This window comes from Dipteris shenzhenensis, chromosome 28 (assembly GCF_047967505.1).
Source record: "Dipteris shenzhenensis isolate YYH24624 ecotype China chromosome 28, Dip_SZ_1.0, whole genome shotgun sequence".
NCBI lineage: Eukaryota > Viridiplantae > Streptophyta > Polypodiopsida > Gleicheniales > Dipteridaceae > Dipteris > Dipteris shenzhenensis.
Genome location: NC_141623.1, coordinates 5,886,409 through 6,030,587, shown reverse-complemented (window position 1 = coordinate 6,030,587; position 144,179 = coordinate 5,886,409). Strand labels below are relative to the sequence as shown.

At 42.1% G+C, this 144,179-nt stretch overlaps 3 protein-coding genes across 5 annotated transcripts in view; 2 read left to right on the top strand and 1 right to left on the bottom strand.

The window, feature by feature from the left end:
* The first annotated feature begins 15,954 nt into the window (after positions 1-15,954).
* Positions 15,955-18,929, top strand: LOC147883094 (peroxiredoxin-2B-like). Of its 2 annotated transcripts, none has more exons than XM_087399642.1 (4): positions 15,955-16,107; positions 16,406-16,588; positions 18,293-18,372; positions 18,484-18,929. In XM_087399642.1, the coding sequence occupies exons 2-4, from the start codon at positions 16,434-16,436 to the stop codon at positions 18,741-18,743; spliced, it is 495 nt and encodes a 164-aa protein (XP_087255768.1). In that variant the 5' UTR covers positions 15,955-16,107; positions 16,406-16,433; the 3' UTR covers positions 18,744-18,929. The 2 variants fall into 2 exon arrangements, with proteins under 2 accessions (XP_087255768.1, XP_087255770.1); XM_087399644.1 differs by having other exon boundaries at positions 16,106-16,213.
* Positions 18,930-43,655: 24,726 nt separating this feature from the next.
* On the bottom strand, positions 43,656-112,828 carry LOC147883093 (K+-H+ exchange-like protein). Of its 2 annotated transcripts, XM_087399657.1 has the most exons (10): positions 112,306-112,828; positions 112,150-112,214; positions 111,972-112,070; positions 111,751-111,798; positions 110,826-110,882; positions 109,261-109,330; positions 98,108-98,179; positions 53,395-53,460; positions 44,414-44,566; positions 43,656-44,284 (listed from the first exon to the last, which is right to left on the bottom strand). In XM_087399657.1, the coding sequence occupies exons 1-10, from the start codon at positions 112,492-112,494 to the stop codon at positions 44,246-44,248; spliced, it is 858 nt and encodes a 285-aa protein (XP_087255783.1). In that variant the 5' UTR covers positions 112,495-112,828; the 3' UTR covers positions 43,656-44,245. The 2 variants fall into 2 exon arrangements, with proteins under 2 accessions (XP_087255783.1, XP_087255784.1); XM_087399658.1 differs by lacking the exon at positions 110,826-110,882 and having other exon boundaries at positions 44,397-44,566.
* Positions 112,829-143,269: 30,441 nt separating this feature from the next.
* The window catches only part of LOC147883092 (uncharacterized), a 6,287-nt gene continuing 5,377 nt past the window's right edge, over positions 143,270-144,179 (top strand). Inside the window, exons 1-2 of the mRNA XM_087399245.1 lie at positions 143,270-143,641; positions 143,722-143,765. Coding sequence (XP_087255371.1) covers positions 143,354-143,641; positions 143,722-143,765 — 332 coding nt within the window. The 5' untranslated portion in view covers positions 143,270-143,353. The remainder of the gene's footprint in view (positions 143,642-143,721; positions 143,766-144,179) is intronic.

Genomic DNA, 144,179 nt, shown 5'->3' with positions numbered 1-144,179 from the left:
ATCACGAAGATAAAGACATAGATGAATGATGCAACTTTGATGCTTAACATTATTTTAGTGTATTTAACTAAATTGGAAATTGCAAAGAAAAAGATAGAGATTGCAAATGATGCCAAAAAAGTAACAATATTATATTCATAGGAATGATATACAAGATTGAGAACCCTTGCATCTCTAGATTAACCAGGGCATATTACACACATCAAGACTATGTATCATCCATGGTGTAGTAAAAAAACCATGACCCTTCCTTAGATTGCCTAAGGCATATAATAAACTACATATCTTTTGTGGTCACGGCGGCGGTGACCTTGATCCCATAGATGGCAGCGAGTTGGAAATTATCCACCATGAAGTCTATTGTCGAGGGGCCTCCATGATCCCTCCCCTAAACCACCTATACATTGCACCATTGTTGGGTCTTACATGACCTCACATACTACCTTTGCAAAGCTAGCTTTAGGATAAGGAGATTGATGTATTCCTGATACTTGAAAGTCTTCCAAAGTGCCACCATTTTTGTCTTGAACTATACTTCTTCACTGGGGGAGGTCTTTGGATTGGATGTGGTACTAGTTGTCATGCTCCCCCTAAGGTTGCCATGGACGAGGTGGACCCTGATGATGTCCCCCCTAGCATTGAGGTGGGGGTCGTCGATCTTCTCTCCCCTTTATCACTATTTTCCATTTATGGAGTTTCTCATTTAGATGATGCTTCTCCATCCTCTACTCTACTCGCCGTGTAGTGCTTTCTCTTCATCTTCTTCATCTTCATCATAATCTTCTTGTTGTTGCCTCTCTAGTCTTTGAACGGGCATCTTTTTTCCATCCTACCTCCTTCTAGCTAGCGCCTCTTTCTTGGTGGGTCTTTGGGAGGGGGATCACTCTTGATCTCCTTATCAGATTCTACTTGGGTCCCTAGCTATTTGGCCTTTTGAGTGGTCCTAGCCATGGGGTATAGAACAAGAAGAGGAAGAGGTTGCAAAAGCAAGGGTAGATTGGGGACTAGGGATAGGTGGGAGGGGGTCTAGGAGTGTGGAAGTGGAGAGAGCTTAAAACAATGAAATGAAAATGAGACCCACTTCCTTTATATAAACCCCAATTTTCAAAATACATGTTTTCAAACCTAAACCCTAAAAGCATAAAATTGACTCAACCTTCAACTAAAAACTTGTAATCAACATGCATGAGCTACATGAACTCAAGTTTTCCCTTTCATATTAAGATTCATAGCCTTTATACACTCACTTTACTGTAGCTCACATAGCTAAAAAATTAATTACAAATAAATGCTGAAACATATGCATGGGCATACACATTGGGAAGGGTCCACACCATTGATTTCATCTGACTCCACCCATATGTACTCTTCTTTGTGATAGTTTGCATGTCACCTTACATAATTGTCTTTTTTTATGCTTTTTATATTCATCTTCTATGTTCATCATTGACCTCTTGCATTGCATGGGACATAATCACTCTTTGAATGTTAGTTGTAGCTGCTCTTACTTTGATATGCATGCACCACCATTCAACCAATCGAACCATCGAGATTGACCTAGTTATAGCACCCCCATGTTATGTCACTTTGCTATACACACAATGTGCTTGCCAATGAGATATGTTCATGTTGTAAGTAGACCACACTCCAGTGCTTCTATAATGCCATGTCATATATGGTGGATGAGCATACAAAATGTGCTTCCAAGTAGAAAAACAAATTAGTAAGGATGTAACCATTCAATATGTACATCTCAATATTCAAATTAGAGATTACCATGTATTGTGTGAAATGATTCTTTTCACAAGAAATCTCCATATTCTGGCTAAAGTCATTCATAGCATTGATGAAATACTCCTCATCATCTACTTCAAACCTTTCCTTTTATAGTAGAGGTACCAAGGTATCAAGAGCTAACTACACTCAAGTCTTTTTCAATATTTCTTTCTTGCCTCCCCCCCGTTCATAGTAGTAGGCATTGTGTAACTCTTGGCATACATCAAACTCATGAACGTGTTTGAGCCTATCATCCTTTTTCTTTGAAAAAAATTTTTTTAGAGCCTTGGCACCACCAAAGCTTGGATTACACAAAACACTGCCTATTTTTCCATATCTTTTTTCATATTTCGTAATCTTATACTTTCCTAGAGTGTAGTCCCATATTTGAAAAAACCTTTTCAATTCTTGCTATCATCCTCTTGTTCCCTTATTAGGGCTTCAAGTGATCTGCATCAATGATTTACAGATTCACAAGCTTTTCAATTATTCTAACAATATCATGAAGTGTACTCTCTCAAGAGAAATTTCAGGGATAGGCTCCAAGATGGACCTTTCCCTAGAATATCGCAATTGAATGCCTTATTTTGATCGATCTTTGCTTTGAAAGGTGGTGTACATGTATTGGCCTTTATTCAAAAACTTTTCAATGTTTACATTGAGCTACTATTTCCTAAGAACATCAATACATCATCAATTCTCTTTGAAAGGTGGCAAACATATTGAGGTACGTTTACGTACTAAGAACATCAATGCATAATTAAATCTTTTACAAAGATAGTCTACATAAACATCTTCATAACTTCTCATATGAATTAAGTTACTATCACCTAAGAACATCAATAGATGACCAATTCTCTTAGAAAGGTGGTGTAAATAAACAACTTTATGTATAAGTGGTGTGCACACACACCTTTTGACCATTTCTTTTAGAAAGGTGGTGTACATATACCCCTTAGAAAGGTAGTGTACATTAATCCTTTTATGTGTAAGTGGTGTACACATACACCTCACTTGGTATTAAAAAACACCCTTAACTATAAAAATACATTGACATACAATGCACAGGTGCATATCACCCACCATAGTTGATTATAGACCACCATGCTGGTAGGAATGTGTGTGTGTGTGTACGCGCACGTGCACTCATGCGCACGTGTGTCTATTAGAACAATGACTGGTTTCCAAACCATCAAGTTTGTAGGCTTATATTTTCAAGATCCACATTGTAGACTAGGACTGTCTAATTCAAAGGCTCGAATTTGCAAGTTCCACACTATAGTATAGGAAAAATGGGGAGATGTCCTTCAAATGGATTGCACCGCATGGGTTCTAGGCCGGGACTGTTCCTCTCTGGCTTTTACTAGTTCCTCTTTGGCCTTTACTAGTTTCTCTTTGGCCTTAATCGGTTTCTCTTTGACCTTGAATGGTTCCTCTTTAGCCTTCATCAGTTCCTCCTTGGGCTACAATCATTCATCTTTGGCCTTTGGCATAGGTGAGCAACAAAAGGTTAACACAAGCGCTATTTAGGGCATTGGAAGGAATACCTCCTTATACTATGATTATCCCAAGCACTAGTATATGGTTTACACAAGTGTTATTTAACCCATGGAGATGCAATAACAAAGCTGCAAGTAGAAAGAGGGAAAGAGAGGATATGAGAATCATGCCTTGGTGTCAAATGGGCCTAAGAGCCTTGTAAAATGAGAGTGAGAGAGAGGTTCATGGAATAGGGATGGTCCTCCCTTGAAAACATGATTTGTGTAAAAGGACAAAGTTTTGACTTTGGTCTTCATTGTTGGATGCAAGCTTTTGGAATATAAGCTCTCTCATTTCATCTCTATTGAGTTGTCGAGCCTTCTTGCTTTCCTTTTGCATTGCCCTTGTGATTGCACTCCATTCCCCTTAACTCTCCCCTTCTCTTGCACTCTCCTTTCCTACCTTCCCCTTCTCTTCTTCTCCCCCCTTCCTCTTCCAACAACAAGTCATGAGTTGTCGTACACATTATCTAGATCTTTTGCTGCTCCTTAATCAATTTTACAATCTTTTGCTGACATTAAAGAGGGAGAATTTCATAACTTTTCAAAACTAAGTATACTTTTGAACTTTTTTTAAAAATGTACATATTCATAGGTTAAAGGTGGGATTTATTTTGCTTTTCATGTCCAAAAAAAAAACTAGGTCAATGACAAGATCCGATATTTTACTATAAAATGTATAATACATCCTTTACTTAGAATTACCAAAATATGCTTTATTCTCTACAATAAATTAAGGAATTTCATCTCAATCATTGTAGTTCATTCCAATATTTGAAAAACCAATCGGCGACACTCCACACAAAGATGGAGCTATCACGATGCCATCACTTACCCAATGATGTTGGGTTAGCCCTATCACAATGCCCTCGGTCACCAATCCCCACCTAACAGCAGTCAGGTTCCATTTATTTTGGTTGGTGAGTTATCACGACACCACTGGCTTAGTGGCATCACAACACCATCGAGTTAGAGCCAACCCGAACCTATGGCCACACCCGGGAATTCAGAAGACATATGTACTTCTGAAAAGACAATTCTTTTGCCTGGAATAGGTGAGGACATCCAAGATTATGTATTAAAGTGCCAAAAATGCCAGGTCAATAAGGCTGAACGCCTTAAGGTAGGAGGTCTCCTACACCCATTGGAGATTCCATTTGGCAAATGGGAAAGCATCTCCATGGATTTCATTGTGGGGGAGGAGAAGAGGAGAATGAATGGAGATGGAGTGGCAAACACAAAGGCACTACAAGGGAAACAAGAGAACACCCAAAAACACACTTTGAAGAGAAGAGGGAGCTTGTATTCCAAACTTGTGCATCCAACACCGAAGGCCAAATTCAACCAATTGGCCTTTCATATATGTCACCTTTTGAAGGGAGGGCCAACCCTATTCCCTTTATACCACTCTATTTCCTCATTCTTTACTATCAACTTGGGCCTATTTGGCTCCAAGGCACAATCCTAGCTCTATGGACTTGCCATAGGACAGCATGGACACTTTCATGGTTATGATATTTTCTATGCTAGACAACATTCTTTTTCAGGAGTTGTCTTTCTGGTGAGACATGAATTGCAACCTACAGTGGCTTTCAATGATATCTATGGAAGATGTTGTGCAATGCTTAATTCAAGGAGAGATTTTTGAGTTTGCTTCAGTTTATGCTCCACAATCATCTCATGCTAGAGGAAAAATTTGGGAGGACATGTAGAGCTATCCCTGGCGTTATCATGCATTCATATGTGGAGATTTTAATAATGCTCCTCAACCTGGAGATAATACAACTCGATGCACTCATATGTTGGCATTTGAAAAAGATAATTTGTCTCAACTCTTGCTTCAGGTTTGTTTGACTGACTTATGGAAATAATCTCTACCTTTTATGCCAGGTTTCAATTTTTAACACAATGCAGTCTCCTCTTATCAGCAGGCGCGCCTGGATCGTTGGTATAGTGTTAATCCACATCATTATGACAATCTTACTTTAAAAATGTGGGTGGATTATACCTTTGTGCATTCGGATCATGCTCTTGTCTAGCAAAGAATATCTTTGCATGATGTACCATATGATTGATTATCTCATAGAAGGCTACTCATTGTAAACAATAGTTACTTGCAACATAATGTCTACAAAGACATGGTTTATGATGCATGTCAGCCTCTTTCCTCTCAAAGTCTTATTGATATAGATTATGCTTGGGATGCTTTTGTTGCTCTCATGCAAACTATTATCAAGGCTTATGGTAAGAACTACATGAAGACTCCATGGGAAAATGTAGCCCAAGCAAAACAGACTTGCCAATCCTTAATTGAGCTCGGCCATTTTCGGCCTCTCTCCATGGATGAAAGCACTTCTTTATGTCAAGATCAACATTGTCGCCAAAGTAATGATCACAGGAAAATATCTAAGTGGGAGACAAGATTAAGACAAAAGGCCTTCCTTTGAATGGTCCTATATTTACTAAATTGTTTTTCTATTTGGCAGCACATTTTATATGCTCATGCACCATACATGGCATGGAATTATGGAAGCATCGGAGTGTGGTCCACTCAGGGCATGGAAAGATCACATTGGCAAGCACATTGTGTATATAAAAGAGCGAGCCAACACAGGGGTGGTAGAACTAAGAGCAGTTGCAACAATAGCATTTAAAGAGTCCTTAGTGTCCCATGTAGTGCAAGATGTTAACGCAAAACGTCGAAGAAAAATATACAACTCATCAAATGCAAGAAAGAATCATGCAAGGTGGCATGCAACCCATCATAGACAAGGGCACATATGGGTGGAGGCAGATGAAAATGATGGTGTAGACTCTTCCAATGTGGATGCCCATGCATAAGTTTCAGAATTTCTTTGTAATGTTAGTTATGTGATTTGTAGTAAAGCCAATGTATAATGGCCATGAGTTGCTGTATAAATGAGAAATTTTGAGTTATTGGATGTCAAAAGTCTAAACTCAAAGATAACATCTGAGTCAATGAACAAAGTTGTGGAGCATTTCAATGCGGGGCAGTTTGCTATACACCACTTCAGATAGAGGCCATCTTTCAATCGGTGACATATTTGCATTGGGTATGGGACATGCCTAGCCCAGTCTGGCTTTAAAGTCATCAATGAGACCAGAGGACGAGAAGTTAGTATAGCTTGGTATGCTTATTAGAGAGAGATCAAGTAGATATAGAGGGAGTGAGGGGGGGGGAGACAGAGAGAGAGAGAGAGAGAGAGAGAGAGAGAGAGAGAGATCAAGTACAGGGAGAGGGAGAGAAGGGGGGGAGACATAGAGAGAGGGGAGGTATTTGGTCAACGAAAACCTTCAATAGCAAAGGAAGCAATGAATGCAATAGTGGATACCATGCAAAGGAAACTAGTCCAAATATAGATCCATTCTTTGGCCCTTAAGGTTAAGGAGTACTTAGCATTTGAGCAAAGATTTTTCATACATAGTAGTTTGATTGATTATTTTTAGTTGCAAAGTCATGGGTGAGTTATGTTGCATGTTGTAGTGTCGATTTTGTTGTGCGAGTGCAATAGATAGATTCTATTTCATTTCAAGCCACAATTGGTTTAGGTGGCCTTAAAAGTAATATGGACAAGCATTTTCTATAATAACAATACTACTATCATAATATATATATCCTTAATAGAGATGTCCACTTCACACAATGAGTGAAGGTATTGAAGTATTTGAGGCGATTGTGGGGAGGCTAGTCCAAGAGCATGGATGTGATTAAGCATTCAATGTAAGCTAGTCACTTTCCAAAGTACATTAAGGGAGATTTTTGGGAGGATCAATCCACGAAAATTTTTGAGATTGTATATTAGTCTCATAGGAGTGTGATACTAAGGAACCTATCATAATAGGGAGTGAACAGAATGCTTTTTAAATATGTTATTGAACATTTATGAGATAAGGAAAATAATTCTAGTTACAAATGTGTTATCAAACATTTACTAGTGAAGGAAAATAACTCCACTAATATGTGAGCTATACAAGGATATAAAATAGATGGGACTTAAAAAAATACCAAGGAGACTTTGAGAAGGTACCATGCAAAGAAAGTAAAATACCTCAATAGAACAATTGTCAAATAGTAGAGGCACAATATATTAAAGTAACAAATGTTATAATAGTAGTGAATGTCCAATCTTTCTTCCTCCTAGATAGACATTGGTTTTGCTACACATTGGACTTGTGAGCTCCCATTTTGAAGTTTGAAGTGGAGGAAGAGACTACCCAAAACAAATTGTTGATTTTACACACTATTCTAGAAATCCACCTCAAGTAAATGCCTAGTTTTCTCTTCTACCATGTCTTTAGATTGTGCTACCTATTGGTGCTTGCTATTGTGGCCTCTCTCTCTCTCTCTCTCTCTCTCTCTCTCTCTCTCTCTCTCTCTCTCTCTCTATGTGTGTGTGTGTGTGTGTGTGCACGTGCACGCACACGCACACATGCACACATATACATGTACATATACATATACATACATATATGTATGTATGTATGTATGTATGTATATAATGGTGTTTATCAGTTCTAAGATAGCACACGAGAGTTGCTAGTTGTATACTACTTTTAGATTGGATAATATTGGACTTTTCTACATGGTTGTGGACAAGGATTGTTTTGATTTGATTCTTGACCTAGCTTTGTAAGACATGTAATTGACATAGAAATCAAAAGTGAGATGATTTTTGTATACATGGTGCAATTCACATACTTTATTAGTCCAAATCTAATTGCATTGGATAAGTAAAATTTACATAACAGATGTTTTACATGGTGTAAGATATGGTGAAATTCACATGCTTTAAAAGTCCAAATCTTGTTGCATTGGATAAGCAAAGGATGCTTTACATGGTAGTAATAAGACATGTAGTTCACATGGACATTGGATACATGGTGTAAGACATGATGCAATTGACGTGTTTAATAATCTAAATCTAATTGCATTGGATAAGCAAAGTATGCTTTACAAAACTTTTAGATATTTGTGAGATGAAAACTTGAGTATCATAGCAGTGTAGCCTAAGCACCATGACTATGTAGTGTAATAGCATGATGTACGTTCTCTTTTGTTTGATATATGCAAAGTAATACTATTATTATTAAGGGGAACTAGTTAAACACATTTGCAACTTCCTTGTTTATCAAAACATATACAATCTCATGCTTGATGGTATTTTCTCTAATGTGCCTCAATAAAATGACAATAGCATTTTCTCTAATAAAATAACAATGCAACTCAGTGTCCTTTGTTTTGGAATTGAGAATTAGGGTCTCTCCTAGTTGTATGCTAATCCATTATCTAAAGAGGGTGTTGTTGGATGTTTTGAAAGAAAAATCATTATTGAAAAAATCTTTTAAATCATATGGATTTCACGTGCAATGTTTGTTGATCCTTTGTATTTTGGATGATAATAGTTGACTAAACTAGAAATGAACTAATATTTTCCTTACATCTTTTTTGGTATGCCCTACAAACCCAATTGGCACCAATGTATCCATGAAAATTGAGATTAAACAATCTATCATATTCTATGCCATAAAATCTCATGCACCTTTGAGAATTTGCATACTGTTCTAGTTGCATGAAGATGATTCTTTGTAAGGTTTGCATAAATTATCTGAGAACAACAATTGAATAAAAAATATCTGGCTTAGTAACTATGAAGTAAATCAAGCTACCAATGAGCTATTTGCAAAAAAATAAATTTATATTAATGAGATTTTTCATAAGTTAATGCCATAAGCGTTGGAAAAGGTTTACAGTCATGCAAACAAAACTATTTCATAGCTTGTATGGTATTTTACCTATGTTAGTATGATGTCATATTATTTATCCATATTTCTATACTAAAATATTAGTCGAGATCTCCTATTCATTTCATGTCAAACTTAAAGGTGAGATTCTTGACTGTAAAAATGAGTCTAGCATTTAAAATTATGATGATCAAGTCACCAACATAGAGCACAATAAGGACTATATCCTATGTTGTCTTTTTTATATAAATGGATGGGTTATAATTTAATGGTTGTTAAAAATCCCTTTTAAGAAAGTGATTATGAATGTATACATTCCACATACATGCAAGGATTTTGAAATATGCAAAATCTATTTTTCTTGGCCTTTGACAAAACGTGATTTTGGCCATGTAATGTATATTTCTTAATGCAAATAACGATTCAAGAATGAAAATTTCGCATCCATCTAGTGGATATGATAATCAAAACCCAAAATTAAGGGTGATGATGGTTTTAGTGCAAAGGTCTCTCCATAATTTATTCCTTATTCTTGGGAACAACCAAAACAACCCTTAGCAACTAGCCTTTCTTTATATTTTTCAACCATGCAATCTTGAAGAACTTTTGCAACTAACAAGCTTCATTTCTTTGGGAATATCTATTAGCAATCAAGTTTGATTTTCCATAGAGCATTATACTCTCCATCCATGGCATGTGGATATTCTGAAAGCTTTGACTACTTCTTTAAAGGATATTGGTTCTTTGATTTTCATGACTTTTGGCCTTAAATCCAAAATTGATCTTGTATGTCCATATTTTTTGTTGTTTTCTATGGGATAATTTTAGAACCTGTGTAGTGGAACTATTTAGAAGCTCTTCAATCACTGTCATTATTGTACCACAATTTCTTCCCTTTGCTTTATGTAGTCACAATAGATTTTTGGCAATTGAAATTCTCTGAATAACTAAGATTAGAGGATGGTGTTAACACCCAAATCATTGTTTCTTTTAAGACTATAGCCAATTATTGGTCTAAGGACTTTCTTAGAGATTTTAGAATTGATATGAAGTTATTTGAATTCTAGTAGAATGTTTCTTTTAACCCTATGGTTGTTCATGGGTGTAGTTTCCCTGACTATTTATGAATTCTAGCAGAATGTTTTTTTTAACACTATGGTTGATCATGGGTGTAGTTTCCATGAACTACTTATGACTGTCATATGCCTATTATCTTTGATGCCAATAGCAATTGTACTAGCTTTGCATGTTGGAAGTTGTCTTTATGTTGTTTGCAGCATAGCTAGTATCATTTGAAAAATGCTTATTTGTAAGATGCTCCATGCAATCTTTAATGCTCATAAAAGACCTTACACATTTTTTCATGTCAACCTCATGAGAGATAATAATGCCATAAGTTGTCAAAAACTCCTTTGATCTAATTTTTTTGGCATTGCTACAAAGTTGTCTTTATTGACATCATACTACATTTCTATGTTGCAACATGGATTTTCATAGATTGAATTACCTATTTGATGGCATCATCATTATGTTATTTGTAGATCTCATGCAAGGCATCTCTACATTTGTTGGACCAAATCTTGTCTATTCTAGACACCTATGTTCTAGCATCTATTATGTTTTCTTGATTCAAATTCTTGTATCATGAGCTTGGCATGTTGCTAAATGTCATTAACACTTGATATTAGCTCTTTTAAGAGATCATATGAGTGCACTTTGGCACTGATTATTTGCTCTCAACTAAGAGTTGACTTATATGTTGTATGGTAGGATGGCTTTGCATGCTTGTCCTCTGCTTGTTGAGTTCTCAAGATGAATTTGTGCAGATATCATTTTGTTGGATAATTTTGCATATGCATTGAGATAAATGCTTAAGATTATTATGTATAGAAATAATTTTGGTGGATGATTCCACTAGAGTTTTTCATAGGCATATGCATGTGCAAGTGTTCATTGAGGTTTGGCATAATTTCTTCTTTAGGAGAAGATTGAATATACTCATTAAAGAGCAGAAGATCATTCTAGTCTTGTATTGGACCAAGTATTTGCATATCATCCTCATAACATATGGGCTCTACCCTTGTTTGCATTTACATTAGATTGAATTTTTTGTAAGCTTGACTATCTATGATAAGAATTTATATCTTCTTTGAGCATTCCCAAGCTCATCTAGAACATAGGATATTGCCATTGCACATGCATCACCCTTAGTAAAATCTTGGAATTTTCTTTTCATCCATCATGCATCTAGAAAATTCTATATTGCAATCATTTCATTTTGTTTAGGAGTATATCTACAAGTGAATCATTTGTTTTGTCCATGATGCCTAGAAAGCTCATTGATTTATTTATATTCTCGTCCATTGTGATAGTGGGATATGCCGATGTGCTTGCATATATCTATTTAGTTAGTGTTTGGAATTATTTGAAGGCACTCAATGCATCAAATTTCTTATAGAAATAAAACTAATTTATTTCTACAAAAATCATCAATGGAAGTAATGAATAATGAAATATAAGCCTCAAGGATAGAGTTTTGAGGTATAGCCCCAAAATTTTGAATACAATCAAGGATAGAGTTATAACATGACCCCAATAATTTTTATGTCTAATGACTTGGATAATGTTTATAGTCCTAGACCATGATGGAAAAGGTTGTTAGTGTTGCATATCCATAGTAGAATAATTTACAAAAGTCTTAATCAAAGTAGACATATGGAAGGCCTTAAACCCTGTTTGATATTTTCAATGAGATTAATCTTCTAAAATTGAAGTGTACAAACCTCTTATGACATAATCCCTAGTGACCATAGCTATTAAAAATCGATCTTGGTACTCTCCGATACCAGTAAGTACTCTTTGAATTAATCTTTCTATGTTGACTTCTTGACCAATATATATCAATTGATTTGCAATGTTCTTTAACATGAACAAGTAGTTTGGTCTTATCTATATTTGAAATTCCGTCGCACTATCTAATTGGCCCTAATGTATTATTTTGGACATATTTGTGGCATTAAATTTCTTTTCCAAAGCTTTTCATGTAGCCTTTATGCATCAATTTTGGATTTCATGTCAAGCATCATCACATCATTGACATTGAAATTGATGAAAATACATACTAAACCTGCCCTTTCATCCCAACCATCCTATTTTCTTTGAGTTTTATTTAATCCATTGTCAAAGTTTCTATTGACGTCTAATATAAAGATTTTGGTCTATTCACTTTTTTGTAGCAATGTGGTTTAATTCATTCATTTGAAACATGTTGATAAGCTTGAATTTCCAATTGAAAGAAGTAGCAAATTCATTTAGATTCTTCATTTGATAGACATTGAGAAGCTTGAATATCCAATGACGATAATTGTTGTCCAATTGTTTATTTTGCACCAAAAAGATTATGTGTCATGAGATTTTTATATATGAATTTGAAGCTTATAAAGATTGAAACTAGTATTGGCTTTTAGTGTATTATTATAAAGATAGAAATAAAGTAAGATCCAAAGCGATCAAGGTATAAAATAATTTTTTTTTAATAGTAGCCAAAATTGGTGCAATGACTAGACTATGTAATAATGTTCAAATGAAATTTAGAATAACAATGATAGCTTGTGTTTTTAGTAGGTGAAACCAAAATGGGTTCAAATTTGATGAGACTCTAAGGACTTAAATGTTGGGTGAGTGGACTTAAAAGTCATACTTGGATTCTCAAAACTTGACCAAATGTGGATATGGTAAGGTCAAGTTGACTAGACCTAGATTGAAAATATGAGACAATCAATTAAGTCCTAAAGTGGTCAATCAGCAAAACAAGAAGCTCAAATTATAGTGATAGCTTATAAGGCTTGAAAATGAAAAAAAAGGTTCAAATCTCATAAGTGCGGACTTTAATGAGAGTTAAGCTTGATTCAAGATAATCTAGCCCCACAAGTGACTCTCATAGGCACAACATGAGTTGCAATAATGGTTTAAGATTTTTGAATCCTTTCAACAAACTAGGGACTATTTTCGAAGTTTGTGACTCTCTACTAAGGCCCCAACTTAATAGGACAAAATATAAAAATGAGGCAATAAAACTCTTTCAAGAGATCAAATAACTCGCTAGAACCATAAGAAATCAAATAAGGTTATCTTAAAGTAGAGAGCTCCAAAAAATGAAACTCATGAGCCAAAACAATTGGATAAACTCAAGCTATCAGATGAGAAAGATACTAGGATGCATTGAAGAAGAGGCTCAAAAGAGGATTGAACTCATAGGTTGTTGTACCATGCCGAATGGGAGAGGGAGAGAAAGGTGAGTGATTAAGAGAGAGAGACTAGATATGAATCCACTAACTAGTCTTAGATAATATGAGCTTTGATTGATATACATGTTATGTATAAGAAAGGTTCCCTTTGATCCACTTGAGCTAGTCCATGTAGGACATATGCAACACTTAGAGTGCTAGCTCAGATAATGCAATTTACATGCTTTTAAATATTTTTGGTATTTTAAAAAAGGATGTGTTCTAAATACTCTCAATTGTTGTTTTGTGTTACGTATTGTAATAAAAAATTATGTATCCCATAATGGTTGCGGAGGATTCCCCTTTCTTTTTAGCATCTTGCAATAATCACTTGGTAATGTCTAGCACATTCATTTCTCAATGTTCAAGGGGACATAGGTAACACTTGCGGAGCATATATGTATCAAAAAGGGAGCATGGAAGTTTGTACCAAGGCTATGCCAATCAAGCATGCCATAGATGCATGCCACCTCTGAGGACTAAGGTAAAAACTCTAAGAATATTAAAGGGCACAGAGGACGAGGATCCCTCTTTAGCCACTTATTAAGGTTTTACCATCGTGTATATTGGGTGAATGGGTGCAATGCAAGGAGGATTATAAGAATTACTTCTTGTGTATCTTGCAAAAAGTAGCCCAACAATGGTTCAACCGATATATCTAGTGAGTTACTCCACCTAATACACCAATGAGCTACTTTAAAATTGGGGGAAAATGAGAGATGCCTTCCTCAACTTGAAACAATCCACCTATTCCTTAAACTAGCATGCTTTATTAAATAGAGCTTATTCATGATATGAAATCTTAACTTGTCACATTTCTTACAATGGTTGTGAAAAGGCATAATTTTATGAACTTTTCACTTTTGGCATTTCTTACAATGGCTTTGAAAAGGCACAATTATGCTTAAGGTCCAAACAGGTTTTGTTTCCCAAGGTTTGGTCTTGAGAAGGGCCAAACAGGTTTTGTTTCCTAAGGTTTGGTCAAGATATTCCTTACACCAATCCCGATTCCCTTATTGATGATATGAACTTTTAACGTTTGGCATTTCTTACAATGGGCTTTGAAAAGGCACAATTATTCTTAAGGTCCTTAGAAGGGCCGAAAAGGTTTTGCCCCCAAGACTTGATCAAGAATTCCCTTACACCAATCCCAAACGATTCCCATTTGGTACTTAATTTGTGCTCTTAAACATGATGTTTAGTTGAACGGAGCAAGTGATTACCCAACATTTGATCAAGACATTCCTTGACATCATTCCCAAATGATTCCCATTTGGTACTTCATTTGTGCTCTTAAACACGATGTTTAGTTGGACGGAGCTTTCCATCCAATGGCTTGTTCTTTGATCTAATGCATGTGTCCTTTGTTGCAATAGATACAAATTTCATGGAGACACTTCATAATCCATCTTTGCACCATTCCCATATTATGCTTCTTTTTATTGGGGCCATTGTCCTTATGCTTCTTTTTATGGGGGTAATATATGCTATTGTCTTCATGGGCCGCGGCTTGTATGCTCTTTAAAAAAAGGTTTAACTTCCAATCAATTCAACTATGTTCTTGACAATAAGATATATTTCCAATCAATTCAACTATGTTCTTGACAACAAGATATACTTTCATTTGTATTAATGTCCCATATGGTAATAGAATAAGTTCAATGGGTGGCTCTAATTAAAAATATATAAAATGTTGGAAATAAATATTATCATAATGGATTTCAATTTGACCTTGAAACATTTGAGGTGATTATAATGATTGTGATCATCTTTTTGGGCTACCTTATGGTGACATGGGGTATTAGAATGATGTAGCCATTTGGTATCTCGTAGCTGTATTTGACAAATGCAATTACTTTTTGGGGCAAGTGGACATAACACGAGGCATTGATTTCATCTTTAGAGGGGTATTTAAAACTACGATAATACCAAAGGGCTTCTCCCCTCCTCATTTACATGAATTGGCCCCTATTTTTTACCCTCTTTTCCTTCCCTTCAAGCAATCTCCTCTTTTCATTTTATCTTTGTTTGAGCTCCTTTATGTTGTTCTTTAAGTGGGTGAAATAGTTTTGCAACCTTGTTAGCACTACCATTATAGTTTTCCAACCTTGTTAGCACTACCATTAAGGTCTAATATACCTTCCTTTTTCTACTTGCTTTCCTTGTGCCCAACTTTCTAGCATATAGCCTCGGTCTCTCTTTGTACACTCCTTGATTGACGTCTCATGAGTTGTTTTGGCTCCTGGTTTGTACCTTGATGTAAAAACTCTCTCTCTCTCTCTCCAAATATAAGTTTGGTAACACGTGTGTGGTTGAGGCTTTGGTGTGTTGTTGTTGTGTGTGTTCAATCCTTGATTGACTTTTAATGAGTCATTTTGGCTCCTGGTTCATACTTTGACATGAAAACTCCTGGCACTGATAACGTTCGTGCATCTCAATTTCTCTTTGTAGAGGTGCAGAGTAGCTCAAGGGTAGGGTGTCTTCCTACTGGAGGGGCTACCCTTCTCTGTGCGTGTGTGATCCTTGATTGACGTCAATCTGATGAGTAGTTTTGGCTCCGGGTTACATGAAAACTCTCTATCACTCTATTTATCTATCCCGGCGTAGATAACCTTAGTGCATCTCAATTCTCTTACGGGACCGGGAAAAGAAAAGGATTAAAAAAGGGAAAAACAATTTCCCTTAGCTGCTTTTATAGCAATCACGGTTCGGTAGCATTTGCTTGCACTGCAGCAGCGGGTGCGGTGAGTATTCCTATCCTAGTCGTCTCTCAACGCCAAACTGCCTTGTTGACCAGCTCTTGCTAGGCACAGCTCAATCAAAAACAGAGCAAGGGCAACCCTTTATAGGGTAAAAGACCGCACAAGTTGTGGCAAAGATAATCGGGTGTTGCGAGGGAGGGGCGGGTGGGGGGCGGGGAAGATCTGTGGCACTCAGCTTGTTGAGTGTTGCAAAAGATCTATAGAACTTTGAGCTGGTATGAGTTATACTTAGTTGCAAGTTCTTCCAAGCTCTGAAAAGGTAGAGATTCTTTGCTTGCAGATCGAAGATATTTCCCATTTCCCTAGTAATGGCTCCCATCGCAGTGGGTGGCACTCTTCCCGATGGTACCCTCTCTTATTTCGACAAGGAGGACAAGCTCCAGCAGGTTTCCATTCACTCCCTTGCAGCTGGTAAGAAGATCGTGCTTTTTGGCGTACCTGGCGCTTTCACTCCAACCTGCAGGTATACTTCCTGTTAACCTTTCGTCATCCCATCGCCGGTCCTTTTGATTTTGTAACTTCTGTTTTCTTTCCTGATCGTAAACCGTTGGCAGACTACCCCTGGTACTGTGTGGCATTAGACAATGCGACAATGTCTTCCGCTCATTTTTGTTCGAATACCTAGGTCCTTAAGTCCGCTTCCAGATGATTGCTTTTACCTATTATAGAGCATTATAGGTTTCTCTGGTGGGAAGAAGCCGCCATAGGTCTGGAACTCCATGAATTGAAACTGGGGCTTTGAAAGAGAATGTCGGAGGTCATGTTTAAAAAGAGCCGGCATAAAGATGGTTATACAGTTGCCATCCCACTTCATTTCAATGGCCTCGTGCAAGTGTCGAGGCAATCCAGTGGGGTTTTCATCTATGGATTTATCGGGCGAAATTTGTGGCTGCATTTCCTTTGTTGGCAATAACTATATTGGTAGAGCACGTGCTGCTGGTCCTTTTGGTAGGGAAACTGATCTACCACTTGATTCCTCCAGTGCTCAGCGAGGTTTCCAAGGCCTTTGAATATTCGTCCTGTGGATTCTTGTATTGGGCTGACCTGAGTGTAAGATATTCTTCTAGAAACTAGTGTAAATTTCTGCACGAGTGTAAAACCCTGCTCATGATCCCGTTTTTGAAGATTACGACTTCGAAACCTACTTAACCAGATAAGAGGTTTTGAAGACAATTTCTGTAATAAATATATACCTTTATGTAGGGGGAGCAGATAGATTTTGTATGCTTGCTCATAGCATCTCATAGACTTAGATACAATGGTTGTGATTTTTAGAGTAATAACAATCATGTTACCATTCCCTAATTATTGGCATTAGTGAACCTTCCTTTTTTTTTTGGGGGGGGGGGGGGGGGGGCGCATTTCATGTTGGCCATTTGTCTATGTGGTCAATAGAATGATGAAAGGGATTTACCTTGACGTGGACTAACGAGAAACAGTTTATGATTTCTCATTTTTACATTTGCTTACATGGCTGGGGTGATCCAATATATTTCATCACAAAACAAGGCTCCAGAGTCCACTTTACTAGCGTAATGAAGAGTTATGTTAAGTCCTATTAGTCGGGGTACATCATGAATTGGTCTTCTTTTTTATATTTTTCAGTAATTCCCAATCTAAATGCCTCATAGTCTCAATGGTCCCATTTCCCCATGGGTATAATAGTTACCTTAGTACTATTTCTCAAGCATACTTTTGCCGTTTTAAATATGTGAAGCATTGTTTGTTAATATCCAGGAAATTTATCAGTTGCGCAGTTCCTTGCAAATGTTCATACGGCCAATTTAATATTTAAGGGTTTTATCACTTGTCCTGCAGCTTGTGTAGCTCTAACATTTAGAATCTTTCAAAACCCAGATGGCAGCTTATGCTTGGGTACTGATGAGAACATAAGCGTAGCTTTGCTCACTAATTATTATTATTATTTTCCCGTTTCCTCTTGGATTTGTTTCATGTCTCTTACAAACCCCCTTCTTCCCTTGTATGTTTTTCTCGCTCCTTTTACAAATTAGGTATTGTGCAAGATTGAATGTATTCTAGTCTTATGAAGGTGTATATGTAAAGCTGTGACATATGACTACCAGATTAAGGGGTTTAATCTTCCAGCGGAGGGTATTGGGTAATTTTTTTGTAATTTAACTATTCTCTAATTATGCCGGGTTTACAGCTTGAAGCATGTTCCTGGTTTCATTGAGAAGGCTGCAGAATTCAAAAGCAAAGGTGTGGATGAGCTGATCTGCATTACAGGTATGTCACAATTTTCTGACTATGCCCAAGAATACTAATGGTTCATATTTCTTTCATTGGATGTCTACCTTACAGATGTCTTAAAGTACTTATGGTCTTCTTGATCTGCAGTAAATGATCCCTTTGTGGTCAAGGAATGGGGAAAGACATACCCAAACAACGACTCTGTGAAGCTGTTGGCAGATGGCTCTGCAAAGTACACTTATGCCTTGGGCTTGGAATTGGATCTCTCAGAAAAAGGCTTGGGGATCAGATCAAGACGTTTTGCATTGCTAGTGGATGACCTTGTTGTTAAAGTTGCCAATCTTGAACAAGGTGGAGAATTCTCTGTTTCCAGTGCAGATGATATGCTCAAGGCTTTGGAATCTTAAGACCTCTTCAATGCAAGGTAGCTGTCTGGAAAGGCGAGAGAAAGTGGCCTTCTATGGCATGGAATCATGGATGATATATGACTAAACCTTAAAGCTATTTTTAAATTTTGACGTGTGAAAGAATCATGTTTGATCTGGACCATCCTTTATAGCGAAACACAAATATGCTTTGGTTCTATCTGATAATAGTCTTGCAGTCTACGGACGTCCATATTATACTCCGAAAATCCTGCTTAAATGAACATGCTTTGTCGTTCCTGTATCTGTGGCTATCAATACCTTGTCGTTCCAGTATCTACAGGTCGCCCTATCAGCTAGATTGTGTAAGCATTTTTTTGCTTAGATGCTCGTTTGGGAGAGACTAAACTGAAATCCTATAGTCTTCACAAGCTTGAATGAAGAGAATGTGGACTACTTTTTGATTAGCCTTCTCCTTCAATGCTAGCCTTTGTCATGGCTGAGTCTGCCGTCCACCTGAGGTGTGCCAACAGAAACTCAGTATGAAGACCTCATATAAGTGGGTGCTCAAGTATGTGTGGATGTGTGGAATTGTACGTATGAGAGCATATGTTTATACTATGCTACTATGTTCTACACCCACAGTCGGGTTCTGATGATGTTGGGGTGGGGATGTCATAGTAGCTAGTCTGAGTGACTATGATCAGATTGAAACGGCACTAAATGTTGTGTTTTTAGAGGATGAGTTTGGGCATGTTCCTGGATATATATATATATATATATATATATGTATATATGTATACATATAGATAGATAGATAGAAAATGTTCATTGATGGGAGGGAGCTTTGAAGGTTAATAACTACTACATTTTAAAGATAAAATTATATTATTTGACTATACATCACTTATGTAAGCAACTGTGCTTAGAGCTCTGTGTTTGGGGCAGCCTAAAGTGTAATAATCTTGCTGCATAAGCTTGGCGGAGTTCTATTAGCCCACGCCTTCTGCATGCTTCACCACTGCAACCCAAAATAAAGTTGCAGCAATTTAATGTTCTGGTTGAGTACGTGGTCGAGTATGCATGAGTGGGAGCATAAAATTCTACGATTTCTGGACTCACCAGGGTGTAACGGTAGCTGGTTGCTGTTACACATGATTGTATGTAAAGTTGTGGGTGTGTGTCATAAGGTTACAAACTCCTTTATTGATTTTGGGCATAGTCAACAAATCAGACCATGTGCTTGCATTGCTTTAGGAGGGCGGGCCCATGATAATGGATTGGGAGGTTTAAAGGGCTCTGCAGTTAAAATGACGTTTATTTTTCAACAGTTTACTGCAATTCTCATACCGAAAGGTGGGACTCATGTTGGATGGGTTCGCATTGGATCTTGTCAAGTGAGGTTGGTAGGAATGGATACCTGCTGGATAGGCAGAGCTTCCTTGCAGTGGGCAGGTTAGCAATTGACTACTGAACTGCTCTCCACCCATTGATGTCTATTGTATGGGTCAGTTTTGCACCTTGTTCTCTACTATGGCTAACTGGTTCTTTTGTGCATTTCTTGGGAAACTTTTTACGTGTAAATCATTAGTTTGTTAGTTTAGTTTATAGCTAAGGCTTGTTTAGCTCTTGTAGCTTTTACAAGCTAGATTTTTGTTACTGTTTCACATAAGTTGACTTCATTGGGTTTACGTAAAGTTATAAAAATATGATGATAATGAGTGTTCTCTTATATTTGCTGTGATAGTTTACTTCAGTATGTTTCATCTTAGCATGAAATGCTAGATTTTTTGCGAGGCAAATTTCAAATACAACATTTGTTATCACAAAACACAGATGTACTTCATGTTTGTGGCATCCCAATTTCCCTGAGCAGGAGCCTGAACCATATGGCTTTGTACCCCACCCCAATACGTCATAACACAACCTTTTGTTGATTTTTACTACTTAAAGTTACTACACTTGAATCCAATTAAAAAACTTCACCCATAGTATACCTTCAATCATCCATTGAATTGGCCCAATTAGCATTAGTAAATCTATGTAGCTCAAGCTCCTTAGATTTTGCACATACAATCCATGGATCAATTGTACCCTTGAGGTATCTCAATACTCTTTCTTGGGTCCTCTCCAATGTAATTCCCTTGGCTATTTCATGAACTAACTCACTTTTTCCATTGCATGTGTTATGTTAGGCCTCATTGTAAAGATATATAAGGCTGTCACAAGTTGCTTATACAATGTAGCATCAAGCAAATCATCATTCTCACTCAGCGTGTTTGTGCCATCAATGAGAGCCTTCTAAGGTTTACAATTCAGCATGTCAAATCTATCCAGAATATCCACTAGATATTTAGACTGAGCCAGAATAATCTCATCCTTAAGTTGCCATATTTCAATTCCAAGGCAATGATGCCTTTTACCAAGATCTTTCATATCATGACTTCGTCAAATTTTTTGTAGTTACAACGATTGCATCATTGGTACTAGTGATGTGTATACTATATGGGTATGAAGTACCATAAGAAGAAAAAAACTAATAGTTTTGGTTTGGAAAGCTCTTTCTCAAACCCTTTTAAAGGAAATCTTTATCATTCTTGGTATATCATGTCCACACTCCTTGCTTACAGCCATAAAGAACCTTTTTGAGCTTACACAGTAAATGTTCTTGGCCTTATCCCACAAAGTCCCTTTGTTGCTCTCCATAACCATTTAAAGATGTAGACTTTGCATCCATTTGAAAACTAGACCATCCATGTTACATTGCAATGGAATTAATAGTTCTAGTGTGCCTAGATTTGCCACAAGTGTAAAGGTTTCAAAATAATCAATCCCTTCAAAGGTTTCAACCTTCAACTTGGCTATAAACCTTGGCTACTAACCTTTCTTTTTTTTTCATTTTCACCTTCAAAATCCTTTTGATTTCTATATCCATGTAGTGCCAATAGCCATGGGAGGCTTCTAAGTGTTCTTTTTCATGATTGGAATGTATTCAAACTCCATGGCATGTCACCATTCATGGATTTTGATAGCTTCTCTAAAACACTAAGGCTCAAAGGTCTCATCTATTATGCCATATGTGAGAATCTTCAACATTTTTATGTTAGTTTCTTTACCCACTGTGATTGTGTTTAGGTCCCTCTAAAATAGACTCAGATCATTATTTTACCTCTTCGTCTTTCATTAAATCTAATTACCACTTTGCAAGCTTCTTTTCTATAGCACAAGGTGGTGCTTTTTCTTCAACTAAATGCTTTCCTTTGACATTATCCTCGAGCTATTCATGTTCTTTCCCGTGCTGTCTTGATTCATCCAACTTCATCCAAGTCATCTTGTAGTGTCATCCCATTTACAAGTCGAATGGGTGCTCTATTGAGTGAATATTTACATGGTTATATTTACAGCTTTAGCCCAAAACATTTAAGGGAAATTGTTCTATGTGAAGATGAGTAGCTTAATTTATATAAGAATCTTGATTCTCTTGCTAGTATAATTCTCCACCTGTGGTTTCAAATTTTAAAAATAAAATGATGAATTTGACTCTTATTCCACCGTGTACACCTCGTCTTTCTAGAGAGTTCATCTATGAAGGTGATACAGTCACCGTCACCTACAGATCCATCACCTAGAGATTGTGTCCATGAGTCCAACAATACATGTATGCACAAACTCTAAGCCATCTTTTGCTCTAGTTGATTGCCCGTTTGCAAATATATTTATGTGCTATTTCCCATAGTAATGTTCTTCATAAACATTCTTCTCAAACTTTGCTAGCTTTTTTTGGTATGTGCGACAATCTATAAACCATTGATACCTATGAAGCATAGCCAAATTATCAAAATTGATATGGCCAAAGTAGAATCATATAATTTTTTGTTGTATCTCTCGCATTTTCTAAATTGTTACTCCAGTTGCCTTTTGTTGATTTTGGCACAATTATAGCTCTTTCCTACTCACCTGTCCTCTAATGCCATGTTGAAGCTCAGAGAATGCAAGAAAGAGAGAGAAATACCTGACTTGTATTAATAAAGCTCTCACAACAGGAGAGGGACAATATGTACCAGAGTGTGTGAAAGATATGCACAAGACAAGTCAGTCGCTATGTACTTAATTTTTAAGGTTTCTAAGATGCTTAAGACATGGCAATGCCATGTGCTAAATTGGCCCATTGTATTTTTAAGCTACCCATAGTTTAATGGAAATTTCATTTAAAAATGACTATTGATTGTCCAAAAATGGTATCTCACGTATTAAAACTTAAGCATTAATTTCTAACAAAATAGTTTTGGTTGGGTGTGGATGATAAGTGCTTAGTGCACCTAATTATGGCAAGGTAAGAGACTAGAGGCTTATGAATTGCATTGCTTCAAAAGAATGGAGGGCTAATAAATGGTCTATTTGTCATGGCACAAATTTACATAAAGTTTCATCCATAGCTCTTTAGTTTGTTTCAAGGTACTTAAGTTGGTAAGCTCAATTCTTTCTTGTGGAAGTCGATACAGCACTGGGTGCTACTTAAAAAAGCCAATTGGGAAAATGATCAAAAAATAGATTTGAGATGTTTGTTGTGCAAGCAAGCCAAAGAGGATATAAGCATGTCTTTTGAAATTATTTTGTTGGGTCTTCTAGCAAGTACAACATTAATTGGAAAGGGGGGCATATGTTTAGGGCTAGTGCATGGATTCTATTTGAAGGAAAAATGGGATTGGGATCTTCTAAATGATATTGAAGGTTTGATATTGACAATGTATGTGGCCATTCAATAAGTGGGATGTTCATTTGCAATTTGGTTGATGTTAAAACTACGATATTGTTTAACAAATATATTATTTTTGGTAGTGATAGAAAACATCATTAGCATGATGAAAAGCATATTTATTGACCTAGTGACACAAGTGAGGGTCAAGTTCTCTAAGCTGATGAGAGGGAATATTAAGTGTTAGAAAGAAATTATGAATGTGTTAGTGTTTTATCACCCCCCATTGGCATTATGCCTAGGTTTGGTTCTCCTTTTTTCTAATTTTGGGTCATTTTTAGCATTGAGCTTTGACCCACCTAGCTGACAAAGGTTGAGAGCACCGCCTTAAGTTTCTTTCTTTATAAATAAATTTCATTGGAAGTATCAAGAGGGACCCTTGAAAAAAACACTTAATAATTACAAACAACTATCTTGCCATTTTTGGGGAAAAAAATGGAAGCAAAAAAAGTTTAGAGGACCTCTTCTCCATTTAATTTGCTTAGATTTAGCTTTATTTATTTAAAAAAAATTCCTTCCATGACTTTTTCACAATACTTTTTCCATCTCAATAAATTTCTCTCTTAATAGTTTAATAATATTATTGTTCCCTTTGGAAGATTTAGGGTGCTTGCCATTGTTTGTCTAGATAATATATTAAAGTATTTAGACAAATTAAAAATTTGAAATACTATCCAACTTTTGTGATCAAAAAAATTTAGAACAAAGGTTTCTTGTGTTTATAAAATCAAAAAAACATGCACACGGGTGGATGTGAAAAAATGCATGCAGGCACATGTGCATACGTGTGTGCATACATGCATGCACACGCATGCATACACATATAAATCATTCTTCATTTATTTATTTTTTGATTGGATATGAAGCAAGTAGTTCTATATTCAAGTACTCATATTCTCAAATGTTTGGCATTAGGTCGCACACCTAAAATGTTGGGGACATGTTGCCCTCCCTTTTAGGGTGGTGTGGACCAAGGATCAAGAGGACACACACACACATACACGCCACACAAATGCATGTGTCCGCATGCGCGTGCGCACACACGTACGCATGCACAAGATGACATGTGGCTCTTACCTCTTGGACATTAATTGGGAAAGTATACCAGATGCTCGCATCGCACTGGTTGGAGGTGAACGAGAACATTGATGCTCAAATCGCAGAGTTCAAAATAGAGGTGCAAAATATGCAGTTAGAGGCGCCTCCTATATGCCTCGATTTTGTGCACGTCTCCAAATCTTGGAGGAAACGTGAACTCGAGAACGTCCAAGCTGGACCTCAAGTGCCACGCCATAGAGGAGCCAAAGGACGCCTTGGATTTCCACATGGTTGGATAGAATGTTCTCTTTGAACCATTGTTATGTTGTCTTGTCAAGCACCTCCTCCTCATTTGTGGCTCATTTTCGATTCCATTCACTCCTCTTTCTCATTCATGCTTCGTTCGCGCGAGGAACCTTCAGTCCTCCCTCGCTTTTGTTTGCCCTCCGTTCGGCCCAGATGCCTTGGGAAACTAGTAGACGAGAACCTTCCTTTCTTTCTCACTGGTTTTTTGTGACTGAGGGAGTTCGTATACTCTACGTAGCACGGTGGAAGGGAGCGCAGACTAGTTTAAGTTCTCCCTTTACAAAGTATATAGCAAATTCCTTGCATTTTATTGTTTGGAATAAGTCGAGTTGAGGGCAAGACTCTTGCACAGCGATAGCTCGAGATACTCCTGTACTTACCCATTTGATAGTTTCTTTACAACTCCGAGATGTTTGGATGTGATAGTTGTCGAGAAACAGACGCTGCTTGTTGTAATGACATGGTTCATCCGCAAGAGTCGACATATTCTGCCGGCAACCAGCCCGTTGATCTTGTTTTTGGGCTAAGGCATGTCCCTAATCTTGTAATCTACTATTTGCCTGGCTTGTTGTAGACGCTATTGATGAGACTTGCAGTCAAGACAAGCTGGTGACTATGTACGTCGACGAACATATACTTTTCATCAGGATTGATTTTTTCGAGCTTTCTTCTGACTTGGCCTCAACAAAAGCTTAGATTAACGTAGGCTACAAAGAGCACATATCTTCTGCAATGATACGAGGTGAACATGTTGATCAAAAAATAAGCAACGCTGGTTGGTTGTAGTCATGTTTGGTCACGAACGAGATTGGAGTACAAAGGTTGATGATGAGAACACCTTGAGCCCATATGAGAGAAGGACGAGCCGTCTCGAACTTAAATTCGACTATGGGCCTTATGAAGGAAAATACGTGAGAAATAGTTATTTCTGTTATGCTGTGCAAATGGGGCGTGGGAAATAGAGGGAAAATAGGAGAGAAATAGGGTGGGACCATGGGAAATAAGGCGTAGGAAATAGAGGGAAAATAGGAGAGAAATAGGGTGGGACCATGGGAAATAAGAGCCTTTATGTCATGGAAGGGAAATAAGTAAGAAATAGCTATTTCTCTATGATGCTGTGCAAATGCACCATGGGAAATAGAAGGGAAATAGGTGGGAAATAGGGTGGGACCATGGGAAATAGCACTCCATGCTCTAAACCTCAAGGTGCTATTTCTCACACTCTTGAGAACCATTGATTTGACATGCATTGATTCCCCTCCATTTCCCTTGGATCATTATGTCATGCATCAAGGGAAAAATGTCCAAACTCCCTAGGGTCCTCCAAGGGAAAAACATCCAAAATAACTATCCTTATTTCCCTCTTCATGACATAAGTCCCTATGTTACCGTCCACCCTAGATGAGTTCACTACCTGAGTTTGCCTATGATCTTCGAACACGATCTACTGAAGTCGAGTCCATTAGCGAAGTTGGATTAATGGCAATATTATTGCGGAGGAAGTATTACATTCTTACTAAGTAGAAGTTGTATTTGTAATCTTCTTTTTTCCCAAAAAGAAGATATTTAATTAATCAAAAGTAAAAAAAACTTACAAGAGTGGCTAAGCACTGGATAAGGCCACGTAAGCGACAACAAACTCAATAGACTCCTTGCTAAGATACTTCAAAACTGCCAAAACCTCGATATGAAGGTCGCAAAGCAACGAGGATGGGAACCGAACATGATAAAAAACGATCCTGTTCCGAGTCTTCCATAGTTTACTCACTACCAAAGCATGGAGTAAATTCCAAAGGCGAAGTTGAGGCTCAGTCATTTGAGCACGAACCCCAAAAAGCGTTGTTTTTCAGCTCACTTGGCGGAAAAGGTATCCACGAGCAAGCCAGCTCCAGAAAACATGATAATGAGATTCAAAGGTAGGAGAAATGTCAGCGCACCAACGTGTGAGACGATCCCGGGTCGGGAATTTAGCCACAAGCAATCTGCAGAGAAAGAAATGAAAATGAAATGACAAGGTAGATCTCCAAACCCGCTTCAGACGCATATTCCAAACGGCTATGGAGTCTCATGGAGCATTAGCCTGCAAGGCCACCTTGACCTCCACAGCAAGGCCAGACGAGGATGTCGCAGAACAGAAATCTTTGAGTTGGAAACGAGGAACCGGAATACCATCTTGATTGACCCAGAAGGGCAAATCCAGAGCACCCAATCGAGTCGGACTGGATGGCCAATCATGTCGAAGCCTAGAAAACAAAAATCGCACAAAAGCTTGTTCACGTGCGGAGATATTAAAAAACTGAACCAGAACATCCACTGGAATCCAATTTGCAGTCCCAGGGTTCCAAACATCTCCCCACGTAGTCAGAGCACGCTGATAGAGTCGTTTGGAGATTCGAGGGCTTAGAGTAATCGGCGGAATGTTGTTGATGAAGGAGAAGCTGTGCTGTCACAGGCTCAAAGAGAGGGAGTCATCCCCACCCAATCGGTCACAACCCTGCCATGTGCAAGAACTAAGTCTGCCCTTCCAAACCGAGAGAAGAGTGTTAAGAAAACTAGACGCCTGGATCTTGACAGGGAAAGGACAGAGAAGCACTTCGTGCCACTGAGAGAGCTTCCTTTGAAGCCAGTGTCTAATGAGAACAGCCCATGGCTGAGACGAATGAAGATAGAGAATCCACTTACAGCAAAGGTGATGGTATTTGCCAGCAGCCGAAGGAAGGCCAAGACCTCTTTCATTCCGGGTTGCAGTGGCATATGACCATGGAAATGAGTGCCACTTGTCATACCAAAGAAAATCTCTTGACAACTTATCCAGCTTAGCTAATGAAGAAGCTGAGAAAGGCATAACTGAAAAAACAAACACCAAAGAGGGTAGCAAAATATGTTGACAGTGATCCGACTTGACAAGGAGAGCCTTACGCCACTTATGAAACTTCCCTGACACTTTATGAAAAAGCCATTGAAAACATTGGTGAAGTGTGATCCCAAAACCAAAGGACACCCAAGGTACCGCATGACGCAGCCTGAGGGTACAATAGAGAAACCAAAGGAAGAAACCCAATCGGGCAAGCGGTCCCAAGCCAGCCAAAGTAGAGTAGTTTTTGAAACATTGATTCCTGAATCCAAAAGGAAAGCAAACTCATTGTAGACCTCCATAAAACAATGAATATTATGAGGAGGACCAGCTTCCATGAAATTAGCGTTATCATCTGCAAACATCTCTGCGAAGAAAAGTAAGATTGATCGGGTAGCCGCAGACCCCGATGGCGCCACTTGCAAGGTGAAGATCAAGTTGGCGAAGTAGTGGTTCAGTAGCAATAACGAACAAGGGCGGTGCCAAAGGACAACCTTGTCGCACAGACTGCTGAAGAGGAAAGGACTCATAGTGATAGCCATTGATGGAGATCACTGTAGAGGCATTGGAAAAAAGCACCTGTGTCAACTTACAGAATCCGTCCCCGAAGTTGAGCTTCAACATAACCTTGAGCATGAAGTTCCAGCTAAGTCGATCATACGCCTTCTCAAGGTCCATGTTGAGTAAGATAAAATGCTTATTTTGAGTTGCTAAGTGATCGATAGCAACCAAGACATTAAGAATCGCTTCATGAATATTGCAACCATGGAGAAAACCGTACTGGAGTGCATGAAAAAACCTCGACAAAATAAACTTGATCCTCAACAAAAGAGCTTTCGCTAGAATCTTGTAAGCTCCATTGAGCGTCGTGAGAGGTTGCCAGTTTGAGGGCCACAAGCGATTAGCAGACTTAGGGATTAATTTTATCACACCGGCGTTCACCGAGCTAGGTAGAACCCCCATGACACGACAATAATTGAGCAAAGCTGTGAGATCATGCCTGCAGAGGTGCCAATACTACTGATAAAACTCAATTGGTATGCCATCAGGTCCCGGGGCCTTTTCCTTAGCCATAGACGCAACCACAAAATGCAACTCTGACTCAGAGAAAGGCCGATGAAGCAACATATGTTCGTGCTCCTGAATAATGGGCAGTGTGGTTCCAAGAAGGCTCTGAGGCGGTCATCAAAATCAAGCAGAACCAAAGGAGAAGAACCCACTATACTAGACAGATGATTCTTGAAAAGGCCAGCTATAGCCACATCGCTTGTAACTTCCCGTCCATCTAGATGACGTCCATCTAGATGAAGGAGAATAGAAATGGACTCACGAGCACGCTTGTCGCTCAAACGATCAAAGAAAAATTTAGTGGGACGGTCATCAAGCTCCATCCAGCTCAAACCTGCTTGAATGTGAGGCACTGCCATACAAGAGTGGTGAGCTTTCTGCAAATGAAGCTCCAAATATTGAAGCATACAGGGTAAATAGGGGTACTGTGCAGCGAGTTGCAAGGCAGCCATCAACGTAGCTCGAAAGGCAGAGAGACGAGCTTCCTGAAGCTATTGGGATCAGGCTCTATAGTGGCCATGAGATTTACACACGCTAGTGACTGCCTGTAGAGCACGTTCCCATTGCTCCAGAGGGTACAAGCAAGAAGCCTGAGCCGCTCTCCATGCATTGGTTATGCCAGCATCAAAACTGCTATCACCAAAGAAGGAAATATTCATCTTGAAAGGCACAGGACAGTTAACATGATTCATGTGTTGTGCCAACCGAAAGCGGAATAACAAAGGTAAATGATCAGAGGCCAAGACAGAGTTGAGCAGATCGCCCTCGACCCGAGGATCCAGCCACCAAGCTTGTTGAGCAACATAGATTCGGTCCAGTCGCGAAGCCCTCCAAGAAGAATCACTGTGACGATTAAGCCAAGTAAACACTGCTGCAGGTTAGCAAGATGAGAGGAAGAAGTCCAATCCAATAAATCACATGCAAATAGAAAGCCCTCCCAAGCCACATCCTCGTCATTCGACAAGTCAACAGAAGCATGAGAACGATCCGTAGTAAAGGAAAGGAAACGAAACGAAATTGAATTGAAAGGACTCTACCACCAAAGACACAGCCACGAAGGACCTGAGCAAGGAGCGAAGGCTGAAGATCAATTCGAAAAAGTAAAGTGACCGAGCAGGGCAATTAGCAAAGAGAGAGTAACCCGGTAAATCAAGATTCCAGAAGGACATAGCTTTTGGGTTATGTTTTCAAATCCATGCAAGAACTCTCTAGATACTGTTCCATCCGTATTTGGAACTACAGCTCATTTTCCACATTTTCTATGTTAATAATGTGTCCCTTGGAAAAGGAGAACTCTATTAGTCATCTATACGTACGTCTATATGTAATTCTTTAAGGAGAGGATCCACGTGGAGGATTTATGGAGGTTTGGGACTAGCGAAGGCAGCTTCGCGGGAGATTCGGGCATCCGCCGAGGAGTGCCACGTGTCCCCGTGACATCAAAACTGCATTCAGGTTCGGAAAAAAGAATGAGGAGGCACACTGCTGCGCCACTTGTCCCCGCAGCATAGGGCGTTCAGACTCTAGAGGGCGACAGACGGCACTGCAGCCATCCAACGTGACGCGTGCCACGCCTTCGGTGATGTGGCAGAGGATAGAGTGGACCAGATCCCAGACGAGAGCGCCCTCAGACTACGCGGACTAGGAGTAAATGCTCAGACCAAAGCATTAAATAACGCAGCAAAGACTGCGCCCTCAGACTACGCAGTAAATGCCACAAGCGTAGAACAGATAACCTCCTCGAACACGTGGCGTCCGGCGAGGATGACACTGCGTGATAGACTGACGGAGACTGTCATGTGGTGTGACGACAATGAGGCAGCCCGCAGTCTACTGACATGGCATCGCACAAATGTGACCATGTGGCGCAGCATGGAACAAAGTGCATGAGGATGATGTGGCGGGGTGGGATTCGATGATGTGGCGTGGCGCACCGTATAATAATATTGTAGAATATATTACACTATATAACATATTTTAATATATATAATATAATATATATTAGCTATATATATAATATAATATTATATTATATATAATCTTTATAAATAAATAATTTAATATATATTTTATATGATCTATTATATTATATTCTATATGATTTATATTATAAATATATAATTTATTATATATAACATATTATATAATGTATAATATAATTTATAATAAATATGCTATATATTATAGTATAAAATATAAAATGTATATTATAAATAATATTATAAAGAGATATTGCGCATGCATAAATGTGGAGATTATACATTATATAAAATCATATATATTAGATTATATATATATATATATATATATATATATATAAAGAGAGAGAGAAAGAGAGAGAGAGAGAGAGAGAGAGAGAGAGAGAGAGATTATGTACTATAATATAATATAATACAAGATATATAATATATTATATCATTCATAATTTATATTATACATAATTTATCATTTATAGTTTATATGTTATATAATGTATAATAAATATGTTATATATTATAATATAAAATATAGATTAGATATTATATATTATGTAATGTAAAATATAATTCATAATATACATCATATATCACATATCAATACGATAGAATATTATATATACATACATATACATATACATATGTATATATGTATATGTATGTATATACTATAACGTATATGTATATAAAATATAATATATATTACATATGTTATAGTATAATATATATAATAAAGAGAGTATAGAGAAGAGCGAGAGAGGGGAGAGGATAGAGAGAGAGGAGATGAGAGAGAGAGAGAGAGAGAGAGAGGAAATATATATATATATCATAATATTATATGAATTATACATTATATATTAATGTATATAAAATATAATATATGTTACATATGTTAGGGTATAATATATCTAATAAAGAGAGTATAGAGAAGAGCGAGAGAGAGGAGAGGAGAGAGAGAGAGAGAGAGAGAGAGAGAGAGAGAGGACATAATATATCTAGACTATATATATCATAATATTATATGAATTATACATTATATAATATATAATATATAATATATAATCTTACTATATATTAATGAGAGTGGGAGGCAAGAGTGTGCCGTGTGTCTCATGGAGAGAATGCTAAAGCTGCCATGTGTCGTGCAACAGAGGAAAGGCTCTAGAGGTTGCACCAGGAGAGCACCAATTGCATGCCTTGCAAGTTCCCGTCCCACGGTGCATTTTGAATTTTTAAGGCTACCAAGATCCTCCATCTTCTCTGCCACAAGCATGTAAGGCTCTTCATTGGGGCCCCCTCTTCTACTTTCAAGCTCCTCCTAGAATCACAACCTCTCTCACCATGCACAGTCATTTAGGCGAGCGCGAGACTATAGTTGGTAGCTAGTTCAAAATAAGGATTTGAGAGAATCGTCGGTATCTAAGAGGAGAAGTCTATACTAGCGAGAGCATATGTTTATGTCACAGGCGGTGGGAGTAGGTGTGTTTTCCTCAGCTCTTTACTTCGTAGTTGTCCATTTTTGCTCTTTGGGTAGCTCCTTTGTCGCTTTTCTTGGCTGCTACGTTCAAACGGTGCATATGGAGAGGTTGTGTGCATGCAGATTTCAAAGAAGGCCATGGATGCCTTCATTCCTTTTGCCGATTGGACCTCTCTCTCTCTCTCTCTCTCTCTCTTCGCACTACGTAAGTAATCTTGGTAGGGAATGAGTGTCTCTCATCTCTAGAGCTGATGACTCTACGTTCATTAAAAAACATAGAAGCTTCTATGTTTGAACAACGTCCATGCAAGAGGAGCAACAATGGCAATAGGAGGAGGGGAAGGCGGGATGTAGCAGGCGTAGTGGTAGATGGTGGTGGGGGGTGATGAGTATGTAGAGGCAGTGCAAGGGCATGGGGATGGTCTATGTGAGTACACTTGAGATTAGAATTTCAGTGCTTACCATCGCAAGGGAGGACCCGAGGTTGATGCCCCAACCAACCCAGTCAAAGGAGAAGAGGGCAATGTTAGAGAAGATGACGTCCAAGATGTTTTGGGATATGAGGCAAAGCGACAGAAGCTTGCTGGATAAAGAATGATATGCACTCAGATATGATTTTTTGGCTATTGAGAAAGGCAGGGGAGAGGAGATATTGTAAGCAGAGGAGGAGAACAAGAAAAGAGCCATGGCTTCTGGTTTATGTCTTCTTCTTCAGCCTCTCTTCACTCTTGCTCTCTCAAGGTCCGTCTCTACTCCCATTTGCATTTGTTTTACATCAGTAAATTTGCTTGGAGGCCATATGACAAATGTGGAAGGATGGTCAAGTCCTAGGTATGCTCTTCTGCTTGGCCGATAAGTTTGCTTCTTCCTTTCCACTTCTCCTATTGCCTACCACAATGATACATAGACTATGGATGCTGAGATGAGCATGAGCGTGGTGGCTACACTTCGCTTCTTCCTCTCCATGTCTCCTATTGCTTGCTAAAGTGATATAGAGATCATGGATGCTTAAATGAGCACGAGCGTGCCAACAGCATGAGTGACTGGAAGAACTGAAGTAGATATGCAAATTCAACACATAGTGAAGCTCCACAGACCTTCTCCCATGCAAAGTCTAACGTATGGAATGCCTACAATAGCATGCGAAAATTAAATACGCATTGAAGAGAAGGGAAAAAGCAAGGCATTCACCAATAAGGAGAAAGACTATCGGATAGCTAATGTTTGGGTAGGCTGTTGAGATAACGTTGTTACCTTTCGAGCCATGGCTTCCAGTCTATGTCTTCTTCTTCAGCCTCTCTTCACTCTTGCTCTCTCAAGGTCTGTCTCTACTACCTTTTGCGTTTGTTTTACATCAGTAAATTTACTTGGAGGTCATATGACAAATGCAAAAGGATGGTCAAGTCCTAGGTATGCTCTCCTGCTTGGCCGATAAGGGCTCACCAAGAGATTACTTCTTCCTTTCCACTTCTCCTATTGCGTACCACATCGATACATAGACTATGGATGCTGAGATGAGCATGAGCTTGGTGGCTACACTTCGCTTCTTCCTCTCCACTTCTCCTATTGCCTGCTAAAGCGATATAGAGACTATGGATGCTGAGATGAGCATGAGCATGCCAACAGCATGAGTGACTGGAAGAATCGAAGCATATATGAAAATTCAACACACAGTGAAGCTCCACAGACCTTCTCCCATGCAAACTCTAACGTATGGAATGCCTACAATAGCATGCAGAAATTAAATACACATTGAAGAGAAGGGAAAATGGAAGGCATTCACCAATAAGGAGAAAGACTATCGGATAGCTAATGTTTGGGTAAGTTGTTAAGATAACGTTGTTACCTTTAGAGTCATAGTTGTTGCACATAGATGGGAAAAGCATGTAGCAAGAGAGATGGAGAGCTAGAGTGTCCGACACAGGGAGAGTCATAGATGGGAAAAGTGTGTATCTGCTTTGTTGCTTTATGTTGGATTATGAACTTCGTTGAGAAAGATGGATTGATTCTTCTTAACTTTTTTCTACCACCCTTCTAACAACAAGTTTGTTAAGGCTCTCCCACTCACAATTTTTGAGATGGCTTAGTTCTTGAAACACTAGCTCTTATTCTAATGATGCATCTTACCAATGACCATGTTGCTATTTATTTTTCCAAAAAAGGAAAGAAAAGATGGAAACTTATCTTCTTCTAAAGGGATTTTGGGAGGGAAATATACCATTGGGGATCACACCAGGTAAAAAAAGCTTTATTGTATCTTTCCTCTTTTGTTTCTCAATTGGTTTTGGGAAGGACGTTATATTTAAACCAAGGAGTAAAACATACACACTCTCTCTATGTGTGTGTGTGTGTGTGTGTGTGTGTGTATCTCTCTCTCTCTCTCTCTCTCTCTCTCTCTCTCTCTCTCTCTCTCTCTATCTATCTATCTATCTATCTATCTATCTATCTATATATATATATATATATATATATATATATCCATCTATATACATATATATGTCATATGGCACCTCATCTTCTATCTTCTATTCTTCTATTTCTAAAGGAAGAGTTGCCATGTGGCATCCAATGGACATGCCATGTGGAGAGCTTCCTAGAGAGTAAGCTACATGGAGAGCCTCCCAGAGAGTGAGTTGAGCCGAGCCGAGCCGAGCCATGTGCTGGTGCGCTATTGGCTCCCAAAGAGTGAAAAGCACAGCAAAGTTGGAGCTAGAGCATGCAGTGGGAGAGCTATAGAGGTAGAGCAAGGAGTGGTTTTGAAAGTTTGTGTCTTTTGTGAGAGCTCCTCCTTGGCTATGCCACTCCTTGCTGCTTGCCTTGCCCAATAAGATTCCGCCCTACCCACTCACTCCATCCACATCCCCACACCCACCTCTCTCTCTCTCTCTCTCTCTCTCTCTCTCTCTCTCGGGTCTTGAAACTTGAAATTAAGGACATTTCAAGATCCCACTTTGAGACCCAGTAGAGCGGGTCTCTAACCCGTCATAGACGGGTCATGCTATATACTATGGAGGCTAATTAACTTATGTTTGTCCATGGATTCATTCATTTATTCGGGTTGATTAATTTATTTTAACCTATGTCTGAGAGGAGTGCACATGATTCTAGATGGTAGGATTCGAACCCAGAATGTTGTCTTTCCCACATGTGAGCCCTACCACTAAGCTATAGAGTGGAAGAGCATACCTAGTGCTAACTGAAATACTATAAATGGACCCTCTTCCCCCTCTGCCTTTAGTACGTGCCTTCGTCTTTAAAGCCCCCTCAAATGGTCCCTATTCCCCCTTCCTCTTTAGCATGTGCCTTCTTCTTTAATGCCCCCTTCTTAAGTGGTCCCTCTTAATTGAAACTTCTCCCTCTCCCCTTTATCACTTAGTTGAATCATGCCCTTTCCCTCTTCCTTTTCACCCCTCTTCTCTTCTCCATAACTAATTAATGGATTTCCAATTTTCAATGTATGGGGGGACATACTATGAAGAGAAAACTAGTTTCCAACAGCCTGCTTGGTAGTAGAATCATTGCCAAACACTAATGTTAATAGTCCCCTGATAGACTTTACTGCATTTACTGACCTTTTTTGACTTTTCATGAGTTGGACTGCTTCATTAAGTCCCTATACGAGAATAAGTATATAATGGTCATACAGGAACTACAAAATGAATGGAAAGGAACTTCAAATATGGTTAAACATTCATGGACATTATTTTGCTATAAAGAATAAAGATCTAGAAAGGATATACATTTTCAAATAAGGGGACAGGTACTGGGATTTAGACTTATAGTGTTATGAGAAATGCTTTTGAGATTTAACCATCTATTACAATTTGGACTATCTGCTTTGAAATAATAATTCTTAGGATATCTCGCTTAATTTCAAAAAGAAATGGGCTTATTTTCAACCATCTTTCAGAATATGATTTAAAGGCATTGCATTTTAGATATGTAGAAGAATATCGTAACTCATTCTAATTATTTTTATAGTAACACTTGGGATAACATTAATCTCAATTACTAATAACATCCGGTTTGTACTCTTATATAGAAATGTAAGAAATAAGAAAAGAGGCTTCTATTGTGAGGATTTAATCCTTTTAATGCGTTAATGTGCCCATATGTATATTTGGAAAACTAAATAATGACCTTGGACTTACTAGCATGTGGGAGATAGCAGACTTTAGCCTGATACTGCAATTTTTAAGTCCTTTTTGAATTTGTATGTGATAAGGCTTAAAGGTCCCTTTAGGACAAAATTATAAGCCTTTAGAAGATCCTTTCCTACTTGTACTTTCTTAAGCCTTATTCTATACTCGAAAATTTGATAATGCCAATTTGTGATTACTTTTAGCAAGCAAGAATGCCAAGGTTTAATTATTGTGGATCTAGATTGAGTGACAAAGGATAACAACTGTGTGCTAGCATTGAAGCCTAGATTCCAAAGCATAAATGATTTGTTCTAACTTGCATTTTGTTGTGATGGTGCCAAGTTAGTTGGTGCACTTTTCACCTAGATTTGTAGAGAAAAATCCTTGGTATAACTTTATGTGAGATGTGAAGCATGTTGGCAACTGGATACTCTATTTTTTGATGGATGGATCATACCAACTCTTTGTGATGGATGGATCATACCAACTCTTTATGATGACCTTGTTGAAACCAGCAAGACTTTTGTGCGACTAATCAAGCTGTTGGTGGTGTTATCTCTATAACTGGGATGTCAAATTATTCCAGCATAGCTATATGACATGATGGACACCTTTAGTAATCATTTTGTTTGGAACATGAAATATATGACTCATCCTGGTGTATGTAATTGCTACTAATGAGTATGCTAATAAAATATACCTTTTGGAGGGGATCTTATAAGGTTTAGTTTAGTATTTATGAAAAAACTGAATGGGCAATTGAAATAGTGAGTGATGTAGAATTGGACATGATGTACTATTCAGCAGCTATCTTTGCAGCATCATTGATAGGGAATTTTCATGGAAGATGGTAGAAGATAGTAACATTTGATAGAGTGTTCAGTAATGCAGAGGCTTTCATTGATACTTTGTAATCAAATTTGAGTATGTTTTATTTTGAAATTATTGACCTTGTATGGTAATGAAAAGATAAATGTAGGGATAAAGGAGAATGATATAGGAAGGACACACACTTGTATCGCCATTGTGAGATAAGAAAAATCTCATAACTAATGGTTATGCTTGAATTTATTTAGCAGGCCTCCGTATGGCACCAGGATTTGAAAGCACTTGGATATATTGATCCATTGCCAACACCTTCACTTGGTTGCCAGGCCATTATGAAAATATTGAATTAAAAAGTCCATGAGACAATTTTGGCCCTGGATATGAAGGAGATAAAGGATCACCCATATTCAAACAAACTATTGGTAATGCAGCTATCTATAAATGATTGGTGCATAATACTTGTGATTGGAAAGGAAAATGTAGACAAGATTTGGAAGTCATCAACTAGCTGTCTCTTTCTCTTGACCAGTTGATGGAAGAGGATAATGCTGCCCTTATGGTCTTTGCAGAGAAATCTCCTGATACAATGAGAAGTTTGTATGTGTATTCAAATCTCCCCCTCTAGCTAGACCTTTGTCCCTTGATAATTTGGGTTTAAAATGCTTTTCATTACCGGAAGGGTCTTCATCAAATGTGATGCAACATAGCTTTTGTGACCTTGAGGTGATGTCTAATGTTCAAGAGGCTAATTTTATGATTAGTAAATGACCACAACAGTAAACCAAAAAGAATTCTACACAAGCATATATTAATCCTTTTTTTCCACCGCATGTTTTGGAAGCTGAACTACTGGATTATGATAACAAAGTATGGGAGCTCCATGATATGAATCTGCTTGGCCCTTTTACTCTAGATATATGATTTTTCTTAGCAAATCTTGTGGAATCTTTGAAGCCAAGAAAAAAAAAAGGCATGGACCTTTAACATCAGCAATACCCACAACTATGAATTATCCAATTTCTTTCCAATGTCAGCCTTTGCCATCGGCAAATGCCCATCCTCAAGTCATATTTGAAATTTTTTGAAGGACATGTTTTATGTTGGCCATCCTTACATCAAATGCAGACGTCTAGAAGAAAAGTTGAATTGTAGGGCACAACCCCTATGGTATGACCATGTGATATGGTATATGATGAATAATCTGCCATCTTTGATCTTGAAAAATGTAAAATTTTGAAGGAAAATCTTAATTTTGGTGGATTAATACCACATAGTTCATGTTGTTACATGAAGATGTTCTAAAAATAGATGAAGGGAACCAATGTTTTGTGAGGGATTTAAATCAATGACTGAACTTGAATTAAACATTTTCCAATCTAAAGAATTACTTAAAGTTCAGTGTAGTTATTCTTTTTATTTGGGATCGGCTAAAGTTTGTTATTGCATGATAATTAATATTGCATAGCAATGCAAAAATACCACATGATATAGATACCATATATTATCCATTTTGGAAAATGCAAATTTAACCCCTTCCCAACTGTAGTGTAATATACCACATGATATAGATACCATATAGAAAATCTAAATTTAACCCCTTCCTAGTTGTAGTGTAATATAACATCATGGGTATTTGAAGTTGTTATGTGGTATATATACCGCATGATAATATGTCATGTCAAAGAAAATGTGGGGTTAAAGTACCACATGATAATAAATACTAAATATTGGTATTTTAAGTTGTCATGTGGTGACTATAATTACCACCTGGTAAGATGTAGGTATCACATGGTAAAGTTATAAGAACGCATGGTAAAGTTTGGTCTCTTTAAATATTATTTTGTAAGTCATTCTCTCCTATTACATGATAGTTTTTAATTTGTTTAAACAATTATCATGTGTAGGTTTTGTGGTGCACTGATGTTGATGTTAGTGAACCACACATAAAAAAAATAGTAATGTTTTGCTTTTTAAAAAGGTGGCAAGCTATGAATTTTGTCTTTGAATTTTTTAAGTTGATAGCTTTTGTTTTTTTATGTGATAGCCTTTGAATTTTTTCAAATGATAGTTTGACTATGTTTTTAGAAAAGTGATAGCACTATTTTTCAATTAGCCTTTAAATAAAAAAAGCTTCATGCATCAATTGTGTGGCATGCTTATGCCAACCTTTATTAACCCACACATGGAAGCATATTTACAAGACAAAGTATATATATAACTGACTTTTGTGCTAATTGTGTGGCCTGCACAAGCTAGTCTTGATCAACCCATTGTGTGACTTGCTTATGGTAGCATTAATCAACGTGCAAGGTACATGTGGTAGTGTATACCATGGGTGTGATTCACCACCTTGATTAAGACATAGTTGGCATTTTATGCATGAGCATTGATTATTATAGTATGCTATGCTAAAACTATACACATGCATGCCATTGGCAAACCATTAGTAGTTTGGATAATAGAAAGAAAGATGAGTCATGAACCTTCTTCATATAGTGATATAACGAAATATTAACTATGATGCTATAGCCTTTGTCATTTAGATGTGTCATCTTTTCTCCAAACATATACAAAACACCTCACATGCTTTCTCACATGTGAGTCTATTAAGAATATGTTGCCTGCTGACAGCACGCCGACGCTCACTGTTGCGTCTGCTTCCTTCCTGTTTCACAGCCTTGGCCTTCACAAGTTCTTCAGTAAAGCTACCATTGCTCGTCGTCCATTTCCCCCTAAAGTAGTTGTAGACGAGTCGGTTTGCCTATCCTGCATATTGTCATTTCAGCATCCTCTCTTTCGAGGCCTACCCCTCTTTCTCAGATTATCTCCTGGGCTTATTTCTTTGGCTTGCGGGGGAGCCGAAACAGACATCGTTTTTTTTTTGGGTCTTCCCATCTGTGAAAAATTTGCAGAATGCACAGGGAAGAGTGTTTAATAGATAAGTCTATAGACCAATGCCGGAGGGTGGATTCCTTACGATGAGAAAACTTGCACATGCGAGTTTCAAATGCCAGATTACATTTACAAGGCTAGCAAGAGCCCCGCAATTTTATAGACTAAGGAGGAAAGACAAGGATCTCGATTGGACACAAAAGGCACTTCAACAGATCAATAAGCCACAGAATATCTCTACAACAGCAAAGATAAAGGTCGGTGATAGAAGAATAAAAAACTAACCAGCTAATCCCAACTGAGCGAAGAAAGCAGTACCGAATCGCATGGAGGTGAGGCGTGGGAGAGGAACTAGGCAGTTGATGAGGAAGAGAGAGAGCTGGAATCTGATAAGCAACAACAGCTCGACATGAAGTCCACCTACACGATCTTGTCGACTATGATCTCGTAGGCAGGATCACGAGAATGCAACAGAGTCATGAATTTTTAAGAGCATCAAACCTCACGGAAGTAGAAAAGAAAATACAAATTGTTCACGAAAGCATAAAAGAAAGAGAGGACAGAAAGTGCATGGCTGCCATGCAACTTCCACAAGACTCTAGTTGCCACCATGGCTGTAGTCCGAATTCAAAGCGCCATCTAAATCGATGCTATAGCCTGCCTCTTTCAGGGGCAGTGCAATTCTCTCACATAAAACAATGCCTCAGAATATGAGGATGCACATATGTAAAACTCCTATTTTGATCTTTTGAAGTGAAGGCCCATCTTTATTTTCACGTGTCAACCCAACCCACGTGGAAGATAAGGACCGCTTGTAGCATTAACATGAAAGCAGCGAGCAGAATATAAAATTTTCAAAAAAAAGAGTAGAATATAATGTGAAATGAGCACTGGGCATTTTACGAAAGTCACAGAATACAAGACTAGTCTTAACGACGAGAAATATACGAGGATGTCAATCATGGTGGAAAATGGCAGCAGAGGAAGTTCAAGGGGGTCCCCTCACCGTTCGGTATATTGCAAGAAAGATACACCAGAGATTGTTCTCGAGTATTTTGAGGAAAGAAAGACCTTGGAGTTGGAACAAGCCGACCTTTCAAGCAGCGCCAACAACGAAATCCTGTTCTGAGACCATCTGTTTTTTTGCGCCAGGTATGGTTGGCACACTGGTATCACAGCTTCAGTCCGTTCCTGTCTGTGATTTGTATCATGTATCATGTATACCTACCTCTCGTTAATAATTGAAGGCCTCTAAGACGCATTGCTGAGAGGAAAAGAGAGAGAGAGTGCACAAGACCTTACACCAACTAACATGACTACTTTATTCATAAAAACAGGCTTCATATATAGCCTTTTATTACAATCACTCAATCACTCCTACGGCCTCATTCTCAATCACTTGCTAAACTACCCAAATCACACCCACTCACTCTCACACGTCACAGCTTGCATCACTCACGTACACTCACTCATAAGCACTGATAGGGATCTTAGCACTCACCCCTAATACATCGATTTGCCCAATACAAATTATCTACATCAAAGGCTGTGGAGTTCCTCAAGCCTAGTGAGATGCAAATTGGAACAAACTATGTCATGTTAGATGCTTGCAACAATCGCACCCAATCATCATTTAAATGTTTCACTCTCGTGTCTTTTGATACGAATTACAAAACATTACTTGAGCATTAATATCTTTCTCCTTGAACTCACCATTGCAGTGGTCACTGAGCATTAAAAATAACTTGCTTAGTGACCTTTACTTGCTCAAGGAATTGAAGATAAGCTCTTAAAAAAGATATTACGAGAATCAGCTATGACCTTTGCTCCTGCGATATGTGGCTGCAAATACATGCAGCCTCTCAACAGTAGCACGTGGGCCATGGTTGTTAAGACACTCGTGTCTTATGATCTTAAGACACGTGTCTTACCTTAAGACACCTTTAGGCACTCTTGTGTTTTTTTTTTTTTGGGTGGGTGGGGAGTAACAACACACATTGAGTTTGACTTAGCCATGCTATCATTGATGGTGACTTTGAATCTAGCAGTGGCAGTGACCTCATAGATTCAGATTAGGATGAATCTTCACAGATTTGAGTCTTGAGAGTCGAAAGCTTCCTTTCAATTATATGTATCGAGATGCAGTTTCATTCATGTCACATGTGACAAGATTCAATTGTCAGTTTAAACCTTTAAGTACTCAAAACTTGCGAGCTCTTGAGCCGTGAGTCTTAACTTTAACTTTTAAGACTGGAGTGACTAGTCTTGACTCTTAACTACATTGTACAAGTGCATTGTTTCTTCTTGCATTATTTAAGTGTAGCTTATTGTACTCCTAGAATCTAGCAGCTAGCTATGCTAGCAAGTTGTACATTTGTATACTTATACATATATTAATTAAATATTTATTATTATAACCACAATGGCGAGTCTTATCTTTAAGACACTTTAGACACTCGTGTCTGAAGCGTGTCTAACGTGTCGTGTCTTAACGTGTCTTACAACCATGCACGTGGCTCCCCAACATGGCTCAGCATAACTGGGTCATGTGTGCGCTCATTTTAGCATCCAAGACTGATTGCTTTCTGCCCGCATTGTGGCATCCAAGGCCATTGCTTTCGTCACGTATGAAAACCTGATCCATCAAACTTGGGAATAGAAGAGCCATTGGTCTCTGTCGATGCCGTCTGCTCGATTTAATGAAAAAGCACGATATCAGTCAGCTTGCAAGCCATCTGCTCAATGGTATGAAAAAGCATGATATCACTCAGCAAGCTGAAGACCTCATGGAATCTCCCTAGCTTGTTGCCACTCAGATACCGAGACACCCTGGGTAACTAGATCCACGTACACATAGAGAGCCACATATTAGAATAATGGTATGAGAAACAAAATGTACTGCCTAATTGCATGCAAATGACTGTGTAAATACAATCAGATATGTATCAGCACCATGCTCTCACGAAGCGGGTAATTCTTCAGCCAATCTTCACCTATGATCTTGCCTCCGATCACCCTTGCCACTACAGGCACTTCAGAACTCCTAAATCTCTGTAAGCCTCAGCCCCCCAACGCATGCAAGCTATCAAATAATAGCACATGACTGCCCAACATGGCTCAGCATGGAGCATTCCCCGCACAAGTTATTCTCCAATGTTTTCCTAGGTGTGGAATTTTGACATTTTTGTCCTGTTGGCAGAGTGCAGTATGAGGCACACCACACCTGCCTCATTGGTTTCTTCTTATTTAGCTTGAGATAGAACTTGCTTATTGCCTTTTTCAGATTTGGGACTTGGGCCGATGCTTCTTTTCCTTGTGAGGAGCTGAACTTGCCCAAGCTGGCTTCCCTGCATGATATAATGTACTTTTTGAAATGACAGGTTCGCTGGCTTTTAAACAACAGTGGTTAAAATAAAATAGATACCAATTTTGTGAAAAGAATGACTCTGGAAAGTCATTTTATACATCTTTCAAAGGCAAAGCATCTACAATTTTCGGTGATGGTGTGTACATGCCAAACACATATTGTACGCCTACCATACACTGTCTAAATGTTGAACGACATTCAATCAGAAAATGATAAAAGGTCTTGCTACTCTGAGAGTATGTTTCCAAAATACCAAAGACCTGCTTAATTGCATTTGCTGGCTCTGTAACATGAGAGCATCACTCACAAATCCTCCCCTCATAGAAAATAATAACAGAGATACTATCTAGTCAAAGTTTAATGTAAAGATTGATGTAGGTCACCTTAAAAAGTGATTCAGAATTGCTCTTAACACTATTTCTGAGCAAGTCGCAATTACAAGATGAGTCTCCTTGTTTCATTGGAGTATCAGACCTCCTCAAGTCTATGTAGCTAGCTCTAATTTGTTGTGCATACAGGGACCAACGAGAGGCAATAAAAAGCTTAATATTATGAAAATAGTGATTGATGACCGGCACAGAAGATGTCACAATACAACAGGGTCAAGAATACGAGACTCTGTATCTCAATCAGGCTCCGATTGCCCCAGTCCATTAATGTCTAAGACATGCCAATAAAGCTTTGATGAGGACATGGGACTCCTTTGCATCATCTGAGAATAAGTTATGGGAACCCGAGTGTCCTTGTGGTAGCAAACAAAATGCATCAATGGCTTTAAATGTTCTCAGCTCCAGATTCTGCAATATACTAGAACAGTTTCCATTGGAACGAGTCTGACTCTTAAGTCATTTGGTTGCCACTACGCATTTTCCATTCAATCTGTCCACATGAAGAAGCAGTGCAATGAGAGTGAAAATAAAATTTCTACTAGGAGATTGTGAAAAACACATATTAACACACGAGTAAACAAGGGATGTGTTGGGGCACACACACACACACAGTAAGTACCCTGTTGGCTTTACAGGTTCGCCACTTCAACATCTCAGTATAATCCAAACTATAATGATGACAGATGGCAGCAATGGATGTGTCGCTTATTGCTTGAGTCTGGACTTGCATGGGCAGTACCATACTCTCGAGTTTCTCGCATGGAAAGAGCACCTTCAGTAACAAGAGACATCAGAAGCAAGCTCATAATCGTATCTTTAGCTCTACACCAATCTGGCTCCATTTTGTGGAAATCAAAGAAAGAGTGGTCTTTAGTAAACTGCTTTCATTCCATATATCTAGATGAATCCAGGAACATGCCCAAACTCATCCTCTAAAACACAACACAGTGTGCAGTGCAATCTCATGATAGTCACTCATAAGGCTGAAAACCATAAACTCCATCACGCATAGCAGGGACTAGCTACTAAGGATAGCAGTAAAGGAGAAGGCTAATTTAAAAATAGTCCACGTTCTCTTCATTCAACCTACAACTGCTTTTGAAGACTCTACCATTTCATTTTAGTCTCTCCCAAAAGAACATCCAAGAAAAAAAAATGCTTACATCACCACTTAAGATAAAAAGAATTTATCACAATATCGCAACATGGACGAAACTTCACAAGGTGAAATTCGCCTGTCCGCTAATACGGTAGAAGCACATATCTAGATGAATCCAAGAACATGCTCAAACTCATCCTCTAAAAACACAACACTTGCGCAGTGTCAATCTCATGGTAGCCACTCATAAGGCTGAAAACCATAAACTCCATCATTCGTAGCAAGGACTAGCTACTATGACATCCACCACTGATGTCATCACCGCCCAATAGTGGGGTAGACCATAGTATAAACATATGCTCACACATACAAATCTACACACCCACACAAATTTGAGCATCCATTTATACAAAGGTCTTCATACTGAGTTTCTGTCGGCACTCCGAAGGCAAAGGGAAGACTCAGCCATGACAAAGGCTAGCACTAAAGGAGAAGGCTAATCAAAAAGTAGTCCACATTCACTTCATTCAACCTACAACTGCTTTCATTCCAACCTACTTTGCAAAAGTAGCAACCACTCCTAAGACATTGCCTTGAATCACAACGTGACTACATACGATTATAGGGAAAGTTTTGCTTTGACTCTTTTTCATCAATATGCCATAAACAATAGGATAGAAATCATTTGAGTAATAGCCTCATGCACTATGACCTTCGTGACGGGCTGGAAGTATGATAAGTTCAATCTTTACAAATTTTCTGAGTACCTTCCACTGTCATGTGATCATATCGAACACAACCATGATTTGTGATGAAGCTCTAAAAAAGTAGCATCAAATGGCATTCAGAGGTCTTTGGGTACACAACTACATGCAATAAAATTCAAAAATTTTGTCTGTTCAGCATCTGCAACTCTATGAGAAAGAATGGGGTGTTCTACGTAAGATATATAGGCCCCCCGAGCACAATCAATATTTAGAATTAAGTTAGGCTAAGCCATCTAAATTATTTTCACATGTACCGATAGAGATGGCAGCAATGGATGTGTCGCTTATGGATTGTGTCTGGACTGCATTGCCAAAATCAAAGAAAGAGTGTAGAGTTTAGTAAACTCCTTCCAAACTACTTTGCAAGACTAATCACGTCCCGAGAGATCGACTCGATCACAATGTGGGTATATACAATTATAGGGCGAGCCTTGCTTTACCTTTCTTTCGTCTGAATAATAGCCTCACATTATGACCACCTTGGTGGACTGGAAGTATAACAAATTCAGTCTTTATGAATTTGAAAAACACCTTGTAGTGTCATATCTATCACAACCATTTTTTTTAATGAAGCTTCCTTCACAAGTCTCTGGTTGCACAACTCCATGTAATAATATTTTTCTGTTCATCGCCAATAACTGCAACCTTGTAAGAAAGAATGGTTTGGTACAGGTAATATATTTATTATAAACCCACCAATCACAAAATTCCAATATTAGGATTCAGTTAGCTAGTATAGCAGAAAACTATGTGATGAGTCTCCCTTTCTTATCCTACATGGTTAGCAATTCCAGGAGGTTTCAGCCCAATCTTAGGGATTGGAAGCCTACTGGAGCTCCTCATCGGTCTTTTTGCATAAGACTCTAAAAGTCCCTCGGGAATTAAAAAATCATTCTTTTCTTTTGGCTTTCTATTCATGGAGGAATTGCAGTAAACCAGTGGAGGTCCAGGTTTGGGTCAAACCCTACTTGCCCTTGTTGCCTTTCTCCTGAGTCCATTTAGTATTCTTTATGGGATTGCAAACAGGAAAAGACAATTTCGAAGGGGATTGCTACACTTTTGAGTTTTTTTGTCCCCTCCCCCTTCTTCACGACCTTGGGCTCAGTCGCTTAGTACTCTCTTTCGGGGCCCAATATCTTTTATGAGAGGCATGGCTCCTCTTATTCCCTTTCCCTTTCCCTTTCGCTTTGATGACACTCAGTTGAGTCATGCTCTCTAGATGATGTTCCCAATGTTGCTTACAGACATGCACATATATTTTTTGGGCGATCTTAGTGAGCATTTCAGCATTGCACGTATGGAGATCTAGATGCACAAAGGCACTTGATGGCTCCCACGTCCACTGGTCTCACACATTGGCCAATATTTGAATAGACAATCTACACTCTAATGGCCATTTGGTTGAGCATGCAAGGGTCTTCATGAGCAGCTTCTACTAGGAGGACTATCTTCCTCAGGGAGTAGAATGGCTCCTCTTTTTTCTTGAATTCCACCACAAGTTTGAGGTGGCGTTTTCAGCCTCGACCTTCATGCTTTACTAGCTCTTCTTGATGAGCAGGTTATTTACCCACTCATCATAGAAATCTTTTCATTGAAGATAAAGGCTATAATGTCCCCCAACATTAAAACTATTGTGGGGGCGTGCCCATAAAAAGCTTTGAAATTGTTGGGCAACTACTTTTACCTTTATCCAGAGGGAGTGCCCATAAGCAGCTTTGAAATTGTTGGGCAACTGCTTTTACCTTTATCCGGAGGGATCTCATAAGAGGACTTTTTACAAAAACCTTACTCAGTCGGCTTAGATTCTAACATCAAAGGGTGCAACTCCCCCTTAGCAGTATCTGTGGTTCTGTCATGTCTTATCGACAATATGGGTAGCATACACTTCTAGGTGTAATTACGATATTCAGCAATTACTGCTAAATCAGTATAGAAAAACTACTTTCCTCCACATGGACATTAAAACAGAACAATTCTATTGTGGAGGCAGAGTCTATCTGGGCACAGTGACATGTGGTGCCAATTTTAAAACATAATTTAAAAAAAAAAGCTTAGTTATGTTAAAAAAAGACAACATCTATACCCACCAATCTCCCAATCATGCAATACGAATCACTTGCTTAGGCATCAATACACACACACACACTTTTTTTTTAGTGGAAACTTTTGATTGATTATATCACAAGAGTAGCGACCTCAACACACACACACACACACACTTTTTTTTTGTGAAATCTTTTATTTCTGTGTGGGAAACCCCAAAAAGAGGTAAAAACCCACCAATAAATTTACAAGTAAAGCCTCAGAGCAAAAGTCATGAGGCAACCAAGTAAAAAGTTACATACACACACACACTTTTTTTTTTTTGGGGGTGAAATCTTATATTTCTGTGGGGAAACCTCAAAAGAGGTAAAAACCCACCAATAAGTACAAGGAAAAAATTTACAAGTAAAACCTCAGAGCAAAAGTCATGAGGCAGCCATGTAAAAAGTTACATATCAAGCTGGAGGAGGATCAAACATAGCATCCTTCAGCTTCAAATTGTTGCTTTGTAAAAACTGATGCAGTGATGAAACCACACCATCAATAAAAACAAGCTGCTTTTTGCCCTTGTGATTCTTCTTGATATAGGCTGATACCCGAAATTTCTGAATCACACGGTCAAAAACCTGTTGTAACATGGGATGAAAAGATTCCAGTAAAAAAGATACTTCTGCATCCCGGACAGAAGAAAACTCTGGCACAGGCATCAAAGGCAGAGAGTCTAAATCAACATCTGTATCTTCCGATGAAAAAGCTGCATCTGATAAAGCACGACTTAGCATTTGAGCTTCATTCTGAGGATCAACCTTAGTAAGAGCAGGGGCAGCATCCTGAGAGAGAGCATGCATATCATCCTATAAATTCCCCTCTGCAAGGGATACATCCATATCCTGAGTAGAAGGAGACTGATGGTGCTCAACAGGGGTGCAATCCTGAGCTTCTTCAGCAAGAGGAAGATTTGCTTGTGATTTATCTATCTTCCTCCAGTAGTGCTTCAGAGCATTAGAAGAAACCGGAGGAGAAGAGAGAGTAACCATGACAACTGAAGAAGGAGCAGGAGGAATGGGCCTGGATGTAGAAGGGCAATCACGTGCAAAATGACCAACCTGTCGGCACCGATAACATGCAGTGGGAAAAGATGCAAAATGCAGCCTAATGCGCATCGGATGGGCAAATCCCAAATCAAGATCCAGAGTAGATGGCACGGGCTGTATTATATCTCACAAAACGCAAAGGCGAACATCACGGGAAGCTTGCAAGAACTCCTATCTCGGAACATGAAGAGGGTCCCAAAAAAGCTGCAAGAGTTGAAAGATGCTGAAGAAGAGCCACAGGCAGCGCTTTGAGAGTAATCCAAACCAGACAGTGAGTCGGAAGGGTAGCAGAAGGATCGAAAAGTGGATCCCAGGACAAAGCGAAGAAACCAGCCCCAGGAACACTAGCACGATTGACTAGCCACTCCACCACATCAATCGAAGAAACATGGGCATAATAAAATCCTTTGCCCAGAAAGACAAAGGATGAAATACAATCCGGACCCATTGCAGCTTCAGCCCAACGATGAAGTTGAAACTTGAGTGGCAGAAAGAACCCTGCCCATAAAGTAGAGACAGACTCCAAACTGCTCAGACTGTCGAAGACCTGAAACCAAAAGGACAGAATCCAAAGAGCAAACAAACGGGGAACCTGATGAAGGAACAAAGACTGAGCATAACTGACGCAGAAGATCCAACTGCAAGGAAGAAGAAGGGCCATCTACGAGATCAAGCTTTGCCGATTTGAAAGAGGATGAAGAAGGCAAAGCACCGTGCTTCCGTCGAATGAAGACTCGAGCAAGAGGAACAGAGGAAGCAGAAAAAACAGAAGATGTTTCGAGAGCCTATACGGGCGGGAAATCTGTACACACACACACACACATATACATATGTATATGTATATGTATATGTAAATGTGTGTGTGTGTGTGTGTGTGTATAGTCTACCGCTATTAGTCGTTTCAGGTACACACATCTCTCCGCTTGTGATGTCCAACTTTATGACGCAGAATCTAGTGGATCTTTATAACACAAAACTTTGGCAAGCATACGAGCCATTCGAAGAAATCGATACAGTACGCTCACAAAACCATGCAAACACAATAGGCATGCAAGAGCTAGTCTATGTATCATGTCCATAATCTAGCTTCACTAATCCGACACCACCACCTTGATCTTGGCCTCCACTTTCCCATTCACCATGGACCACTTATTTGTTGCCATATTCTCCCTGGTATGAACCTTGTAGGCCATATTTACTTCTTTGGTAGAGTTAGTCCTATCTAGGGTTAGGACACTTAGTCCTACGATAGGCCATATAGGATAAGGTTGTACTATGCACTTTCACTCATTATGATTCTTGCAAGTAAAATTGAGCTGTTCCGTACTCCTTGCACTCCCACTCAACCGTGGCATCACAATCCAAGGTGATCTCAGCCCCAACGTACAACTGCACTCTTGCTTGTCGATTATGCCACCTTTGCATGCTGGTTCATTTCAAATTGCAAGCTATTCTCAGATTTAGAGCAGTTCTGCTGTAAGTCATCCCCCACTTGCTGGTACTACCCTGACACCAAATGTATGCTGCCCACTACCTACCATCAGCTGTTTGAAACATATCTACACCTTTCTCCAATGCATTTTTCAGCTTTTTACATCTTTTTGAGCTTGCTTTTTGTGCTTTCTTAGCTTTGTATATCTTTTTGCTTTCACCCAAGGTCTATAAGAAGTTTGGGATCAGTTCTAAGCACTCTAATTGCTCTCTCTTGCAAATTTGTACGAGACTAGCAAGTAATGGATCTCTTTTTGCCTGGTTTTCACCAAGGGCTGCTAGTGGTTACTTTTTCTACAGTTTCCTACAGCTTATGTATTGAGTTCTCTGATTTTTCATTCATTGGGGAGATCATTGTACATGTTTTGGACTAATTCATGTCCTAGGATTTCTAGGTTAACCTCGGGTTTTGTCCGAGGGTCTGCACTATTATTGTAATTGAAGCTGAGCTGCGAGCATCATTGTAATAAAGAAATATACCTAGGATTAGCCTAGGTAGGGGGTGTACCTCATTCACACCCTATCGGGTGCCGAACTCTTTTCCCTTCTTTGCGCGACCTCTGTGTGAAACTTGTGTGGGTGTTCATCTCAAAATAATGGCTATTTGAAGTTCTAAGTTTATTGAGTAATTTAATTGAAAATTGTGCTGCCGCACAAGCACAAATCTAGCATTGTTGCAGATCGTCGTTGTTGCAATTGTTACCATAGGCCCTATCAACCTTCGTCACTCAACAGTTCAGGGAGCAGAGCAGTAGTCAATAGCTGGAAATGCTGCCATTTTGGTGACTCCATCGCAACAACTAGCCTATGTGGTCATATATGATGCGCCATGTGTTGGTTGCCAAAAACCTCTGGGGTATTGTTGCAAGAACTGATGTGAGGCCTATGTCCAGAGCACCTACTTGCCACTATGCCCATTGCCACAGGTGGTGGTACCGTTGTTAGCTCTTCTTCATCTACCACTACTACCGCAGTGCCTCCTACTCAAGATCAGAGTAGATGGGATGGTAGAGACACACATGCACATGCTTTGATTGCCTTGTCAGTGAAGAGATTTATCCCACATTTCTGGTCCTACAGGACTGCCAAAGCTGAATAGGATCAATTTTCTTCTCTCTATCAGATAAGGAATGAGAGGAGAGTTGCCTTTTTGCATAAGTAGTTGGATGGTGTCAAGATGGAAGAAGGGGAAAGTATGGATGCCTATCTAACCAAGTTCAAGGACTACAAAGAGCAACTCATTAATGTGATGAGATTATGCCACATCCTCAAGTTGTGCCTACTACTCTGAGTGGACTTCCCGATTCTTATCAAGCTTTGCTACTATATTGAGGTTGGTGGCCATGGGTAATACCAACCACTATACCTTTGATCAGCTTGTCACATTGCTTGTACAAGAGGAGCAAAGCCATGCAAATCGGATAGCCTCCATGAATGCAGATCAAGCATATGCCACTGTATCATAAAGGTAAAGGCAAGTGAGGTAAGAGTTCAAGAAAGCCTAAGAACAATCCTAGTACTTCATCTCCTTCTAGCCACAGTGATAGTCATTGTCAATCATAACCAAGGCACCTGTGGTGGCGACGGGTGTATTCGGTAATTGGTTAGTTCTGATTCAGCAAAAGGAAAAAGGGATGCAAACATTGCAGGAAACCAAGACATGATATTTCATAATGCAAAAAGTGCATTGCTTCAGATAAAAAGAAAAAGGAGTCAAGACTGTAGTTTCAGATGCTCCTACTAACAATGCTTCTTGAGTTAAAGGCATTAGTAAAGTTGAAATCGCATCAGTCTCAAGTGATGTAGTCACACTATTGGATGTCTTATATGTTCCAGGTACCAAGAAAAATCTGATTTCTATTTCAGCCATTACAAATGGCTCTAAAGTGATCTTTGATAGTTATCGTTGTGCCATGTATAACTTTCAGCATGATAACATCATTGCAGTCACTGAACACTTACAGGAGGGCTGTATAATCTTGATTCTTATGAAAGAGGGCCTGAGGTAGAGGCACATGCAGTGAAGTTGTTGCACACACTCATCTATGGCATGAGAGATTTGGGCACCTCAATTATGGTAGCTTGGTTAAGATGCATTCACAGGACATGGTGGTAGATCTTCCAAAAATGCATGCACTTTCAAAGCACATTTGTGAGGGATGCTTGTTGGGGAAGATGCATGGGTTCTCCTTTCTCAAAGATGGGACTATTGGTGCAGCCCGCAAATTGCATTTGATACATAGTGATGTGTGTGGTCCCATGATGACAACATCTATTGGGGGATTTTATTAGTTTGTCACATGTGTGGATGACTTCGCCTACCCTTCTTGGATCAAATTAAGGTCTAAGTCAGATGCCTTTGCTCGCTTCAAGAGAATACTTGCCATGCTCTACTGAGGAAGATAAGAGTGCCACATCATCTGCATATAAAAAGATCTGAATTAGAATGCTGGCGAGAGAGCATCCATCCCCCCCAATGTCTGCATAACTGTCTCAATCTCATCAATCTATAGGCCAAACAGGGTTGCTGATAAAGGACACCCTTTAACCCCAATAGTACTCATGATCTCATCTGTCCATCCAGATCCTATTCATACTCTACCTGAGACCCTCTCGTAAAGTGCCATGACAGCCTAAATGATCTCCTAGTCATAACCCAAGTCCTGCAAACACCTGATGAGGCGGGCTCTTGGAACCATATCAAGGGCTTTGCAGAAGTCCACAAAGCAGCAATAAACCCTCTGTTTCCGTGCCCTCACCTCCTCAATGATACACCTAAGTGTGAGAATGTGATCCATGGTCCCATGATAACGTCGGAATCCAGCCTGTCCATCTGCTCGGCCACAAGGTGGTCACAGTTCATGCCGACGTGGCGGGCGGGGGATTAAATACATGTCCCATAATTTTGCTGATTTTTAAGCAGCTCACAGAATCATACATCAGTGCACCATCTCATACAAATGGAGTTACAAGGGAAGAACCGATCTTTCTTGTTTAATCCACAGATTTTTTTCATGTGCGCAACCCTTAAACACACAACTTGTACCCTTATCCAAGCCCAAACACACATGCATATCTGATCACAATGGCACATTGATAGACATACCAGCTGTTGTCTGCCTCCTGGACGTTCAGAGTTGTCACTCACTAGTTGAAGAAGCTTTTTGCTCCCCTGGAGAATGAGCATAGAGACATTGCAGTAAGTAAACCTATATCCACTCACTATTATCCAATTTAAAAAAAGCAAAAGATGGATCTGGAAAATATCAGGAACCAAGTTCAAATATAGCAATGTGACAGATGGACACAGAAGGTGATTAAGCATCTATACAAGAGGGGCGTATGGCTGGGATCACAAGGAGGAAAAGCTAAATAGGTGCCCCTAACATTCAAAAAATCATATGGGGGGAGAGGGGAGTGGTATGTGATGGCAAAATCTTTAAGCAATAACGGGGGGGGGGGGGCAATAATTAGTCTCACGTGGGGGAGGGAGAGCTTGAATTCAATAAAAGGGGGGGAGGGGACCACTTATGAAAGGCATTAAAGGGGAAAGGACATCCCAAAGAGGGAGGGGGATGAGGGAGGATTTATACTATAAGGAAAGAGGGATACACACACACACACACCCCTTTGTAAGACTAGAATATATCCAATCATACAAATTTAGATTTTTTGTTGTTCTAAAGTCCAAAAATCTATACAAAATAAAAGAGAAAACGAAAGAGAATAAAAAAGAGGTAACAAAAACTTTTTTGAAAAACAAAAGGAAGAAATACTTAGCAAGCAAAGCAACACTTATGCTGTCATCAATGCCCAAGCATAAGCAGCTATATTGGGTTTCTAAAGACCCGCGGAGTCTCTTGGGCAAACGCAGTGCTTACTAAATAACGTCAAATAAACAAAAGAGAAAGAAATAAAGAAATAAAGAAATAAAGAAGAAAGGAAGAAGGTGACTAAGCACAATTAAACAAGCAAATCAAGAAACCAAAAACAAAAACTTCCAAAAAACAGGAATAAAATCTCTCTCTCTCTCTCTCTCTCTCTCTCTCATTTAAAGCATAAAGAACTAAAAGGACCCCTTACACTTATGTACCACTTCCTACAAAGATGCAAAATTACATTCCTAACTTAGAAAGGACATGCATACTCAATCATTTGAAACTAAAAGTAAAACGGACTATTCAGCTCCCCACTTTTTGTTTTCAGCTTATGTTCAATCATTCTAAACATGCCTAAGGACCATAGATAAAAGACTTCATATCTAAGATTGTGCGTACTTTTTTCATTATTTTTCTAATATTACTTAATAGCCTAGTGGTAGGGCTCATGCTTGGGAAAAAGAAGGTTTTGGATTCTTGAACGTTTGGGGAAGCCCTCCTTGGACATAGTCTATGCATAAAATAAATTAAGCTATGGAGAGTCAAGGTTAGTTAATGCATGAATAAATTAAGCCATAGAAAAACATAGGTAAATCAAAGTATAAATAAATTAAGCCATAGATAAACATAGCTTAATTAAGCCTCCATGCACCAAAACGAATTAATTAGTTGAATTTGGTAGCAGAGGTTCTATCAACACACACACACACACACACACACAGAGATTCTATTAACACCCCTAAAAAGTCCAAAGGAATCTATGAGACCTGAAAAGTAATAGGTGGCTCTCTCATGGATACTGAAAATATATAGCCAACTCATCAATCTGGACGTGTAATCTCTACAAATGCCCTACGAGTATAGGTAGTAAAATGCCATATGAAGAGCCCTACAAAGATGAGGATGCCAGATGTGCCTCAATGCCCACGGTAAACATAGCACAGCCAAGAATAGCTAAAAGACAAGTCACTAGAGCTCTTACTGACGTGCGAAAGAAGACTAGTCGATGCTTCCACTATCAGAAATGGATATCTAAGAACAACGCAATCGCAAAATGAGTGCAATGCAAACAGCAAGGCTGAGTTTGATTTCAGACTACTAAAAGCGAGAGGATATTAGAGCCCATGAAGAGACAAATAAAGTGCATTGTCATGGTACTTTCTGTGATGAGATGCCCAGATTTGGAGCTAGAGATGCTTTCTGTAACACGCTGGTTAGAATATAGCATGACCTCAAATGATTCAGAATAATTACTGCGTATCTCTAGGGAGACCATCTGGTAATCCAAGCTTGTGAATACATGTGTATTTTATTTGTGATCTTATGCCCAATTTGCATTGATTAGCTGACAGGTTTCCCACGTCAACGATCATTGTGGTTTTTGAGGCAACACACAGGAGAACAGTATGCCAAGGCTTATAACATATACCTAGATGAATCCAGGAACATTTCCAAACTCATCCTCGAAAAACACAACATAGCGCAGTTTCAATCTCACGATAGTCACTCATAAGATTGAAAACCTTAAACTCCATCATGCATAGCAGGGACTAGCTACTATGACATCCCCACTGACGTGTAGACAATTGTATAAAAATATGCTCTCACACATACAAATCCACACACCCACACATACTTGAGCATCCATGAAATGTTTGTAGGGGCCTAAATACATGAAATGTTTGTAGGGGCCTAAATAACAGTTAGTATACAAGTAGATATGGTGAAGTTTACTATCCCATGTGTTGCCAAGTGGCCAGGCGTGCAGCGGGGGCAGCAGCTCACGCCATACTACAAGACTTGAAAGTGGAGGTGAAACAGATGGACAAGACTAAATCGAGGCCTTTTGCAGGCCCTAGACCTGCTCCAGCACATCCGCCTCTGTTCAGGCCATTGGCAGGCCCTGGAACCTCTGCAAGGATCCCGTCCAGGCTCCTACAGACTGCTGTACAGATCCGTACTGTTGCTGTGTATTGCTCCAGCCTTCTAAACCTGTGTAGACCTGCTCCAATTTGAGCTGTACTGCCACCATGCTGGCTCCATACTGCCAGGCAAGTCCTCCTTTGTGTTGCTCACATGGCAGTCCCATGCTTTCATCTTTTGCTCTATGTATGCTGCCCACATGGCAGCCAAAGTGCTTCCCATGTGGTAGCCATATCACTTCTTGGCTCCCCCCCCCTTGCTCTCCTCATATGGGGGCTTATAGATGGGGAGGTGAGCAAGATCCCGCTGCCCCCCCGCCATCTCTCCCTGCCCACAGCCTCCTCCGCCTCCCCCCACCCTCCTCCTCCATCTCCCCCCCCCGTCATGTCCTCTTCCCCCGGCATCTCCTCTGCCCCCCCACCTTCTCCTCGGCCTCCCCCCGCCATCTCTTCCGCCCCCCACCCACCTTCTCCTCGGCCTCCCTCCCGCCTCCCCTCCGCCGTCCCCCCCTTTCACTCTTTCCGGGCCCGGTGGGTACAACATGGGGACATTGATGATGAGGCAGTTTTTTCAGACCACTGGGCCCCGATCAGCAAGCACGCAACTGCAGCGTCTCCGAGATCCGCAGGGCATCATGAACACTGACCCGCAAGAGATTTTAGACCTGACCACAGGTTTTTACAGCCAGCTCTTTTAGACAGAGAGAATGACTCTAGCTGGTCTTGTGGCCTGGGAGGTAGTTTGGGATCACGTTCCGACAATAGTCTCGCAGGATTTGTGCAGCAGTTTGGAGGAGCCTTTCACGGATGAGGAGCTTTGGGAAGCTCTCAAGGCTCTCCCCACCCAGAACTGTCCTGGCGAGGATGGCTTGACTCCGTCCTTGTTCCGAAACTTCTGGGAGATCATCTCCACCCCTTTCCGACTAGCTTGCTAGGAGATTTTTGACACGAGCTCCCTCCCTCACTCCCTGAGTAGGGGGTGGATTTGTTGATCCCGAAAGGGGGAGATAGGTCACATCTCTGGCAGTGGAGACTGATCACTTCACTTGATACTGCATACAAGATCCTCACCAAGGTCTTGAGTTTGCGGTTACGGCCCCATCTTACTGACATCATTCACGACACTCACTGAGTGGCATCCATAGGCAACCAATAGTGCTCACCAAAGCATCAAGAGAGAAAACCAGCATAGTACCCAATCACAGAGTGACCATTGTGACACTGCCAAGGTACTTGTGAGCCAAAGAAAGGGCTGCACACGAGGCCAGCCAAAACATTGCAATAGAAAGAGATTGCAATAACCAAATACCACTCACCAAGCACTGAAAGCTTGAACCAAATCTTCAAACATGAAAAGGATGCTGTAGCCAATGTCCATTTGCATAGAAGTGCAAATACATGAAGAGGGAGCATTCACAAGAGACGACCAGCAAGAATTCAGTCAAAAAAGCCAAATTGGAACACTTCTGTAGCGAAGAAGTTGGAGATCTTGGGCTCAAATGAAGCGTGCTTCAGAAAGGAATGCGTTGAGCAGCTTTTGGGAGAATTTCATCGCGAGGAAAGTGCCCCAAAACTGAGAAAAACCAGTCGACCAGCAAGAAGGAATGCTCCAAATGCAGCAAAAAGTAGGCGCCCAGCAAGAGGAAGGGTCTAGGAGGCTGAGGGAGCGGAGAGATGCCAAAAAGTGCTGCTCAGAAAAGTCGACCAGCAGGAAAGGTGCTCGGAGCAGCCAAATCTACAAATCGCCTTTCAAGAAAAGGATATCACTGCGTAGGGGAGGCAGAGGGGAAGCCATTGGGACAAACAGAGATCGCGGAATCCAAGCGGGTGAGGAGCTATGGCAAAATTCGTCACTCAATTGTGTGAGGGTTGCAAAAGCATGAAGAAATTCCAGTTTTTGGAAGAGAAGCCTCAAAAACACTAGAAATAACCAAACCCATCTAGAAAAGTCAAAAACCACCTCTTGAATGCTCTAGAGTGGCCTAGAGTTGTTTTGGGAGAGGCCAAACCACCTGGCCCTCTAGAGTGGCCACTGAAGTTGCCACATGGCAAGGTGACCCCACCATGTCATCATTTCAATAAAACCACTCTTTAATTCCTTTGAATGCCTTTGGGCCTAGGGATTAATTACACTTATGTGCTAGGTACCATGCCACATTTAAATTCACATTATTAGGCCCGCACTTGGACTTTTAAAGACAAATTTGTCACAATCTCGTAGCACATTGAAGTACTTAGAATTTCACGCCCCCATGACATATAACCATGTAAGTAGACCACTAACAACTTGCATTCAAGTGTGCATGGTGGTGGAGCAGGTTGGTGAACTGTGATTTAACAGAATAAGGTGTATTAACCTAGAGCCAAAAAAGGACTTTCAAAAGCATCCGTGCCTTTAAATTCTTGCAGGTAGCTTGGAGGGGGAAGGGTTATCTAATCGTGTGATACAAAGTGCTTGATATAAAGTAAAAATTTGAAATCTTTATGAGAAGCTACATCTGCATCACCAGTTTAGTATCTAAACAAAGTAGAATGCATTTGCAGCATGTTAAACTAACTGAATGAGGATCGCCCTCAACCATTCATTATATTTTTTATACACTTTCTTAACACAAAATCTATTAAAAATACAGGTTGGATTATTCTTTGTTGAAGTATGTTCCTAATGTTGAAGTATTTTTTTTAATACATGCCTCCACAAGCTGATGGTAGCCATAAAATTTAAGTAATTTTCGTGGCTTGCTGTCATGTGCACGGATTGGTATCTTACATGTACTGGGGTACACAAGACTAGCTCAGGTAGAAGGGTACGAGCCAGATAGAGGTCTCTGCTATTTTTGGCGCATTGGGCTCGAATCTCTATAAGGGGCCCACAGGTTTAGTTCTCAGAGAAAGAAAGAAAGTTTATTAAAGTTTTCGGAAGACCGATGGGTCTATGAGACTGTGAAAATCCTGATACAACGAGCTGTGGTAGTGGAGCTACTAAACGAGCGTCCATACCAATGCAAAATGCAAAATGCCAAAAATGCAGAATGGCAATACTAAGTCCTAAGTACAACATAGTGATGTCGGTGGTCGACTATATATCAATCTCAGCATCATCATCAATATCATCATCATCCCCAGCAACAGCAAGATATCAGGATGGATGAGGCAGTGGAGGCATGAAGTCGGCAATAGAGTGTTGTCGGCCACTCAGAGGTGCGGTCCTGGCACGTCTCTTGGTCGTAGCTCTACGTCTAACCAGGGCTATTGTGACCCCCGTCGGTCAAGCTCCAACTCTAAACAAGGAGGGGATGTCTCCAAGTGTGATCTGTGTGTCGACCCTCTGTTTGAGCTGTCGGGTCACGGGTTCTGGGTCATGGTCATGTCGAGGCCTCGTCTCGTTGGGGTCCATGTGATCTAGCTGAAAGAACTCCGTGATAGAGCTCTCAGAGGGATCAACCGAGGAAGAAGTCTGCTCCTGTCTCCGTGCTCGGAGTATCCTCTCGTGGTGTTTAAGTGCCTCATGAATGAAACCTGCCAAACACCGCTGGTCTGGGTAGGAGAGGAAATGGGCTAAAATCCCATAACTATCTCTGAAGAGGCAGTGGAAACGTCCTCGGATCTCATAGTACACAGGACACCTGAAGATGAAATGCTCCTCTGTCTCAACCTCCTGTATGTCACATAGTGTGCATATGCGCCGCTCCCTGGGTAGTCGCTCTGCTCTGCCGCTCCTCGATGCGAAGTCTGTGTGAAGAGACCCGAAACTGCCCAAGAGAGATCCTCATCGAGTGGGGTAGGTGAATCTGTGTGTATCATGGTGGGTCAATGAAACCCTCCGCTGTGATATGTAAGAAGTGATCTCTGTAGAAGCTAAGCTTCACTGGGAGTTCACTCGGTTCCAACCAGGTCCGAAAAGTGTGTAGCTGTAGTAGATCCTCACGGATAACCTGGTTGACCTCGTGTGATAAGAGGGGAGAGAACGGAGCATCCATGCTATACTGGAAGGGAGGTAGTCTATCCATGTGGAGCCCCAGTCGCTCAAACCATCTCTCTGTACGTGCATACCAGCACCTCTGATCTCCTCCTGCTGCAAGTGCCATAGAAGAGGATTAAGCTATCCATGGTAGCCTGCTACGCCCCGATGTATAATCCCCATATTCCCTAACTCGGTACAGATATGTGATGACCTGAAATGCAGCATCTAGTTGTAAAGGGGATGACCCAAACTCAGCCTGAATGATCTGGTGAGGAACGGATGACTTACCACGAATCATCCGTGATAGCATGAGAACTTGTAGCCGCTCCACACGGGCCCACTCTGTACCCAACAAGTCTGGCCCCCAACAAGGACTGCCGTACATCCCTGCTGGGCGAGCCAAGGAGTCAAATAGCAACCCCTTGGTGCGTGGATCCTGAAAGTGTGAGCGGAAGCACTGCCTCTCTACCCTGGCCAATGAGGCATACCCTCTACTCAAGCGTGCCTGCATCGCGGGTCTCATAGTGAAGCTTGGTCCGGAGAAGATAACCCCAAGATAAGTGTATGATGAAACTATCTCAACTGATCACCCCGCAAATGTGAACTGCTCCTAACACATGATGGCTCGAGATGTATTGAAGATCATGACCTTGGTTAATGTGAACTGCTCCTAACGCATGATGGCTCGAGATGTATTGAAGATCATGACCTTGGTTTTACCCAGGTTGACCTTCAAATCATGAGACTCGCAAAAGGACTGTAGTGCGTCTAGGTGTCTCTGAAGCCCCTCTGCTGAGGAAGACAAGAGAGCCACGTCATCTACATAGAGCAAAATCTGGACCAACGTGCCTGCAAGAGAGCAACCTACACCCCCCTGTGTCTGCATCACTGTCTCAAGCTCGTCAATGTAGAGGCCAAACAAGGTAGGCGACAAAGGACACCCTTGTTTGACCCCGATGGTACTCATGATCTCGTCTGTCCACCCGGATCCTACCCGAACTCTGCCAGAAACTCTCTCGTAAAGTGCCATGACAGCCCAAATGATCTCCTGGTCATAACCCAAGTCTTGTAGGCGCCATATGAGGCGGGCTCTCACAAAGCAACAATAACCCTCTGCTTCCGTGATCTCGCCTCCTCGATGATACATTTAAGCGTCAGAATGTGATCCATGGTTCCATGATCACGCCGGACTCTGGCCTGTCCTACTGCTCTGAGTCCTCGACACTCTACAAGTCTGCTAACCTCGGAGTCAAGTACTAATGCATAAATCTTGGACATGACATGTCCAATCATAATGGTCCTGTAGTTCTCCGGGCTCATGGGATCCCCTGTCTTGTGGATGGGTGAGATAGTGTTAATGGTCCAAGTGTGTGGAAATCCCAAACAAACCGCTTCATTAAAAAGCTTTGCTAAGATCGGGGCTAGGAGGTTAATCCCATATGCAATGAACTCAGTACATAGTCCCGCATGATCCTTCGCTCGGCCATTATGAAGTTTCATTACAGCATCCTTTACCCCTCCTCTAGTGAAGAGAGGGTGCAGGATGTGGGATGAGGCATGTGTGAGAGGCTAGGGACTAGCTGATTTGGGATGTCATAAAGTGTGCGTGCATAATCAAACCAGATCTGGGTGTCAGTGAGTGGCAGAGGGGACCGTCCTTCTAGAAATCTCCGCCAGAAGTCCTTAGAATTGTTACTAAACAAAATGTTCAGTAGCTTCTCCTTGTTTCGACGAACGAAGTCTAGTTTCTTCCTTCGTTCCAGTCTACGGTATTCACGTAGCGTATCTGGTGCGCTCGGAAGACTGTTTTTGGTTTCGAATCTGAGTTGACGGCGTAAGGCCTTACACTCATCATTGTACCAACTATTACAGGGTACGGTTCCAGGGGGTGGTGGACGGGTGGAGCGGGTGGTGTGGGGAAAGGCGTGAATGGCAGCCTCGTATAGTGAGCGGGTGACAAGGGCAGCACGATCCTCTAAAAGGGATATGAAGTCAATATAAGCGACAAATATGTACAGATGGCCAGAGTAAGAAGGTGAGTGATCCCGATCAAAGCGTATATCGTGGTAGGTGGAGTAAGCCCTGAGTGGGGTGGAAGGTGCTGTGCGAAGGGAGGTGGAGATGCGAAAGAAAAGGTATGTGTGATCAGCCCCTGGGGGGAGAGGTGCTACAGTGAAGTCAGTAATGCGAGATGTGAAGACAGGGGATCCCATGATGTAATCAACAACACTGAAGCCCCCCCCATGTGGAAAGCATGTGAAACCACCTGAAGCGAGGTCTAATAGGGCCTGCCCATAGGATGAAAGTGGACCTCGCCTGTCAGCCGAAACCCGTGGCATACCTGCCTCCTCAAGGTCAACATCTGCCAGTAGAGTGGAATCATCTCTGAAATCAAGAAGTGGTACCTGACGGGTCCTTGTCCTTGCGTTGAAGTCCCCCACTAGAAGAACTTCTCCGCGGCTAGAAAAGTCAACGATGGACGGATAGAGGGCAACAAATGGGGATGTCTCATCATCACCTCGAATATCTCTGGCAAAGTGGGAGGTCTCCGGGGGGAAGTAGCAAACTGCGACAAACAGATCCTGGCTATCCATGTGTCGTATCCGGATCCAAAGAAATCTGGAATGTGTATCTCTCTGCTCTACTGAAATGATCCCCCGAAGTGTGGATCTGAAAAGAACTGCAACTCCACCTGAACCTCGAACTCCTCCTGTACCCCTCGTCTCATCTCTGTAGGCAAACTCCCATGTATATCCACTGACTATTGGGAGAGGGCGCTCTGGACTTTGATGTGTCTCTGTATAGAAGACTATGTCGTGGCCTGTATAGGATTCCGAGAAGTTCCCTGGTTCTGACCATAAGATACCATTACAGTTTCAAATGGTGCAGGACAGGGTCTCGGATATCTGAGTCTCATAGGCCCCGCTTCCCTATGTAGGGAAGGGGGCAGGTGTCCTACGGGGGCCTGTAAGAAGTCGTCCCTCTCGTACCACTGTCCACTTTCCCTCCTTTCGGGCCTGATCCCGCTGCTGCAGCAAAGAGCGCCTCCCCTCAGCTTGTAGAGGTGTGAGATCCTCATCCATAGAGATCGCTGGCTGATCTCGAAGGACTGACCTGCATCGTAGAGCTGAAAGTCGTGCCTGAGTGTCATGAAATCGTATGATCAGGGGTTGCTCTCGGTTGGGATCCCTCCCCACCCGCCATGCCCTCTCTATCCTGTGCTCAGCCACACCCACTAGAAGAACTTCTCCGCGGCTAGAAAAGTCAACGATGGACGGATAGAGGGCAACAAATGGGGATGTCTCATCATCACCTCGAATATCTCTGGCAAAGTGGGAGGTCTCCGGGGGGAAGTAGCAAACTGCGACAAACAGATCCTGGCTATCCATGTGTCGTATCCGGATCCAAAGAAATCTGGAATGTGTATCTCTCTGCTCTACTGAAATGATCCCCCGAAGTGTGGATCTGAAAAGAACTGCAACTCCACCTGAACCTCGAACTCCTCCTGTACCCCTCGTCTCATCTCTGTAGGCAAACTCCCATGTATATCCACTGACTATTGGGAGAGGGCGCTCTGGACTTTGATGTGTCTCTGTATAGAAGACTATGTCGTGGCCTGTATAGGATTCCGAGAAGTTCCCTGGTTCTGACCATAAGATACCATTACAGTTCCAAATGGTGCAGGACAGGGTCTCGGATATCTGAGTCTCATAGGCCCCGCTTCCCTATGTAGGGAAGGGGGCAGGTGTCCTACGGGGGCCTGTAAGAAGTCGTCCCTCTCGTACCACTGTCCACTTTCCCTCCTTTCGGGCCTGATCCCGCTGCTGCAGCAAAGAGCGCCTCCCCTCAGCTTGTAGAGGTGTGAGATCCTCATCCATAGAGATCGCTGGCTGATCTCGAAGGACTGACCTGCATCGTAGAGCTGAAAGTCGTGCCTGAGTGTCATGAAATCGTATGATCAGGGGTTGCTCTCGGTTGGGATCTCTCCCCACCCGCCATGCCCTCTCTATCCTGTGCTCAGCCACACCCAGGATAGCGGTCACAAACGCAGTCGCATCTACCATCGGTGTAGCCTCAGTGCGTGGGATCCCGCGTACTCTGATGTTGAGAGCCTTACTAGCTCTCTACTGCTGCTCCATGAGGGTAGCCGAAACTGTGACCCTTGCGGGTTCCCGTTTGGCCACGTCAACCCATCTGGAAGTCTCCTCAATAGCAGATTGCATGCTCGCAATCTGTGCCTCGACCACCGGGGTACTCCCTGGGACAGTGTGTATGGCTATGACCTCCTGTCGAAGCTGCATGATATCATGTCTGAGTCCTTGAATAAGATCCGCCTGCTCCCGAATGGCCCTAGCCTGCTCCTGTATGATGCAGCTCTGCTCCTGGTTGAAGCGGACCTGCTCCCGTGCAAAGCGAGCCAGCTCCATCTCACGCTCACGAAAATTATGTATCTCCGTGAGTAGGGTCTCACGGGCCTCTGGTGTGTCAGTCCACCCATGTCCATGCTGAAACTGTGGTGACTGTGGCATGAAAGAGTGGGACTGAGTCCGAAAACTGGACGGTGGCTGAGTGATGGCTGAGTAAGGAACGGAGATGACAGTGAAATGGGTGAGGCCGTCCCAACGGGGTGTGGGAGGATGGGCTGACTGAGAGGGAGAGGGAAGAGTGAAGCGTAATGCCGCACAGTGTATGACACCTCGGAAGTAGGTGTCAAACGTTGTGTGAGAGCTGTAACAAGAGAAGAGGGAAAGGGAACAACAACCGGCGCCATGGGCATGAGTATGTCACTGATCGTAGATGTAGATGGAGCTGAGACTGGAACTAGAGCTGGGCCTGAAGCGGGGACTGAAGTCAAAGTAGAGATAGAGATAGAGGAAGCTGAGGTTGGAGCTGAAAACGAAACTGACACTGTAGCGGGAGTTGAGGTTGAGGTTGAGGTAGAGATAGATGCTGAAGAAGCTGAGGCGAGTCCTAACTTTGCCTTGCTGTTTACCCCGAGTCCACTTCGGTTGTAACGTGTGTTCACATCCTCCAAATTCAGTTGTGTCGTTTGCTTTTTTTTTTTTTGTTATTTTCGTCTTTCTTGGCTTTGTCCCCCATTCTCTTGAGGTGCGGGTGCAGATCGTAGTGTTAATGTTCAACCGGGAGCGGGAGCAGCAATTCCCCCCCCATAATGGGAGGCACGTCCAGTGCGAGGTGGTGGACAGGTAGTGCGGAAGCCTGAAGTGGAGAGGCAGCCAAGAGGTGGAGAAGGAGGAGAGGCTAGTTTTTTTTTTTTTTTGCCCCCCACGGAAAAGAGACCCCAAAAAAAAAAAAAAGGGTGGCTGAGTGAAGGGGAGGGAGGAAGGTGGGTAGTGGCTGAGTGAAGGGGTAGCGGGGAGCGAAAGGGGGGGGGGGGGGGGTTGTGCGGTTAGCTGCAGCAGCACCCAAGCGGGGGGTAGCGGGGGGGCTGAGAGTGGGCTGAGCGGGGGGGGGCTGAGCGTGGGCTAAGCGGGGGGGCTGAGCGAGGGCTGAGCGGGGGGGCTGAGAGCGGGGGTAGCGGGAGGGCTGAGCGGGGGGTAGAGGGAGGGCTGAGCGGGGGGTAGCGGGGGGGCTGGGCGAGGGCTGAGCGCGGGGGCTGAGTGGGGGGTAGCGGGGGGGCTGAGCGTGGGCTGAGCGGGGGCAGCGGGAGGGCTGAGCGGGGGGGCTGAGCGGGGGTAGCGGGAGGGCTGAGCGGGGGGTAGCGGGAGGGCTGAGCGAGGGGTAGCGGGGGGCTGGGCGAGGGCTGAGCAGGGGGGCTGAGCGAAGGGTAGCGGGGGGGCTGAGCGTGGGCTGAGCGGGGGGTAGCGGGGGGGCTGAGCGTGGGCTGAGCGGGGGTAGCGTGGGAAAGTGAGAGAGAGAGAGAGAGAGAGAGAGAGAGAGAGAGAGAGAGAGAGAGAGCCGATGGGAGCAAGTCTTGTTCCCAAGTGCTAGGTCTGATCCTGGATTGAGTCACAGATGCGCGCCTACATCTTAGCGTATCCCAAGGCCCGGCAACAGGTCCAAGTCCTCTAGACGCCACTTCGTGGTATGGGACACCAAGCTGGTCAAGATCTGGTTGGGAGTTCGTGCTAGTAGCTCAGCTCGTGGGTTGGAGGAGACATCTCTTGATTCAGGATCGCATCCCGTAGATGTCATGGTTGGATGGTGAGCAGCCTGCTCAGATTCCTCACGTTTGGTGTGTTCTTGTGTTTGCTTGTAGATCATAGGTTTCAAGAGTGCTGGGGTCGTGTCAGTTGGTATCAGAGCCAACTCCTGAGGTATGGATCTCTGTTGCGAGTAAGTTTGGACGCGATTTCCTCCAGGTATGCTTCAAATTCGAAATTCTAGTAGATGCCCTACAAGTGCTTGTTGGTTCATCGTTTAGGGTTGGTGGTTATCTGTGGATTGGGATAGAATGGAGGCGAGTGAGAGTTTGGGTGAATTCGAGGGAATTTATCAGGAAAGGCTTTATTGTGGTGGAAGGAACTCCGACCGAAGCCCGCCACATGGATCGAATTTGAAGAGGTCTTCAAGAAAGAGTTTCTGAAAAAGGAGGAGGATTATGATATCGTAGGCAAGCTCAAGGCCCTCGATATGTCCAAGCTGAATCTGACATTTGAAGTCTATCTTTAGAAGTTTCGTGATTTGCAAACCAGAGCTACAAAGATGGATCCCGTCACCTTGTTAGGTTTCTTTGTGGATGGTTTGCCTGACTCGTATAAGCTTCAAATCAAGAACAAGTGTACCACTTTGCAAGAGGCCATGAATTATGTGTGCATCTATGCTGATACCATGGCCAGTGCAAAGGGGACCACTACGTCCTGCCGACACGAGTGGGAAGAACAAGAGCAAGTTCTTCCAGTCAACAAGTGGTACCGGCGGGGAGTCGAAGTCAATTGCAACGCCTCCAAGAAGAACCTGACTCAGACGAAGAATGGTCGAGCCCGTTTCCTACGCACCTTGAAGTTAAAGAAAGAAGCACGTTGTTTTATTTGCGAGGAGCGAGGCCACACTCAGAATGATTGTCCTAGCGCAAGAACCAGATGCAAGCGCCGGGACCAAAGCTCCATGCGGAACAAGGTACCAAAGCTAAGAGAGCTAACCAAGCATCGATGACAGGTATTTCTGTAAATGTAATTACCTACCCACTTTCTTGTGATTGCACTTTTAATAATTCGTTATTTGGCCCCCATGACCTTTTCCGAGTTTATGGAGAAGTAAGGGACCAAAGAGTTCGCATTCTCTTTGACCCGAGCAGCTCTCATAATTTTGTGAACTACAAACTTGTGCAGAGAATGGGGCTGTCCACGAACCTAGCGATCACGCCTACGAGGTGCAACTTCCAACTAGTAAGCAATTTTGGGATCGTAAGATCGACGAACTTTCTATCCGGATTCAAGACTACACAGCTGCTCTTACGTGCTATGTCATGCACTTGAAACATGTGGACTTGTTAATCGGAATAGAGAGGTTTAAAACCCACGACATTCGGATTGGATGAAAAGATCATACTCTCTTTTTTGGACAAGGACACCCAATTTTGTATTCAATGTGATAATATTCCCTCTTTTCAGGGACCTATTGTATCGATGTAACTTCAAAATATAATAAACACTTCTCGTTATGATGTGTATCAGTGTGTTTTGATTCCGCTTTCTTCATTTGTTGTATCTATTAATAACAAAAATGATTTAAGCGTGTTTGAACACCATGAATTGAGAATGTTGTTAGATGATTTCATAAATGTATTTCCTATTCAATTGCTGGAAGCTTTACCTCCAAAATGGGCAGTAGATCATCGCATAGATTTAGTACCTGAGGCTCAACCTATTAGTATTCCACCTTATAGGAGGATGAGCCAACTCGAGGAGGATGAGTTAGCTTCACAGCTACAAGATTATCTGAATATCGGCTATATTCGCCCAAGTAGTTAAGAAAGAGATGGTTCGTGGAGAATGTGTGTAGATTATAAACGATTGAATACAGTGACAATTAAGAATAAATACCCTATTCCTCGTTCCGATTATTTGAACCGCTTTCCGTACTAAGTATGGATACTATGAGTTTCTCGTATTACCTTTTGGTTTGACCAATGTCCCGCTACCTTCCAACAAATGATGAACGATTTGTTCTGAGATTTTTTGAACAAATTCATTGTCGTGTTCATAGATGACATCTTGGTATATAGCCGCCGAACGCTAGAGGATCACATTGGACACCTCCGGATTGCCTTAGTTATTCTAAGACAGCATAAGCTCTATGCCACAATGAGTAAATGTGACTTCTTTATGAAGGAGATCATTTACTTAGGACACAAGATTTCTTTTGAAGGTATTAGCATTGATCTAGATTGTATCCAGAAGGTTTTGGAATGGCCCATCCCTCAGACAGTGAAACAACTTCGTTCTTTCCTAGGATTTACGATTTTTCTACGAAAGTCCGTGCGTGATTATTCGAACATCACGACAACCTTGACCAACATATTGAAAGGTCATGGACGCAGATCTACCCAACCGATTTCTTGGAACGATGCATTAAACAAGGCTTTTGAAACCTTGAAGCTAACTATCAAGGAGGCTCCTGTTCTTGCATTACCTGATCCTACCCGACCTTATGTTTTAGAGGCCGATGCGAGTGATTTTGCGATTGGGGCAGCTTTATTTCAATATCGTTGGCCCACACTAGAAAGAGAACTATATGCAGTTGTGTATGCTCTAAAGATTTGGAGACACTACTTGTATGGTTCAAAGTTTCTTGTATTGACAGATCATTAGTCAATCAAGTATGTGTGTGACGGGTCTGAATTGAGGGGAAGAAAGGCTAGATAGACAGAGTTAATGCAAGATTTTGATTTTGAAATACGTTATCAAAAGGGTTCGATGAGTAGTGTGGCAGATGCCTTCAGTTGAGTCAAGTTTGTAAATGCTATGTCATTTATGGAAATATCCTCAGACATATTTCAATCCTTGAGAGGGCTTTGCACAGCTAATAGTCATTTCAATTCTTATTGGCAAAAGGTCCAAGATGGAAGCTCCATGGTTGACCAAGACTTAAGAATTGTGCCACCTACAGTACAGGCAGTGGGAGGTCAGTGGATGATTAGGAACAGCTTGCTATTCCGGAATGGAAAGATATGTGTGCCAAATGTTTCGGATCTTCGATCCAAGATTCTCTACGAGTGTCATGATGCTCCTAGTACTGGACATCCAGGAATACATCGAACTCTTGTGAAACACACCTTTTATTGGCCTAAGATGCGTGCATTTATTAAAACCTATGTGGCAGGTTGCCGGGTTTATCAAGTTACTAAGGCAGAATGCCTTAGAAGCGCGGGTTTATTACAGCCATTGCAAATCTCGGGTAATAAATGGAAAAGTATTTCCATGGATTTTATTACCGGTTTGCCCAAAACGCGCAAGGGTCATGACTCCATTTGGGTCATAGTCGACCGTCTAACAAAGATGGCTAGATTCTTACCTACTAGATCGACCATATCAACTGTTCAGTTGGCTCACGAGTTTGTGGACCAATTGTTTAAGCTATATGGTTAGCCCTCTGACATAGTCAGTGACCGGAAGTTTACAAGTAACTTCTAGACACTTGTTTTTGAGAAGTTGGAAACTCCTCTAAGTATGAGTTCCTCAGATCATGCACAATCTAATGGCAGTATAGAGAAGGAAGATATGCTTTGGGCATATGTTTCTAAGAGATAGTCTTCATGGGAAGATTATCTCCCCATCATAGAATTTGCTTATAACAGTACAAAGCATTCAAGTACTGTTAACAATCCTTTTATGCTTATGTATGGGTTTCAATTGATGGTGATGGCAAGTGTGTTCCTTCAAGGTAAGTTCCCAGCTGACATGCATTGTTGCTCGATTAGTAGAAATTAGGGTGCATAGAAGAACAAAAGTAGATGAAAGTAAACCTAACAAACACAGCTTTCTTATATACATGCACTTGGCACTTGCGTGACACCTATGTGACAAATGTGGCGGGGAAGGTTAAAATGCAGTAGATGAGTGAACTTGGTCTTTGTGGATCCACAATGAGATATCCTAGTTAAAAGTTGAGGTAGCAATGAGGACTCCATGAAGATATGTAAAGATATAAAATAAAGATGAGATAGCAATGAGGACTCCATGAAGGTATGTGAAGATATAAAGCTTGATGCTGGGATTTGGATGTCATTGAAGGGCTATCACGTGCTAAAGCTGGATCGACTGGTGAAGGGGACAAAGGTAGTGGCTGCTAGATGCCTTGGTAGATACTTGCCTACCTCACCTCCCCCCCCCAAAAAAAAAAGAATGCGATGGGGTGGATGTTAGCCCCCCCATTCAATTCTTAACAATGATAACGATGTTGTGATACTTGTAATGATGGGGTTACTCTCAAGGTGGAAACTTAGGGTAGTGATGGTAAAATAATTATATGAGAGTAATTGGTTATAAAGACCCATAGTTTCAATCACTTCAGTGAATCTTTGTTACTCTGATATTACTTTCTCTTCCAAGACTTTTTTTTGGCAGGGGGGGGGGAGGTTTTCTCTTTTTTTGGGGGGTGCGGAATGGGTATTGGGTTTAATAGTCTATTTTCGTTTGAAGATAGATTTACAAGAAGTAGAGTAAGGAAAGCTTCCCCATGACAGGCCTCTTACCAGTGATCCAGATTCCAAAGGTGGACTCCTTTATGCAGGAGCCAAACATATTTTCCTAATCCTTTCATGAAGGAAAATGAGATAGGAGGAGCCTGATATTCTGCAACAGCCGAGTCTTATGCTCAGTTGCCTGTCCCTGCAAAAGCTTGTATGCTATCTCCGCCATCACAGCAACTTGTAATGACCTAATGCATTTATTATTAGGACCAGTGATACATAAAGGGCCACATCTCCAAATCTGTGCAAGACAGGCTGCTTGCATGTCACCCCACCGGTTCAAGGGTAGTATTACAGATGCATAATATGGATAGTACCTTATACAGGCAGCTTTAGGCAGCCCAAATAGTGCACCTGTAGTGGAGCTTGGACTCAGCATATGTAATGGACATCTGCAGCCCTGGCATGACTGTCTAGGTGGCAGCCCTGCAGCCCACTGCAGCAGGACAGCGGCAGTCCACGTGCACAGGTACAGCAGCAGCAGACAGGGCAAAAACATTAGCAGAGTACCAGAGCAAGAGGGGATTTTTATAGGCCTCCCAGCCAGTTTGTGGATATACAGACTCGGCCAGTCCGTAAATTTACAGACTCAACAGATTAAGTCTAAATTTATGGACTCAATCTGTGGATTTACAAACTTCTGTGGAACGAGTTTGCTCTAAATCCTACACAAGGGTTCATTTGCCCTCATTCCATCCATCAGCCCTTGCAGCCTCAGTATAGCCTCAACATCCAGCAGCTCCACAGAGGAACAGCAGGTGGGGAGAGGGAGAGGAGAAGAGATCTGTCTGCCTCTCTCCATCTCCACCCAAAGGAAGGGACCTCGCTTCATCAACAACTATCTTTCTCAGCCCTTTTAGGAACAATTGTACTCAGCCTATTCGGAAACAGTACATACTCTCTACAGAGAGGTTTTTTTTTTCTTTTTTGGGAAGGGGCGGGGGGAAAGAGGAGGGGAAGGGGGGGAGAGAGAGGAGAACCACTCAATCCAGCACTTATTCTCACACACCAACAGACACAAGCACAGTACATGCGTTGCCTGAAAGGAGCATTTTCAAAGGACAATAAGCTTAGTGGACTCAAGTCCCATGATTGGCATAAGGTCTTACAGGTATTCTAAGCTATAAAATTAGTGTAGCGTAATTATGATTATGTTGTATTGTTGACATGACTTCTTTGTTGCTTTGATAGTTCATCCTCCCAATTATAATAAAAGGGTGCTTACAAGAAGATGTTACAAATGCTATATTCAAGATCAGTGGTATTGTGAGGTATGCTTACTATCAAATCGCATTGATTGCATTTTCTTCAATTGATAGATTGGAAATGTTATTTAAGGGCCATGCTAAGTGCTACCTATGTTAACTACTATATAGCCATCCTTGTGCGCACATGTGTCTGTGCGCCTTTCAAGTTCAGTAAATGCTCCCACACTCTTTAGTGAGGTACAGATTAGGGAGGATTTGTGGATGCGTGGTCACCACACGCTTGGCAAGTGTTCCAACCATGAGCAACGAGGCACCTTCCAACCCCGGCATGGAGGACGAGGCAACATCCACACCAGGTGAAGCCCTGCCATAAGCACCTCCACCGACTACCTTGTTAAAGAACCTTTTTCAAAAATGTATATCAAAGTCAAATTCTTGCATAAGCTTTGGCCACCAGGCCTTCCTGTCCCTTAGGTTAGAAGTATTGCAAAAATACTTCACAAAAGGGTTGTCCACAATAGACCACAATAGACCACAAAACTAGATCCATACAAATAATATCTCTACTTCTTCAAGGTACAAATAGCAGCTTACAGATCTTGTTCAAAAATCTACCGGTCTATCAGCTTGGAACAATGTTTCACCAACAGCATAGTCACAAACATCTGTTTCAACCAAGAATGGTTTATTAGGAACCACAATTTGCAGCATGGGAGCTTATGTAACCTCATGTGAAAATTGCTTGAAACATGCATCAAGCTCCTCAATCCACAAAATGGACCAATATATCATCGTACTTTCCTTTTATCACCCCTTTAGACCCTTTTATTGTCACCAGGCTGTAAATATTCCAAAGTCAAAGTATAGGTTGACCATTTATTGATCATAATTAATGAGTTCTTTATTTATTTAATTATGTTCAAAGAGTTTGATCAAAGTCTTGACTCCGGTCAAAGATACTTAACCTCGGTTAGGAAGATCTAGCTTCGGCCAAGATGGTTAACCGTGGGTTAACCACGGTTAACCAAGGAACTAAAGTGCTGACCTCGGTCACAGAGAGTGTTGACTTCGGTCAATGAGATTTGGCTTATGCCAAAGATGTGCCAACTTTGGTTGGAGAGACCTGTTTATAATTAAGGCGCCTTGACCATTTGTCAAAGCCCTTAATTATGAACAAGAGAGTGACTTCAGTCAACCAAAAAATTAAAAGTATACCACGGTTAACCACGGTTAACCAAGGAACTAAAGTGCTGACCTCGGTCAGAGAGAGTGTTGACTTCGGTCAATGAGATTTGGCTTATGCCAAAGATGTGCCAACTTTGGTTGGAGAGACCTGTTTATAATTAAGGCGCCTTGACCATTTGTCAAAGCCCTTAATTATGAACAAGAGAGTGACTTCAGTCAACTAAAAAATTAAAAGTATATGTGCACATGTGTTTTTGTTCAGTGGGGAGGCCCACAAGTGACTAGGACTAGTCTATAGTGTATTTGCATGCAAAGCGCTGATCATTTATGGGTGCCATGGTTGTGCGCTTTAGTTAATGGTTGCAGGTACTAGGAAGGATTGAAGGATGCTTCAGAGATCACTCACGTGACCAAGTGCTTCGAAGACTCCAGAGTTGCCCCTAGCGGCATGTAATTAGGAAAGTAGTCTAGAATTTGACACTTGGCATGTTGCCAAATGAATGAGCTTGAAGCTCTTGTAAATTTCTTCATGTTTTAATATTCTTGTAACTCAGCTTCCACGCTGAACTCTTGCACTCAGAATCTCTTGAATGAATAAAAACCTTTGAGGGGGTCCAGCCCGACGATTGTCCTAGGCCATAACGTGTTTCCAGAGAGAGAGGGAGAGAGAGAGAGAGAGAGTGTTTGTAGTTTATTGAGGCTTTTACATTGGTATCAAAGCCTGGTGGTTACTGTCACCAATTTTATTTTTAAAAAAATTAAAAGAAGACAGTTGCAGAGACAGTTCTTGCCATCAGTTTCCACCTATCTGACAGTCTTTTCCTGTCAGAAAACAGCAGAGAATCAGAGATTTGCTGAGTATTTAAAGATGCATGCCTTTGTGCACAGAGAAGGGGAAACAGATGCATTTTTAGTGCTTTCTGCAGCAGCCAGAAAAGGGGCAATACAGTAAGTGAATGCTTAAGCAGCTTTGGGGGTTTATGCATTGAGTTGACAGCCCGACACTGGCACGAGTTGTGAATGCAATACACCTCTTGTTGAGGTATTCCTCCCAGGAAAGAAAAGGCTGAGTGCATCAGGTGCATACACATTGAGTGTGAGAATTTGCAAATCTCAGATTTTGGTTTCAAAGATGACTTCACAACAGCATGCCCAATCATCCCATGAGGGAATGACAGAGAGGCTATGCAGATAAACAAAGAGAATGCCTACAGAGAGCTGATTACTCAGTTGGGAGAGGCAAGAAGCGACCCTTTATTTCAAGCGCTGATTTTATTTGATCCAGGGGCTACAGATAACTTTATATCAGAAGATTCAGCCCTAAGGCTGGGAACAAAGACGGAGTTGGGCAAGGCTCTGGATGCTCACCAGATGTTCTATGGGAACCCTCTGCCAATCACTCCCTTGATAGGGAAGCTTCGTCTTCATGCACAGAATTATTGTAAGAAAATAATACAACGTCTGTGCTCAACAGATAACAGGATCTCGTATGCAAGAGAGAAAAACTGATAGTATGGAGAATCAAAAATTTAATTACTCTAAAACTGATACAATAGATGGCGCTGCCTCCCAGCCGTGCGCTTGTAAGATTTGGGGGAGAGAGAGAGCAAGAGAGTGAGCTGAGAGCTGAAAGCTTGAAAGCTTAGTTGCAATAGAAGAGTGTGAGAGTACAACTGAAAGAGTGAGAGATAAGGTTGTGACAAAACCTTAGTAGTCACTAACCATAGTTAGTGGACTAACTGCGATTAGGGGGAAAAACCTCTTAAAGAGGGAAAAGTGCCCCTAACTAGCTTATTAAATTACATTGGTCACTGCTGAATTATATCTATAATTCTAACACCCCCCTACAGTGCCAATGTCATGTGTAAGGCTGATTAATCACCAAACGGATATAAGTTCAGGGCACTACGAAATGCCTCAAACTTTTCACGTGGTAGTGCTTTGGTGAAAATATCTGCAACATTGTCATGTGTGGACACAAAGATCATACTGATCTGTCCTGCATGCAACTTCTCTCTGACGTAGTGATAGTGAACCTCAATGTGCTTCGTGCGAGCATGAAACACTGGATTCTTTGCCACTGCAATGGCACTCTGACTATCAGTGAGAATTGGAGAAGGACCCTCCAATGACACATGAAGATCAGCAAATAGGCGTCGCAGCCAGACACATTCAATTATTGCTGTGAAAGCTGCCCTGTACTCAGCTTCACATGATGAGGTAGCCACTGTAGATTGTTTCTTGTTCAGCCAGGAAATGCAAGATTTACCCAAAAAGAAACAATTGCCACTAGTGGACTGCCTAGTGTCATAATCACCAGCCCAATCTGAATCACTGTAGGCATGCATCTGCAAGTCACCCCCCCTGGGAAATAACAAGCCAAAAGACTTCGTGCCCTGCAAATAACGGAAGATGCGCTTAACTGCCTGCCAATGCATAGTTTTTGGACTGTGCATATACCTGCTCACCTGAGATACTGCAAACTGAATATCAGGTCTAGTGTTGCAGAGATATATGAGGCATCCAACAGCCTGACTGTAAAGTGTGGCATCAACTAATTCTCCTGCATCATGCATTGTGAGTTTCAGCCCCGGCTCCATGGGAGTGGTGATGGGCTTACAATCATGCATGTTAAATCTGTCCAAGAGTTTGTGCACATACTTGGACTGAGACATAACAATGCCACGTCTCTCTTGAGAAAACTGGATTCCCAAATAAAAGTGAAGCAGTCCCAAATCTGACATGTCAAAGTTGGTCTGCAAATCAGCTTTGAAATCTGCAATATTATCTTCATTGGACCCTGTGAGCAGTAAGTCATCGACATAAAGAAGGATGACTAAAATTTCCCCCCCATCCATCTTGATGTAGAGAGTGCTCTCAGTAGGACTATTGTGCAGCCCCTTGCTGGTCAAAAAGTCATGAATCTTGGCATACCATGCACGAGGGGCCTGTTTCAGCCCATACAAAGCTTTGTTTAGCTTGCATACTGAAGTGCATTTGCTGTAATTTCAAAGCCTGGAGGTTGTTTGACATAAACCTCTTTCAACAAGTCTCCATTTAAGAAGGCTGTTTTTATGTCCAACTGATGAACAATCCACTCAAAATGTGCAGCCATTGCAATAACAGATCGGATGGTGGTCATCCGGGATGTAGGAGCAAAAGTCTCCTCATAATCTATGCCCTTTTTCTGACCATAGCCTTTAGCAACCAGCCTTGCCTTGTATCTGTCAATGGAGCCATCTGGCTTCCGTTTCACCTTGAAAACCCATCGTGTGCCAATGGCATGTTTACCTGGTGGCAAGTCTACAACATCCCAAGTCTTATTTTTCTTAATGGACTGCAACTCATTGTGCATGGCATTCATCCAATGCACATTGTCCTTTGCTTCTTCGAATGTTGCAGGCTCCTCCTCATCGAGAAAAGTACCTGCATATGCTGATTCCACTGAATTAGCACCTTCCATGTGCCTTGCTGCACTGCGAGTCCTGCCACGTAATGGAGCATCAATCTTACTCTCCCTGAGAGTCTATAACAGCCAGTTTGGGACTGTTTTTGCTGCATGTATGTCTACAATTTCTTGCTGAACTACCTGTTCCACTGCCTATGGAGGTGGCAAGACATCCTGTGGCTGAACTAGAGCATCGGGAGGTGGCTGTAAATTCTGATTTAGAAAATATCAGCAGGGGAACCCAAGGCAATGGGTAGCAACCCCTCAAAAACATCCTCTGAAAAAGAAGGCAAATGAAATTCAGCCTGAGTGTGAGCTGAATTTTCTGCAAATATCACATCTCTACTGACAATGATCTTGCGTATAGCAAGATTGTAGAGACGGTACCCCTTGCTTTCTGCACTATACCCAACAAATATGCACTTAATTGCCTTATCTGAAACTTATGCCGAAATTCAACTGGCACACGAGCATATGCAAGGCATCCAAAGACTCGGAAATGATCCACTGAAGCCTTTCTTCCATTCCAGACCTCATAGGGAGTTTTTGTTTTCAAAGCCTTAGTGGGAGCCCGATTTAAGATGTAGTTGGCACACATTAGACTTCAAGCCGAATTTGTGAGGCATGTGTTTGCTTTTCAGCATACATCTGTCCATCTCCATACGAGTTCTATTTTTCCTCTCAGCTTTGCCATTTTGTTGAGGGGTCAACCTCACTGTGAGCTGATGCACAATACCCTTGCCTTTCAGAAAAGCATCAAAATCTGCAGACAAGTATTCCCCACCTCTATCTGTGCGCAATGTCTGTATCTTGAGTCCAGTTTCATTTTCAACCATGGCTAAAAAGTGTTTAAACACCATGAACACTTCTGATTTACGCTTCAGTCCAAAGACCCAAGTGAAATTGGAGTAATCATCAATAAAAGTAACAAAGTAGAGATGACCCATGGGACCACAGACATCACTGTGTATAAGCTGTAATTTCCGGACAGCTTTAACTCAACCATCCTTTTTGAAGGGGAATCTATGCATCTTGCCTAAAATGCACCCTTCACAGGCATGTGGAGGAGGTATCTCAAGAGGTGGCAATGCATCAACCATAGAGTGCTTCTGAAGTGTCATCAAGCTGTTGTAATGCATGTGGCCATATCGGGCATGCCATAATGCTGCATTCTGCATGGCAGCAGTAGGAGTAGAAACTGCAAGAGCATGGGCTGCTTTTTTCTCAAAAAGATCAAGCTGAAAAAGCCCACGCAGTATTATGCTGAATCTTCCCATAAATGTCAGCGAAGTCCTCATCTAAAGGATAAGCTTCAACCATTGCTCCGAATGATTTCTCCTTAATCACAGAAACGTGATTAACTTGGTGCCATCTACTCAAAGCATCAGCTACTAAATTCTCCTTTCCTGGCTGATCTTCGATATTTGGTTGCCCAAAGGATTGAATATATTCAGCCCATTTGATTTGCCTTGAAGAGACAATGGGTTTGCTTTGTAGAAAACTATGGCTTCGAGTTTTGGTTCCAAGGTGTCTTTCAAATATCTCGAACATGCTTGGTATTTTGATGGTCAGTCTTAATCTTGAAAGCAGAACCATATAAATAATGCTTCCATAACTTTAGAGCATGAATGCCAGATAATCTCAAGGCTTAATCATTTTCCTGTCTCGGACAGCACATTTGTCATCCTCAAAGATGACCTGAAATCCAGCCCTGTTAAGAGTGGACACCGAAAGGAGATTCTTGGTGATACCAGGCACATACAAGACATTTGAAAGTCTGAAAACTGAGCCATCAATGGCGGTAAGCTCAACTTCTCCTGTGCCACGTACTGAATATGACGAGTTGTTGGCACAAGTGACTTTCTTACCAACGGGAGGTGGATGCAAGGAAGTAAAGAGACACTTCCTAGAAGTGATATGCTTGGAGGCACCGCTGTCAAAATACCAAGTATTCAGTGTTTCATTGACACTGAAAGCTGATGCATCCGTAGAGGGGTCATAACTGCAAGTCAAAAAGGCATATGTATCATCATTACAAGTGGCTGTACTATCCCGAGCATCTGGAGCAGCCAGCCTAGAATCTGAAATGCAAGATAAAAAGGCATAATCCTGTCCAACAAAGTTGGCTGCAGCATCACCACTGTCAGAGGCATGAGGAGCTGAATCTGAAATAGCCATACCGGAGTTGTTTTTCTTCTCTTTTGCAAGCCTTTTCCTGCATTCTGCAATGTGGTGACCTGGCTTTTTGCAGTAATGACAAAAACCCTCCTTCTTGGGCTTACTTGCATCATTTTTAGCCTTTTGTGAAGGCTGTCCACTGGACGGCTGATTTACTGATGTCTTTGCCTGTCCCTTTGTTTTTGACTTGAACTTTGAGAGCATAGCTTGTTCACCTGCACGTGAAGCCAAGTTTTTCCTATCAACTCATGAAAAGTGAGAGGATTTGCACCCCCCCTCAATGATAAGTTCAGCGAGGTATGAAAGCTGAGATAAGACTCAGGAAGAGAATTCAGAGTGGTGGTAATCATCTCTGAATCAGGAATAATCTCATCTATGTTCAATAATTGCTCTCTGAGATCCTGTAGCTTTGTGAGGTGGACTGACATGGAGTCACCCTCTTGCATATGTGTATTACTTAACTCTCTTTTCAAGAAAGATAACCTTGCATCATTCCGGGCTGCATACATGCTTTCTAAGATATCCCACGCTGCCTTCGAGGTCTTACACGACCGGATATGCGGAATGATAAATCTTTTCACTGAAAGAGAGATGCATGACAAAGCTAAGGCATCCCATGAATCCCATCTCTTCTGCTCTGGAGTAGTGGCTATAGCTGCACCACCAACTTGTTCTACAGCTACACCCTGTGCACAACCTCTTCCACCTCCTTGCTGGGGAGGGGTATTAGGTGCCATACCTACTGGTCGGATCTCACCCCCATTCACATAATCCCATAAATTGCGAGAAATCAGAATATTGCGTACCATAAAACTCCAGAGGGAGTAGTTGGTACCATCCAACTTGTCTTCCTGTGAAAGACCACCGAACTGGAAATCATTTTGATTTTGCTAGGCCATATCTAAGAAAGAGATTTTAGCAGATACAAGACTGAATTCCCTTACTGGGAATGAAACGCACAACTCTCAAAAAACACAGCCAAGCACTGGCTGTAAATGCAACTCAGATTTCTGCACTTGAACTGTTAGAAATCTGTCCAAGCATCAAAAACTCTCCAGAATCTGCCAAAAGTGCTGCAAAACACTTCAAGAAAGATAGTATGAACTGAAATCTCCAAAATTGCTCTCCCAACACAAAAGCCCCAAAATAGGCCCAAAACTGCAACCAGAAAGGTACAAATTGATCAAAAGCCCCAAATGTTGCCAGAATTGCGCTCTGTCTGCAAAAGCCCCAAATTTCACTACGAAATTGCAGTGTAATCACAAAATCCCCAAATTTCTGTAAGAAATTGTACTGCAAAACTGAAAGCCCCAAATTTCGAGCTTGAAATTGCAACCAGAAAGGGGCAAAAGCACAGAAAGCCCCAAATTTTGCAATTTCAACAAAAAGCCCCAAATTTTTGGGCTAAACCTCTAAATCTGCCTGCAATGTCTGCTTCACAAGCAACAATGAACCCGAAGATATCCAAATGACTGCAACAGACTGCAAATGTTTGTACAAATACCACCAGATCTGCTGGTACGGTGAGTACGAATGAGCAGATTCAAGATGTACGGAGAAGTACAGATGTACGGTGCAGTTACGTATGATGATTTGTACTGAAGCAGGACCGTACGACAGGTACGCGCATGTACAACAAGTACGACGACTAATCGTACGATCGTAGGTACGGACGGGGAATAGTACAGTCGCAAGTACGAACGTCAAGTTTACAGGTATGCTGGTACAAGCGTCAGCACAGGTAATGCTGATATGGCGCTGCTGCAGGTACAGTATGGACAGCGAAGTTATACGACGAACGTACGGAGCGATCAGGAAAGAAGTGCAGGTACGGACGACAAACAATAGATTCGAGCAGGTACGGCAAGACTATACGGAAGGTGCGAAAGCAACAGGTACGTACGGTACGACAGGTACAGACGCAACACTTATGGCAGATGCGAGCAGGTACAGTAGGTACTGACGACAAGACTGCAGCTGACGAAGGTACGAGCAGCAAAGAGAGCTCGCGGGAGCTTAGAGCAGGTCCTAGAGCACGATCTGCTCTGATACCAAATGTAAGATTTGGGGGAGAGAGAGAGCAAGAGAGTGAGCTGAGAGCTGAAAGCTTGAAAGCTTAGTTGCAATAGAAGAGTGTGAGAGTACAACTGAAAGAGTGAGAGATAAGGTTTTATCCTAGTGACAAAACCTTAGTAGTCACTAACCATAGTTAGTGGACTAACTGCGGTTAGGGAAAAAAACCTCTTAAAGAGGAAAAAGTGCCCCTAACTAGCTTATTAAATTACATTGGTCACTCCTGAATTATATCTATAATTGTAACAGCGCTCCTGTGAGAAGCTTCGATGGCGTGCTGGAAACAGTAGAGCATGGAGGCTGGATGCTAAGGAATCAGGGTTGCTGTAGCCAGTGATAAATATGGGCTTCACGGGCTTGCTCTTATATAGCCACCAGTCGTAGTCAGTTAGACCCAATTGGGTGACCGACCCAATCCGCCTAAAACGGCCGACTAGGGGTCAGTCCCGAAATAGGCCACTGACCACATGATAGAACTGTGATGCATAATAGAGCCATCCGAGATCATCTGGGACTCCAAACAGGCCCCGCAACCCGAGAGTGGGCTGCCCCGAGAAATGCTCCGTCCACCCTCAGTGCGGTCAGTCATGGGATGCCTTCCCGCACTTGCATGTAGCCTAGTTGGCAATGTGCCAACTCTATCTGAAGCCGTCCAGCCATCAGGCCACACATGGCCCCCATCTGGTGTCCAAACGCTACTCAAATGACTTCTCCTCATATGGGGGGGCTTAAAAGTAGAGTTAGCTAGTTCCTGTGTAGTTACACGAGAGTAGAGCATTGATATCTAACACCCTCCTCAATGTCCACCCGCAAGTGAACTTACTTTTTCGGCCCAATGCCAAGTCGATGAAGATGCCTCTCCAGCAAGTCTCTTCCAAGAGCCTTCGTGAAGATGTCCGCAGCATTCTCTATAGTCGAACAGTACACCAAGTCGACCTCTCCATCCATGATGAGCTCGCGTACAAAGTGATATTAAATTTTGTGCGAGCGTGGAACACAGGATTCTTTGCAATTGCCATGCAACTCTGATTGTCACATGATAACTGTGTAGGCTTGTTCTGCACTGCACCCATGTCCCCTAAAATCCTCCTCAACCATACTGTCTCACAAGAAGCAAAACATGCTGATTTGTACTCAGCCTCGGTAGAAGAAAGAGCAACTGTGAGTTGCTTCTTGCTGACCCATGACACAGCTCCAAATCCAAGTGAGAAACAGTAATCTGTCACTGATCTCCTGCTGTCCTGTCCAATCCCAGTCACAGAATCCGGTCAAGGTGTTGCCCTTAATATAGGTGATGCCATAATCAAGTGTACCTTTGATGTATTTCAGCACCCGCATCCCTACCCTCCAATGGTTCTTCCGGAGCTTATTGGAAAACCTGCTTAGTACACTAGTCGCAAAACTGATATCCGATCGCGTGTTGCACAAGTAAATCAAACTGTCCACAAGCCTTCTGTACTTCGCTTCATCCACCGGTGCTGATGAATCCTCATTTGAGAGCTTCACGTCAGCCTCCATAGGAGTGCCAACTGTCTTGCACTCAGCCATGCCAAATACCTTCAATATCTCTCCAGCATACTTCAGCTGTGAAATGAAGATATGTTTTGGCTCTTGCCAAACTTCAATCCCCAAACAGAAATGCATCAGTCCGAGGTCTGTCATTTCAAACTCTCTTCCTAGCAATTGCTTTGTCTGCGAGATCTTTTCTTCATGGTTCCCTGTTATGACAAGGTCGTCCACATAAAGGACCACGATCATACACATGCCTCCTCTGTAGATATACAAATTTGCATCAGATGGGCTCCATTTCGTACAATGTAGACATCAATCCGCTGGTACCACGCTCGTGGGACCTGTTTCAATCCGTAAAGTGTCTTCTTTAGTTTACAGACTTTACCTTCTGAACCGGGGATCACAAAACCTGGTGGTTGTTCCACGTATACCTCCTCCTTGAGATCGTCATTCACAAAGGCGGATTTTACATCCATCTGAAACACGGACCAACTTCCCTGTGCTGCTAAAGCCACAACACTACGAATTATGGTTAGTCGAGCTGTGGGAGCAAAAGTATCCTAATAATCAAAACCATGTACCTGTGCGAATCCTTTTGCCACGAGCCGAGCCTTGTACTTATCCAACATGCCGTCGGACTTATACTTGGTCTTGTACACCCACTTGAAGCCGATTACCTTACGTTTTGGTGGTCAATCCAGAAGGTCCCAAGTGTTGTTCTGCATTATGGAGCCATACTCCGACTGCATAGCCTCCATCCACCTATCATCACCATGTGCCTCTTCAAGACACTTGGGTTCTTCACCACGGATCACCTCTGTCATCAAAGCATAACTGACCAAGTGTTCATGCGCCCTTCTTTGCTCCTCTAATCTCTTGGACCGGCGGTGTTCGGATGGTTCCTCCTCAATGGCTGGAGGTTCTTTGCCGTTTAAAAGCTGCTTTACCCACTTCAGAAATGAATGTTGCCGTTGTGGTTCTGCAGGCTCTTCTTCCTCTTCTTTATCTTGAATCCTCCCAAGCACCGTTGGGGGAGTTCGGTCTGCTGTTGGTGGTTGTACTGGATGGATATCATGGTCCTGGTTGTCTGGGAAGGAAGCATCCTCCTCCAATTGATGCGGCTGTTCTGAGAAGACCACATCGCGATTTACTATTACCTTCTTGATAACATGATTATAGAGACGGTAACCCTTCGCCTCTTCACTGTAGCCCAAGAAAATACACTTTCGGCTCTTCGGTTCCCATTTGGTCCTGTTAGCATCAGGAACATGCACAAAACAGTCACATCCAAAGACTCTGAAATGTGCAGCTGAAGGTTTCTTACCAGAAAGGCCTACAGTGGAGTCATCCCTTTCACAGCCTTCGTGTAGCTACGATTCAGAATGAAAACTGCCGTGTTACATGCTTCAGTCCAGAAAGTCTTTGGCAAATCTTTTCCTTTCATCATACTCCTGCCTTACGCTCTACTACTCCATTTTGCTGTGGTGTATGTGGAAGAGGTTTCTGCCTTTTGATCCCGTGACTTTTGCAGTAACTTTCGAATTCACTTGATGTGAACTCACCACCTCTGTCTAATCTCAACTTCTTCACCTTCCTCCCTGTTTCTTTCTCGACTATTACATGCCATTCTTTGAACTTACTAAAAGCCTCATCTTTAGTCTTCAGGAAGTATATCCATATCCTTCTACTGTAGTCGTCGCTCAGCGTCATGAAGTAGTAGGAACCACCCAAAGCTTCCGTCTCCATCTTTCCGCAGAGGTCCGTGTGAACGAGCTCTAAAGGAGCCTTTGCCCTATTGGCCTCTTTAGGAAAGGACTGCTGATGCTGCTTGCCCATCATGCAAGCTTCACATACATCGGACAGATTTGTAATTTCTGGTAGGTTTGCAATCATTCCACTTTTATGCATCTCCTTTAAAGAACTAAGCTTTAGATGACCAACCCTCTCATGCCACAGCTTAGTGTTGCTCACATCAGCTCGAGCACTGAAAGCTGAGAGTTCGTAGATGTTGTTGTGCCGTGTACCTTTACTAATGACCTTCCCTTGAAGATCCAAAATCTGTGCGCCATTCTTATTGAATTGAACTTTGAGATCCCGATCCGTGATCGCAGAAACGGACAACAAGTTCCTCTTGATATCTGGCACATAAAGAACATCGGACAACTGTTTTACAACTCCATCTGACTTGAGAGCAATCGTACCTTTTCCTTTTGCTGGACATTTTGCATCATTGCCGACTGCTACCAGGATGTCATTCCCTACCGACTGTAGAGAGGTATACCAATCCTTCCGATTGGTCATGTGACGCGATGCACCACTGTCAATAATCCAAGGTTCATCCGCGGGTACATGAACTACCTCCGTGCAAATCTCCTCAATTGCTACGAACAGCTCTACTGGTAATGCCTGCGCGCTGTTGCTGGACTCTTTCTTTACTCCATTCTTCTCATCTGCAATCTTCTTTCGACACTCATTCTGCTTGTGCCCTGCCTTGTTGCAATAGAAGCACTTGATCTTCTTCTTTCTCTTTTTATCATCAGAAGAAGATGGGTTACCAGAGTCCTTACCCTTACCTTTCTTTGATCCAGCCCAGAAAGCCGAATCTTCTCCAGTCCTCGTCTTTTGACACATCTCCTCCTCCAGAAGCATCGCGCTGAAATTCTCAAAGTTACGAGACGGATTTATGTTCTGCGTATTCAGCATCGTAACAAGACCGTCGTACTTTGGTAGGAGAATCCGTATGCACCTTCGTGCTAGATTCTCGCTGATGATGGTGATGCCAATCGCAGTCATCTGATCGCGCAGATTCTTCACCCTGGTGATGAACTTATCTGCCATTTCTGACTCAGACAATTTCTCGTTCGCGAGTTGAGTCTCCAGATTCTGAATCCGCGTCTGATTCGTGGTCTCGTACTGATTTTTCAAGACCGTCCATGCCTCCTCCGCTGTGGTGACATGTTGAATTAACGCCATGACAGAATCGCTTACACTGCAAACAATAGAACGCAGCGCATCTGCATTTCTTCTTATCCACGCGAGAATCTCATTCGCAGTTGGTACTATCTGTTGTGTTGCATTGGCTGGATTCGATCTCGGAACCGGCTTCATGTCCACCCCAATAGCAGTATCCCAAAGCTCGTATGCGCTTAGGATGGTCTTCATCTTGAACTTCCAAAGTAGATAGTTAGAGCTGTCCAACTTTCCGCTTTCACCGAACAGTGGGATTTACAGTCTTGCGGGTTTCTGTCGGCACTCCGGAGGTGAAGGGCAGACTCAGCCATGACGAAGGCTAGCACTAAAGGAGAAGGCTAATCAAAAAGTAGTCCAAAATCTCTTCATTCAAGCTACAACTGTTTGTGAAGTCTAAGTGATTTCATTTTAGTCTCTCCCAAACGAGCATCTAAATCTAGCTGATGCGGCAACGCACCATTTAAGATAGAAAGAATTATCGCAATACCAGCAGGCCGCAACTTGGACGAAAACTTCACAAGGTGAATTTGCATGTCCGCTAATACGGCAGAAGCATATACCTAGATGAATCCGAGAACATTCCCAAACTCATACTCTAAAAACACAACATAGTGCAATTTCAATCTCACGATAGTCACTCATAAGATTGAAAACCATAAACTCCATCACGCATAGTAGGGACTAGCTACTATGACATCCCCACTAACATCATCAGCGCCCAACAGTGAGAGTTGACCATAGTATAAAAATATGCTCTCACACATACAAATCCACACACCCACACATACTTGAGCATCCATTTATACAAATCCACACACCCACACATACTTGGATATGCTGAAATGCTATGTGGGTGACCAAGGTTCAGACTGAGAAAAGTACCTACCATTGGTGGAGTTTGCTTACAATAATACAGTTCACAGCTTCATAGGAAAAGACTCCTTTGAGGTCATCTATGGGAAGGTGATTTTGCCACCTATTCCGAGGACCAATATTTGCAGCTGATCAACTATTTGTGAGAGACCTCCAGACAGCTTTCAGCCAAGTCCAAACAACAATTGAAAGGTCTCAAGAAAAGCATAAAGGAGCTGTAGATAATCATGGGTACTTTTGATGTTCGAGAAACTAGGCTCTGTAAGTTTAAAGGCAAGCAGAAAGTGTATGCAAAGTTATCTCCCAGATATTATAGCCCTTTCAAGGTTATAGAAGAAATAAATGAGGTTGCATACAGGTTGGCATTGCCAGAGCATTGGAGGATTCACAATGCTTTTCATGTGAGTCTTTTAAAGAAATTTCAAGGACCAGAGCCTACAGAGCCAGTAACAGAGGATCCACCAAAAGTGGATGAGCTGAAGGAGGTCCTTCAGCCAGAGCAGATTGGGTACCATACTATACGCAAAGGCCCTCAGGGCAAGGAATTTTACAGGTATCTTGTAAAATTCAAGAATTATTCGGCATTGCATGCCAAGTGAATGAATGAAGACATGTTGTCTGATAATCCACAACTTTTGGATGTTTACAAGGAAGCTTTTTAGTTGAGGTCAACTGAATAGAAGCCGAGGGGATGTCACCACGCTGTAAATATTCCGAAGTCAAAGTATAAGTTGACCATTTGTTGATCATAATTACTTCTTTATTTATTTAATTATGTTCAAAGAGTTACTTTCATTTGGTCAAAGTCTTGACTCCGGTCAAAGAGACTTAACCTCGGTTAAGTAAGTCAAATCTAGGTTAGGAAGATCTGGCTTCGGCCAAGATGGTTAACCACGGTTAACCAAGAAACTAAAGTGCTGACCTCGGTCAGAGAGAGTATTGACTTCGGTCAATGAGATTTAGCTTATGCCAAAGATGTGCCAACTTCGGTTGGAGAGACTTGTTTATAATCAAGGCGCCTTGACCATTGGTAAAAGCCCTTAATTATGAACAAGAGGGTTGACTTTGGTCAACCAAAAAATTAAAAGTATATGTGCACATGTGTTTTTGTTCAATCGCGATGCCCACAAGTGACTAGGACTAGTCTATAGTTTATTTGCATGCAAAGCGTTGACCATTAATGGGTGCCATGGTTGTGCGCTTTAGTTAATGGTTGCAGGTACTAGGACAGACTAAAGGATCAAGTAATTTGGAGCAAGGCAAGCGCTTCAGAGATCACTCGCGTGACCAACACTCCAAAGTGCATAAACAGGTCAACAATGTGAAAGGCGGCTTCCTAGAACAGCTCCGAATGCTGTAGCAGGTCTCTGATGCAAAAAACAGCTGATGTAGATGTACTGGAGGCCAAGGAACTGCTTGGAAATGCTTATGTTGTAGGCAGTCCTGCAACAGCAACCCTAGAACACCTTGAAAATGCAAGCAAGAGCTCCGAAACTGGTCAAAAATGCCTCCAAATAGGTCGAAAATCTGCAACCAACACGGGTGAATGGGCTGTCTGCCGCAGCTGCCTGGAAACCCTAAAAACGGGGATGAAGATGCTCTGAAATGGCTCGAATTTCCACACATGCTGCTCCTAACAGACCTGAACAGAGGCGGCTATGAAGGGGAAGCAATGGAGAGGCTACGTGTGCAGAAAGGAGAGCAAACAGGCTGCAAAACAGAGGCGGAATGGGCAGCAAAGATGGCAGTTGTGCAGAAACACTAAAAGGGTAGAAAGGAGCTGAAAGAAGACGAAAATGAGGCAGAATCTAAGGCAGAAATGAGCAGAGCTGAGGCGGCTGCAGGAAGAAGGGCTTAAGCAGAATTAGGGTTTTGGGTTAGGGTAGGTCTGGGATGATGTGGCAGCTATGGCAGGGTGAACCTGCTCTGATACCATGTTAGAAACATGGTGTGAGGGAGAGAGAGAGAGAGAGAGGCTAGGGAGTGAAGAAGTGATACTCAAATGAAGACATAATGAAGGCTTTCATTCGTTCAAGTATGACAAGATAAGTGAAGTACAAGCCTTGTATAGGCTACTCACTCACACACTAGCACCTAGTGCATATGGGATAAGTCCCATGATGACACGTGGCACTCACACATGACTCACACATAGACTAGTACTAGATCACCTAGTACTACACACCAACATGTCACACCAACACACTCTTTGGCTATGATATCTCCAACAGCACATGCAGACAAAGTATGGCATGAAGCCACGTGTTTTGCTGAGCTTTAGGGCACTCGTTCTAGCTTAAAGGCCACACAAAGTTCTGCAAAAAGTACTGGTAGCAATGGATGGACTTTTGCAAGCATGCAACTACAATCCGACCGTGCATTCACACATGCATGCCAAAAGTCGTAGATGCACACATCCATAAAGTGTGTTCACTATATACATAAAACTTGGGTAGTCAGGGAACAAATGCTAGAAATCTGCATGTTTGCTAAAGACAACATTGGCAATAGAATTGCTGGTCACATTGGGTTGCCTGTACTAAATCTTCAGATTCTATGCTGCACCACATATATCACACCTTTTTTTTTTTTTTGGGGGGGGGGGGGGGGCAAAGAAAGGAACCTTCTATTAATGCTTGAAAGACTTCATACAAAACAGCAGCCCCGAACATGCTGAGTATGGAAAAACTGGAAAAAGGCTGAAAGAAGAAGAAACCGGCCTGTTCCAAAGAAACCCAGCTCACTCACTGCCTAGGGGATCTCTAGTACAAGGGCTAACAGCCAGGTGGGGGGACTATACAACCAACGAATCCCTCACGGAGTGAATATGTAAAAAACTCCTGCAAGCCAAGCCTTGCAGAAACGAGTGCGCCTCGCAACAGTCGCCCTAGAGCTTGGGGTCCCACGCTCCCAGGTGGAGCAGAGGGTGTAGATGATATCCTGCTAGATGGTGGCCAAGGTAGCCGAGGGTGGAACCGGATGCTCATCCATCACCAGACTGCAGCGAGCAACCCAAATGTTCCACGCCGTGATACTAGCTACTACCTCCCATACGCTGTCCTCCGGAGGAGGAGAATGAGGACCGAGGCTATCAGGAGGAACCGCCTCATGGAGCTCTATCCTCTAAATGCTCTAACCCTGTATCCGGTAAGCTAGGGAGACCTCATCAATCTGGAACATGTGTCCTCCCTCAGTCAGCCAAGTCACCATCCCCCATGTGTAGTCCCTCTGAAGGCTCTACAGACGGGTCATAATCCTGAGGACTCCCATCCAAATCCTTGCTGCGCCACCATAGCTCCAGAGGCAGTGAGGGATCGTCTCTAGAAAACCAGTAAAGCAAAAATGACACTGCCCCTCCACCCGCATCTACTCCAATCACGGGCAAATGGGCAAGCCTCCGTGGGCGGCCAGTCAGAAGTAGGAGATCTTCCTCGGCTGCAAACTGGACCATAACCGCGTCCAAAACCTGGAATGGCCCTCCTAGGGCACTCTCTGGGCCACCCAATGCCTCTCCCTCAAAGGGTTCCAAATCGAATAGTCCATCTGAAGCCTCCTGCCAATCCGTGTGGTGTAGAAAAAGGACATCTCGTCCACCCGTTCGGCAAGGCCACTCCTGTAGGGCCAAAACCACTCTCTCGGATCCCATTGGACCTCCCTCAAGGGCCTACCCTCCCAAAGCCAGAGGCGTCATCTGGGGGCATCCTGCTTTGGGATACTGAGAGGATCGATGTGCCACTCCTTCCTCAAACATCCCACCACTCTGATCATCTGCCAATTAATCCCATCCAGCAGACTCCCATCCATCTCTCGGTCTCTCTTAGTGAGTGCATGAAGTAGGCCTCCAAGGCCTACCCGAAAAAAACCCGGCTGCGTGTTGCCTCGCTGCATCATCATCCTCAAAGGGGACCCCAATCCGAGAAAACTAACCCAACCATCTGCTATCCATCTGTTGGAATGGTCACCTCCCCATCTGTAAGCCACAATATGAGGAGAGCGTGGGGGAGGGAGACCTAGGGCAGAATATGTCCAGAGAAGAGAGAGGGGGGGGGCTGCCACATGGGCAGCACATAGGCTGTCATGTGGGCAGCCAGCTAAGGGAACACACCTGTAGTCAAGGTGGCTGCAACAGATGGCGCCAACAACAGGAGCAGATGGCGAGGCATTCAGCATCAGGATCTGGCCTGGAAGAGGTGAATCTGGAACAGCAGACATGGCGGGGTGTCCCAGGTAAAAGGCACGATGACATCAGCAATAGTACGGACGTGTACGGGAAGGACAAGGCGCCGGCAAAGGGCTGCAGCAAGGCGCAGTATAGTGGGGGTCTATGGGCAGGTCTATGGCTTGCAAGCAGGGCTGGCAGGTGGCAGGACAGCAGCAAAGGAGCTGGACCCTGCATGGAACAAAGGGCCAGCAAAGGGCCCTTATATAGGGCTGGTTGGGCTGAGCCAACCAGGTCGGTTGGGCCAGCCAACCTAGTCTGTCCAGTCGGCCCAGTCAGGGCAGACTGGTCGGTTTTCTACAGCAGGCCTCAGGGCCTATAAAAAGGAGAGGCTCAGGCCTCATTTCATCATCCAGCCTAGCAGCACTTCAGGGAGCAGGAAGGAGCAGCAGAGCAGCAGCAGTTGGACCTATGACCAGGAGGTGAACTGTGCTGAGGTGCTGCAGACTTAGCTCAGGGAGAGGCTGAACCTAGACTGTCTTCTAGGGCAGAAGGTTGCTGAGATCAACATCATCTGGAGCAGCAATTCCACCAGCAGAAGGAGCAGCAGCAGGGCTACCTTTGGGCCTACAGTCAGGAGGAGAAAGAAGTGCCTTGTGCTGCAGACTTAGCTTGCAGGAAGCTGCCCACCTAGACTGGTTTCCAGACAGCAAGGTGGAGAGGATCATCCTAGACGGAAAGTCTACTCACGCTCGAGGTGGAGCACGCGGACTCTAGTCTAGAGATAGCCAGCAGATAGGAGGAGGACTTTGTGGTAAGATCAAAGGACCACACCATTGGTGGGACTCTGGATCTGTCTCTCTTGTATTGTGTCCATAGTTGTGGACGGAAATATATATTTTGGTGGCTTCTCTATCTGATTGGTTCATTGTCTATTGATGAGTCTGCACACCTATTGAATGCACATAAGTAAAGAAGTCTGTGATTCCACACCCACACCCCACACTGTGTGAGCTCCTGGGCATTATTTCCGCTGCGTGTACCCTCTGTTAGGTATTTTTCTAACACCATCCACACGTGAAGTCCCTCCCACTAGAACTCAGGGATGGCTAGGTCAATCTCCCTCATCCATTGTCCTACCCCTCGCAAATGCGCTAAGGCGCCAAGCCTCACCTCTACCTCCATGGGTAATCTACTCCATTTGCCAAAGGAGCCGGCCGGTCCACTGTCCCACTGTGCCCAACCAATGTGAGTTCACTGCCCGAGCATACGCCCATCCTAAACCCTGATCTCTAGGTTCCAAACAAGGGGCTGACGCTCGAACTCCTCTCTACGGCGGGGCTGAGCATGAATGAGGCCCCTTGCTAATCTCTGCCAGACCCTATGGAGGCTCCTCGTCAAGGGGAAACCCTTCCCCGTAAGGGGGGCCTCTGAGAATATCCATCTATGTGAATGCTGCCACTGCCCCCCAACGCATGGGGTTTTCCTAAGAAGCCCTCGATGTAAGAGGAGCTTCCAAGGCTCTACACCTGGGGTGAGGACACACACAACCAACTTGCCTAAGAGGGCTCTGCTCTACATCTCCAAATCAATGATACCCAAGTCTCCCAATGCCTGCAGCATAATCACCGTCTGCCAAGCGACCCGGGCTCTAGTTTTCCTCCTGTCGTCCGATCCTGCCCAAAGGAAGTTCCGAACCAATCGTCGGAGCTGCCCAATGCACCCTCTATGAAAACAACAGCAGGAGGTGATATACCAGGCCGTGGCAAGGACCTAGTTTGCCACTAAGGCACGGCCCGCTAGGGAGAGTTTGGCTCCCGTAGAGAAGCTTGCGTCGAACACTCTCGAGGACCGAGGCGATATGTTGCTCTACTGTAATATCAATACCCACCTGGCATCCGAGGTATCTCGTTGCCTGGCCCCACGGTATCCAACGGAAGCCAAAGTCGCTCCCCCCCTCTTGAATCTCATGTGTCTCCTCAGAACCTGTGAAGAAACCTATGAATTTTGTCTAGTTAATCTACGCGCCCGAGGCCTCACATTAGATAGCCAAGGCTCCCTTGACTCTTTCCAAGCTCGTTGTGGTGCCCTCTACATACAAGGCCGTGTCAGCTGCAAACTCAAAGTCTAGCAGCTCCTCCTCCTATCTGATTGGGAGTCTCGACCCTGTGAGGCCCGCCACCTGTGATCTCAGTAGTAGCCCAAAGCCCGGATCCGCCACAAACAAGAAGAGAAAGGGAGCGAGGGGGCAGCCTTGGCGGACCGAGCGAGAGAGAGGAAAGGCCTCGCCCATGTGTCCACCGATAAGCATCTGACTATAGCTCCCCACATAAAGCGCAGAAACTCCTCTGATCCATCTATCTGAGAAACCCAATCTCTACATAGTACCCTCCAGGAAAGACCACTCCACCATGTCGTAAGCCTTCTGAAAATCCAAGAGAAGGCCGGCCAACGGGTGTGACTTGTCCCTAGCCCAATCTACTGCCTCCCAGAACGTAAAGATGTTGTCCAGGATGCTGCGCTCCTGAACGAACCCGGCCTGTGTGTCATGGATGATGTCAGTGAGATGGGGCCATAACCGCAAACTCAAGACCTTGGTGAGGATCTTGTATGCAGTATCAAGCGAAGTGATCGGTTTCCACTACCGGATGTCTGACCTATCTCCCCCTTTCGAGATCAAACAAAACCACCCCCTGCTCAGGGACTGGGTAAGGGAACCCGTGTCGAAGATCTCCTAGCGGGCTAGGTGGAAAGGAGTGGAGATGATCTCCTAGAAGTTCCAAAATAAGGCCGTAGTCAAGTCATCCTCGCAAGGGCACTTCTGGGTCAAGAGAGCCTTGAGGGCTTCCCAAAGCTCCTCATCCGTGAACGGCTTCTCCATACTCCTGCACAAATATTGCGAGACTACCGTCGGAACGTGGTCCCAAACTAGCTCACGGGCCACAAGACAAGCTGAACTCATCCTCTCCGTCTAAAAGAGCTGGCTGTAAAAACCTATGGTTAGCGTTAAAATCTCCTGCGGATCAGTGTGCATAATGCCCTGCGGATTCCGTAGACGTTGCAACTGTGAGCTTGCCGATCAGAGCCCAATGGTTTGAAAGAACTGCTTCGTCATCATGTTCCCCTATTGTACCCACCAGGCCCGAGAAGAGTGATAGGAGAACTTAGCCCGCCGAATCTCCATGTCTTGAAGCTCAATGCGCGCGCTCTCAAACTTGCCACTAAGCCACTGGGATCCTGGGTCCTGCTCCCTAGGACTCTCTATGGAGGCAAGATCTCTCTGCAGTGCCCGCTCGCGCTCCTGAAGAGCCCTCCTCCGTCTAAGGGCATGAGCCTACAACTCCTTACTCCTCTGGATCCCATCGGCCACCCACGTAGCCAGCCCTCGCAAGGTGCCACCTCCAACTGCTGCTCGATCTCTGCCATGACCTGCTGAATCTCCCCAACCATCTGCAGGAGGTCCTTTGGAATGCGGACCCCCTTTTGGGAAAGACCTCGACGAGGCTGCTTGAAGTTAAGTACTACTGGAGAGTGGTCTGACATCGTGGTGGTGCCTACCAGAATCCCTTTAGAGCCACCTCTGTGCAATGCCTAGTCCCCAACATAAAAGCGGTCTAGCCTCTCAAGCAGTCCATCATGTCTCCTCTGTCCGAAAGAGAAGAGGAGGCTGCTAGGTATCCTGTTGAAATCTGGCTCTCGCCACAGGTCTCTGCCACTGATCATGAAGATGAACTGCTCCCAGGTGCTATGCTCTGCTGCTGGCATCTCAGAGAAAGAGACACCGCCCTACTTGTCCTCCCCAAATTTCACGTTGTTGAAGTCTTCTCCAACAATCTAGGAGTCTACATCCGGAAGACACTCTATCAACCTCCTCCAAAAGGTCGTACGGTGTTGTCTACACACTAGGGCATACACATTCAGGATCCCAATCCTGGACTCTCCCATCCTAGCTCCCATTCAAGCTGCCCGTCTTGGGATAAGCTCGCCCTGATCATAAACCTCTAGAGCCATTGTCTGTGAGACCAAGATGCAGGCCCCTCCGCTCCGCCCTATTGCAAGGGACCACACCTCTAGGCCTCTCCCCGGGAGGAGGTGGTATTGCCATCTAATGTCTGATGCTGAGAACATATGCTCCTGAATCAAAAGGATGTCCACTGCCCTCTGCAGCTCCTTTCAAAGGATCAGGTACTGCGGTTGACTACGAGCACGGTCATGGAGCCCGTGCACCTTCCAACTCACTATGCTCATGAGGACAGGGATGCAAAAAACAAGGCTCTCCTGTGAGTGGGTGCATGTTCCAGAAAGACTGCCTTATGCGACTTTGTCAGGGGTTTGGAGGGCGAGTAGTCTGTCTATGTACGACGGCGTACTAGGGTGGACACCGGCTCATTGCCAATCTTCCGTGCCCACTTCATCATGAAGGAGACTTCCACCCCGAACAAATCCGCACACTTCTTGAGTGGCCAATAGTATGCATGATCAATCTTTGCCTCAAGCGGCAATCTGATAACTCTCACTGCCAAACCACACATCAGGCTTCTCCCGCGTGAAGCACGGCTGAAAATTCACCTCAGCACCATGAGCATGCCAAAGGTCCTGTCCCTATGGCCCCATCCACTCGTCCATCATGCGTGAAATCTGATCTCCCGGCATAGCATCAAACACCGCTGGGGACCACTTCTCCAACCCTGTGGAGGCGAACTGGAATCTTCAAACTGGGTGTGTCTGGGAGCCCACTACGCTGATCGAACCCCCTTTCCGAGGCTGCAAGGTCACAAGCGTTACCTCCAGGGGTAGAGAGTAAGAGTCCGGAATCTCTAGATAATTCCAGGGCCCCAATCTCCAAAAGTCCCGCGATAAGGAACGCCCATGCTGAAAATTGGGAGTTGTTGACCAAGAGGACGAGCCCCTTCCCTATGCCCCCCCCCCGAATGGAGAGACTGGCAAGGAAGTCAAGGCGGTCCTAGGGAGGGAGGAGGCTGAAGAACCTGCTAAGGAGCTGGAGGGGGAGGACGGAGGGAGAAAGGGAAGGAGGGGAGGTGGAGGGAGGGGGACACGTGGTGAGAATGACCATAGCAGGAGGGGCGAGGGGGGGCGGGGGGGACTCAGGAGGAGAAGAGGGAGAGGGATCCGGGGGAGAGTAGGGGCGACCATAGGCCCCCTACTAATTAGGCTCGCCGAGGCTTTGAATTTGCTCCTCCTCAACTGTTGCCGGGCTAACTTCGGCAACTTATGCCATCGTAGCATTAAGAGCTCTTGGGGCTCGCTGTTGATACAAGGGTGAATGCGGATGCTGGACCTCCATCACGGGAGGATCACCTAGCTAAACAGTGACCCCTGCCGCTAGGGGGGTGGATCTCCACGTATGGGCTCCTGCTGCTGCTCCTCCACAGGTGCCTCTCGAAATACTCTCTCTCTCTCTCTCTCTCTCTCTCTCTCTCTTGTTAGAAAATAGGAGGGAAGGAATCACTCAATCCTCCACCCAAGATCTCTGCAACTCTCACCCACTCAACTCAAATAGATGATCACAAATGCAACAAACACACACTCAGAAATATAGATGGAGAGAGAGAGAGATATACAAAACTCAGCAGGGTGCTGGAAAACAATGATGAACTCTCTCTCAGAAACTGCTCCAGATCTGAGTGCTAAACACAGCCTTGGAGAGGGGCTTTCAGTTTCGCACTGGATGCTGGAGTGAATGGAGAAGTTAAACCGCCCAGGGTTGGCCCTGGTCGATGGCCCTGGTTGGGCCGACTTGGCCTGCCAGAGGCCCTTATATAAGGGTGCCCTGTGCAGCCAGTCTGCGCATCTGCAGGAGCCTCCACGTGAGGCCTAAAGCCCCCATATACCTGCTGTTGCAGACAGCGACCAGCCCGTGTGCTGGTCGCCTATTTCTGCCATGCTGTGCTCCCTCTGTTTCTGGCCTGAGTCTCTCTCCCAGCCCTCCTACCTCTCACTGCCCCTTGTCCCCTCAAATCGAGGGCTCACAGGTGGGCACAGTGAGAATCTAACATCTCTCTCTCTCTCTCTCTCTCTCTCTCTCTCTCTCTCTCTCTCTTTCTCTAGCCATCTGCCCATGGCACTTTAAGCCTGTTTGTTTGGTTTCTTTTTCTTTTTAATTTGGGTCCAGTCCCCTTATGAAGGGGTAACCCAGGGGGTCTGAGACTCCTGATGCTCCTGTCTAGGGAGGTGTTGGGCCCTGGCCTACTGACTCTGCCTGCTCTGCGGGGACGGAAGGGAGGAGCTCGGCCTTGGCTGTGCGAGCAATCTCTGGCTAGGTGACCCATCTGTCTGCAATGAAGGCACTGGCCTGGTAATCCAGAAATCTCCACTCGTTGGCGAAGTATAGGCCCCTTAAGGGTCTCTAGGAGGAGGGACTCTGAGCTCTCCACCACCAGTCTAATCATGGGGACCCCGTCATCTACTACCATTGATGCGGCTGAATCTGGCGGAGACTCCAGCACAGTGCCAAATGCTCGACCAATGGAGGGGAGGATAGCTCTTTATTCCTTTGGGAGCCTCGGGAAGCGGAGCGTAACCAAAAAACGGGAAACATGGCGTGTCGTGTCCATGTCCTCCATTGTAAAGCCATGGTACCAAGGGAAGAGGTACACCAGATGTGGGCCAAGGAGGATGGGGCTCTGCTCCGCCAGTGTCGAGGCCGTGTCAAGGGAGCTCAGCTAGATGAGGAAGACGCCTCTTCCATAGATGGTGACCTCCTAAATGTGGTCACCCTCTAGTGCCAAGCTCGCCTGGATCCACTCTCGCACCTTTCTCCTTGTGGGTGTGAGGCCCACAATTCTGCCCACGATCACCTTGTCTTGGAGAGACTGAACTGCTTGCTGTACCTATTGCTTGTCGGCTGGAGAAAGAAGGACCTTAACGGCTATGGGATTCGAGGGTGCTGCCATAGAGCCCCTCTGGCCAAACCAAGGGTCACCACCAACACAAAAGCTCCCACTGCAAAGAGAGAGAATATAAAAAACTGGGTAGAAAAACGAAGAGGAGGGCAGGATGAGACAGAGAGGAGGCGAGCGGAAGAAGACAGTTGAGGGAAGGAGGGAGAAGGCGGGGAAGGAGGCGAAAAGGGGCGAGGGGGCGGTGGGGGATGGTAGGGAGGAGGGGGCGAAGAGGCGAGCGGAGGAGGTGGAGAAGGCAGGGAAGGCGAAGGGGGAGGCAGGGGGCAGCGGAAGGAGGCGGAGGGGCAGCGGAAGGAGGCGGCGGAAGGCAAAGGAGATGAGGCAGGTAGGGGGGCGGAAGAGATGGTGGGGGGGAGGAGCTGGCGGCGGGAGTGGATGAGACTACAGGGGAGGCCGAAGAGAAGACGGGGGGGGCAGAAGAGATGGCGGGGGAGAGGAGGTGGCGGGGGGGAGGAGATGACAGGGGAGAGGCAGAGGATGAGGGCGGATGAGGCTGCAAGAAGGAGGAGATGGCGGGGGGCAGCGGGATCCGCCAAACGGCAGCGGGGGCCATATCACACACTTGTTTTAGCAAGCGGACATCTTAAGAAAGATAAACACTTACCTTTAACATCGACATGCTCGGAAAATCCAAAGGATATTTACAAAACTAAGAATGATGTTCCAATCTGTCACACTTTCAAACTATATACCTTTGTAAGACTAGAATAAGTCCAATCTGTCACACTTTCAAACTGGCTAAACAAAGGTCCTCCCCTAAAAGACAGTTTGTCTTAAAAGGGACGAATAATAATGAACAGCTTGAGCTATTGACACAAAATTGTCCTTCCCCCATCCAAACCAATTGTGTTGTCAACAGACGTGCTACCAACCTGGAGAGCTCGCCAATGAGAATGTGCACGAAACAAATTCCAGAATAGTGGTATATTTGGAACAGGAACAACCTAACAAAACAGGAGAACAAAAACCATTTATTCAAGAAGGGAGCACCATTGTCTAGATATGTCATTGACTAGCTGTGCTTATCTGTTTATATGTGTCATCAACTAGGTGTGCTTAGTCTTTTCTGGATCTTTCATGGCATCATGCTTCATGTATAACATGCGCTTTCATTGTGGACACCGCATACAGATGTGTTACAAGGTCGCCAATCAGCATTCATACTAACAGCACACCAAGACTAAAATACGTATTTCATATACATCCCAAATCAAGGATGCAACTGCACTAGCTACTTGGTAGCCACTGGGAGCTCCTCCTGTAGGATACACGTCTATTTGGACCAGATGTCCACAGACTTTGGAAATTCTTATTTTTTTGAAAGTAAAAAATTTACAGTTTCAATTGATATAGCAGCTGAACAACAAAGGAAAATTTCTTTGAGCTCACTGTACAACTTGTTAAAAATTATAGTTTTACATTTTGAAAATGTTTTTTAATTGATTAGCAGCTGAATCTTTTTTGTTATTTCAAATCACAGCTTTGAGAGCAGATGAAAGTTTAGTTATAACAAAGACAGTTGAAATGCCTGCTGCTAGTGACATGCTATAGCTCAGCTTTGTTGCAGCCTAGCTGAGGAAGAAGTTTCACCAGAAAGAGACTTTCTCCTTGGCCCTTGAAGATGGACGTGGGTTCGATGAAGGAGACACTTGGTCGGCCAAGCCTTTGGTCAAACAGTGTTGATTCTACCCACAAAGCTTCAATCAGAAATTTTGGCATGTGTAGTATGGATGGCATGCTATACATACCTGCTTACTTCAGCAGCACTGAAACTTTGGTGCAGGTCTAGCGTCAACATGTCTGAGTTTCTATCCTCCTACAAAAGTCAGGGGCTCCTAACTCAGCCAAGATGAAGTCAACAGCAAAAAACTAGATCCCATCAAACATCCCATCAAATGAGTTGATGTAATACTCTTAAAAAAGGGTTTGTTCCCTCCCAGGGATGTCTTCCTTTGAACAGACCCTAGGTTTGATAGGAGTAGAATCAGAGCTCTAATGCAAGATGATACATTGACGAGTTTTGGTTTTGTTTGAAGCATGTTGAATCAGAGATGCAGAAGGGAACAACAGGCAGCACAGCTGGGCTGGTTTGTACACAGAATCTTGATGATCATCGATAATGCCTCAGCACCCCTGAGAAATCAATCTTCGAACCTGCGCTAGATCTACAGCATTCACGACTGTCCAATGCATCCTACTGATCTTGGGGCTTGGTCTCAACACCATCAGTAATCTCCAAAAACTCACTGTAAACCTTCACTTGAAGTACACCTCATTGAATTGGAGTCACTTTCCTCAAACAAAAGCCTCCAGCTTCAACTGTAGGAAGCAGATCTATGGGGTAGACTACTTGGACTATTATAGCATAGCTGGCTCTAATACCATGTTGGAGACGCCAATCATGTATCACTAGCTCAAAACACTCATATTGAAAACACTATAATGCTGTCCCACTAGCTCTGATATCATGTGGGGAACCTCAATATGCGTCTCTAGTTCAAACTCAGAGACCGTGTAAGAAGAACGACGACCTTGCATCAATCACCAACCTTGAATACAAGTCATCTAATGTAGAAGTTGAATCGCTAGGATATTGTACACCACATTGGTCAGGGCATAAACAGGGTCAATTGACCTTGTTCTGGACAGATTCATAGACCGGCCAGTCCCACGGAGCTCAAAGCCAAAAGAGGCATTCAGACCTCTCCAGAATTCAATCTGCAGGCAGTAAAGGCCTTCCAGGGCATACAAACAGTGCAAATCTACACTGAAGTAGAAGAGCACATATTAGGTGAGCAGAATCATCCTTGTCGCTATTAAAGCCTACCTGAAGGTACGTGGCACATGGGAGGAGCCTACATCAATAGGTACATCATATGGAGCCAGTTTTCGTGCCTTCCCTCAGCAACAGTATGCTGTAGGCATTGGTACATGTATTGGCAGGTTCCGTACCTGGTTTCTACATCAACTTGCTGTAGGCAATCTTTTGATGGTTCTAGTGATGCCCTATAGGCCATGGTATGTGCCCTGTAGGCATAAGTGTAGGCACTTATAGTGTTAGTGCCTTCTAGGCCACATAGGACACTTAGTCCTATGTGACACCTAGGACACTTAGTCCTAGGTCTAGGTACAAGTACTTTGTACTTGTGTGTTTTCAAATAATCTAAGATTGACGTGACTTCTCTATTGACTCGTCTTGTACCTGCACTCTCTCTCTTCGTTTCGTACCTACAGTGGTATCAGAGCAGGTATTGCTCTAGCCTTCCAGCTCTCCTCAGCCCCGAGTCCTCCATTGCTCATTGGGAGTTTTCTGCCCTGCTGGTCGACATATTCCCAGCTTGTTCGAGGCCCTTCAGCGCTATCTGCTCCGTACTCTGCGTAGTTGCCGTATTGCACGTCCGTGCACATCCGTACCTGCGCGTCACTGTGCTGTACTGCAAGTCCGTGCACTTCTCCGTACTTGTGCCGTACCTGCGCCGTCGCTGTCCATACTACACGTAGCCGTACCTGCGCGTTGCATCGCTGTACTAAAAACGTGCATCGCCGTACTCTGCACCTGTACGTGTACCGTACACTGTGCCGTACCTACAGTACTATCTGCATCGTACTATGCGCCGTACCTTACGTACGTATATCGTATACTGCACCGTACTTCGTCCGTACATTGCGCTATTCCGTACATCGCACCGTACAGGGTTAGATCAGTCGTACAGCCACCATACTTCATACCATCAATCTGAAATTTGGGGCTTTTGCTGATCTGTAGGACATTGAAAAATTCGGGGTTTTTCAGTTCTTTACACCTCCTTTGATTGCAATTTCTTGCAAGAATATTGGAGTTTTGGGACTTGTTCTGCAATTTCTTGTTTAGATTGTGGTACATTGGGTCAGATTGCAGGACATTAAGTTACATTTGCAGGACATTGGGTCAGATTATCATACATTGGGTCACATTTGCAAAAGTTCAGCAAAATTTGGGGCTTTTCTACATTTGCCCTCTTTTTGGTCTATTTGCCCTCAATAAATTTGGGGCTTTTGCCAAATTTGCTGTTTTTGCAATGAACATTGCCTGTCACAGTCACATTTGGGTCAGATCTGCATTTGCCCTTTGATTTGGGTCAGAGATTTGCAGATATTTGCTGTCATTTTTGGGACAGCCAGCTTTTTGCAGTGATAGCCTTGAGGCTTTTGGGTTTTCAGGTCTTTTACAGGTTATCACAGTTGCTATGGCTGGGAACAATCAAGATTTATTTGGAGTTCTTCGTGAAGATGATAAGTTGGATGGCACCAACTATCCGATGTGGTCTTATCTCATGAAACATATTCTTGTTGCAAAGCATTTGTGGAATATTGTTTCTTGGGCTGATTTGAGGCCAGCCAATGCTACAGTGGTTGTTTCTACTGCTGGTCCTTCTGCAGGTGGTACTCCTCTTGATGCCTCTTCCTCTAGCACTCCTGCTGCTGCTCTTCCAACTCAAGAACAGTCTAGATGGGATGCAAGAGATGCAAATGCACATTCATGCATTGCTTTATCATGCAAGAGAATCATTATTCCACACATCTGTTCTTGCAGGACAACAAAGGATGCTTGGGATAAATTGGCTTCTCTATATCAGATTCGCAATGAAGCTCGTGTTGCATATTTGAGAAGGCAATTACAGGAAGTGAATATGAATGAAGGTGAGTCAATGGATGCATATTTGACAAAGGTCAAGGACCTCATGGAACAGCTTGCCAACATTGATGAGGTGGTGCCAAATTCACAGCTTGTCAGTACTACATTGAATGGACTGCCAGATACATATCAAGGGTTTGCTACAACCCTTCAATTAGTGGCCATGGGTAATCCAGACCACTATTCTTTTGATCAGCTAGTTACTTTGCTTTTGCAGGAAGAGCAAAGTAGAGCTAACAGACAAGCCATTATTCCTGATCATGCATTTGCTTCACAGCAGACAGGAAGAGGCAAGGCTTCCAAGCCTATGGGCAAGCCAAAATCTGCGCACAGCAGCTGCAATTCCTCTACGCATAGCAGCTGCAATTCCTCTCATGCATCTAAAAATACAACAGATAACGGAAAGAAGAAAAGATGCAACTATTGTCGCAAGCCAGGACATGACATTTCAGAATGCAGGAAGCGCATTGCTTCAGAGAAAAAGAAAGCAGGATTGACAGTTAATGCCTCACATGCCATTGAATCCCATGAGCCAGCAGATGGTTCACATGCACATGCTCTTTAGGATGATTGGGCATGGGCTTTCCATTGCTTATTTGATCACTCCAAAGCTGATGCACTCTTTACTGCTAATGATGCTCAGTCCTGGTACTTTGATAGTGGAGCTTCCAAGCATGTCACATCTTGCAGACAGTTGTTTCATTCTCTAGCTGATGCACCTCGAGGGGGGACTGTTACATGTGCCAATAATGCTTCATATGCTGTAAAAGGAGTTGGAGATGTGCAGCTCACATCCATTTCCAGCCATCCTGTCACTCTGACAAATGGTATTTTTGTGCCTGGAATTGAAGTCAACTTGATTTCAATTTCAGCAATTGCTACTTCAGGTTTCAGAGTAATTTTTGATGGCTACAGATGCCTAGTATAAGATCTTTGTGATGACAATGCCATAGTTCTCACTGGCACTTTGCAAAAAGGGCTTTATCACCTTAATCATCATTCAGCTGCACTTTCTATTGAAGCATTGGCTATTTCAGATTCACAGCTTTCTGAAACTCATCTTTGGCATGAGAGAATGGGCCATCTCAATTATAAAGCTCTTGCAAAGCTACAGCCTACATTCACAGCAGATGGCAAATGATGTACCTCAGACTCACACAGTTTCTAAACATGTGTGTGAGGGTTGTCTTTTGGGTAAGATGCATCGATTTCCTTTTCAAAAGAATTGTCCAAAACTCTCACAAAGGAAATTGCAGCTCGTACACAGTGATGTCTGTGGCCCAATGAGGACAAATGCCATTGGAGGATACAAGTATTTCATGACTCTCATTGATGATTTCACAAGGTATTGCTGGGTATATCCTTTAAAGGCCAAATCTGAAGTTTTCTTATGCTTTCAGAGATGGCTGAATATGGTTGAGAATGAATCAGGATGCAAGCTTGTCACCCTCAACACAGATAGGGGGGGTGAGTATATGTCAAAGGAGTTTGATGCATTTCTATCCTCACGGGGCATTATTCACTCATGCACTACTCCTTACACTCCTCAGCAGAATCCTATTTCTGAAAGGGAAAACAGGTCCACAATGGAGATGGCCAGATGCATGCTTAAGGCCAAGTCTTTGCCCAATAAATTTTGGCTTGATGCAGTAATGTGTGCCAACTATGTGCTGAATAGATCACCTACACGGGCATTAAAGACTATTACACCTTATGAAGCATGGAAAGGCAGGAAGCCTTCACTTTCACACATGAAAGTTTTTGAATCTCTTGCATATGTTCATGTTCCATCTCAGCTGAGACATAAGCTTGATGACAAGGCAATCAAATGCATATTCATTGGTTACAGCCAGGGAAGCAGAGGGTATCGGTTATATCAACCAAATACTGGGAAGATCATTGTCAGTAGAGATGTGATCTTTGCTGAACATTCAGCTTCTCCTCTTGTGGACTGCAAAGCAAAGCCAGATATTGACATGTTTGATGCCTTTGATTCTTAGTTACCTCTGCCATCAACAGAAGAGGATTTTGAGCAGCAACATGAGCCTCCTGCAAGCCCTCCACTAAGCAATAATTAGCCACACCCTCATGCTGATTTGCAGGTTACTCTTCCGGCACAGAATGATCCCATTACTCATGATGCAGTCATTGAAGAAAGAGCTGTCAATAGACAGCAAAGGCAAGTTCCCAAATGGCTTCTGGATACATTGAGGGACAGCAAACAAGATCAGCCTTTTGCTGCCCGGACAAGATCAGGGAATAGACAGCATGGTCACTTTCTTGAGTTTGCACTCCTTGATACAGCTTGCAATGAAGAGCCTTTGTGCCATAAAGATGCTTTTGACAGCAAAGAGTGGATGGATGCAATGAAAGATGAGTTACAATCTAATGCCAAAAATGACACATGGGAATTAGTAGATCTCCCACCTGGCAAGCATGCCATTGAAACGTGGTGGGTCTACAAATTAAAAAGGAAATCTGATGGCAGCATAGATCGATACAAAGCCCGTCTTGTTGCAAAAGGGTATGCCCAACAACAAGGCATTGACTTTGAGGAGACATTTGCTCCCACATCCAGGATTACTACCATTCGCTGTGTCATTGCCATTGCAGCCCATCATCATTGGCAAGTGCACCAACTTGACATCAAGACCGCTTTTCTTCATGGGAATCTGCAGGAAGAAGTTTATGCCACACAACCTCCTGGCTTTGAGGTTGTTAATTCTGAAAATAAGGTATGCCGGCTTAGAAAAGCCCTTTATGGTTTGAAGCAGGCACCCAGGGCATGGTATGCCAAAATTCATGCACACTTACTATCCCTCGGTTTTCAGAATAGTCCCACAGAACCCACTCTTTATTTCCGTGGGAGTGGATCTGATTTTTTAGTGCTGATTTTATATGTGGATGATATGCTTATCACAGGCCCAGATACTCAGCAAATTGCAGCCTTCAAGGCTGATTTGCAGCAGATTTTTGACATGTCAGACATGGGATGGCTCCATTATTATTTGGGCATTCAGTTTGCTCATGTTGAGGGGGGTATCATGATGTCTCAGTCCAAGTATATTGGACAGCTCCTTAATCATTTTCAGTTTGAGGATTGCAAGCCAATCTCTACTCCAATGGACCCTGGCTTCAAATTCTCAGCTCATGATGGGAGCCCACCATGTGATATCACTCTTTATCAGCAGGCTGTTGGATGCCTTATTTATTTATGTCATACCAGACCTGACTTGCAGTATGCAGTATCTCAGCTCAGCAGATTCATGCACATGCCCAGTTCACAGCATTGGCAGGCAATGAAGAGATCTTCAGATATCTCAGAGGCACTCAGGATTTAGCCCTCTTCTATGGTGATCAGGGTTCACTTACCATGCATGCTTACACGGATAGTGACTGGGCAGGATGTTCCGACACCAGAGTGTCACATACTGGCAATTGTTTTTTGCTTGGCAATTCATGTATTTCTTGGCTCAACAAGAAGCAACCGGCAGTTGCCACGTCTAGCTGTGAAGCTGAGTACAGGGCAGCTTTCACCGCTACAGTAGAGTGTGTTTGGCTTCGACAATTACTTACAGATCTTGGTATTTGCCAGACATCCTCCACTATTGTCTACACTGACAGCCAGAGTGCTTTGGCTATTGCCCGTGTTTCATGCGCGTACCAAGCATATTGAAGTTCACTATCATTATGTTCGGGAGCGGTTGTCAGCAGGAGACATAGAGTTGTCCTATCTTCCCACAGAGGACAACATCGCAGATATGTTTACAAAGGCACTTCCTCGTCCCAAGTTCGAAGTCTTCCGATAGGCTTTACACTTGGTTCCCTTTGTTACATGATCTGACATTCCTTGTACATTCATAGGTGGCTATATCCTTTTGGATGAACATGTGCCACCATGACCAGAAACTACCAGGTATTCTGAGACGTTTCCAGAGTACTTCAGCCCATCCCATGGAGGGGGGTTTGTAGGCCATCTTCTGATGGTTCTAGTGATGCCCTATAGGCCATGGTATGTGCCCTGTAGGCATAAGTGTAGGCACTTATAGTGTTAGTGCCTTCTAGGCCACATAGGACACTTAGTCCTATGTGACACCTAGGACACTTAGTCCTAGGTCTAGGTACAAGTACTTTGTACTTTTGTGTTTTCAAATAATCTAAGATTGACGTGACTTCTCTATCGACTCGTCTTGTACTTGCACTCTCTCTCTTCGTTTCGTACCTACACTTGCTAAGATGCATTCCCAAAGTCATCCTCTAAAACATAGTGCAGTTTCAATCTCATGATAGTCACTCATAAGATTGAAAGCCATAAACTCCATCATGCATAGCAAGGACTAGCTACTATGACATCCCCACTGATGTCATCAGCGCCGAACAAAGTGGTGTTGTCTAAGGTCTTATGCGTACATCTACGTGTTCTCTCTCTAGATCTGGAGGGTTTTCTTAATGTTGTTGTTTAAGGTCTTATGCAAAGTTTTGTCATCTAGGGGAAGTCTTCAGCTGTGGGGAGTTGGCTGTAGCAAGCAAGCTCTCTTGTTTTGACATGGTATCAAAACCTTGATGGTAGTGGATGCATGATCTTATATTCTTTCAAAACCTGGATGGTAGTGGACAGCAAACTGGCTGCCACGTGGCAGCAATTGTATGTCCTTGGATTAGATTTAGGGAAGCTGCCAGCCCCATGGGCCCTTGGGTCCTTCTTGTCAGCATTATTGACTGACTGTATGGGCTGGCCGTGGGACTGGAAATAGCCTAGCAAAAGAGCAGTAAGAATGGAGGGGGCTGGGCCATTTATAGGCCTGGCCCTAGGTCGGCCACTAGCAGACTGATTGGCCAGCAGAGCAGGTCAGTGGCGTCACAGACTGTTGGCCTGCCATGGCAGGTCGGCAGTGCACCAGGATTGGTCGGGGCATAAACAGTGTCAATCAGCCCTGTTCTGGACAGATTCACAGATTTGGCCAGTCGGCCAGTCCCACGGGGCTCCAAGCCTATAAAGGTCATCTGGGACTCTCCAGCAGTTCAGTATGCAGGCAATAAAAGGTCTTCCAGGGCATACAAACAGTGCAGATCTACACCCAGTAATAAGAGCATGCACAGGAGGTGAGCAGAGGAACTCATCCTTGTAGCTTCTGATGCATACCTGAAGGCACGTGGCAGACAAGAGGAGTCTACATTAGTAGGTACAGCATATGGAGCCAGATTTGGACTCTTACCCCAGCGACGGTACACCATAAGCGTTGGTACATGTATTGGCAGGTTTTGTATTTGCTTTCTGCATCAATACATATTCTTTTTGGCTGTACATCTGAGTGTTCTCTCTCTAGATCTGAAGTGTTTTCTTTACACATGCACGCAGATGGGTGAATTGTTGTCTTAGAGAAGACTTCCAACCAACTACCGAGAATTCTTTCCACCAGATGAGTCGTATCCTCCTTAGTCAATCTAGCCCTAATCTCCATCAATCTTCCATTTGAAATCTTTTCTTAACCTCCAAACAACACCTTTCCTAGGAGATGAAAATATGATCTTGTTCCTGCCATATCTCAATGCCACAAAAATAATGAGCAAGTCCTAGATCAGTCAGATCGAACTCATTCTTAAGAATAACTTTTACCTCTTTTATCTTCTGAGTGAGATCACTAGTCACAATCAAATCATCTACACAGAGAACCAGTATGACAGACTGTTTGAGGCCCGATTTGAGAAGCACAAGGGGCGTTGGTGGCCCTGGCCCTTGATAATGGGCAGAAATGGTGCCAGTATGGAGGGCCTTCATAGGCCTCCAAGGCATGGCCTGGTCGGCCACAACCTAGGCAGGTCGACCAACGCAGGTAGACCAGCCCTAACTGGGTCAACCTTCAGCAGGACCAGTCGGCCGGAACGCCAGGCCAGAGCACTAGCCCTTATATAAAGCCCCGATTTAGGGGAAGAAAAAGTTCAGCCCATTTTAGAGAGCAAAGGAGGCCCCTTAGAAATGCACATCAAGGCACTAGACAGGGCAGGAGGCAGCACAAGTGCAGCAGCAGCAAAGGCACCAGCAGATCCAGCAGCCCTTAGCCATTGTCCAATGGGAGCTCAAAACCAGACTACAACATGGACTATAATACATCTTTGAAGAACTGACCCAGTTATGCTCCAGTACCAAATATGGATTCCATACGGTTCTTGATATCACTAGCGATACTCAGCAGATGGGATGTACAATACATGGGTCACATGCGCCCGTGCCAGGCATAGGTGGCAGTGACAACTAGCTAGCTGTACAGCCATCAAATCGCAGCAAAGTTGCAGGCCCTTTTGGGGCAGTTTGGCAGCCAATTGGCAGGCCCATTGGGTCGTCCAGGAGCAGCCTTCAACAGGGACCAAGTCGGGTCCATTGACCCGACCCAAGCAAGTCGGTCAACTGACCAGCCAGTCAGCCCTATATATACCAGCCCTTTATAAGAGGCCGTTTGCCCCTCATTTAAGCATTCAGCTCCCAGCCAGCAGTTTCAGAGCAGCATAGCCCCCTCCTCAGTCGCAGTTGGGGGAAGTATTCAGCTCAGTTTTGTATGCCGATTTCTCAACCACGTACAACAGTAGTCAGGGCATTTACGCCATCAGTATGAATAAAGCAGTGTCTATAGTTAGGAAGATCTCTGGTGTCTCTCATCCCTGATTTCTCTTTCTACATTTCATCTATGTTTCCACACATCTATGCAGGATTGACCCAAACATTATGGAGAATGCATCCGCTACAACACAGACCAGCGCAACAAGGGCCCATGTCAATAGAGGATAACCAGGAGAGAGAGGTGTTTCAAAGCACATGATCAATTATACTACCCTTTCTTTCTATTAAATGCCTCACCATGTCATATGGCACACACATACCCTTTTTTAGCACTGCCTTCCAGGCAGCACTATAGTAACACTTTTCTTTAAAAAGTGTCCCACACCATTTTTCGCCACGTGGCCCCTTCTATTTTGGTTCTTTCTCTCTTACTCACACACTCACTCACATACACTTTCTTTTCTTAAGAACTCTCTCTCTCTCTCTCTCTCTCTCTCTCTCTCTCTCTCACGGAGTTTGCAAATCATTCGAACTTTCCTATACACGGGCTTCCATCACAGGTGTTGCAAATTAATCATTCATTATCTTGACAATTGTTTTCCTTTGACAAAACCAATTGAAGGCAGTGCTCACTAGTACTTGTACTCACTTGTTTATTTTAGACTTTCTTAACTTTGAATCTTGATTCGAGAGAGCTGCTAGAGTCGATGACAAATTACGTATATCCTTTAATATACATGAACAATGACAGGAGCATATGGCACAATTCAAAACAACTCAATCTAAAGACATACCCCAAAAAGAGTCGTTAAGGGAAGCAACGCAAAAGATCCAAACATGTATCTTCCATGTAATTTCGTTCCACTACAAAAGGAAATGAAATATAAAGTTACAAGGGGATTTGACAACCACGTTTTTTATCTTACAACAGCTTTGACAAATCAAGATAGCTGCTCATATTTCCTAAGCTTTTGTTAGAAATATCCATGACGAATAAATCCAAGAGATGGCCAAGCCTACCCTTTCAAAAGGTAATCTCAAGTTAGCCAACGATTCAACAAGAGAGATAAGAAAGGACTGAACACAAAATATTCTTCGGAACCAAATTCCTAACTTATAATGCCACATTTATACTAAGGGCAAAGTCAAAGGGAAGGGTAAGCCCAGCAAGGACAAGCCCAAGAATAAAGCTGAATGGATTGTTCTAATTAGGAGCAGTCTTTACATAATGGAAGTAAGAAGAAGAAATGTTTTTACTATGATAACCTTGAACGCTTTGCACAAGATTGCAAGAAAAAAAAGGCAGACTCTAAAAAATAAGGAGGACAAAGCCCTAGTTCCCTATTGGAGCTATACGCTTCAAAGAGTAATGGCTTCCATCAAGAGCACTTGCTTCAACCATCGAGTGTGCAATCCCATGATGAGGATGGGACTGATGTGTTAAAGAGCAAGAGTTAATTCCTCAAACATGTTGGATGAGGTAAGCTATAAGTAGCAAAGAAAGGATAGAAGCAGGTCCGGCCATATCTGAAATCTCACATTACATGTATGTAAATAATGTCAATGTCAGCTTGGGAACCACATACACTTAACTCACACATGTATTCAATCCTAACTCCAAAATTAGAGAAGAGCTCAATACGTTAGGTCAGCTACACCAAAGAGGAAATGGGACACTCGTGTCAAATTTCTCTACCAGAGGCACAGCCACCTATGCCATGCCCCTAGCGTGAAAAATAACCTTAGCATCATGGAGATGGCAAAAGACATGCTAAAGGCAAATATCTTACTAAAGATTTCGAGGTTGAGATAATTCACATAGCCATGTATGAGATGTACGAAAACTTGCTTGTAATGCTGAGACTAGAGACATTCACACTGAAACATTGAAGTGTGCAATAACATAATATGTCTAGTTCTTATTGTGTAAATCTATAAGATTTACCAATACACCATGTACTACATGACTCATTTAAGCCGCTTCTGCCATAAAGAGGCTGTTTTGTGCATCAAAAATATTTCTCCAAATAAAAAGAGGTCATAAAAGAAATCCCCATTATGACTAAATACCAAAAATCAAGCAAACCCCCTTGTAACCCTACAGGCAGCTAGTGGACGCCTTGAAATACCTCATATCCGTACACATTTCTTATGCGGTAAGTTTTGCCAGTCCATATGGCATACCCTAGGTAAACGATCAGCAGGCTGCCCAAAGAAGTCTCAGGTACATCAAAGCTACAATGTATTCTATGGCAATCCAAAACCTTACAGCAGTAAGAGCTTTGTAATAGTACCTGGAAAGACAGTCAGGACAGAAAGTCTACTGCAAGCTATCGTAAGTAAGCAAGAAGCAAAATACCATTCAATCCCTCGTAATTGGATAACCAAACTCGCATCATAGCTTTTGTCGAGAATCCTGTGAATCATTCCAAGAGCAAACACATTGATATCACCATACGACATCATCACGAGGTGCAATAGGTTTCTACACCCTTAATCCAATGGATATCTTCACTAAGGCATTACTAAAGGATAAGTTTTTCTTAAGTAAACATCACCAATTTCTCTTGGTTGCGATAACCACTCTTGCATAGTCTGGCCATGTACCACTTTATTGTGAGATGGTGGATTGTGTTTCTACGCATGATAGGTCAACATATATTTTCACCAAGGCATTACCAAAGAAGTTTTCCTTGTGCATATATTTCATTAGAACCCAAGATAACTTGATTATTAAGAGGAGGATTGATAATGCATATGATGCAACCCCTATGAAATAGTGAGATTCACCATTTCCCATTATCGGAGACTACTAGGATAACGCCCACAAGGGTTTGGATTATAGCTAGGGTTACGACTTGTGTAACCAATCTTTAGGGTCTTCGTATATGTGTAGAGTTCAAATCTAGATCCGACTCCAGTTATACTAAGGTATCTCCCGATAGGTTAGTGCATTCTAAAACTTGATCTTTAGCCTTGGGTCTAGGATATTCTACGAAAACCACAGTTTTTTGTATTTCATGGTATACGCAACCCATTTCCCCTTTCATAAGTTTTCTCAAGCTTCCTCAAATGTTGTGTCTCACAAACTCCACCGTTGCAACCTAAATAAGATCTCGGCATCTAAGACCCAGAAGTTATAAATTCCTTATTCCTACTCCGTCATGACCATAGGGCTTTGAAAGTATACGAAAAGAAATTAACACGGCATAAGGAAGATCTGTCTTAGTGCATTGTTTTTCTGGCGTTCTCAGAACTTGCTAGCAACAATATTTCAGACTTACCTCATTGCGATGTGTCTTACTCTTCTTCGCACCAACCTTGGATTCAAACTGCACAAATTATTGAAGCTGCGAATCAGGCAATGTGGACAACCATGGTGCTTGTTTCTAAATAGTCAACTGTAAAAGTTGATTGCTCTCTGCGTTTAAAGCGACATTTCCCTTGTTGCAAGTGTATCGGCTTCTATCGACTCCAGGTATGCATCCGGTAGAAGCATACCTACCTCGAAGGAAAGATTATCTCCAAGCTTGCAGCATCCTTCGAAACTGATTTCAAAAAAACCTCGGACGGATTTATCCGTGCGAGTAGTCCCTCTCCTATCCTGTGAATAAATTAACGTTAGCCGAGGAATGAAAGATGGTTGAAGCAAAAATAAAGGTTCAAGGATGAATGAGAAGCACCGGTGCACACGATTGCGTAAGCTGCCCTGAGGTGCTTTTCCGAGCGTGACCCAGTTCTGATGCATCTGTGCGTAATTGATGGAACAAATAAGCACAATGACACATATGTAAAGGGGAAACTTCGGTTTGTCCTAGTTCGCGAAACTGACAAAATACCTTCTCAGATACGTAGTGGGTGAGTAGCTCTGCACGCTCATGGAACCTGTTGGCGGCGGTAATGTTGCGCCACAAGTTTCGTAACGTATCAGCGGCTCGTTGACGCCCAGCAGCATCCGTAGAGGAAGCAATGGCACCAAAGGCCCATTTGCGACCTTGAACAGGGAAGACGATAATGCGATTTGCCATGAAGCGTGCGGAAAAATCTAGGGATCAAAATGGTGGAGGGAAGAACACAAATGACTGGAAAAAGTCCTCAAACTGATTCCGGAAGCAGTGTTAGATGGCAGAAAGACGATGATCAAACGAAAGCTTTAAGGCCTTCCAAGCAAAGGAGCAATGAAGAGGATCCAACAAAAGCTTGAGCGCCATAGCTGCCGCTGCTGCGAGACGATCCACAGTGAAAACAGTTCGTATCCACGTCACTTGTCATGAGCCCTTGCCACGTTAGCCGTCCACGTATTCAAGTGTTCCACGTCGTCAAAGGGTTCCCTTCTTTTTTGCCTCTTAGGGAAGGATTGGATTTTTGGGAAGTTGGGTGGGGAAAGTGTGAATAATCGGTCAAGTTGACCACGCTAGTGGCGGACTAGGGTCATTTTTTAGGTTTAGGGTATGGTAGGCATGGTTGACCCAATTCGCAGGGACTCTGGTTAGTGGTTAGGTTTAGGGGATGGTTAGGGATAGTAGGTAGTTTAGGGTTAGTAGTTGTTAGTCGTCTTCTTTTGTGGCTTGTTGTAGCTAGGAGCTCTTCGTTTCTTCTTCACCATGCCCACTCCATTCTGCTGCATGCTTCTCGACCGTTCTATGCTTCTCCTTCGTTTGCTATTCTGGTTTTGCTTCCTACTCCCAACAAATTTGAACATGTCGGTTTGTAAGGGCAAAGCTAAAGGGCCTTTTAGAAACGATCTGTGTCATGTGTTGTGTGGCGTTGTGTAGTGTGTGGTGCATCGTGTTGGTAGTATTTCTTCGATTGCATCGAGACGATGGGGTGAAGTCACTTGTAGAAGCAAGTAGAAAGGTGAATGGTTTAGTAAATTCTTTTTATGGTTTTCGTTCATGTTCGTTTGTCTATATAAGAGCGTATGTCCGCATTGGATTGGTATGTTTGGGTTTCAGTCATAGCGTGCTACGATCGTGTGTGGATTCGAAGTATCTGCAGTTCGAAGCAAAGTAGTTCGATTGACATGACTAGCGTTTGCAAAATGGAAATGGCAGAATGTGCGGGAGGTGATTTTGCCCTTCATTTGTCTGTTGATTTCACTCTATGTTTCTCTTTTTGTCTCGCTCGCTATGTTTGTAAGAATGGTATTACAACTTCAGCTTCTGTACTAGCTGACATGCTTGTCTTGTCTGTCTTTCTTGAAAATAGAAGTGCTATAGATTTTTGTGTGTTTGTAGGCATTGCACTGTAAAAATTTGATTATACATCACTAGTTTGTGGGTGTAGTACTGCATAGTCGACCTGCTTCTTTTCCTGCTTACGGAAGGGAACGCAAGAATGCAACGCTCTCATCAGCCCTTCTAGTGCCACAACTTCACCCTCACTACAGTCCTCCTCCTTCGTCCCTACATTAGTAACCCTATAATGCATCATATACGCAACACGATAGCTGACTTGCAGCCTACGCAACATGATAGCTAACTTGCAGCCACTGCATCTCTTCCACACTTAGCTTCAACTGCCTCATAATCATTTCTAGCTCAGGACCAAGCATGGCAAACCTCTTGTAGTAGAATCATCTTGATTGTCTTCTGCATATAGGATTTTCTTCATCATCACAGTGTATCTGTCATCAAATTTCTATAGAGCTCTCTGAATGAGCTCGGATCCCTCTAATTTGCACCTGCACCAGTTGCACACTCCAAATGGTCCCGTTGTGCTCCGATATGTTGCCCAGGGAGAATACAGGTCGATATAAGCCAGGCTTAGCTCTTTCTCAGCTACCACGTCCTTAGTAGCATGGATGAAGTCCGCATTGTGCATAGCTCCGAGCTCAATGCTCACAACGTTATGCATGCAAGAATGATTTAAGAAAGCAAGGAGCACCCAAAGTGCGTCATACAAGCACTTCTTGCTTTGAATCCGTCCTTTCATCACCCAACGTTTGGAGTGAAAAGTGATAGCTTCCACGACCTTTGCTACAAGGTCAAAAAATAGTTTAATGTCGTCTGCGTAGTCCTCGTTTCCTTTGGTGATTGCCACAGCATTGCTGACAATCAGCAACTCTCCAGCCTTGATGTCCTTAGTCACAAACAAGCCCCTCCCTCGGTCTTCACTGCTTGCTCAGATCTCCACAGGTCCTACAAAATCTACACATTCTGGTATTGGAGTGGATATCTTGCTCTTGAAGTAGGCTAAGATAATTCCTTCTTCCCAACTCCAGATACTTTCTTCTCAATGCTGCATGTAAATGTTTGTTGTCAATGAAGAAGGCCGAGAGATCGTGGATGCCCTTCTGGCTCTGCTCGAGGTACAAGCAACTCTTTGGCAACGCTGCTCGAATTTCTTGGTTAGCAAGATTGTGTTCCAAAGCCAACTTGAGATTATCACACACCAATCCATACTGTTGAAGTTGAAGGACACCTTTGGCCTTTCGAACTAAGCTCTTCACATGTGTGGGCTCAAGCAAGACAGCTCTGCTGGAGTCCCTGAGAGCATCCTCTACTGGAGTCCCTGAGAGCATCCTTGAACCTCCTCTGCATGAGATACGTTTTAGCTCGGTTGTTCTAACCCAGCAACAATGCATTCTTGTCAGCTGAAGCCTTGCCAATGCTCATGGTGTAGAGCTGTGCCTGGGGGATCATGCAGTCTCTTATATGGTTGTTGTATTCGGTTGAGATCAGCTTCTAGTTCCTTTATGGTAGGTATTAACAGTAGTACTGCTTCTTTCATTTCTTTCAGGGGGATTATGCGCTCTCTTATATGGATGTTGTATTTGGTAAAGATCAACTTCAAGTTCATTTGTGGCAGTTATTAGCAGCAGTACTGCTACATTTCTTTATCTCTTTCTTTGCATTTCTTTTATCTCTTTCTCTGTTTCTTGCACTTGGACAAAATCGTTGGCTATGGTTGGCCAAATTCATGTGGATTATGTCTCGCTGCTTGTCATTATTGTATGTTTGTTGTGGTTAGTGATGCATGATTGCTTGCAATGTTATCGCCTCGTCTTCTAAAGCTGTTGGAAGACGTTCTCTGAAAAGGCCTGACATTTCAAGCTATTATGAGCTCAATGCAGGAGACGTATAATCAAACTCGTTGGAATACCCTTAGTTTAGCACATAAGTACATTGTATAGACTACCAAATGCAATGGAAGACTAGCACTTTGTTATAGATGTGCATCAGTTAAAACAGTTCATATTGTTAAGTATATTGCATAAACTATAAATGCAATGGAAAAGCAGCACTTTGTGAGAGTTGTGCATCGCTCAATGTACATTATGTAATCTGGAAATTTTAGTCTGTTAATATTTTTATTTTTTATTTTTGCAATTATGTTGGAGTACCTATGGTTTTAATTCCAAATATGCAGTTAAGTTAATGTGGAATTATAAATTATTTGTAATGTTTAGTGAATTATTTGTTCAATGGCATTAATTGTTCAACTATCTATATAAGAGACTCTTACTTGAATGAGATGGATCATATGACTATTTAAAGTAGGATATGTTTATTTGTATTTTTTATTCAAAATAACAAGAGTTGGACTTCAAGTCTTTAATAAATTAATCGTAATTAATCATTTCATTTTATTAATCTATCTCTTACAAGAAAGAGACTCTATTGCAGCAAGCCCCTCAGAAAACAAGTCCAATACATACTCATCTTCTTGACAGAAACCCATGATGATGTCTCGAATACAAGCATTCTCTGTTGTCTGTAATTTTTCACATTGCAGACATAGAAGCTAGTTTTCAGGTCTTGCCAAAGCTCAAGATCTCAAGTGCCTTAACATCCTATTGGTAGGTTGCAGTTTCTACTGCTCTCAAAGTTTGGTCTAGATCAATGAAATCTAAAAGCTTAGATGTGAGGGGCTGATTTTGGACATCGATCATATGGGTATATGGTTGCAATTCACTTATAGAGATTATTTTTACAACTCCCGCATCCCTGAAACTTTTGTAGCCTGGCTGTATGTCAAAACCTCCCCTAACTTCACTTCAGCCTGAGTAAAAAAGTCTATAAAACTTGGGTATAGACTGTAGCTTTTGCTTTCTGGACATCTCCTAAGCTGAATATATCTTTCAATTTCTATACTATTTAAAATATTGCATTGATTCTGGTGAGCTTCAGTCATGGAAAATCCAACTATGAGTCTTGCATTTTTCCTGCTTTCCCTACTCACACACCTTTTTGGAAAGAATGTTGATTTGTCACTACGGCACTGTCACGACTTACAGGCGTTATAGCCAATGTTTCACTGTCTTGCTACCGAAAGCATTGCCGCCTAGTCATTGTCGAGGAGCATTTAATCTGATTTCGTGAATGTCCCGCATTCTAGACAAGCTTGGTTGAGTTGTTGAAATGTAGAACAGTATGAAGCCTAAAACTTTGTGCTCAGACAAACAGGGTTGCCAATTATGGACATCTTACTTGGGGTAGGAAAAGATTGAATGACAATTCAAGGTAGTAAAGAACATAAAAATGATTGATTTAAAGTATTTTTGAACAATTTTTCAAGATGGTTTGCTTTGCTTTTGTCTTTACTATTATTCTTACGCAATAACATGGGTTCCTTTAGTGAAACCATTAGATTGAGGCAATGGTCACTAGTGTTGGTTGCAATCCACTGCAGTAGATCCAGTCGGATTTGCATTAAAACTATCTGCTTCTATATTTCTGCTGCTATGTGTTTCAATTAGCTTTTTTTGGCTTTTTTAGTGGCGTTGGTAGTGAGCAACTGCCATTGGTGTACATGTTTGTATCCTCTCTTTTTTCCTAAAGCAATTGCTCGGCATGGCAGATGTTATTTATCATCAGGTTTTTTATTAGCAATCCATTTATGGCAGTAGGTCATAACTCGAATGTTTTGTATTTCAAATCCATCAATCATCGGTTCCTATGTTGCGCATGCATGCACACCTACTTTCATTCATGGAAATGTTGAATTGATTGCAAGTAGTTGCTTTCTTCACTTAGATTGTGTTATATATTTAATGAGTGACTCATTATACATGTTTTGTGCTGTCATGCAGCTACGTTTCTTCAAGCTTTGTGACTGTGGTGAGAAACTACTTGAGAGGCTATACATCGTCTTAAGAACTTAGGAGTTGAACGCGAGTGTTGGAATAGCAGTTGCTTCTGACAATGCCTCCAAAAATGTCATCTTCTGATGGATCTTGTAACTTGAAATCCATTGAAGCTAAAAAGAAGGAACTCAAGAAGAAGGTTGTGCAGAAATACTTTCGGTTTCGAAGGCCGCCATAGACCAGATCCTCCTCAACATTTTAGACTCTACAGTATGCAACATCTACGTTGCCTAAGAAACTTAGTTTGTATGTGGATAGCCATCATTTTTATTACCTACATCAATTTCAAAAATGATTGCATACATACACATATATATACATACACACACATATACATATACATATACATATATATACATACATGTATAGATAGATAGATGAGAGAGAGAGAGAGAGAGAGAGAGTAATACCCTAATTGTTGACACTTACATAGGCACATGCACATACATCCACATACAATTGCTTTATTAAAAAAAGAGATGGATTTTGCCATCATGTACGAATGAGTAATAGCTTTTTGTGATTTTGTTTAGCTCACCTAGAAGCAACTAGTGCTGCGGCTTTATTGAGCTTGGACAATCAATTGGATCAAGGTGAGCTTATAAGGACTTGCATATAGAGCTAGTTGATTTGTGATAGTGAGATATAGTGAATTTGTAAGGCAACTATGATTACATGCCTAGTGTGAGCCATTATTTTTTATTCGCCTTTATTCCAAGTATTTAGGTAGTGCATGCCTCTTGTAAATATACGATTACCATTTGTTTTTTTTAATTAGGGCAACATATAAGCTTTTTAGGTGAATTTATTATCAAAGTCTAGACTCTTGGTATTTGTAGTACAAGTTAGTAGATAATTTATGGATGTATGTAAAGTATATATAAGATTGTTCACTGATGGAAACTATGCATATTAAATTATAAAATTGAAAATGGTGGTTGAATTATTTTCCAAGTAAAAATAGGCATTGGGCGATGAGGTAGTCTTTTAAATAGTGGAACATGGTGCCATATGTGGGGTGGCCAACCTAGACAAATGGTGATTTAATGGCAACATTCAGCAGAGAATACTTTACAGATGACCTTGCTCCTGAGTCACAACTCATGATTCTGCATATTTCTTGATGATTCCAATAGCTTGCAGTTAGATCTCGCATGACTTGATGGTGACCTCTCAACTAGCCTATGTGCAATAATTATGTTTATGCATAGTGTTATATAGGTAGCGATCTCTTTGTTTACACAATCAGATGAATTATTGTCTCCTTTCTCTCCATTCGCATAAAATATTTATGGTGCCAATGCTGTTTGATTCTTTCATTGGAACATTCGAAATGGGGCAAATGCTACAACTTTCACCATAATATTCAACAAATGGCCAAAGACCAAGAAATCCACTTGGAGCCATTGCATCTCTATGTTAGTTGAATATTGCAGGGAAAGTAGTGTCGTTGGCCTCATTTTGAATGTTTTGATGAAAGAATTGAGCCATGGGCCATCTCTTCATAGTTCTCTAGCAAATACTATAAGCCATCCCCTCAAAGTCATCCTAGAAAACCCTATGTGCCATCCATTCACACACCCCATAAAAAATTACACCATACACACCCTACCAAATAGCCTCCCAACAATATAAGAATGTTGTGCCCCACAAGCACACCATCCTAGAACCCTTGATCAAATCCTTCTTGCCATCTTAAGGGTAGCAAGAACCACCTAAGTGTTGATATGAATTCACACATTGAGCTTCCTGTTAATCGAATCCTTCTTATAATCTTGAGGGTAGCAAGAATTACCTAGGTTTTGGTATGAATTTTCATGCTCATTTCATGTTGAGCTCCCTCTTGGTCCTAAGGTGCAAATTGATTATGAACGTACCTTCAATGTTTGATTCACACCCTATGCTCGATCTTAAGTCATCGCTCTACATGATTGGCTTAAGCTATCCCCTTCTTTTTTGAAGTTGCTTATTCCTACCAAGAGTGACCCAAACTAGGGTGCTATTCATCCATGAATGAGTATGGATGCAGGACATCGGCCATTATGGATAGCATCGACTCTTATAGTACGTTCATTTCTATTACGAATGCTTCTCTCTAATAATATACACGATCTTTTTTACCTCAAATAGTACTAACTCACAAGATTCTTCACTTCCATGCAATTAGAAACAACAGAGGTCCAAAACATATAAAAACCTATAAGTTAATACCAAATGTTCTATTTATAGACTTTGAGTAGAAAACATAATACTTTAGTACAACTAGAGAGATAGGGCACAACCTTTGAGTAGAACACATAATACTTTAGCATGACTAGAGAGAGACAGAGACAGAGAAGGGGGGGAGAGTGGGAGCTTTGTAGAAAGTTAACCAATGTGTTCCCTTAATTTTAGAAAAGAGGGATAATTTTTTGCTCCTTGTGCTTTTAATGAAATATTATAAATACCCTAGATGAGAAAGCACGAGTCACTATCTAGGGGCAGGAGGGAGGGAGGGTTTGTACCCAGTTGGTTATCATTATCTCTTCGTGCTGCTATGGCTATTTCATTTAATTTATCAAGTGATGTTTTGTGAGTATTAGAAAATCCCCTTTTTGGTTTCAGTGAAATTAAAGCAAGGCTATGCTCTAAGGCTAATGATGAAAGTTCCTACATGAGTCATGTGGGTTTCATAGTGTTGTAGTATAGTTCTAAAGAGTCTATGATTCAAAGACAAGAAAAAAATATTTTGAAGGTAAAGCTTACAAGAGGCCTTTGAATGACAGTACTTCAACAAGCTACAAATTACAAGGGAAGCAACAACATTTAATTCACAATTAGCTATGTGAAGCCTTTATTGGAAATCTGTGGTATGTAACTCCACACAATGTAGTAGCCCGAGTAGTCTGAGAAGTACATAGTCCAAAGTTTTATCTCCACGACACCCATGTCGACAGAATCTTCAAAAATAAATTCCTTTCTATATTTATCTTCTCTAGCAACAATTGATGTGATTAGGTCTACAGTCGCCCAACCATTTCCCTTCTAATAACATCCCAAGGTAGCAAAGTTACCACTCGCTCACATGCAAAGCCTTGTATTATTAGTAGCTATCAAAACTATATTCAATGTTCCACCACATGTGGATGAAGAACTATATCTGACATTCCACCATAGGTGGATTATCATTATCTATTGGAACTATCTCTAACATTCCACCACAGATGGGTGAAGAAGCATGACAAATAGAGGGCCAATCATCAGCTACGCTTTTGACTCGATTCAAGTGGGGATAGCCCAATAAAGACCACCACTACTAAGTCTAGATAAATGGGAGGACGATGGAATAGTTGTCCTAGAACCCCTAGAAACAATACCAAGAAATCATTAAGACTAATCAAATAAAGATGAAGTGTATTGGTAAGTCTCACCCAACAAAGAAGGTTTTGGACACCACCAGTGCTACGACTATCTTCATAGTATAAAAATCCCATATTTTGTAGATGGTTGGGATTGGTGGATCACAAGGAGTGCAAAACCCACCTATACGTCCACCTAATCCACTTCTACAACAAAATATAGTTCTCATACCAAATCCGATACCAATACCTAATCTGGTACCACTATCAAATATGATACCTGCATAGAATTTGGTACCTACACAAAATTGTACTATTTGCACAGAGTCCAATTCCATTACCAAATATTGTACTACCACAAGGACTAGTTCTACCATGAGGAACCATACCACCCATACCTCCTATGACTTCCAATGCAGCAAGTTTGAAGTGCAACCTTGCTGAGTTCAAGGGTCACAAAAAAGAAGACCCAGGTGTCCACGAAGCCCTATTTAGGACATTGATAGGCAAGCAAATTTTACACAATGTTTGGGGACGTTAAAATGTAACAGTTTGCAAGTATGCTATGTGGCAAGGCCATGAGTTGTTCACTCTTATGGTGTTACACATTTTTTGAAATATTATGACTTAAAATCAACATTTTTAACATGTTTTCATTTGTCCAATGACATTCACAATAAATTAAGAGACTTGTGAAAAAGATGTTGTTGGTAAAGGGTTATACTAAAAGATTATAGAATTTGAATGCAAGGTTGGATTTGATAGAGAGGTAGACAATCAAAACACTAGCAGAGTATTCCTATAAGGAGCTTAGATTCAAGATACATAGCTTAGTCGGCGAATTTGAATTCCCAATTGGAGCTAATGGTTTTACTGAAAGCCAGTGGAAAGAAGATGTGGAATCTGCCAACAAAGGTCCACAAAGGAGGATTTTGATCTAGACATTGAATATGGATAAAACAGATAGTGAATTTGGAGAGGAATTCGAGATAGACAATGACACATCCAACAATGATTCAGATCACGAAGACAATTAAAAGAAAAGGAACAAGCATAAGAAGAAGTAGAAGAAAATGAAGAAAGAATAGAAGAAGTCTAAGCAAGCAAAATGAAAACAAAAAAAAAGTATAGTATTGAAATTTCAAAACCTAGTAGAAGAAAAACTAGTGTCTTTTTTCATTGCTAAAACAAATTCAAAGTTGGGTTGCTTAGAAGAATCATCATAATTTTGATGGCATAATCTGAATACTTGGATGAATTGAACATAACAAGCTCTCCCCAATCTATTAACTAGTGCAAACCAGGTAGCTCTTGAACCAATGGTAGCATAACAAGTAGCTCAAATCAGACAAAGAAACCACCGGAATGAGAAGAGGACCACCAACTAGAGTTAGCAACATAACAATTGGAACCAACAACCAAGCTTGTACCAGAAAGGGCAATCCAAACATTGTCATTGCCCATTTTCTAAATAATAAGTACAATCCTTATCTGCTCATGCCCAAGGTGATTGTTGTTGGTTCCAATTGGTTCCATGTAGAAAGCCCAATGGATTGTTTGGTTTGGTAACAAAGCCCAAACAAAGTGACCACCGAATCCAACACAACCACCACCACAAGCAAATGTGATGAGTATTGAGGAATTGTAAAATACCATCGGGAAGAAATCGGCAACTAATCTAATGTAATGCACATGTAGAGTGTGATTGTTCAATTGCATACATATTGAGGAAAGTCTTAGAGAACCCACACAAGGTTGGGCTTCTCATAGCCACCCACACAAAGGGACTAGTTCAGATACTGAAGGTAACAAAGGCCATTAAGAGAATCAAACATGTAAGCTAGAGAGAGCAAGAATAATTTAGAATGGAGCTTTATACGAAATTCAAAAGATGCAATGTGAGGACACCGTCAATAATGCATGGCAGCCCATAATGATGATTCAGCAAAGCAAGAGTGCATCTGACTCGAAAGCTCTATTAGTGTCAAAAGGGTTATCTATTGAAATAGGGTAAAGACAATCCAACAAAGACTATCTAGTGAAATGCAAGGAGATCCGAATGGTATCACTGAAAGTTACAAAATTGGAACTAGAGAATTTATTTGTGGATCTATTCAAAGCACTCAAATAGGAACAAGTTTAGATCAATTGAATATTTTTTCTGCATGGTGTTGAAAGTCAAGAAAAAGCTGGTGAAGGCACTACTAATAGAAAATGATACAAAAACGATCTATGCACTAATAAAGTGAATCATATCCCAATCAAATTACTCATGTGTCATGTAGAACTAAAAGATGTTGACTATAGAGTATCCATCTTGAATTTTCATTCCATGGTTAGGATCTTCATGGGGTATTGTTGGATGGTGGTTCCAGTGTGAACATCTTACCTCATTCATGTATAAGAGAATGTGTTTATCTAGATTAGATCCCACACCTTTTCTAGTTTGCATGGCTGGTCAAAGGAGAATTCAACCTTAGGGGATTTAAAAGACCAAGTAATCTGTATACATGGACTGTTTTTTCTATAGCAATTTTGTGGCCTTGGAAATTGAGGAGACTGACATGCCAACCCTATGCTTTTGGGTAGACCCTGGTTCAAGGCAGATCATTGTAAAGAATGGTTGGGGTGCTTCCAAAATCTCTGTCTATAGTGGGAAAAAGAAATTGAAATTGGAAATGATTTCGAAGGTAGTGTTGAAAAAGACCATTTGAATATGAGAATGGAGTTGAATGATGATGACGAGCATTAGTGCCTTGATGCAAATTGATGGTCCCAATATTTGAAATTGGTCTTAGTCAGATTGTTTAATAGTATGGATGAGAAGATCTCGTGATCTCTATGCCGAATCTTTTGCATGAACAAATGCAAGCGAGCGGGTCAATGCTTGATTTGGTCGAGGAATTGGATATAGAAACAATGCCTTACTATAAAAAATGGAGTAAAGATGTCATTAGTAAGGCACAAAAGCCTATGAAGAGTAGATGAGATGCACATCAACGATGAAGGAGGATAACCTAGAGGAGTTGAACTAGGGAACAACAGATAATCCAAAAATAGTCAAAATCAGTGTTCATGCAAATGGATGGTTCCAATAAAATTTAGTAGCAATGCTACAAGAATATCTTGACATTTTTGCATGGGAATACACTAAAATGTAAGGTGTTGATCTATAGCTATGTGTCCACCAATATAAATTTAAAGAAGGATGCTAAACTACCAGTGTAGTAGAGGTATCATATGAATCCAAATTTTGCCACACACATGAAATAGAGATTGACAAATTGTTAAGAGTCGGGTTCATTTATTTGATTGAAAAAGTAACATGGCTATCTCCAATCGTGATTGTCCCCAAGATGAATGATAAAATCTGTATCCTTCTGGAGTATTGGAAGTTAAATGTGGCCACTATAACAGATCATTTTCATTGGCATTGTATGCTACACTTCTAGATGCTATGGAAGGTCATGAAGTATATAGTTTTCTAGATGGTTTTAGTAGATATAACTAGATACAGATGGCTAAAGAATAGATGGATAATGGAATGGGGGCCTTTTCCAGTAATGTCAGGAGTTTTGGGTTGAAAAATTCACCTCTAACATTCCGATCTTAGATTCATAAGGTCTTTGCACCATATTTCACCAGTTTCATGACAGAGTATTTCTTGATTATTTTAGTGTATTTGGGAAAAGAATAGACCACATTGAACACCTCCAGCTTTGCTTTGAAAAATGCCAATCTTTTAGAATGAGTCTCAATCTAGCTAAGTGTGCATTTGGTATGCTAAGGGGGGTGTTGTTGGAAAATATTATATCATATTAAGGTATGGCAATCAATCCATAGAAGGTTGAAGCAATCCAAAATGGTAAGATCTAGCACAACATTAAATAATTGATGAGATTTATATGCCGATTGAAATGGCATAATCAATTTTTGAGATACTTGTCTTATGTATGTCAACAACTCACACAGCATATGGCTCACAAGAAAAGATACACAGTCTGCATGGTAGAATAGGAACAAGAATTCTAATTATGGAACAAAATGTTGGTGGTTGCTATAATATTGTAGCCACCATGTTGGAATCCCAACTTCCACACATCATTGGTGCATTTGACATTGCTATCGAAGTGTATTAATGCAAAAAAGAGAGAAAGTAGTACAACCCAGTATATTATGCACACCATATTCTAACACAAGCATAGCAAAATACCCAATCATAGAAAGGGAATGTCTAGTGATGATTTATTCTATTGGGAAGTTTGACACTACTTGCTAGGTAACAAAATTGTTTTTCACGTTGACCATCAGGAAATAGTGTACCTTGTTAACAAACTACCATAGATGGGGAGATTGGCAAGATGGATCCTCTTATTATAATAATTTGATTATGATGTCAGTCATACCCTAGGAAATCAACACTTGGTAGTAGATCATTTGAGCCAAACTAGAGTTTGAACTAAAGTTCCAGATGCACAATTGTTTGATGTGGAACCAATTAGTGGTATGTACTGGTACAACCGTATGATACAATTCTTAACAGATGGAGTGTTCCCAAAGAAAACCTTTCTCTATGATAGTCAAAGATTGTATCAAAGAGATATCAACCAGGTACTACATTGATGTGCTAAATCATGAATAGAATGCAGTATTATAGGATGCACATTAGGGAGTATCTAGTGGTCATCTTTCTAGAGGCATTATTGCAAAGAAGATCTTTCAATTAGGTCTGTGGTGGCCACCTATGATAAAGGATTTGCATGAGTATGCAAAACAGTGCTAGTAGTGTCAATGGGATGAACGTCAAGTTGATGTGGATAGAATGATTTTAAATCCAGTAAAATGGACCTTTCTAGATGTGGTTTAGCCTTCATGGGACCATTCAAGCTGGCAGTTGGATTCACTAGAAATAAATACATACTAATGGCAATGGACTACTTTATCAAACGGGTGGAGGGACAAGCCCTTAAAGACAAAATAGGAGATAGTACAGCCAAGTTCATCTACCATAATATCATGGCCCAATTGGGATGTGTGATAGATTAGTTTTAGACCGAAAAGGGAATTTTCTTATCAATAAATTGACAAAGGTGCATATGGTCTTACATAAAGTGTCAACAACATATCACCCACCACAGGGAAACTAATAGGAAAAAAGTAGCAACAAGTCATGAAGCAGACCTTTAAGCTCACTATATCCAAAAGCCAAAAAGATTGGGATACAATGCTTTTTTGCACTCTAGAATTTTGAACAACATTTAAGGTGATTCTGTACTCTGGCATTTTGAACAACATTTAAGGTGAGTACTGAAATGATCCCAATCCCGTGAGTGCATGGATTGGAAGCTATGGTCTCAGTAAAATTTTTTTCTCCCATTGTGCACAAAAACTTAATCAACATGAATCAGTAGATTTTTGCCAATATCACCTCTTGCAGTAGCTGGATGAAAAGAGGATCAAAAGCTGGTATACTATGCATGTCATACATGAAAGACAAAAGGCTTGGGTCAATCGCAATTTACAATTTAAACTATCCAAAAAAGGAGATTTGGATTTAATTTACAATTCTAGGTTGGGAAGATTTTCATGGAAGTTAAAGCTTTGGTATAAAGAACCATTTTGGGCTGTACAGGATACGGGATAGGGAAATTTTTAAATTGCACATTTGCACGGTAATGTTTATTCTACTACAATGAATGGGTTCCAGATGAAATTGTATATCGAGATTATGAAAAGAGTGAGTACTCAGTCTAAAAGAGTTAACAGACAGTTGGAAATGGAAGATAGCCAATTGATAACAATAGTTGGGGCAGTGGAAGCACTAAAAATTAATATAGAACCCCCATGTCTATAGGAATTACATTTGGCACATGTGGCACTCACTAGTGAGACACTTAAATTTGAAAGCTCCTCAAACTTTGTGCCAATTCAAAATATTCCTAAAACGCAGCTTGTATCCTCTTGTGCAAATCATCTTTTCATATATTTGAGTTCTCAACATGCAAGATTGCTTGACATCAATGGCCAAAACAAGTTTTGACACAATTTTTGCATCCGTGGCAACTAAACAAAGAGTCTCTTTTGTAAACCTGCATAGTCTGTGATTGAGGTCTGTGATTGAGGGGTAGAGAAAGTCTATGAAAGTGTGAAGAAAATGGAGGAAGCAGCTGAGTTAGAATCGGCTCAAGCTCACCAGGTAGCTTCATGGCTACCTGTAGATGTTTCTCTCTTTTTTTATTTTTATCTAGAAGAAAGCTCCACCAAGGTACACGAACCATTAAATTTAGCTGAGGCTTGCACAACCTGCAAACATTGATGCACAAGGTTGGGTGGTGCTACCTAGTCCCTACTACTTTAGAACTCCCTCTCCCTTCATACTGTCACACTATTCTCCACAGTACTCTACTCAACATTCTCGGCTACTCCTCCTCTTCCAAATCTCTCCCCAGCATCAATGGCTTCACCTCAGGTACACTCGATTTCGCGATGTAGCCTCTCTAGCTTTTTTCCTTCCCCTCATATGGACACCTACTCAATTGCTACGTAATCTATGCATGCTTGGAACTCTGGGTGCTCTTGGTCTCTCCTACAATATCTAGCACAATGCTGCTTGCCTTCTCCCAAAGGTCTCCTACATATGCGTACCCTCTCTTTTTGCTCCATCTTATTGCTATATACTGTCTGCTCCTGTGCGACATTCGTACCTCAGACCTGCGCATATCTGGGTCACTTTGTCCTCCCACCGTGGTCGTCTTCCTATGCATGGGCTAGCCACGCTGCTCTTGGTAACTCATATCCCAAACGTGGGATTGTAATGCACGTTCGTTCTCGTGTGATTGCTCTAGTCTCCAATCTCACTATCTTAGGCACATGACTTGCCATCCTACCAAAAGGGTACCTTGCCCTTCCGAATTCCCTCGACCCTGCCTATAGGCCTCACATGAGGACTTATACATTCGCTCGTCTCGACCTTTGCTATGTCCTTTCTTCTATGAAATGTTACATTTAGTGTTACACTTTTTATTAGCTCTCTAGTTAAGGTTCTCTAACCTTCATGTTAGTTTACGCTTTAATCTAACCTCTATTTTTAACCCATAAGTTGTGGTTAATGAAAAGTTATCTTATATACTTAGTCAGTGAATTAGAGATGACTTTTTGCATGCATTTTGAGAAATGTCCTTATGATAAAATTACACGTCTAATGCTTATAGCTTTACAATTATGTGTACTTATAAACTATTTTCTTGGCCACCATTTTAAAATTTTCACTTACTTTTATGTAAATACTATAAGTTTTTACAATACTATAGTAGCAAGTTGTCTCTATATAGATCATGGTTAGCTTTTTATGGGGATATAATATTCCTTATATTGGTATAGTGGACACTTTGTAGATAATGGTAAGTGTTTTGACACTTACTTTCCGGATCTACTGACGAATGTATGTCTCCTTTTTAGGACACATCTAATACTTGTGCCCCTTGCAAGGTGGCCTAGATGTCCATCAACATGGATCCTATCTTTATTTCCTTTGTCAATAAAAAATTGAAGGAAGATAGAAAAGAAGGATTGATATTGCATCATGCTTATACAACTATTAGAAAATGACCCTACCTTCCTTGAAAAACCAAGAAAATGTTAAACTGAGACTACACTAGTCGTGACCTAACTTGAGCTTATCTCTTCCATGATTTATTGAGATACTATTTTGGCCTACCTTGTTTGAGGCATCCCCCATTGCAACATGCACTTGCTAAGGTTTTTTTAACTCTAATGTATTCCCACCTTATTATGGGTTGTGTCGCAAGTTTTTCATGTGTAAGAAACTACTTGTTATTTGCTGCTTTATTATAAGTTCCTAACACACTTACATAGTTAATCTTTTCATGCCTCCTCCATGGAAGGCTAGATGATTTAGTTTAAATACAATTGTCCATTCTAGTGTCCTTCTTGTAAAACTAATTGTGCCTTCTCTATGGAAGGCTAGGCCAGTGTTCTTCCCTTTTTTACTGTCTATTGCCTCCTACATGGAAAGGCTTTTAATAAAAGTAGATTTATCACGCCTCCTTTATGAAAGGCGAGGAATAATGTGTTTTGAAAATAATTATCCTTAGTAATGCCTCCTATATAGAAGGTGTGCACATCCTTTGCCTAAATAATTCATAATACATGCTAAGCTATGACACAATTTAATGTGCAAATGTTTGTCTAGACGGGCCTCTTACCTTTTTACTTGGAAATCTTAGCTTTTCTATGCCTCCCATGAAATGCTAGGTCGCTATCTTTTGTTACAAATTTCCTTCTCTGTCTCCTATATGGAAGGCTAGGAAATTAAGATTCAAAATTATTGTCCTTCCTTATGCCTCCTATATGGCAGGCCATCACTTCTGTCTTCAACATTTCATGATGTCCCCCTATCCTTTATGTGCAATTATGAATTTGGATGAGCGATAACAAGCCAGGGTGTGCAAGCATTACCTGTCTACCCATTTAAAACTTTGTTTTTCTAACAACAAGTTTTCTCTAGATGGTGGCAAGTAAGTAGAACTTGACCATGGAGTATTGGACACCTGAAAGATTCAACTTTTATTTCTTGATGTACTTGCAAGCTTTATGTACTATTGAAATATAATATAGTGGTCACTTGTTATTATTTTTTAAGAGCTTCGACTGCCATGTTCTTGGGGTATTTTTGTCTACACACACACACAAATATAAACATACATATATATACACATAAATTATGTATGTCTGTATATATGCACACATGCGCATGCACACATAAACACATACGCACATAAATATTCAAGAATTTTCAGTTGAACAATTCAACCAAACTTCTAAAATTGAAGAAATACAATTTTTGAGAGCTTTGCTTTCAACAAGAGTTGTGTGTGAATGCATGCATCCTCATCTATGAGTGTGTGTGTGTAACACACACACACACACACCTCTCTCTCTCTCTCTCTCTCTCTCTCTCTCTCTCTCTCTCTCTCTCACAAGCCTCTCTTTGTGTCTCTTGTGTGTGTGTGTGTACGTATATATATAGTATATATTACATATTATATATTATACATACAATCTATTATACATTACATTATATAATATAATATTATAGTATATATAATATATTCTCTCTCTCTCTTTAGCTAGGAGAGCTAAGCGTGACACATGGAGCAACGGCGAGCCTGGGACACCTCCATTAAGAATACCCCCTTGTACCTACTCTGCTCTCTATCCTTGGAGTTGATAGGCTTGGGCCCATGTGTCAGTAGATCTTCCCATGCCACCCATTGATGGTCATTGCTATTTGTGGCTCTGTGCACAATGTGCATTGTTAGTTGGCTGTTCATCTTCTGCTCCTACTGAGTGCTGACGATTGAGTGTTGACTGTAGGCTCGTATAGTGCTGCTGGTTGCTATTTGCAATTTGGCTGTTCATATCTACTATTTGCTATATGATTGTGTTCTACTGGCTATTGCCTCTATGCGGTGTTCATCTTCTTAGCCTTTACTACTGCGATGTGGCAACCTTCTCTTCTAGCTTCTCTACTTTTAGCTTCTTTTCACCACCCACATGGCATATTGGTCCTTTGCCTCCATTTGGCATATCTCAGTTTCTTCCATATGAAACCTCTCCTTAGAGAATAGTAAGAAACCTCTCCACCCCTTCATTCTTCTTCTTCCACATATAGCCTCCATCCTCTTCCAAATTATGAGCCCTATGCAAGACCATTGTGAACACCTCCCATCCTCATTGTCAAGTTTTGTTCCAGCCCTTCTCATAGCAATGACCTAGCCCTATGCAAGACCATCCTCCCTCTCCATTGAACCCCTCCCATCCTCATTGTCAAGTTTGTTTCCAGCCCTTCTCGCAACAATGACCTAGCCATCCACCCACTATCCATTTGCCCTCAACAATCTTGTTACATCAACAAAGATTTGGGAGAGCATTGTAAGATCACCTCCCCCTCCCTTTCAAATTCTGTCAAGTTTTTCGTCACCCCCCCCTTCTCATCACCCCCCTCTGAAACCCCCCCCCCCCCCACTTTACAACAATTTTGGCACTTCTTATGCTTGAAAAGTCAAATTTGGAGACATATAACACTTGAAGTCCTTCTATTAACATCCAATCTTTGAAATGCAAATACTACTTTCTTCCATCTAGTCATTTCCAATCTTTCCTTTTTTGTGGTCTTCCTATTAGAGGCTCAAACCTTTTTTATCTTTGTTTCCTATAGAGTTAACATTGTTTTAATATAGTATCCCTTCTTCTCTTCTAAAACCTTGCTATAGTCCTATAGCTTCTACTTGCAACCTTATTCTCTTCTACTATTTTTGTTAAAGTGCTATAACTTCTAGAGTTGCTTTGGTGCAAGATTGTCATTTTGGTCCTTGCATTAACATCCAACCTTTGAAATGTGTGGTATCACTTTCTTCCATCTGGTAGTTGTTCATTGCTAATGCTTCCTTGTTTAGGGTCTTCTTTCTATAGGCTCAAACATTTTTTATGTTTGATGCCTCTACAAACAAGTAACATTTCTTAGTATAGTCTCCCTTCTTCTCTTCTACTACTTTTGTTATAGCCACATATCTTCTACTTGCACCCTTCTTCTCTTCTACTGCTTTTGCTGTAGACCTATAGCTTCTACTTGCTTTGGCACAATATTTTCATTTTGGTGCCTCTTCTTACCATTATGATGAGTTTGTTGCTATTCATATATCCATCCATCCATCCATCCATCTATGTGTGTGTGTGTGTACGCGCGCGCATGTGTGTGTGTGTGTGTGTGAGAGAGAGAGAGAGAGAGAGAGAGAGAGAGAGAGAGAAACTCTTTGCCAACATGGACTCAAGTAGCACAGAACATGTGTGTGGAGTAGCAACAAAGCTCCGCTTGTACTTGCATAAGGCTAGGAATAATCTCTCTTAGGAATCCAACATGCATGTTCTACATGCAAGTCCTACAGCTCCTACATGAATATTAGACATGCAACTCCTACATGCAACTTCTACATGTGCATCCTAGATGCAAGTTCTACATGTAGAGAGAGAAAGTCTTACAACTTGTACATGCAAAGAGAGAAGCTCTCCCACTTGTATAAATACCCCATGATGGAATGAATCCCACACTCTTTGGGACATTGTGTTGAGTTCTATTTTGGTGTTCTATGCATTGTCTTCAAGTGTCCATGCTCCTTGCACTCCATGTCCAAAATCATGTCCAACCTTGCCTCCTCCTTACCTCTCCTCCAACCTTGCAACTCCTCCCCTCCCTGTCCTCCCTTCTCCTCTCTCTTGTCCACCCCCTTACACCTTCCTTCTCTCTAACTCCTATGATTCCCCTAAACCCTTACCCTCTCTGAGTAGTTCCTCAACCCTTAACCTCCAAGACTTATGAGGGAAACGGGTTCTCCACCATGTACTCTACTCTAAACCTTGGATGCTTCTTCTAACCTTGAACCTAATTTTGAACCCTGAGACCCCTTTTAAACCATGGAACCTTTTTCAAAACCCTAGAACCTCCTTAACCCTTGAACCTCCTTTTGATGGATCCTCCTTCTAAAACCTAAAGCCTCCTTTGGAACCCTAAAACTCTTTCTAAACCTTAAAACCCCTAATGGAGGCAAAAGCCTTATTCCCCTAACCATGTTGATGAGTGTTCCTTTCACACAAGTATGCACAGTCTTTGCTCCCCACACTCGAGCACCACTGCCTATCGCCACCCATTGTCATCCATAATCATTTATCGCCCACCGCCCGTGTGTCGCCCATCCATTGCCTGCACATCGCTCGCCCGCTCGCATGCACATTGCTCGCCCGCCCATCGTGCATCCATCGCCCACCCGTCCGTCACCTGTTCACAGTAAAGGGAAGGGGTATGGGAATACAACCCGAGGTCCTAAGCTACACTTATACTACAAATGATGACACTTATATATTTGTAGGTGACAAAAAGCCTCTAAACATTGCACATCATGCTCATCCTGTGCAAGCCATGGAAAAGAGCCTACATTTAGTGCTGTTGCCAGGGAGACTACCGTCTCAAGTAAAAAGTGGACATATGCAAGCATTTACGAAGAACAACCCACCATGAACTATCACGAACATATCACTCAAGGGCTAGGAGAGTAAAATGTTTTTCTAGCTCTAGCTAAGAATCTCAACCAAGAACCTTACTAGCTTAAGAAATTTTATATTTCTTATAAAATAGCCACTTAAAGAATGAATCAGGCCATCTAATGGACACCAATGTCTAGAGCTCAAAATTTTGAACATTTCTCCTTCTACCCAAAAGCGATTATGAGATAATCATGGAAAGTTATGGGCATGGGAAGGTTTGTAGGGTTTAACCCTAAACCCTAAACCCTATCCTTGACCCTAAACCCTAACCCTAACCCTAACCCTAAACCCCTCCCACCTCCATGGGAAGGTTTGTAGGATTTAGGGTTGACGTTTAACCTTAACCCTAAACCCTAAGCTAATTCTAAACCCTCCCACCTCCATGGGAAGGTTGTAGGGTTAGGGTTTAACCCTAACCCTAAACCCCTCCCATCTCCATTCCTAAAAAAACCTTCTCCAACCCCCTCGTTCTTCTTCTTCCAGCCTTCACCCTCTTACAAATTTTGAGCCCTATGCAAGACCCTTCTCCCTCTCCATCAAACACCACCCTACTCCCATCCTCATTGTCGAGTTTGCTTTGAGCCCTTCTGGCAGCGAATTCCTAGTCATCCACCCATTGTTCATTCGCCCTCAACAATCCCATTACATCAAGAAAGATTTGGGTGAGTGTTATAGGTGATAACCTCCCCCTCCCTTTCACATTTTGTCAAGTTTTCCATCTCCACCCCTTGTCTCCACCACCACCACCGCTTCACCCCTACCCTTCACCACCACCTCCCCATACCCCCCTGCCCCCCTTTCTTTTTCTGTCACCCCTCTCTCCACCCCCTCTTTTTCCTCCCCCCCTCTCCAACGTCTCCACCGCCCCCCTTTCCCATGACTTTACAACCATTTTGGCACTTCTTGTACTTGAATAGGGGATACCAAGAAGTCTAATTTAGAGACATATAGTACTTGAGGTCCTTCCATCAACATCCAAGCTTTGAAATGTAGGTGCTACTTTCTTCCATCTAGTGGTTGTTCATTTCCAATCTTTCCTTTCTTGGGGTCTTCCTACTAGAGGCTCAAATATTATATCTCTTTGTTTCCTTTATGGAGGAGTAACATTTTCTTAATATTGTATCCCTTCTTGTCTTCTAAAACCTTTGTTATAGCTCTATAGCTTCTACTTCCAACCTTATTCTCTTCTACTATTTTTGTTGTAGTGCTATAGCTTCTAGAGTTGCTTTGGGGCAAGATTGTCATTTTGGTCCTTGCATCAACCTCCAATATTTGAAATGCATGGTATGACTTTCTTCCATTTGATGGTAGTTCATTGCCAATGTTTCCTTGTTTGAGGTCTTCCTAACTATAGGCTCAAATATTTTTTATGTTTGATGCCTCTACAAACAAATAACATTTCTTAATATAGTCTCCCTTCTACTCTTCTACTACTTTTGTTGGTGTCCTATAGCTTCTACTTGCCTTGGTGTAATATTTTGACTTTTGTGCCTCTTCTTACCATTATGATGAGTCCGTTGTTGCTCATCTATCTATCCATCCATCCATCAATCTATCTATCTGTGTGTGTGTGAAAGAGAGAGAGAGAGAGAGAGAGAGAGAGAGAGAGAGAGAGAGAGAGAGAGAGCCTTGTGTCAACATGGACTCAAGCACAGAGAACGTGTGTGGAGGAACGGCAAAGCTCCACTTGTACTTGCATAAGGCTAGGAATAATCTCTTTGAGGAATCCAAGTTGCATGTTCTACATCCAGGTTCTACATATGATTCTCTCTCTCTCTCTCTATTTCCCCCCCCCTACTGAGAAATCATGTGTGCCTCAGGATCTATCAAGCACTCTAAGGTGGATGGAACCTGTGTGGAAACATGATGAAGAGAGTGCTCATGACATGTACCTCAAGTCAATTAGGTTCCAAGGTAGATTAGCTTGGACTCATAAATAGAATCTTGAGTGAATGTGCATTTCTTCACTTGTTCTCAATAATACATGATAGGCCTCTTATATAGAGAGTGCCCTTTGAATAGTCAACACATGTCGGATCCTCTGATCCACATCTCTTCTTGTGGATATCCTCAATCCACATCTCCACATCATGTAGACCACAACCTATTCTTTCCTTAGCACATTCCTTAGCCTTTAATCTATGTGCTCATGGCTCAACACCTCCCATCATCTTTTGGCTCTACTACAATACCTCCCATCATCTTTTGGCTCTACTTAAGGTGGTCAAGTGTACATGTCAATACCTCCCTTGGGTGCTTTCATAGCTACTCTCAGGTGGTCAGGTTTGATTTACAAACATGTGGGCTGAAGGTGGCAAGGCTTTTTTTTTCTCAATGTATGTTGTTGATGTCATTCTCTTCTTTGCTTGATGTAGCTTGAGATTTTTTCTTCCATGTTTCTTGATGCTTTATGTGTGGATGCCATGTTCAGTGCTATGGTCATCTCATGCACTTGTGCTTTTGGCATGCTTTGTGCATTCATGCGTTGCTTTTCCATTTGTTGCAAAGGTCTTACCAATTGATTTCTTTCAATATTGGCAGTGTCTAATTGCTAACACTGATTTTGATCTGAAAAGCGCATAGAACTCAAAAAGATGATCACTTTTCCTTTTTGGAGCGTGTTCAAATTCCTCATGGATTGCAAGTTACCGCTTGTCGAAGCTTTTGTGAAGAAGAGGGGGCCTTGATGATGTGGCTTGTCTATTCACATGCTGCTTACAAACTGTGCTTAGCAAGGTACTATGTGCTTAGGTGGCACTATGGTGATGTGGCAATCTTTAGACCCAAATAGGTTACATTAACTTTACCATGGTCATCTTTGATCTAATCATAGATCTAACCTAAGGTCAATATTAACCTAAGATTAAGTGGCTTATCTGCCACGTGGCCTAAGGTTGGACCTTAGAAGAGGAAAGAAAGAAAAGCTTTGGAGCTTCTCTGCTACGTCGGCCATTGCGGTGAAGAAGACACTCCTCGTTAATGGTGTCTGAAGTCATTTGGAGACTCGGAGTCATTGAAGACGAGCCACTCAAGGATTGGCGTCGAATGGAGAGCTACACACGGAGAAAGCCTTCATAGATCTATTCGTCGTCTAGGTGTAGCAGCTTGTGGATCTGTTTGCATATGGAGCAGCAGAGCCGTATAGACGGCTTGGCTTACTGCGGGCTGTGTGCTATCCTCTAGCACTAGAGCTTGTGGTTGGTTGGTAGAAGGCAAGCTTAGAGACAGACCGTTGCCAATGTGGAGCCACTCGTAGCTAGACCCGTTGAAGAAGATGGTCGCAGAGTTCATCGAAGGTGCTAGTTGGGTGTGTAGAGCTTCATTGTAGGATCAAGCTTGGAGAAGTAGGCAGCTTAGAAGCTTGGAGTTAGCCGAGTCATTTGTAGTGCAAGGAGCTGAGTGTGGGCCATCAAAAGGTTGCATATGAAGGAGACAGCCTAGTTTATAAACCCTTAGTTGAAGCTTTGGAGGCTGGGAGACTATTGGAGGTGACTGGCTGTGCTTGAGCAGCTCACTGATGGGTGACTTGTGGGAGTTGTTCACGTTCGGGAGCTTGATGGAGCATGCTGGGGGTCGTTGGAGAGCCAGTAGGAGGTCATTGAGCCAGTTACAAGAGTTGAAGCTACTGTCGATGATGATCCTTGGAATGACAATAGATAGGAAACTTTTCTCAAAGCTTTTAGCAAACTAAACAATCAGAGACTCTCTTTCTCACAAGCTCTCTCTAAGAAGAAGAAGAAGAAGACCTCCTCATAGATCTATCTTACAAAATAGATCTCTAAAAGGAATAAACTCTCTCTCTCTCTCTCTTATATCAAGAATGACGAAAATATCTCAAAGCAATCAAGGGAATTTTCATTCAATAAATGGTATTCTCTCAATCTAAAGCTAAAACTAACCTAAGAGAAAACATGTACTCCTAAGGCAAGCCTATAACTAATCTAGGAGACTAGACTTAAGCTCTGATACCATGAGAAAATATGTGTGCCTCAGGGTCTATGGAGCTCTCTAAGGTGGATGGAACCTATGTGGAAACATGACGAAGAGAGTACTCATGACATGTACCTCAAGTCAATTAGATTCCAAGATAGATAAGCTTGGACTCATAAACAAAATCTTGAGTGAATGTGCATTTCTTCACTTGTTCTCAACAATACATGATAGGCCTCTTATATAGAGAGTGCCCTTTGAATAGTCAATGCATGTGGGATCCTCTGATCCACATCTCTCCTTGTGGATATCCTCAGTCCACATCTCCATGTCATGTCCACATCCTAGGGTGGCTACTTTAATTCTTTCCTTAGCACATACCTTAGCCTTTAATCTATGTGCTCATGGCACCATATCTCAACACTTATGTCTCTCTCTCTCTCTCTCTCTCTCTCTCTCTCTCTCTCTCTCTCTCTCTCTCTCTCTCTCTCTAAAAGCACTAAGGAGCCAAAATTATCCTTCGCTTCCAAAATGAGGGATTTGCTTTACATAGCCATCTTAGGGCCCAAAAACGAATTATGTCCACTACAAAATATATTGCTCAAACTTGTAATAATAAAGCAAGTGCAAAAATTGGCCCATGGCCATATATAATGCACTGTGTGACACCTCGATTGATACCCTCGCACTAACTCCAATCCTTGCTATGAGTTCCATCACCTGTACTCAAGCCGCGACACATGAACATCAACATAGTCAAAGTGCATGCGCGCACACACACGCACACACACACACAACCACATTAGTTATTAACAATCGATTGAACAAATCATCGAATCAATCGATCCCAACATAACCGTGCTCAAAGCACAATAATCAAGCACAACACCAATAACACTAGCGACATCAGTATTGACATGGAATCACCCACAATACCGACCATCTAGCATGGCAAAACACAAGATAGTCAGGTGTCCCCAACTAACCACACAAAGTATCCACTAGGACACTCGTCATGTCCGGTGCGCTCGTATGGAGTACTTTGCCATAGTCACACTTGACTAAAATAATAATGTCCACAGTAAGATATATTAGAAAAAGAGATTTGATAAGAAGCCCTTCTTTAAATCTAAAAATGGTTTTGTTCCGCAGAAGACAGATTCTTCTTCGAAGCCGAACGGTGGAAATTTTCCAAAGAAAGAAATAAGGTGTTTCAAGTGCAACAAGGTGGGACACATAGCCACTAAGTGTCTCGAAAGAAAGAAGACCCCGATGGCAAAAATGCACATGATCGACAATGAAGCAGCCAAGTAAGAGGGAGGTAAGTATAATTGTCATGCTCTTCTAAAAATGAAAGGTCTCATTAATGGTAAAGAGGCTGTTATTCTACATGACAATGGTAGTACACATGATTTCATTTCGGAAGAGCCTTAGCAAAGCTAAACCTAGAGTCTTTCCCATCTAGCTATAAGGTCAAAGCTGCTTTTACCAAGACAAAGTACAATTGCACTAAAGAAGTCAAGAATCTTGAAATCTCAATTAAACCGTACAAGGATACACGAGACTTTCTAGTGGCACCCCTACAAGGAGTCGACATCATCTTAGGAATGTAATGGAGGCATCAATATAATCCTAAGATAGATTATGATTCACATTAGATGTGGATTGAGAAGGATAGACAAGAAATATGCGTGAAAAGCTCAATGAAACTTGAGATCAGTCCTTTACTCAACCACACACAAGCCAAAAGAGCAATTAGAAAACGTGAGAAGACATATCTAATTTTGGTGAATACGGTAACAGCTACTCAGCCAAACACTAAGCCTACACACCAAAGTTTATTTCTTAATTTTATGATTATTTCTTAAATTTACCGCCTGGAGTACTATGTTCTCGACCTGAAGATCATAGGATAGAAATCCTACCTAGCAATACTCCACCTTGCAAAGCTCCTTATAGAGTCAATTAGCTAGAACAAAAGGAAATTCAAAAGCAAGTGGAGGAACTGATAGAGAGAGGATTGATAAGACCCAACAGTTCTCCTTATGGAGCACCTGTCTTATTAGTCAAAAAGAAAAATGGAACCTATCGAATGTGCATAGACTATCATGTACTAAACACGACACATTTTCTAGCATGATGTTCCCCAAATTACTAACACATCTCTAACCGCCATAACACACAAAACTCAACTTTCGGACCAAAGGAGGACGCACTTAATCAAACCCTTCGGCAAGTGTGCATGCAATTATGATCCGATTGGCATCTATGAGAACCCTCCTCAATGACTCCATCTCCTCTAATTAATCAAAACCCTTGTCCTCATCCAATCCACAACATGGCAAATCATCATTGTGATGATGATGACCTTGAATTGGACAACGATGGCAACAACTTCTTCAACCACCCAAACTTCAACAACCATGGAAGGAGACCCTTCGGAAAGCTTGAACTTCCAAGGTACAATGGCTGGGGTGGTCCAGAGAGGTTACTTCAACTTTGATGCTGCATGTAGAGTGGGAGATGATCAATCTAACGAGACCAAAGCCACTTGGTCCCCTATGGCATTGGTCAATGAAACCTTCGAATGGTACTTAGATTTTTTGTTCAAGGAATGCACCACATGGGACCTCCTTTCAAGCCAATTCAAGTAGTGATTCCAACCTCAATGCCTTCAAGATGACCCGGCTCTCCAACTGGGCAAAATTGAACAAGGCCATAGAGAATAAATTTGCACATATCTAGGTGTCGAATTAAACGCCTGATTGCCAAATGCAAGCCATGCTGATGGCTTGATTCATTGCAAGTCTAACAAAGAGGATCTACAAAAATATGAAAAAAAATAGTAGCTATGAGACATTTGGTGCTGCTCATGCAACAACAATCAACATTGAGGATGCAATGACCGATTTTGACATCAACAATGACTATGGAAGAGCAAGTGCACGAGATAAGCTCTTCAAAAAGGGCAAAGCCAAGTCAACCATAGAGACATCTAATGAAGATCACCTAGAGGCCATGTCCATGAATCTAAAAGAGAAAATGATGCAAGCCATGGAGCAAAAGCTTCACATATCAGCTGCCTCCTCCAACCTACCCACTATGCAAAAATGTATCGTGTTCACATTGCATGGGCAATCATATAGCTAATGAATGCCCCATCTTAAGAGCCAAGATCAATGCATAAGCCAATCCATGTGGTGCCATATTTGTGCAGTCAATAGGTAGGATGAGATCAATTGCATGTTCAACATGCAAAACAATCCACCTAGATGTCAACAATATCAAACAGCACTCATTCCAACATATAGGTAACCAACATTTGCCCAAGGATGGCCAGCTTCCTATTCCAATACAAACCCAAGCTTCACAATTACTCAGAAATACAATTCCATCTTGGATATGCAATGTTTACTAGTTGGTTCATGTCACAAGGCCTAGGTCATTAGCTTTTTTCTATGTTCCTCACAATCTATCATTAGATGACTAGTTGTTCGTGCTAATGTTTAAAATTCAAAATGCACAATGTTGTGTGCTAGGATGATGTTGGCGCTACATTGCTAGGGGATATAGTTCCATTGTATGATATTGGATATGCAATGTTGTTGTAACGATCAACTTGTTATTTGTACTACATTTCCTCTATTTTTAATGTGAATGAAGTTGGATCCAACATTATGTCACCTTGGAAATGCAACATTCCAAGTAGTGGGTTTTCTCATGCCCCATTATATTCTTACATATGGCAATGTTGCCGATACTATGTGTCTTCGATGCACTAGCTAGTTGGCTAGTTTGATTCCACACCCAGTGATTGTTGGACTTCTTTCTCATTTATCTTCATACTACACAAGTATAATCAATATTATATAGAAGACCTTTGGTGTTTAATGCATAAATCAATTTATTTGGAAAATTGAATTGTACTTATTACCTTGATAAGATTTATTTGAGAGCTTAGATTTAAAGCCATTTTAAAAACTTGATCCACTAAGTGATTTTGTTTTATCTAATATTGCCATGCTAATGATTAGTTTAGCCTCATAAATGAAAAAACAAACATACAAGAACTTTTAAGTCTACATGATAGGTTCCTACTCACATAGCTACTTGGTAATCAAATCATGGGGCATAAACTTGATTATGCTTAGCAAGACAGATGGTGGTTAATAAGGTTACCTACTTAGGCTCCATGTTGGAAAGCTAGGTTATAAAGTGTTTTTGGGCCCTGCAAAGGTCCTAAGGGATGTATGTGCTTATTTTTTGCTCATTAGGTCCAAGTTGCAAATGTTAGTTCATTTGGTCAAGTTCACCATCTTTAATCTTAGGTTTAGTGGTTGTTTAGGGCTTTCCAACGTGCCATTAGGATTAGGTTTTGTCCTCTTGCAAAGGTCCTAAATGCTTTTATCTTTTGTTGGGTATTTCTCTTTAGAGATGGCAACTCTCTTTGTCTTATTACTACCCTTTGGTCAAGTTGATCATGTTAACAAGTGCTTAGTACTAGGATTAGTGGTAGTTTATGTCATTGTAATGAGCTTTAAGTTTAGTTTTTTGTCTCTTTGTGAGGGTCTTAAGTGACTTTGTCACTTTACGTGGATTCCTTATCCACTTTTTGTCCCTCGGAGTGTCTCCTTGAATGGTATCATCAGCTACACATCCATTGGCTTCTCTCCCCTAGGCTTGTCCAACTACGAAAGTCTCCATCTCAAAAAAAAAAAATTACCTGCGCCTTTTTTCGCTTCTTTTTTTGGAAGTGCCTTTAGCTACCTGAACTCATTTGTTGGCTGCTCCAATTTACTGATGAATCACTTCTTTTTCCAAGTGATGCTATCTTGCATGCCATCTATTTCTTCTAGATGGGCATTGTATTGATAATGCCCTATCATATACCCGATGCCTGGGGTTTTGCTCTTTTGTCTGTTGCCTCAACATTTATTTGAGTTATTGCAGAATAGAATTATGGTTCAGAGACTTGAGAGCCTATGCTCTTCATCAATGTAAATTCTGAATTCTTTTAGGCCAACATACGGTGTCAATTATGTAAGTTAATATGGTTATTTCACTTGATAACTAGTACATGGCCTCTTAGTGATCATGGCAAGGCAAAAAATTACTATTGATCATGGTAAGACTCACTACCTGCTCAGAATCTTTGAGTCACTATGTTTTGAGCTACTCACCTTAGAAGGTATGTAGTAATCGTTGACATATCAGAAAGTTTGTAGCATACAAAAATATTGTAAAAAGAGAGGCATGATTCCCTCATGACTAAATCTCTTTATTGTTCACATCGTGAACCTATGACTATGTCTCATGCTTGGGGTGATAATAATGTTCTAAGGTCATCTTTTTAACATGCTATGATAGAAAATTTGTAATACTTAGCAGATCATGGCACTTATGACATTGGTGGGATGTCATTGTATTGCTCGGCGTGATGGAGTTTATGGTACATGATAACTGCACTATTTGTTGTGTTTTCAAAGGATGAATTTGGGCATGTTCCTGAATTCATCTACTGTATTAGCGAACATGCAAATTTCTCCTTGTGAAGTTTATCCATGTTGCCACTTGTTGATTATTGAGATGAATTCTTTCTATCTTTAGTGGTGCGTTGCCCCATAAACGATCATTTTTAAGCATCTTTTGCTTAGACTTGCTCGTTTGGGAGAACCTAAAATGAAATACTATCACCTTCACAAGGAGTGGTAGCTTAATAAAGAGAATGTGGACTATTTTTTGATTATTCTTCTCCTTTCTTTGTCACGGTTGAGTATGCCCTTCACCTCCGGAGCGTTGACATAAATTCAGTATGAAGCCTTTTGTATCAATGGATGCTCAAGCGAGCGTGGGTGTGTGGATATGTCTATGTGAGAGCATTTGTTTATACTATTTTTTTAATATTCTTCTCTTTTCTTTGTCACAATTGAGTTTGCCCTTCACCTCCAGAGCGTTGACATAAATTCAATATGAAGCCTTTTGTATAAATGGATGCTCAAGCGAGCGTGGGTGTATGGATATGTATGTGTGAGAGCATTTGTTTATACTATGGTGTACACCCAAACGAGTTTCAAAGTTCTCTATCTAAGTAGAAGAATCTTTAGGGGTCCAATATCTTTTATCACATTGGAAATCAACAGTTGAATCTAGTTGCTTCAAAACTAAGAGAAGCTCCGTTGGTTCGCACCTCTAATAGTGGTCTTTAGAGAGGGTACTGGTGAAAACAAAAGCCTAGCTTTGCTTACTAAGATAAATACTTTAAAATCTTTCTCATTCACTCTTAATTTTGTTTGAAGTCTTTTCCAAACTCCCTTCTTCCAAGTTCCCTTTGTTCCCTTGAGTAACTTAGAGGACATACGTGCTCCACGTCCAACGTAGTGCAAAAGCCAAACTCAAAAACTTGCAAATGTTATGGATCGATTCCAGTGGCTCAATTCCCAGCCATGGCTTGTTCCATGGCAAGGCTGCCAGCACACTCCTGACCTTCGCTGCTCTTCCTGCTCAGAAGGGAACCTTACCATGTGCCTCCACCTCAACTGGATCTTTCAGGGATTCACGTCCTTTCACACTGTAGCCAAGCAGCCAGATGGCTATTCTCACAAAGAACAGGAAGAGGATGAACACCTTGGTCCCCTTTCAGACCATGCAACTCACCTCTTCTTCTCTGTGCAGCCTCCCCTGTCCGATCCTGCACAGTTGGTAAGTTGTGTTCACTCTAAAGCTTTCATCCCCGGAGTAGAGATTGCCTCTCCTACTGATGTATTATTTTGATCATGTAGGTTTTGAAGGTTGGTGTCACTCGAAAGGTTTCTGTGTGTAACAGGTACATTTTTTAAACCACTAAGTGCACAACTTTACACTAGCTCACTACACTACACATGGTTTGATTTACGTCTTTGAATGCCTGCATCCCTCCTAAACTCCGCTACTCGCCTTGCCAAGTCGTTCTTCGGATATCTCATCTCTCTAAATTCCTGGTACAGCTAAGTCCTTAGACTAATCCCTTCTTTGGACACAGCCCGTGGAGCACTGCCTTTTTGGACTATGGGTTCAACTAAGTATTAGCATTGGTTGCTGGAAGTACACATGATGTAAAACTCTCATGTCTCTCCACAAATGGCCTTATTAATGTGGCAAGGCCACTTGCAAGTCAAAGGAAAGTACTGTTCCTAACGACCAGGGTTAAGATCTTGTCATGGAGATACTATATGGCACTGAGTGGTCTTAAGTAGACATC

Coding starts and splice junctions, on each gene's coding strand:
- LOC147883094 (XM_087399642.1), top strand. CDS start 16,434: ATGGCTCCCATCGCAGTGGGTGGCACTCTTCCCGATGGTACCCTCTCT. Junction 16,589..18,292: donor GCTTTCACTCCAACCTGCAG/GTATACTTCCTG, acceptor CCGGGTTTACAG/CTTGAAGCATGTTCCTGGTT. Junction 18,373..18,483: donor TGAGCTGATCTGCATTACAG/GTATGTCACAAT, acceptor CTTGATCTGCAG/TAAATGATCCCTTTGTGGTC.
- LOC147883093 (XM_087399657.1), bottom strand. CDS start 112,494: ATGGCAAATCGCATTATCGTCTTCCCTGTTCAAGGTCGCAAATGGGCC. Junction 112,215..112,305: donor CCCACTACGTATCTGAGAAG/GTATTTTGTCAG, acceptor AATTACGCACAG/ATGCATCAGAACTGGGTCAC. Junction 109,331..110,825: donor CAATTACGAGGGATTGAATG/GTATTTTGCTTC, acceptor TTCCTTTTGTAG/TGGAACGAAATTACATGGAA.